At 42.4% G+C, this 139,836-nt stretch overlaps 1 protein-coding gene and 2 pseudogenes across 8 annotated transcripts; all 3 read right to left on the bottom strand.

Annotated features, from left to right (window-relative positions):
* Positions 1-27,163: 27,163 nt before the first annotated feature.
* LOC114102663 (N-acetyllactosaminide beta-1,6-N-acetylglucosaminyl-transferase) lies at positions 27,164-107,230 on the bottom strand. Of its 8 annotated transcripts, XM_027948135.2 has the most exons (4): positions 84,896-85,372; positions 83,567-84,595; positions 34,218-34,310; positions 27,164-29,536 (listed from the first exon to the last, which is right to left on the bottom strand). In XM_027948135.2, exons 2-4 carry the CDS (start codon positions 84,483-84,485, stop codon positions 29,346-29,348), a joined length of 1,203 nt encoding a protein of 400 aa, XP_027803936.2. In that variant the 5' UTR covers positions 84,486-84,595; positions 84,896-85,372; the 3' UTR covers positions 27,164-29,345. The 8 variants fall into 8 exon arrangements, with proteins under 8 accessions (XP_027803936.2, XP_071469778.1, XP_071469779.1 ...); XM_071613677.1 differs by lacking the exons at positions 83,567-84,595; positions 84,896-85,372 and adding an exon at positions 105,889-107,230; XM_071613678.1 differs by lacking the exon at positions 84,896-85,372 and having other exon boundaries at positions 83,567-84,886.
* A 6,528-nt stretch (positions 107,231-113,758) lies between these two features.
* LOC114102724 (14-3-3 protein theta pseudogene) lies at positions 113,759-114,605 on the bottom strand (annotated as a pseudogene).
* A 4,724-nt stretch (positions 114,606-119,329) lies between these two features.
* LOC114102620 (N-acetyllactosaminide beta-1,6-N-acetylglucosaminyl-transferase-like) lies at positions 119,330-119,996 on the bottom strand (annotated as a pseudogene).
* Positions 119,997-139,836: the final 19,840 nt, after the last annotated feature.

The raw sequence follows: 139,836 nt of genomic DNA, 5'->3' as shown, positions 1-139,836 counted from the left end.
GAGAACAGTTAGGTTCATTTCTCAACCTTTATTTAGACTTTTCCCCTAATTATCCCCTCCCTCCACGAAATGTTCATTGCATAGATACATCTACTCTATGTCCTTTATACATTAGAATGAGCCAGAATTTTTTTTATCTCATCCCCTCTAGAGCCATTTGTCACCTCCATGGGGTGCTATTGTCACCTGTTGAGAATGCATGGGTCAGCATCATGGCCATAAATAAGTTCAAACAAGGCTTTTAGGTCACCATGAAGAATATGGATCTTACTAACACTATCTGGTCTTTGTATCTTTATTTAGTTATGTAGTTAGTTAGTTATAGGTGGACACAATGTCTTTATTTTACTTTATGTGGTGCTGAGGATCAAACCCAGTGCCTCATGCATGCTAGGCGAGCGCTCTACCTCTGAGCCACAACCCCAGCCCTATACCTTTATTTTTATTTTTATTTATTTACTTATTTTTCTTGAGACAGGGTCACACTGTGTTGCCCAGTCTGGTCTCAAACTCCCAGGCTCAAGCAATCCTCCTACCTCAGCCTCCCATGGAACTGGAATTATGCACTGTATCTAGCCTAGACCTTTGTTCTTGAAGTTCAAAGTTCCGAAACAATGGGGATGTATTTTTATTAATATTAAAGAAAAAATCACACACACACACACACACACACACAAACGCGGATATACCAAGAACTAGGTAATGGTTTATGCTTGTTCTGTTCCCCTAAGTATTAATTAATTAATTAATTAATTAATGGTGCTGAGAATTGAACCCCGGAGTACTCTATCAATGAGCTACCTCCCCAGTCCTTTTATTTTTTATTTGAGACAGGGTCTTGCTAAATTGTCAAAAGACTGGCCTTGAACTTGTGATGCTCCTGCCTCAGCATCCCAACTTGCTGAAATCCCAGGTGTGTGCACTGTGCCTGGTCTAATTAGGTTTTGATAACATCTAATGGGAGACCTAAACTCTCTTGCTGAAATTCTCTTTGGCCTACCCAAAAAAGAAAAGTGTTCTTATTATAGATTGTTACGTTAGTGACCCCAAATGAATCACTTCTAAGTGGCTATGCCACTGTCACATTAATGCCGGGCTTGACAAGGAGGTTTGTTTTAACCAATGGGCCATCAGCAAATGTGACACAAGCAGAGGGTTGATAAACTCTTTCACACTGGAGTTTGCTCTTTTGCAATACTTTGCCATCACATAAGGAAGCCCCCTTGCCGCAGTCCGGCTGCAGCAAACTAGCCGGTGTGTGTGTGTGTGGGGGGTGACGAACCACTTGTGTACATTGATACAGCAGGAGAGGGAGCCATTTATTGTAGGACAACAGAGGTATTTATACATTCCACACAGCTTATCTAATTAACATAAACTAGATACAGCAGTCAACCAATAAGGAATCTCCACACTTAATGGTATTAACATAAACTAGATACAGCAGCCAACCAATAAGGAATCTCCACACTTAATGGCTCGCTGGAGTTACTTCACAAACCACTCCCTCTGGCAAAATGCCAGGCACCATCCAGACTTGTTTACAGACCTTAACATTAACCACTCCCCCTGGCAAAATGCCAGGCGCCATCCAGGCTTGTTTACAGACTCTAACACCCCCTTAAAGCTGAAGTAGGAGAGGCCAGATAGAGGAGAACTGAGGTGACAGCCACCATCACTTATAGTCATGTGAATGAGGAACTCAGCAACTGCGGGGGACCAGAAAATACCCCAAAGATGCCTTTTTGGCCAAAGGGTTATTTTGAGATGATTATTTTGTGAAACAGCAGATAGAGAAGCAGTTCTAAAAACAGAGGATACCTGTTATTCTCCGTCTTCTGTCGACTGAGAATAAGATCAACCTAGTTGACAACAAAGAAAATTGCATTTCTCCAGGGCTAATTGGTTTGTTATTGGGAAAACACTGATTTGAGCAGTATTAAAAATGTGCTTCATTCTAAAAAATGACTATCTATCTCCCAAATGAAGAAGTAAGTGAATTACGACTCCAACAGAGAACTCGTAGAATGTAGCCTTTGAATCACCTCTTTAAATGCCCACTGTTCCTGCTGATGTGCAGAATCACAGCCTCTGGGACAGGAGTCCCTTGTGTTTCTCCCTTGCTAGCAAAGCATAGACCTTCTTTTTTCCTTTATATCAAAAAGAAAAAAAAAAAGAGGGAAAAGAGAAAATGTGCTTCAAGGTTGTACAAAATGTGACCGCATTTATAGGTTTAAACTGCACAGGGATGGGGGTCGGGTGGTAATTATATCATTTGTTAATGAAGAATCATGATTAGTGCTGGCAGAAGTTAAGCTGTCTTGTAGAGAAGGGATTGGGTAGGGTCTCCGTCTCTGAGTAGTTTGGGAGAAGGGATCCATGGTCGAACAGGTTAGCAGAAGTTAACAACCTCTCAAAGGTCAACTCATCCAGGCATGTCTGCAGCCCAGTATATAGCTGTAGATATATCTGAGATCTGACTAATAATGGCCTCTGAACTCCATTTTATTTATTTATTTATTTATTGGGGTGGGGGTTGCTGGGGATTGAACTCAGGGGCACTCAACCACTGAGCCACATCCCCAACTGTATTTTGTATTTTATTTAGAGACAGGGTCTCACTGAGTTGCTTAGCGCCTTGCTTTTGCTGAGACTGGCTTTGAACTTGCAAGCTGCTGGGATGACAGGTATGTGCCACCGCACCCAGCTTGATTTATTTTATTTTTTTAACATGGTACAACTATAAAGAAAACCTACATGTATAAGGGTGTCTTCATTTCTGAACCAGAAATAGAAGGATAGAAAGAGTCTCTCTTTCCAGTGGAGAAGGCACCTCAATCTGCATGATGAACCTTAACTGTGTTGGCTGTTCCTCTGGTTACCTCCCCATAACCTGTTATCCTCACACCCTTCTTCCTTTGAAATAAAGATGATATTGAAGACTGAATTCTGAGCCCTTGAGACGTATTCATTTTTCTCTAGGTATCGCCTATGCATGTATACACAAGGCATACATGTTTTCTCTTGTTAATCTATTATTCCAGGGAGGACCACCTATGAACTATGAAGGATAGAGGAAAAAAGTTATCTTTGCTGCTTTTCATAACTGTCAAATGACTCTAGCCTAGAGTGATCCCAGGGGACCAAGGGTGGAGGTGCCTGGGGGAAGCCCAGCTCTCGATGCTGATCTTATTTAACAAATCTTCAAAAAGTTTCCACTATGATTTGGCAATGAAACGAAAAGGATCCCCAAACTAATCAGTGGGGCAAAAATTTGAGTTTAATGAAGCAAATCTTTGTTGTTAGAGAAATGACCATTTTTCTTGCATAAATGCTAAAAGAAACAACCCATTTACACACATTTACATCAATATTGTGTGTAAGTAAAAAAAAAAAAAGGTGATTTTTTAAAAAATATATCTAAGGCTGGGGTTGTGGCTCAGTGGTAGAGCGCTTGCTTAGCTTGCATGAGGCACTGGGTTTGATCCCCAGAACCACATAAAAATTTTTTTTTAAAAAACTAAATAAGATATTGTGTTCATCTACAACTAAAACAAACAAATGTGTCTAAATGAAGCTGGAACAGTAGTTACCCAGGTAAATATTTTTGACTCTGAAGACCATTCTATCTTTGTACCAGCTGTTCAACTCCAATATTGAAGAGCAAAAGCTGCCATAGACAACAGGTAGATGAATGAACTTGTCTGAGTTCCAATAAAACTTTATTTACAAGAACACATTGGATAGCCCATGTGCAGTAGCTTGCCAGCCCCTGGTACAGAAAAGCCCCTTTTAAAGAGTTTTATGTAAAAATTTTACAATTTTACCTAAGAACTGAAAAAGGCATTGGTACAAAAGCATTGTGATTGTTTAATTAGTTTATTAATTTGCAAAGCTTTGTATTAGTGATTCAAAAAATTATGGGTCTTAGTGGCATTTTGAATTCCATAAAATACAGTGTCCGGATCTTTAAGAAATATTTTATCACCTAATGTGGCTTAATGAGAATGAATAGTGAGAAGTTGACAAGTAATGGGCTTGCGTCTAAAGATTTAGGCAAATTTGTAATTTAATCTTGGTTTGTCAGGACAACATGTCACATGACATGCAGAACTTGGTGACACTTGATTGTATATATAAAATTTTAACTGATACATAAAAACAAAAACTATACGTATTTATGGGGTACCATGTGGTGTTTTGACGCAAGTACGTGTTGTATAATGTTAATGTTGTATAAGGTTAAACATATCTACCTCCTCAAACATCTGTCATTTTTTTATGATCAAAATGTTCAAGATCCTTCTAGCATTCTGAGATATACAGCACACAGTTGTTATCTGCAGTCACCCTTCCATGCAATCCCATGCCAGAGCTTCTTACTCCTATGGAACTGTAGTTTAACCCCCTTTGATCAAGATGATCTGGATTTAGAAAAAGATAAGGCATTTACTCAGTGAAGAATAAGTGAAAGCATCATCATAATTCATATGTTTATTTATTAATTCACTTATTTTTGGCACTGGGGAGATTGAACCCAGGGGTACTTTACCCACTGAGCTACATCCCAGTCTTTTTTATATTTTTTTTAATTTTGAGACAGGGCCTTGCTAAGTTGCTGAGGCTAGCCTTGAACTTGGAATCCTCCTGCTTCAATCTCCCAAGTTGCTGCGATTACAGGTGTGTGCCACCATGCCTGGCTCTAAACTCATAAGTTAAAGGGTTCCTGTTCTGTTTCTGGAGAAGTTCACATCACTTCTGATAACCTTCTGTTTCTATTGCTCCTATGAAGTGATAAACATCCAGCTTAAGCATGAAGTTATTCTTTCTTCCCTCCTTTACCAAGTGGGATCAGAGTAACTTAGGAGATAGGGATCAGAGATAACTTAGAGATGCTGGATTGTGAGGCCAAGAAAGCTCAAATGGCTTGATATGTCCAGTTGCTGACGAGCCATGGTTTTTTTTTTTTTTTAAGAATTTTCTGCATTAGCAATGATGAGGACAAAATATCTAATGTGAACAGAGAGGCTCCCTTTCAAGACAGCAACCAGACGGTTGTAAACTGAGTATAAGAAGCAAGATTACAGCCCACTGAAACAAATTTCAGCTGTAAAAAGGGCCAGGTGCCCCATGATTCTTGAAAACAGAGATGTTAACAAAAGCACAGATGCTCACAGGATGTTAACATTGTTACAACTATCAGGGCTTAGAGCAGATAATGAGAGGAGAGATCTCTGACCAACCACAATATTATCAGCTACTGATTGTTATGGCCCTACCAGGAGCCACCTCTTAAGTCCTTCTGCTGAAAATTAACAGAGAATCACCTAATTGATGGTGATAAACTCCCATTTGGCCTGTTTTGTGGAGCAGGGTGGGTTATAGGTTATCAACTATGGATGCTATTGTTCTGTTCACGGATCTCTCCTCCATGTGGATGATGATCCAGGACCAACAGATGTTTCTGTGTATGAGCAGAGAGATAAGGAAATAAAAGTCAACCTTAGATTCAACATGATCAATAACCTCTGCCTGGAAAAAGTGTTGATTTCTGGTGCTGATGTTTTGCTATATTAAGAAAGAGAAAATCATTGAACCAATAGAATAGGGTCCCCAGGCTCTGATGAAGTAGGATTGTGTGGAACAGTCATCAACAAACCCTTGCTTCTGGTTGGATAACCTTTGGGGAGATGGAGATGAGCAAGATTAAGTTCTTATTTGTAATGAAAGAAGAATGGGGGTATGCTGAGGACTGACCACCCCCATTCTCCCCCTCCCCTGGTGGGAATTCTGTTTGTTTTATGATGATTTGAGACCTAATGATATGCCTCAGTTTCCCCTGAATGAACTACAATTTGAGTGTCAGCAGCAGATGCCCAAAGCCAGCAGGAATCCTATCATTATCAAGATGGGATCTGTTTTAAAGACAAAGACAGGCACCTAGAGAGAGAGTGGCTAGAGTATCTATTTCCTTGGCTCACTGTACTTCCAATGGTAGGTTTCTGCCTCAAGTATCTGCATATTGCAGAGTGGACACTTGATTTTATCTGCTTGCGCTTCTTATTGCTTTTCTAGGAAATGATTTTTTTCACACAAATCTGGTGATTCTGGAGGCCATCTTGACTGACCCTTCCTCTCTGGTCATAGTTGATAATGGGTCTAGGTAGGTGGTATGCTCCAATCCAGCTTAAGCCAACCACATCGGCTCCTAGATTGATAGGTATCAGTCTGTTTGGGCTGCAGTAACAAACATACGCTAAAGTGGGTGGCTTATAAACATCAGAAATGTTTTACTCTCAGTTCTGAAGGCTGGGGAGTCCAAGATCAACCCACCAGAAGATTCAGTGTTGGTTGAGTGCCCACTTCATCATAGATGGAGCCTTCTCATTGAGTCCTCATATAGTGGTAAGGGCTCGAATCCCATTCACAAAGACTCTACATGATTGACATAATCACTTCCCAAAGATTCATGCTCTGAATATTACCTATGGAGTTAGGGTTTCAATTTATGAATTTTTGAACACAAATATTCAGATGATAGTAGTGGGGTGATCATGGGACCTAAACTGAACCGATTGGTTCATCCTTGGAAGCTTTTGAAGTGGAATTGAAGAGATCAGCTCTTCTCTGGTGGTGAAGCTGGGGAAGATGAGTCCATTGTTGCTGTTACCGCATAAAATTGACTTTCAGAGAGAAGCAGATAGCAATGCTAGCATGTGGGAATCATGTGGTTTGTTCTTTAGCTTTTCATTTTCTGCACCTCCATTCTTTGGGAAATCATGAATCTGCAATATAGTTTCTTTGTTGGTTCAACTTCCCTCCCTGAAACACAAAGTATCCTGATTAAAATGAATCCTTAATTTGGCCATTCCAAGTGGGAGGTTAGAAACACTTGGTAGGGCTGGGGTTGTGGCTCAGTGTTAGAGCGCTTGCCTAGTATGTGTGAGGCACTGGGTTCAATTCTCAGCACTGCATGTAAACAAATAAATGAAATAAAGGTCAATCAACAACTAATTAAAAAAAAGAAAGAAACACTTGGTGATATTTCCTCCATCTTTGCTCCTTTAGTTAACTCAGTGCAATGCCACACACTCATCTGTCTGGATGATTCCATCCATGCCCACTCCGGTCTAGTCTGCATTCTACTGGAGGAGTTCACATTTATTTTTGCAGCATAGACTTTTCTTTTGAGCTCTACACTAAGTTCATTTTACTACGGACATGAAAAGTCAACTTGGGTGCCCATAGATATTCCAATATTTGCATGTTGTAGTGGATTTCTCCTAAGTTTACCTATGTCAACAAATGTCATATCCTGTCCAGCAAACTGTAAGTGCTTGGAGACTCCAAGACCCTTAACAGGGAGGGGTTTGCAACTGGAAGAGAAGAGATAGGCAACTTTAAGAATTTATTGCTTTTTACTGTAGGGTAAACTTTGAGATTTGACTATGGGGAGAGGTAGAGATAGGCACTGCAGGCCAAAGTACCTGCCCATGTAATGAAGGTTGGGTTCAGGCAGGGTAATGGAGGCTGTGGCTACTCAGTTGTAAGTCCTGGAGCAGAACATTTTGCATTAGTTATGTTATTTATTTATTTATTTTTGGTACTGGGGATTGAACTCAGGGGCACCTGACCACCGAGTCACATCCACTTGACCACTGAGTCACATCTCAAGCCCATTTTTGTATTTTATTTAGATTCAGGGTCTCCCTGAGTTGCTTAGCACCTCACCGTTGCTGAGGCTGGCTTTGAACTTGTGATCCTCCTGTCTCACCCTACCAATCTGCTGGAATTATAGGTATATACCACCATGCCCAGCTTGTTATTTAAATTTTTTATGATGGTAAGAGCCATGTAATAAAAAATTAACCATTTAATCATTTTTAAATATTCATTTCAGTGGTATGAAGTACTCTCATGTGTTCTATAGTCATCATCTCCATCCAGCTCCAGAACTCTTCATCTTCCCAGTTGGAAACTCTGTATCCATTAAATACTAAGTTCTCATTCCCCCACTCCTCCCAGGCCCTGGCAGCCACCATTTTCTTTCTTTCTCCGTGGATTTTGCTATTCTGGACATGTCATGCAAATAAAATCATACAGTATGTGACCTTTTATATCTGACATATTTTATTTCACATAACATGATGTTTTTGAGGTTTATCCATGTTGTAAGCATGAGTCCATTTGGCTTATCCAGTTGTCTGCTGGACACTTAGGTTGCTTCCAACTTTGGGTGATTACGAATAATGCTGCCAAGAATACAGCAGTTTTAAAAACAAAACAGCCTCTGAGTGTTGCAGTCCATTTGCAGGGACTCTTTTATAAACAGCCCTGAGCCCTAAGCAACAGAGCTCTTAGGCATCAGTTCTCAAGTCACAAAGACACCACAGTGCCAACTGGTCACCCAGGAGGGGAGGACACATGCCATCTTGGAAACCAGTTCCACCGACTCATTTCTTTCTGATGGCCAATTCTTCTACTAATGAGTTAGACTGATTTTCACACGGCTTTCAAAATTCAGAGGGTTTGGTTAAACCTCTCTTGCAGATTAATAAGGCTTTTGGCTCTATCCTGCATGAATGTTCATTCAATGATTCTTGGTACAACCCATAGTCTAATAAAGTCATACAGAAAAGAAATGATTCATTTATAGTAACACATATAAATTTCAGAATCTACTTTTCCCACATTCTGTTCAAGAATTTGGTAATAATCAGAGAAGGGGACCCAGTCTAATCATATTTTTTTTTTAAAGCAGAAGAAAAACCCAGTATAGCCAAAGCAATTCTAAGCCAAAAACCAACACTGGAAGACATCACAATGCCTAATTCCTGATTATACGACTGAGCAATAGTATACGAACTGGCATAAAAACAGACACATAGACCAATGGAACAGACATTGTTCAGAATACAGAATACAGAAACAAACCCACACAGATATAGTCATCTGATCTCTGCAAAGGGCACCAGAACCATATGTTGGGGGGAAAGACAGGCTTTTTAACAATTAGTGCTGGGAAAATTGGTTATTCATATGTAGAAGAATAAAACTAAATGCATATATCTCACACCTGGCACAAAGATCAACTCTAAATGGATCAAAGACTTAGAAATTATACCAGAAACTTTGTAACGGGTGGAGGAAATCACAGGGTCAACACTCCAACATACAGTCAGAGGAAACACCTTCTTCAATAGAACTAGAATTCTGGAAATAATACCAATAATTAATAAATGGCATGGCATGAAATTAAAAACTTCTGCACAGCAAAGGAAACATTTAAGACTGTGAAGAGAGAATCTCCACAATAGGAGAAAATCTTTGCTAACTACTCTTCTAACAGAAAACTAATATTCAGAATATATAAAGAACTCAAAAAAAAAAAAAACCAAAAAACTTAACACTCCCCCAAAACTAATAACCCAGATAATAAATGGACAAATGAACTAAACAAACATTACTCAAAGAAGAAATATGGGTGACCTACAAACATGAAAAAAATTTCAACATAGTTAGCAGTTAGAGGAATGCAAATAAAAACCACCCTGAGATTTTATCCAGTTAGAATGGCAGCCATTAAGAATACAAATAAGAGTAAATGCTGGAGAGGGTGGAGAGAAAAGGAAAACTTTTACGTTCTTGGTGACATTGTAAATTAGAACAAATGCTATGGAAATCAATATGGAGGTCCCTCAAAAGACTAGGAATAGAACCAACGTATGACCTAGCTATACCATGCCTCATCTTCTAAAGAATTAAAGTCAGCACACTCTGGCAGTATTGTGTACCCATGTTTATAGTGCACAGTTCACAATAGCCAAGTATGGAACCAATGAGGTATCCATTAATGAATGAATGAAAAAGAAAATGTGATACACACACACACACACACACACACACACACAATGGTGTCAGCCACAAAGAAAAATAAAATCATGCCTTTTGCTGGTAAATAGAATCAACTGGAGAACATCATGCTAAGTGAAATAAGCCAGACTCAGAAAGTCAAGAGTTGCATGTTTTCTCTTATATGCAGAAGGTAGAAAAAGGGGGGGAGGATGGGGGAGGTGGGGGAGGGGAATCTCATGAAAATTGAAGGGAGACAGTGAAGTGGAGAGAAGGGACCATAGGGATGGAGGTGGGGAGGGAGAGGGGAGACACTGGGGAATAAAGTTGACCAAGTTAACACTGTTATATTGTGTGCTTGTACAAATATATAACAGCAGGTCCCATTTTTGTATATGATTATAAGGCACCAATAAAAAAAAATACAGAAAAACAACAACCAAGTATGCAGCAGACTCCAGAAAGCTAGAAATGACAAGGACACTGATACTTCCTAGATCCTCTAATTAGAAACACAGTCCTGCCAATGCCTTGACTGTAGCCCAGTGAGACCCAGGTCAGACTTCTGACCTCTACAATTGTAAAATGATAAATTTGTGTTGAGTGATTTTATTACAATAGCCACATGAAATTAATACACACCCTGGAATATGAGAACATTTTAGTATGCTTTGTTCAGTCTTCACGTAGGGTGGCTTCGTGGACTGAGGGGTGGGGATCTGTCTTTATGGTTGAGGTGCAGATGGTCCCTAACTGAATCTCCACATTCTGATGAGCAGAACATGCTTCTTTCAGGCAGAAGGATCTTGTAACCTGTCCTTGAAGCCTTGATATAGGTTGTGACGCTGTAGTTGTTGCCACCAAAGTTGTTAACTGGATGCTGTTGCTGAAACTCAAGGCCACATTGAGGGCCCCAGAACTTAATACTGCCATTTGCTACCACCCACATAGGGGAAAACCCATTTAAGGGTTGGAAAGTTCTAAAAGATAAAAATGTGGTCTATATAGGGTTGAAACATGCCTAGAGCTGACCATTGCTGTGGTCCCTGCATCATGGCTTGGAGAGTTCCTTTCCAGATGGTAAGATCCTAGGACCTCAAATGTGAATGACACAGAAGATCTATCAAAGATATTTAGAAAATCATTATCAAGAGTTGAAGAAAAATTGAATCTTTTAATTGAAAGTGCCCACTGAATGCCAAGCAGAATAATTTTTTTTAAAACTCATACATTGGATACTTTGTGAAATTTCATGTCTTCAAAGTCAAAGAGAAAATTGCAAGTTTCCAAAGATAAGAACAGATTGCCTAGAAAGTAGAAAAAGCTCAGTGGTAACGAATTTCTTATCAGTGACACTTGGTACTAAAAGTGATCAAAGCAAAGTTCCAAGGGAAATTATCCTCCCACCCCCTGTACTGATGATTGAACCCAGGGATGCTTAAGCACTGAGCCACATCCCTACCCCTTTTTATGGTTTTATATTTTATTTTGAGACAGAGTCTTGCTAAATTGCTTAGGGCCTCACTAAGTTGCTGAGGCTGGCTTTGACTTGAGAATCTCCTGCCTCAGCCTCCCCAGTTGCTGGGATGACAGGCATGTGCCACTCAAGGGAAACTGTCTTTTCTTTTTTTTAAAATATTTTCTAGTTGTTGACGTACCTTTATTTTTCATTTATTTATATGTGATGCTGAGGATTGAACCCGGTGCCTCACACATGCTAGGCAAGTGCTCTGCCACTGAGTCACAACCCCAGCCCCCAGGGAAACTATCTTAATTTCCGATTTATCTACCCAGCTAATCTGTCACTGAAGAATGAAAATGAATGGAAGAATATAAATAGTTTGCACTGCTTTCAGAACATTTATTAAATAATCATTCGAGGACATGCCCCAAGCATATAAAAATATTAATCTAAGAAAGAGATAAATTAAATATAGAAGAAAATAACAAGCAGAGAAATAAGGAAAACTCATAGTTAAGTCTAAGTAGTTATTGGAGGATTGCTTTGGAGCTTATGGCAATTATGAAGAAAATTCCCCTAAAAGTGGAGACAAAGATTGACACAAAGATTGGATAAGTATGGCCTATCTTTCCCTCGTGCCTTAATTTCTACACATGACAGAAAAGATCTTTCTGATTCCTATGGCTTCTTTTTCCTATATGGAACTGGCTACAATTTATTTTTAATGTTGAGTCTAAGATAATGGGCATCCTTATTATTGACTTTAAAATGCTTTTGAAGCTGAGTGTGGTGGTGCACACCTATGATCCGAGCAGCCCGGGAAGCTGAGACAGGAGGATTGTGAGTTCAAAGCCAGCCTCAGCAAAAGTGAGGCGCTAAGCAACTCAGTGAGACCCTGTCTCTAAATAAAATACAAAATAGGGCTGGGGATGTGGCTCAGTGGTTGAGTGCCCCTGAGTTCAATGCCTGGTACCTGCTGAGAGCCATAGCCAAGTAGGAATGACGCATGGCATTTTTGATTGAAAGGTGACCCTGCTCAGGGATTAGGGTGGCTCCAGGTTTAGGGTGGATCCTGCTGGGAATAGGGCGTATCCTGCTGCCTCAGGCGCCCGCTCCTTGAGTTCCCGTTGAGTTCTCGCGGGGTTCTGAGAGTATTGGTACGCAGAGCCCTTTGGAGGGAGTGTATATTTTCCCAGAACGTGCGTGTAGAGTGCCGGTGAGAGTTCCGGAATAAAGAGTTGCTGTTGGAATCTACAAGTTTTTGTGGTGGCTCGGTTATTTTGTGCCCAGACAGACTGCGGCAGGTACCCACCCCACCCCCCAAAAAAAACCTTCAGAAATTTCACTCTTAAGAAAAATTTTTGACCATAGATTTTTAGTGAGGAGTTATAAATTTGGCTTATCCATACCAAGTGGCTGGGGATCCTTTTGCTCGATATGTATAATAATCACAAATAGGCAGAGTGTGTCTCCCTTAATGCTAGCAGCTCTGAGCTTTGAAGGCCCGTGGCTCCCAGCTCCTAGTGTTAGGGGCTCTCCCCTTGTTCTTCTGGCAGCCAGAGCCAGCAGCTCCCAGCAGCTCTCTGGAACCCTTTCAGCAGCAGAGCCAGCAGCTAGGGACAGCTCTCCATTGCTCTTCATCTGCCACTCTGTGACTGATAGCCACCCTCAGTGTTACCAGCCCTGGCTGCTGGCTGCTTTCAGTGCCTGCAACCTTTAGTGTTGCCAGCTCTTACTGCAACCAGTTCAGCTTGCTTTAGTGGAGTTTGAAGCCATGAACAGGCCAAGCAATACCATCCCAAAGACGTTTTATTAGGACTTTTTCTGCACCATAAAGGGAAGAAATACACGGACTGAACCAATGAGGATAAGAGGAAGTCTGTTTACAGGGTACCTGCAGACCCTCTGTTTAGTCACGGGGAGGCAGGGGCTCCTTGTGTACTCAAGTGGGACACTTGAAGCAGCATCAGAGGGATGAAGTCATTGGGGTACATCCATGACTGAAGCCACTGCAGCCATGAGTGGCTACGAGGCATTCGGGCAGCCATGGCTGTCAAAGAGGGAAGAGAGAACATGAAAAAGTACCTTTTGGGGAGAATCAGGCCCTTTTCTTCTGTCTCAGATTCAAACCAGGTCCATGGACATTCTTAGGGCCAGACAGGCACCCAGATCTCATCCATGTCAAAAATGGGGGAACTTGTTATGCGTCTGGGAATGTTGCCTCACCTTGGAGAAATCTACTTTCCTAACTCTTTCTGATATTTATAGAAATAATATCCAGATCCTGTTTCTTCCCACAGGCACCATGGTTTGGTCTTTGCTGCTTTGGAAGCCTTTTTGCATACTTTGTGGTTTAAAGGTTCAATGCCTTCTTGTTTCATCCAAGTTAGAGTTTCTAGTTCTCATTCTCCTGGTGGTTCTTGGATGCTCTCCATGAAAGAAGATTGTTAGCTTTTCTCAATGATCCTAGTATCAATTTGCAAGTGTAAGAACAAAGAATATCCAAGGATATTTTGAGCACAATAACTGAAATGATATTGCTTTGAGAGAGTTTTCTCTCATGTGATGTACACGGCGTGAGTGATAAAAATCACTAGTTCGTTTTCCCTCTTGGTTAATCTGTACTTTGTTCACAGGATTCTGTCCCAGCCATGAGTTCGTAAGTGTTGACAATAGAAATTGTATTTTCTCCCCTTCACAGGCTTGATAAGGAAAATGAAATCAGGAAGAGATGGATGTCACAAGAAAAATCCCAGGGAGCTAAAAATGTGTAAAACAAGAGCAGTCAGGCAAGCTGCAGGAAGAGAAGTGGTTGGGTTGAATTGTTTGTTGTTCTCTTGGGGCGACGGGCAGATTTGGCAGATGATTGTAAGAGTTTCCTTCAGCATGATACATCCTTACTTTAGAAATGTCAAGTTATCTTCAAAATGGAAAATTTTACTGTGCCATCATGAGATGGGGCCAAAAATAACTGCTGCAAGTCAGATAACCTGCTTGGAGTGTTCACTCCACTATGTGTTAGATGGTGACAGGGTCTGCATCTCTCAGAGGAAAAATCACAATAGGCTTCAGGTCATGGAACTGTTGTGATAAATGGAGATGATCCATATAAAACACCTGGCCCATTCTGAGAACTGAATCAATGTGAATACTGAGGTTTTTATAGGGATCCAAGCAATCATCTCAGGTCCCTTTAATCTAGCAACGGTCCCCTGAAACAACTCTTTTGTATACATCCAGCTGATGCTAAGTAACTGATTGCTCTCTGAACATGAACGTGAATTCTGGGGGAGTCATATGGCCCTTGCTGTCACCACAAACATGACTCGAAGGCCTAGTGAGCATTATCACTTGACTCTGAAGTACGGATTGTAAAATTTTTGTCTTATAAATAAGATTACTAGCAAAAAACTAAATTTAATATGTTAAAATATTTAAATGTAACTTAATACACTAATAAAGAAGTTCTGGGAAAAATACTACTTATTAGTAGTATTATTTAAATATTTACTGTGGCCTTCAAGGGAATAAGTTCATTCAGGAATAAATATTTAATGTAACCATGTATAAAGAATTTAGGGCACTGAATGAGACTTAGTGTCTTCAGCCCAGGAAAGTCAGAGAAATGAACCTCTGTCTTTCGACAATTCTTTTTATTTTAAGCCTATTCAAATAGCTCCCAAGTGGAACCTTCTCTGGCTAGGGAAGTGTGGTGTGAATAGAGGGAAAGGTTCTAATTCAAGATTTACTCCCAGATTAGAAACTAATGGGAAGGTGGGAGTCAATGGAGAAGAAGAATTGAAGGATGCTTCAAAAGTTCTGCTAGAACAAAGACGAGGAGGCACAGGAAGTCGAGCAGTCTGGGAGTGAGTGGGTGGATTCTCTCAGGGGTGTTTCAACAGGCAGTTAAAAGAAGTGTCCTCTGTCTGTTAGGTCACTATGTATTGATCATAACATACCTAAAAGTGAGACAGCCAGTCTTCCTGTGCACCTTCATGGTGCATTATGATCCCCTGTACCATGAAGCCCTCAGCACCTCCCAGAAAGTCCCCTGCCCTCCAGGCTAACTGAACCCTAACCGGATCAAGCTTTTTCATCACATTTCACGTCTGCAGGAAACGATAGAGAAACAAATTAAAAACCAAACAAGAAAGCAAATCAGTCAAATCTGAAATGTGGGATGGTCTACAAGATAAAAGATCTGTTCCAGAAGACCAGAAGTCTCGAGGAGATTTAAGAAACATTTATGAACAAATATGAAACATGTTCCGATCCTTATTTTGACAAACCAATTGTTCTTTTAGACAATAGAGAAATTTGAATTGAGTATTCATTTATATTAAAAGAATATTAATTTCATCCAGGTGACAATGACATTATGTCTGATAAGAAATGTCCTATTTTTTTTTCTTTTGAGGTGTACAGTGGAGTGTTACAGGGGTGAAATAAAACAATAGATGGCACTTTCTGTGAAGTATTCCAGTTAAAAATATAGTGGAGGGAGGTAAGTGTAACAAGGATAGCACTTTATAGATGATTGTGAGACTGACTGATAGAATTATGGGAATTCATTATTCTTTACTATTACAGTATTAAAATGCTATAATCTGGAGTATAGTTACCAACAAATAAGGTAAAGAAATTAACCTCATACTTGGAAATTAGACTAATTTACCATTTCTTTGCACATTATAGAATTGAATAGATAGAATATGCAAAAGACTCTACTAAAAAGCTGTTAAATAGATAAGAACTTAGTAATTTGGCTAAGTTGAAAAATGATATTAAAAATTAACAAATTTTATCATTTTTGTTCATTTCAAAAGTATACATTTTATAATTTTTATTTATAATTTTATATGTAAAATAATCAGAAGAACATCATGGAAGGTATTTTCCTATTTACAATAACTTCAAAAATGAAAAAAAGTTTCAAAATCTCTTTATTATAGAAAATTTCAGGGGCTGGGGTTGTGGCTCAATGGTAGAGCACTTGCCTCACATGTGTGAGGCACTGGGTTCAATTCTCAGCACCACATACAAATAAATAAAATAAAGGTCCATCAACAACTAAAAATATTTTTTAAAAAAATAAAATTTCAGACATAAAAATTAGAACAATAATTCACCCTCAAATACTCGTCAAACTGGTGGTGCACACATCTGTAATCTCAGTGGTTCAGGAGGCGGAGGCAAGAGGATCATGAGTTCAAAGCCAACTTCAGCAACTTAGCAAGGCCTTACCTAAGTAAATCAGCTAAACACTGTCTCCAAATAAAATATTTAAGAAAGGGTTGGGGATGTGACTCAGGGGTAAAGTACCCTTGGGTTTCAATCCCTGGTACAAAAAAACAAAACAAAACACAAAAAACTATCAACCAGTAAAAACAATGATAAAGAGAGAACTAATAATGATTCACCTCCCTAGCCACCTTCAGATTATTTTGAAGCAAATGTGTGACATCACAATATTTTAATTCTTAAATATCTCTATATGTATTTTATTTATACATTATTATTATTATTTTAGAGTTTTAACCCAGGGGTAGGGTTTTAACTCTACCTCTGAGCTACATCTGCAACCCTGTTTTTTGTTTTAAGACAATATCTTGCTAAGCTGCCCAGGCTGACCTTGAACTTGCAGTCTTCTTACCTCAGCTTCCTGAGCCACTGGGATTACAGACAGGCGCTTCTGAGCCTGTCTCTCCATGTATTTTTTTTTTTTTTAATTTTAATATTTATTTATTTATTTTAGTTTTCGGTGGACACAACATCTTTGTTGGTATGTGGTGCTTGAGGATCGAACCCAGGCCGCACGCATGCCAGGCGAGCCCGCTACCGCTTGAGCCACATCCCCAGCCCTCCATGTATTTTTAAAAAATAGAAAACAGTGGGTTGGAGAACCAGGAGAGGACATCTACATTTTGCTGCAGTCTGGCTGGGCACAAATCACGAGCCACTCAGGCAGGAACAAACTTTATTTCTGAACTCCACCAGCACACTCCCTGGGAACTCTCCCGAATGCCACCCACGTGGCTCCTCCAGGAACACACCACACACCAACCGGAACTCCCACCACCGGAACTTCATCAACCAACGCGAACTCTTCAGGAATCCCCGCGAGAGCTCAACCGGAACTTGGAACTTAACGGGAACTCCGCGAGAACTCAAAAGTCATCATCTTAATGGCTCCTGGCATCACCTCTCAACCACTACTTCTGGCAAAAATGCCATGCGTCATCCCGACTTGGCTGTGGCCCTCAACAACATTTTTTGGCTAGGAGGGTATATTTTGGCAGAGTATATGAAGAGGAGACTCTATTTCCTAATGAGAGAACTTTGCTTTTCTCTGATATGTTGAAGAGCTGGTAAACTGTCTTAAGTGATACTCCTTCTCTTCAATATGCCTTTCTTAGCTTTATACATGTTGAAAGAAATAATATCATTTGAGGAACACGTGTCAAGCAGGAACCTTGGCATAGGTTTGGTTTCAATGGTTTTAAGGCTTAATTAATGAAATGCCTTGATCAGCCTTCCAAACATTTTTATATATGAATACAACAGACTAAGGAACTGGGTCTCCTGCTATACTCACATGCCTGGTACTTATCAAACAAAGCTATCATCAATGACTTGGGAAAGATGGAAAGAGGTAATATAAAATCTTCATGTGAATTAGCCAGGGGTCTGACACGTGCTAACAAGAAAGGGTTGGGGATGTGGCTCAGTGGTAAAGTATCCTTGGGTTTCAATCCCTGGTACAAAAACAACAACAACAACAACAAAAACTATCAACCAGTGAAAACAATGATAAAGAGAGAACTAATAATGATTCACCTCCCTGGTTTTTCAGCACCTTAAGCACCAATAAATTTCAGTCAACAATAAATTGAATGTTCCAACTTAAAAAAAAAAAGAAAATAGTGGGGCCTAGTGATCCAGGTGCTTGGAAGTCTAAGGCAAGGGAATTGTGAGTTCCAGACTAGAGAGACTCTGTCACAGCATAAAATAAAAAGAGTTGGGGATGTAGCTCAGTGGAAGAGAACTTCCCTAGCATGCTTGTGCCCTGGGTTCAACCCCCAGTCCTGAAAAAGAAAGACAAATAATAAATAGACGAAAGGTAGATTTTAAAAGAGAGATTCTGTTGATCCTGTGGGATATTATAAATGTTAACGATTAATTTAAAACTGTGGTATTAATAGGAGGGAAGTTTGTGGGTTGTGGGTACAGGATTAAAAACCTAATTCTTAACCGGACATTACTGCTTATTTATTTATTATTTGAGAAAGGGTCTCACTGTGCTTCCCAGGCTGGCCTCAAATTCCTGGGCTCCGACAATCCTCCTTCCTCAGCCTCCTTAGCAGCTGGCATTTACAGGAGTGTTCCACTGTGCCCAACTAGGATGTTGCTTTTTCACATTCAAATTTCATATACGAAAAGAGGCAGAATGAACATATTGCTCAGATGGAATTCATCAATGGGAGAAACAGCTAAAATACAATAGGGCCTTTGTTGACTGACACTACATGTGGAGAGAGCAAGGTTAGTGGTAAAGTACCCTTGGGTTTCAATCCCTGGTACCAAAAAAAAGTTCTTTATTCTTTACTCTAAGAACTCTTCTAATAATACTTGATTTCAAAATCATCATTACATATCACCTTGATTTAAAAATAAAAAATAACAAGCAAAAAGGGAATGAAAAAGGAAATCACCCTTGCCTGGAATCTTCTTAAGTGTAATCCCTAAGTGTTCATCTGGACTGTAGGTATCTTGGGACCACTGGAGTAACTCATGGCTATCTTATTAAAAAGAGCTAAATGGACACATTTCCTGGTAGGGACAACCAAAGTCCATCTTGAGTTGATACAGTGGCAGGCTCTTCTTTCTAGGTTTCTTTAGGATACAAGAAGTATGTTCTGGTTCTATGAGCATTTTTTTTATCCTTTTTCCAGATTTCCGAACAGACACTGGATGAGGATTGATGTTTTTTTCCATTCAATGTTTTCAAATTCCAAACTGTCTCCCTGTGGGTTTTCAGGAAGCATCCTGACTAGGAGTGTTAATGACAAACCTCCGCTGAACGCCTGACTCTAGAAGATCTCTCATGATGTCCGGGTCTTCCTGGATTTCGGATGTGCCCCCACGAGTCATAGACTCAGATTCCAAGGATGTAAAGGCATTTGAGAAGCAGTTCACTAATTCCCTCAGAGCAGTTTCAAGTGTGGCCACCGTCTTTGTGCCTAGAGTAGATATTTTGAGGAATGTCAATACCTTGGAAGAGCTGTTTGAACCCACTAAAATCTTCACTGATGGGTATTACATGTGTCAAAGATTGCCCCTCCGGACAAAGAAGTAGTGATGCCCAATAGGAAAAGCAAGGATCTATCCCAAACATTGTGGCTAAAGCACTTGACAACATTTGTACTGCCTTCCCGTCTACAGCTATCACACGGGCTTGTCGTAGGGAAACATCTTCCTTTCCATGCCTACACCGGCCTTTGGACTGCCTGATGTTTGGTTGCTATATTGGCAGAAGAGACATTTTGCACAGGGACCTACAATCTACAATATTTGTACAATATTGTGACTATGATTATAATTTGAGCCATAACGATACAAAGGTGACCATCTCTACAACTTCATTTTTGATACCTTGGGATGGGGATAGAGTGATGTCATCCTTTGTTGGGAGTTTTTTGTTTTGTTTTGTTTTGTTTTTTTAAGTTTCTAAAACACTTCACCTCTCTGGAAGTCTCTAGACTGGGCCACTCTATCCGCTGCACTCACTTAACCAGATTCAGTTTGCCTATTTCTCTCCTGCATTTTGGTTGCAGGCCACTGCTGACGGAACGGTGTTTTGTGATACTTCCAACTTGATGGCTACGTTCTGATCTCATTTGGGGTTACTGTTACCAAGGTCACGCAGGGCCACACGCTCCCCTTTCTGTCTCATCTGACTCTAACTGGGGAAAGGATGAGGCTCATTTTCTGTTCCTATATGTCATAGCTGTGTCTGGTTACGCATACCCCTCCTGTTTGGCTAGGTCTCCCCGAGTCTGCCTCTCTGGCTACACTCCAGCGATTTCCCATCAGACTTGTCATTTTCAGCCCTTTATGTGGGAGGCTCCTTCCAGAAATCTGTCCTTTCAGGTGGGAGTACTCTATTAGGTGGGGCTTGGTCTTGGTGGTTTTTATCTAAAGTGCTCAGCCCGGTCCTGACACATCTAGGCACTCTGCAGATTCTTCTAGTGATTAATTGAATAGGGTGACTCATTCCCCTCATTTATTTACTTTTGAAGGATCCCTGGCAAACTCGGGTGGCAACATCTCCCCACAATCACCTGGGGTTTTTGTAAAGACAGAATCTCCCTGTAAACTTGTAGATTATAGAGAATTGAGGACTAAATTGTAAAACATGTTCTATTACTCATATGTATTAATGATTTTGATTATCAATACTTTTGAAACTTTGCCTTCACAGGTAGATGTGTATATCCTCATATAAATTTTCTAGATGGTCAAAATGCATGTCTTTACAAACCAACTCTCTTTTTTAAATTGTTGGCAGTTTTTCTAAAAAGTAGTATGTTTTCTCTGCCTTCTCCAATAAGCTATACACTAAAGATAAAAATGCTTTTTGATGACCCTCTGAATCACATAAGGAATTATATTATTTTACCATAATTTTTTAGAAATTTGGCTCACACTATTCATCCTTCCATCTATAGCCACTTTTATTTTATTTTCTTGTCTCTTGGTCCTTCTATAATATCGATGACAACAACAAAAATTGTGAGTTATTTCTAGGAGCCAGGCCCTGTGTCCTATACCAAGTGCATGCACACACACACACACACACACACACACACACACACCCGTGAGCATGCACAGATGGAATTTCTTGACTCTGGCACATGTGGCCCAAAATATTCTGTAAATGGACTTTGGATGGGGGAGATATTGCTACACGTGAGTATTGCCTTTTACAAGTTTCAACCTGAGTTTAAACACCAAGTCTTGACCCCCAGAAATCTTGATCCCTCAGAGGTGTCGTTTTAAATCTTCTCTCTGGCAGATTTCCTAATAGCGCCTTGAGGAGACTCCACAATTGCCAAGACATCATCTTTGCATCCCCTGTAAAGCTCTAGTCTCGTGCCAATGTAATGCCTCCTTCTCCTGCCACTGACCGGGACCCTGGATGGGGGGAAGGGCTGGGTGGCGGGATGCAGGCTCGAAGGGTTCCTTCTTTCAGCTCAGCCTCCCTCACTCTGAGCACCCCTGCCTTCTCTCCTCCCGTGGCAGCTGCTCGCGGTCTGCATGTCTTCACCTGGCTCACGCTCTTCCACATGTGTGGGTAGTTCTCTGGCCAGGCTGCAAGCCCTCTTGGGCAAAATTAGGGCAGGATAAATCAAGTCCTGTTTCCTTCTGTTGTGTTCCTCGGAGCCAGAGGCGATCTCATGTGTCATTGTCACACCAAACAGCGGCTGATTCTCTTCCTCCACTTTGCCACCTCTCTCTGCCTGCTCACCTGGTTGAGGTGCTCAGCCATAAATTCACTCCTTGAGCAAAGATCTAACCATAGGAGCAGATGCCAGTCCTTGTGCAAATGCTTTCAACTTTTCAAGATACCCTAGGCCCTCTCACTTGGCTGGGGGTGGTGAGTGGGTGAAAGTGACAGCCATCACTGTCTCATAGTTGCTAAATCACATCTATGATGAGGCTTTCCACCCTGTGCAGGCTTCGACTTATATTAGGGACGAAGAAACATTTAGAACAGGGACCTACAGTCTCCAGCCATAGGTGATGGATAAAGTTTTGTTAGAACACAGCCATACTGAGCATAGTGGCCTGTAATCCCAGCTACTTGGGAGGCTGAGGTAGGACAATTGCAAGTTCAAGGTCAGCCTGGGCAATTTAGTGAGACCTTGTCTCAATAAAAAAATAAAAAGAGCCAGGGACCTATATACAGATTGAACTCAGTAGGTTCAATGCACGGTACCGCAAAGTAAAACCCCAAAACAGCAGCCATGTTTACTCTCTGTCTTTGGTTCTAAAAGGAGGGATGAGTAATTGTAACAGAAATCATGTGACCCACAAAGCCTTCAATATTTACCCTCTGGCCATACACAGAAAAATTTTGCTGACCCTTGGGTTAGAGAATCATGGTTGATTTAATTAGGCTGATTTTGTGTTATATATTTGGTCTGTTGGCATCTAGAGCAGCAGCTTGGTTCAAGTCAATGCCCTCTTAAAATTTTTATTTAACAATGTGTCTATGCATGTGTGTGTCCATATATATGTGTATGTGTGTACACATACACATATATTCGCCCATGGATTCTCATTTTGGTCATTGGATTGCAATCTGTTGCTGTATTTATTTATTTATTTATTTTTAACAGGGATTGACCCTGGGGCACTCAACCACTGAGTCACATCCCCAGCCCTATTTTGTATTTTATTTGGAGACAAAGTCTCACTGAGTTGCTTAGTGCCTCACCATTGCTGAATCTGGCTTTTGAACTCTTTATCCTCCTGTCTCAGCCTCCCGAGCCACTGGGATTACAGGTGTGTGCCACCACGCCTGGCCTCATTATTTATTTTGGTGCTCAAAGTGTCCTAGGTTGAGCCACTAGGAGCCCCTTATGGTGATTCCTGATCCTTTAAATTCAAAGGAATGTATCACTTGTCAATTAGCATCACTTTTTTAGCACTTCCCTCTTTCCTGTGCAACAGGATGTTCCAGGCCCATCTCATACCTGCCCTGCCCAAGCTTCCCAACCAGTTTTTTTCTCCAAGGAGCCCTTGACAGGCTGAATTTTTATCAAGGTCAAAAAGCACATTGGTGAAGGCAAGTCCTGATGCCCAGCCACAGTCTATGTGATCATTTGCAGATGACAAAACTGCAATCTCAGGGTCTCACCTGCAGACCCGCCTTCCCGGACAGCCTCGTCTGAAACCCTAACCCGCTGCGTCTATTCTCCTGTGTCGCCACATGCTGCTTTCTTTTCTCCACAACATTTAAACACTGTCTAAAATTATCTTCGTTGGAATATTTTGTAATTTTTTTCTCACTCCAACTAGAATATAAAGAACCTGCCAATCTTTTTCTTTTTCTTTTTTTTTTTAAGTTAATGGTGACTAGGAGACATCGCATTTGACTTGCTTCAGATATAGAACCAGATGTGGAACCAGTCATAATCTTTCACATTCTTTTGTTAGAAAATAAAATACAAAATGTTCTTGAAAATTTACAAAGACACATTTTTAATAAGTTCTATGAAGACAAGTCTGCTGATTTTCAACAATTAGCTCAATGCCCGGCAGGTAGAAAGTGCTTACATAATTGTGTTTATGGGGCAGGCTATATGGGCAATGACCAAACAGACTCCATTTTGCCCTGAGACTCCACATCATGTAAGAAATGCTTCTTCCATGGAAAGCCCTGCCTCTGTACCCATCAGCAATTGCTTAGCAGAGCATGTTTTGGCAACACAAAATGGTAATTCTTATATAATGTAAAAGTGTTCTCTCTTTGGCTCCCATTTTTCTTGGACTATGTACCCTGTCAGAGATTTATTGTCCTTAGTAACCATTATCTAACTTGTACTCAACTAAGGACATTTTGGCCCAATCCCTTTTCTCTTGTGATTTTTGATCTCATGACATTTGTTTATGGTATTGAATCATAGCAACAGCCACTTATGCTTTAATATGGGTTTGGACTATAAAAGGTGTACTCAAACCCTGGGAGGAGGTTGAAGGGTGTAGACTTGCAACCTGCCCCTTGGCCCACCAGCTGGTGGATCCAGACTGCCAACTGGTGAATAAAGATTCCATCTCCTGCTTTAAGTTCGACTCAGTGATTTATTGCAATCTCGCCCTAACACAAGTAATCAAAAATAAACACAGAGATTAATACAGGTGGGAGTCAAATATTCCTAAGAAAGCTTTCAGTCATAAAATAATGCTGAGAAAAACCTGACCCCTTTGTCACGTGCATAATGAGTATCCACTGTTACCATGGGAGGGACTCCAGTCAGCCTTAATACATACTATAAACCTAGAACTTGACCCTGGCACAGTTAAATATGTAAAAGATGGAATTAAATCTTCCTGTTCAAAAATCCTTTGCAAACACAGCAGTGTGTCTTTATTCTTATTTTTATTTGTAGAAGTTTTAAAAAGACATTTCCTCATTTTCACCATCCTTTAAAAAAGCTTCTCTATCACATATCAGGGTAGGGAAATTTCCATGCATGGCAATCACTGTAATATCAGTGTTTTAGTTAATTTCCTACATTTCAAATATTTCTCTATTGCGTATTTAAGTCATTCTGTTGCTTTCTGTAGCTGTTACCCCTAAAGAATCTTGTGTTGTTACTCTGGTTATTCTTTAAACTATTCCTCTTCTGTTGGGTTATCTTTGATAAACAACACTGGCAAGTCTAATTTAAATGCTTTCTGCAGGGTTATCTGTAAAGCCATGGTGTGAATGCTAATCATGGCCTTACCTCACCTCACCTGCTCAGAGGTATGTCACAAAAGGCGTTTGAGCACCAGAGTTTAAGTGTGTAGAAGTGGTGGTAATCAGTGCTTTTCCTCCTCCCTTGCAGTGAACCATTACATCTACTCAATAAGAAATGCATCTGAATCCAGGGTTTATAACCACTGATCTATGAGACCACAGGTCACATTTTAACCTCTGAATACCTGCTATTTTCTTCTTCACCACTTTCTCGTGAGCTTGCTTGGAGGTTCTAGCAGGGGACCACAGCTATTCATTCACGCTTGACAGAAGAACATTCGTTTTTATGGTGAGCCCAGATTCAGGAGGCATGCACACAGAGCCATTAGGGAGGAAGGGGACAACTACCTATCCAGCCAAATCAGCCAAAATCAACACTGGTGATCCCTGGGGTGACAGATGTCACAGCCAGACAGCCCTCACATCTCTCACCACTCTCAGTGATGTGACTATGGAAGCTCTTCTCTTTTATTCTTCTCAATCATTTCCAGAGTCTGAAATAGAGATGTATAGAATTTCCCTTTTTGAAAGTCAGTCTGTTTGGGCTGCTGTAACAAAAATACCCAAAACTTGGGTGGCTTCTAAATATCAGAAATTTATCTCTCATGGTTCTAGAGGCAGGGAAGATGTCAGCCAGCTTGACATCTGGTGAGACCACTTCATGGTTCATAGATGGCACCCTCTTGCTCTCATGGTGAAGGGGTGAGGGACTTGCTCATAAGGGCACCAGTCTCTATCACGTCTTAATGGTCCCACCTGCCAATACCATCACATTGGTGACTAAGTTTCGACTCATGAATTTGGGGAGTACTCTCAAAATTGTCAAGGTCATCAAGAACAAGGAAAGTTTAAGAAACAGTCACAGCCAAGAGGAGCCTGTTGGAGAAGGATGACTAAATCTAGTGTGTTATCCTGGGTGGGATCTGGGATAGGAGAAGAGCATGAAATAAAAAGTAAGGGAATCTGAAGTATAAAGTTGAATGGTGTTGTATCGACATTGGCTCATTCACTTCGACAAGTGTACCACACTAATGTAAGATGTTAATAATGGGGGGACAGAATATGGGGTACCTGGGAACTCTGTACTTTCATTTTCTAAATTTATTCTAAGCTAAATAGTTTATTTTTAAAAGGTCTAAACTAGTAGGTCGGGAAAGGATATACTTTCTATTACGTACCCATATAATCAACTTATTTTGAAAAAAGTATGTGTGTTTTTCCATTTTCTGTAAACACATTCACATAAGTGCTGTCTACCTTCAGGAATGTGCTGTGTAATGCAGAAGCCATGAATCACATGTGTCTGTTTAAATCAAGTAAAGCTAAATAAGGTTAAAAATAACATTTCTCTGCCATATGGAGAAATACTAACACACTTCAAGTGCTCAGTAGCTCCTGTGCATGCTGGCTACCCTACTGGAAAGCACAGATATAAAGAATTTTTGTCACCATAGACATTCTTACTGACAGCACTGTTGGAGATGCATGCATATTTAGTGTGTATGTCACTGCAGTTTGCAAAAGCTGTACCTAACATACATCAGAGTGATTACCCCTAGGGAGGATAGTTCACTTTTTATTTATATTATCCCATATTATTTCACTTATATTCTATATTTTGTATTAGTTTCAATTTATGAGCATCTATTCTCATTACTTTGTGGTCTGAGATGTTTTTCATTTTAGCTTTAAGATATTTTTCATTTAAACAATGGTATGTAAGATGCCTTCACGAGGTTACTTTCCATGTGTCCATCAGAAGTGATATTTATTTAGCAAACTTACAGCTGAAGTGCTGCTCAAAAACTTTAGCATTTGATAAGTAAATCGGATAATATCAGCACAAAATTTTTTCCTAAATTATGTCTTGAGTTTCAAAAAATGAATTCACAGCGCAAGCAAATGATAACTTATTCTCACCTCAAATTTTTAAATAATTGTGCCTAATTTAAATAAAGTTGATCTTCCATTTTGCTTTCTCCTCTATCATTTCCAATTACTCTCCCAACACCCTGCAAAGGGAAAGTTTAATTATCTGGCCAGTGGACTCTCTCTCTCTCAGCTTCCTGATCACCAGGTGAGCTGCTTCCCTTTGCTGAACTCTCCCGCCATGATGTTCAGCCTTACCTCCAGTCTTGAGGAATGGAGCCAGCCTTCTATGGACGAAGACCTCTAAAACCATGAGCCCTCAAATAAACCTTCCTGCTTTCCAGTTGTTCTGGTTGGGTCCTTTAGTCACAGCAGCGAGAAAGCTGACTAAAGCAATGTTCTTATCGGATTTCAAGCAACCACCAAATAAACATACACAATATCCCCAAAGGTGTAAAACAATATATTAATTTATTTCCAAGAAAAAAAACAGAACATTATCAAAAACAAACATGGCTACAGTAGTTTCAGGGCTTCTCGATGGGCTAGCAGAAATCTACTAGCTCGAACACTCCACTCCACTCTTCCAAGATTATTGAAGCTATAGGAGAGATGACCAGCAAGGGACGTGTAAACATCTTCTATTCCAGAAAAACATCTCATTCTATATGAGTAAGATCCAGTGTAAAACAGTTCTTCTTCTCAGGTGTTTCACTTAACTAACAAGTTGAAAATAGACCATTTTTAGACTTCACTCTTGACCCTGGATGTGTTTCCTACCCTTCGACCCTTTACTGCCCAATACAGTTCCTTTTTTTTTCAGTAACAGGAAAAATAAAGTTTTATCATAGTCATTCCCTTTAAATATGATTAACATTCAATAGGAACAATTATAGAAAAAAAATAAAATTGTGTTAATTAAATCTATCATCTGTTGTAGTCATTGTTTTCATTAGAATAAATAAATATTTAGGAATTCAGTGGATTAGAGGAATACTAGAGTAGACTTCACATCTTTCTGAGGTGCCAGAACTTTTTCTCAATATTAACACTGAGATCATGCTTAAAATCTACCTTCTCTGGTATAGTAAATATGGCTTCATTTCATTTTATTTCATCTTCTCTCAATATGCCAGCTCAGGAAATGAAGACCGGTAAGAGAATCCCAATTTTCAGACAAAGAATGTGCTTACTAATGCTGATTAACCCAAGCCTCAGTTACTTCATCTGCAAAATGGGGGTGGCTCAGGCTGCCCTCATGAGACTCCCATGAGGGTAGATGAAAGGAGACATATTGAGGAGCCAGCAGAATGCTTAGAACGCTACTCGCTTCAGATTCTGTATCCTCCTCCTCTCTTTCAAATGATCTCTAATTTAACCCTCATTTTGTGATTACTGATTTCCTTGGCCTGATTCCACAATAGTTAACTGCGCCTAGGGATGTGTTCAATACAACACTTTGTAAGCTTCTCCAGACCAGGCTTTTCATTATTAACGTTATTCCCAAGGTTTTAAGAACCTTCCATCTTCATTTTCTTCTTGTCTCAGCATGGGTCTAAAGGATCATAAATGCTCAAGAACTATTCCCTGAATGCAGGCTGAATGAATGGGTGAGGAATAAATGACACTCAGTCACCCACAATTAAAAGCCTTTAAAAATCAAGGCACTCCCGTCAACACCAAGCAGTGTACAGCCACTCAGAGAATAGCACAGTGTAGTTAAAAGCCTTGCAGAATTTGGTGTCTGTTTTGCAAGTAGGATAATTTGGGGGGAAGGGAGCCACAGAAGAAGTAATTCATTCTGAGGTATTTCCAACTTGAGACAAGACTCATGTAACAGCACCTCTAGGAATGCCTTCATTCTTGTGAGGACTTTTCAGTGTTCTCAGTGAAAAACATGCAAGAAAGATCAAAGAATGTTCTGGCATAAGATGGAGAAACATTATGTGCCCGCAAGGTCCTTTCCCTGAAGCAGAGGACGGTGACTCCTATCTTAAAGCACATCCTCTGTCTTGTTAATGGCTTTACACCATATACAGAACTTCAGACATGGGTAAACTGAAAATGTTAGTGTGGAAACTCATGAACAAGATCTATTTTTGTTTAGAACAAATTGTTGTGTTACCCAGAAAGCTGTCTCTGGGCCCATGTGTGGTTATGCACAGAGTAAAGACCATTAAGATGTTATAGAGGATTCTTTTTTTTTTTTTTTTTTTTTTTTTTGGCGGTGCTGGGGATAGAACCCAGGGACTTGTGCATGCAAGTCCTTTTTTTTTTTTTAAAGAAACTGAATTCTTTTTTTTGTCCTAAATAGGATTATCTACCATCCTACTTTCTATTAGAATATATTTATATTATGAGTATCTGGTGCAAAGATCCGATGGTATTTAAATTTGTCATTGATCGTAGGAATAGTCCAACCCAGAGGTGAGCAACAAGAAGCTGCCAAACCAGCCAAAGGGCTGGGATCACTCTGCCCAGCCATCCTGTCGTGTGTTTCACAGTATCCAGTGGATATTTTAAGCATAATTATGTGGCCAGGTCCTGAAGCCATGACTGTGGTCCTGAAACCATCTCTTGCAAAGAAGGGCTCTTCTGTCCAACTGCAATTCCCCTGCAGACGTGAGCTGCTGATCAAAAATACCAGCTGGGCTGTATGGCGGTTTCACTCTGATTGAGGGTTCTTTCTCGAAGCCTCAGTTCTAGGCATTCCACGGTAAGGGGATACTTATGGAGCTCAAACTTGTTAGCAAACAGGCTTTGCGAATTCATCAGCCACTTTAAGTCTCCGTTGCCATAGATACAAATGCCATGTACGTAGTGGCCTGCAAAGGACAGAACAGAAAACACAGTCAAAACATGCTTGTTCTCAAAAGTCAAGGGCGGAAAGGTAGAATGGACTGCCAAGGAGGTAACACTGCCCCAAGTGTTAGGAGGTACAAAGAAGTGTGACTGGATAGTCCCAGCCTAGGAGGGGCTTAAACTCCCCTTAGGAGGTCAAGAGCTACAATTATGCATTTGACAAAGATGAGAATTAAATAGCACAAGGAAATGGCATAGTAAGTGTCCCGAGGTATGCGATATGTTGGAGAATGAGAGTTGTGGGTGAGAAGTTCTGGAAGGGTACAGATAGCAGAGGCCATTAGGGGTTATGCTAGCTAAATCTCTTCCCTGGGACTGAGGCTCTGGTCTAGCTTTTCCAAGTGCCGACTTTCACACTTCTCCTTAGATGGGTAATAAGCCTCAGAATGAAATGTCAGCACTGAACTTCTTTTTCTGTTTTTTTAAGGTACTGGCGATGACACCCAGGGCTTCGTGCATGCTAGGAAAGTGCTCTCCCACTGAGCCACAGCCCCATCCTTTTTTGTTGTTGTTAAGTTTTGAGACAGCTTCTCACAAGCTGCCATTCTGGCCTTGAATTTGCAATCCTCCTGCCTCAGCCTCCCGAGTTGCTGGGATTATAGGCGTGCACCACTGTGTTATCTAGTGCTGAACTTCTTAATCTCCTCTCTACTAACCTCCTCTTTAAGTCTTCCCCATCGGAGTCCACAGTAATTCAGAATCCCAGGGAGGGGTGAGAGTGGGGTTCTTCCCCTCTCTCTCATGTCCCACACCCCATCTATCAGCAATTATACACACTCAACCTTAAAAATATTAGTAGAATTTGACCACTCCTCACCACCTCCATGGCCAGCACCCTGGGACTCCACCATCTTCCTATCTGACTCATACCATTGCCCTGTTAGTACAGTCTCATCCCAACAGCCAGTGAGGTTGTTTTAAAATACAAGTGGAACTCGTCTCCTCTACTCAAGACCCTGACAATGGCATTTCAGACTCAGACTCTGGCCACACTTGGCCTTGTTGACTCAAATCTCCCCACTCTGACCTCTGCTTATTCACTTCGGCCACACCGGCTTCCTTGCCAGTCCCAAGCACACAGGTGAGCTCTCTGAGAATCTCCACTTTCTCTTCCTCCCATCCACCCTTCACCAGATATCCTTAGGGCTCTCTCCAGGACACCCTCAGGACCCTGCTTCAAAGCCACCTTCTTAATGAGGTCTCCCTAGACCGCCATTCCTTCTTCCCTGATGTTATGGTTTGGATGTGAGGTGTCCCCTAAAAGCTCACGTGTGAGACAATGCAAGAAGCTTTAGAGACTAAATGATTGGGTTATGACAGCCTTAACCCAATGAGTGAATCGATCACCTGATGGAATTAACTGAGTGGTAAGAAGGCAGGTGAGATGTGGCTGGAGGAGGTGGGTATTGGAGGCATGGCTTTGGGGTATGTAGTTTTATCGGCAAGTAGAGCTGTCTCTCTCTCTCTGCTTTCTGATCATCTGTGAGCTGCTTCCCTCCGCCACACTCTTCCACCATGATGTCCTGCCTCACCTTGAACCCCAAGATATGGAGCCTATTGTCTATGGACTGAGATCTCTGAAGCTGTGAGCCCCCAAATAAATTTTCCTCCTCTACAATTGTGCTGGTCAGGTCTTTTAGCCACAGTGGCAAAAAAGCTGACTAAAACACCTGATTTGTTTTCTTTGGCACTTGTCACCAACTGATACATATGTATCAGTGCCAAGAAGGAAAATGATATCTTGCTTATTGACTTGCATCCCAGACTACACTGTAACCTCCGGAAGAGCCCGGACTTCATAGCATTAAGCTCACTTCTACATCCTCTGCATCTGGAAGAGTGCCTGGCAAATCTTAGGCATTAAATTAGTAGTTGTGGAATGAAAGCATGGAGAAGGGTGGATGGGGAGAACTGGGCAGCATCGAGGGTAGAGGGTAGCTTGGGGCAGACTGGAGGAAAGGCCTCTGGAAAAATTGTAGAGGTGGAAGTTTTCTGCTAGAACATGAAATTTTGCTGGGAATGGGTTAGAGACAAGAATGGTTGGAAGTTGGAGCTATTTCCAGAGGCTCTGCTTGGCACATAATGGAACATGTGTTGGCCCAATGATGAAGAAGAAAGGGTTTGCCTTCTTATCCCATAAGCATGAATAATCCTTGAAGATTTTTGAACAGAAGAAACACATGATAAAACTGATTATACAAGATGAAATCTGCAGCATTTTGCAGGATACATTAGAAACCAAGTTAACATAAATTAGATGGACAAGGAGAAAAGGATTATAATACTGAGTCACTACATTACATGCAATGTTCTACCTCCTTTGGATTCTGCCCTTTTTTTCCTCTATATATAGTGGTTTGGAGGGCAGTTATTATGCCTGTAACCATAAAAGGTTTCCGACGTTCATTGGCATAATGGGTACCAAAAGAAGAAGAATCAAAGATTTGTCTGAGAGGGAACTGTGCTACCCAGACTTGCACATTGAGGTAGGTTCCTGGCTAGAGCCATGTTTTAGTCGGTTTTGCATTGCTATGACCAAAATACCCGACAAGAACAACTTGGAGGAGGGAAAGTTTATTGGGGGCTCATGGTTTCAGAGGTCTCAGTCCATAACCACAGACCCAAGGTGAGGCAGTACATCATGGGGGAAGGGCCTGGGGTAGGGAAGCTGCTCATTTCCTGTTAGCAAGAAAGCAGGGGTCGGGGAAAGGCTGTGGGGAAGGACAACCTTTCCAGAGCATGTCCCCAGTGACCCGCCTCTTCTAGCCACAACTCATCTGCCTACATCTCCCTCTGTTGGCCTTGTTAAGACAGACTGGTTAGGTTACAGCTCTCACAACCATTTCACCTCAAAAAATTCCTGCATCGATACAGGAGCTTTTGGGGAACACCTCATATCCAAACCATAACAGGCCAACTCTGAAGGTCCCCTCTGTCATGTGATCTGTAAGAATCCCTACAAAAATGTAAGCCCAACTAGGTTACACCTTCTGTACTATGATAGGCCCTGGACATCAGTAATGGCAAGGAGACTCCAGGTGACTCTGTTTATGGCTTGGGAGCTTCTGTGTGGGCAGGGAAGGCTAGAGCTGGAAGGTGATGATGCCTTCTACATCATCTGGTGTGGACGGTGAAGTCCTCTTGTGTAACAGCTGGGGAAACAGACAGAGGACGCCTGCAGGGGTCCAGGAGGGAGGGAGAGAGACAGTGGTTAATGGAAAGATCTGGAGAAGATTACATGTTGCAAATATTGGGAACCTGACTGGGGCTTGGGGTCCGTTTTCTAAAGAAAACTCAGGAGATCAAAGAGCAAAATGACCTTCTCCCCATCTTCCTCCTTCCAACGGGGAGAACAGGCCATGATAATGCAGGCAGGTGGAGTCTTCTACCCTCTGGGGAACACATGGGCTGATGAAGGGAAAGATGTGAATATGCCTTTGAATAGATGGAAATGCCTATATAAGGACACGAGAAGCTTGCTGTTCAAAGCAGAGGGGGACTGTCGAGAAAGAGGTTGGGTGTAATGTAGTAGAGATGCAATAACTGAAGGCTTTCACCTGTAACAGGTGTAGCTAAGATGGACTGATGAAGGGAGCCCAGACTAAATGGAAGAGTGGACGCAAAGCCTGGTCACCCCAGGGAGAAAAGGCTGACCTCCATGTTCTCATTCATTCCCTTGATCACTCACTTGCCAAAGAAAGATTTATTGCACGGTGTGAAAGGGCTGAATCTGTGCTCTTCCCAATTCTTGTGTTGAACCCTGTCGCCCAGCACTTCAGAGTGGAAACAGGATCTTTCAAGAGGCAATTAAGTTAGAATGAGGTCATGAGGGTAGGGCCTTATCTAATCTGATGGGGTCCTTTTAAGACATTAGGACCCAGGCGCACACACAGTGAAAAGAACACGTGAGCACATAAGAAGATGCTCATTTACACGGCAAAGGCAGAGCCTCTGAAAGGACCAACCCTGCTGATGCCTCACTGTTGGATTTCCAGCCTCCAGAACTTTGAGAAAATTAACATCTGCTGCTTCCACCTCCCACTCTGTGCTCCTTAGGCATGACAGCTGCAGCAGACACCTGCCCACCAGGTGTCAGGCACTATCCTGAATGGAATGAACCCCAGGGTGGATAAAAATCCTTCTCCATAAGATTCTATAGACAACATAGGGTTTCTAGTCCTTTTCCATTTGAAGGGGAACCCTCTCTCTTTAGTGTCACCTGCCACTGTGAGCTCTCCAAACCAGGTGGGAGACAGGCTGATTGAGGGATGGGGGTGCAGCTCGCCTTTGATGAGAACATGACCTCACTTCTCCTAAAAATCTGCACTCCCAAAGGAACAGCAAGAGGAGCAAACAGTAAGGGGCTGGAACTTGCTCACTTTCTAAAGAAGCCAGCATTGCTATCATTTGGAAACTACATCTCCATCTCCGCAGGTGTTTGGGAGCTGGGGAATGTCTGCGAGATATTTCAACTGATTTTCAAGAGACTGTGACTCAAAGCCCCTGGCTTCTCTGTAGGAACTTGCAGGTTGGTCTAAACGTACGGGCAGCTAGCTCTCTCTGCACGAGAACTCTTGTGCTCATAGCCGCCTCATGCCAACAGCAACAAGCACTGTGGCCCAAAGCAGGGGACAGATGCCTCACCGTGGCAGCCTCCGTGTTTATCTTCCATGTCAATCCACTTCACAGCTCTGAGGTTACCGGTCCACGAGGCGTTAGGCATAGAACCAGGAACCCCTGCAGTGTGGATAGAGAAGAACAGAGATGAGAAGCAGGAGACCAGGGCATCGATTTCATCCACTAAGCATCCAGACAGTGCTTATTCTCTTTCAGTGTATTACCTTTCACGTTTCCCATGGATTGAGGTGCACCAATCCACTTGCATTGTTAACTTCTAGTTGATCTTTTGATCAAACTTAGTTGTTGACCCCTTGTCTAATTAGTATTATATCTAATTCCATTGATGAGCAACTCCAATTCTAATCAACATACCAATATCAACTCACTCATTAGATATTAGATATTAGCCTAATAACTAAGTCTTTGAAATGTGAAGAGCTTCAAAAACTAAAAGAGGTGGAGGTGAAGTGTCTCAGGTTTCCATCTTTCTGAGCCAGGGTCGCTCCACCTCTGTACCATGGACACTTTGGGCTAAATCATCCTTTGTGGGGTAGGGCTATTCTATGCATGTAAGGCACTTGGCAGCATCCCATAATACTCTCCTCGCAATTGTGACAATAAAAAAAAAAATGTCTGCAGACATTGTCACTTGTCCTGTGGGGGAGCAGGATTTCCCAATTTGAGAAATACAAGGTTAAGCCATCTTGAATACTCCTCTTCATATCCATAAATTTTGGATAGGTTACAGATTAAAGGGTTCATTATACCATATAGAGAATTTATGCCCAAAGATAATAATACAAAAGTAATTACTGGAAAAGGAGAACTGTATCTAGAAATCAATATGAATGCAATCCAGAGAGGAACACCCTGCCTCATAAGAGCAGCAACATTTTCCACCTGAGAGTGATATGATCAGAACATAATTTTTTTTTTTTTTTTGTACTGGGGATTGAACCCAAGGGCACTTAACTGCTGAGCCACCTCCTGCCTCAGCTTCCCGAGATGCTGTGATTACAGATGTGTGCCACTACGCCCATCTCAGAACATAATTTTGATGTAATGGTACTATTCGAATATCAGTCCCCAAATTGCAACAATTCCTCTCTTAGAAGATGCTTCTTAAATATCAATAAGACATTCTAGGGTAGGCAGAATAATGTCCCCATTCCCCCCAAACTCAGACATACAGACAAAAATGTCCACATCTGAACCCCTGGAACCTTGAGAATATGTTCTGTTGCATGGCAAAGGGGAAGGAGGATTGCTAAGGAGCTGATCTTGTCCCTGGGGGACCGTCCTGAATTTTCTGAGTGGGTCTGATGTCCTGGCAAGGGTTGGCAGCACTGGTAGAGGCAGAAGAGTTGGTGAGAATGGTGCCCTGTGGGTGGGCGGGACTAGTGTGTGGATTGAGGGTGGGGAAGGGGCCACCAGGAGTGTGGGCTGCTTCTAGGAACTGGACAAGCAAGGAAGCAGATGGTACCCACACCCAACCGAGAGGAATGTGACCCAGCCCACGCCGTGACTCAGTCCACAGAGATCAGACTACTGACCTCAGAACTCTATACTGTTGAAACTGCCAAGTTGGTGGTAAATTGTTGTTGGAGTAGCAAATAGAAAGCTAGTTCACATGCTAATGAGAAAAAAAATTTACTGAAGACAATGCTTATTGTTTAATAAGAAAATTAATTGGACAAGAAAATACTCCAAAAGAGATTTAATGGGGTTGGGCATTTCGAATAACTTTTCCTCTTTAAAAACATTAATAAAAACACGTGCATTTTCAGAGGAAAAACAGCTCTATTCTTTTGCCCTGTGGTCACATGATAATCATAGGATGACCTAAATCTAGAATTGTACCCAAGTCTCCTAACTAGAATCAAATTTTGCCGGAGTCTTCCCTGTAAACAGCATGAATCCTTAACCGTAATTCTCTATATAACAAGGTTTTTTTTTTTTTTGGTTTTGGTTTACTTGTTGTTGCCCCAACTTGAAAGTATTTAAGAAAAGCATTGAAGTATTCAATAAAAACACTTTATTAGGTAACATTCCTTCCGATTGCTTTAACTTGCATTTTAATACTTCAAATATTATTTTAGTGCTTGCCTATCCAAAGAGAAGCTTCCCTGTTTTTTAATTACACTAAAAAATTTTTAGATTAAAATTTGCCTTGGTTGAGTTGGAGGTTAAGGACAGGAGTCTGATAAGCAAAGAAAGAATTTGGTTTATTTTACTAACGTCAACAAGACTAGGACGTGGGCAATGTTTACAAGTCTATTTAGTTTGAATAACAACATCAGAAATGTGTGAATAAAACATTCCCAAGACAAAATGTCTCTTAACCTTTGGCTACATTTTTGAAAAGGCATTTTTCCTTCCTCTTTCATTCTCATTAATATTGATCCTCCCAAAAGGGATCGCCCTGAAACACATGCCATTATTCAAGAGATAAGATTGTGACATGTATAATTAATGATCCACTGCCTTTCAAACAAACATACACACCTATTAACTTCCTGTTAATGAAATCCCAAGCTTCAATTGCTCAGAGATGTCTATGTTTAAATATTAGCCACGTTTGTGTATAAAAATATTGCATTTATTAAAGTGAAAGGGGAGGGAGGGGCGGGGATGGCGGGAAGTGCAGAGCCCTTGTTCGAGTGTGATGTTTAGACTGGGGAGCACAGGTGTCACCTAAGGCTGATGCAGAATCTTGGGCGCCAGAACCAGCATCTTTACAAGATCCCCGGAGGATTCTGGGCATGACCTAGCATAAGAAACCACAAGTGACAGTAAAGAGGACACTGTGTGACTTGAGGAACGACAGCACACTTGACTTATTTTCTCTTCTTGAAATCCTTTCTTCGGCTCTCAAGTTTCTAAGTTGGTCTCTTACCTGCTTTCCTATCTCACCCCAAATCTGCTCTTATGATCCAATCTGCTACCTTTATAACCTTTGGTTAATTTAACTAACGTGGACTCAATTCTGGGAATATATACATTTTTAAAAAATGTTTTTGCAGTGCTGGGGATGGAGCAGAGGCCTTGCCCGTGCTAGGCAAGTGCTCTCCCACTGAGCTACACCCTATTCCCTACTCTTAATAGACCTTTAAAGTCACTTTCTGGAAGACATCTATTATGTCCATCTATTATGGAGAAAAGCTGTGGTCCGAGGAAAGCCAGTCCTCCTCGGGCCTTTGAAGTCACAGAGCACTTGGCCACCAGGAACGAAGGAGTGCCCACTCCCAATGCAAGGGCTGCCTCAATCAACCCAGAGGTGAGAACAACTTAGCTTGTGTGTGGATCCAGCAAGCCCGGTTTCTGCCTGGGTTTCCCCAAAGGCCACAGTAACTTAGGGTATGGTCAAGTTCTACTTCTTAAGGTTGGTAAAGTACTTCTTCTACCTTCCCAGCAAGGGACAACTCATTTCAGTCTGCCCCAAAGCAGTTGCCTAGGAGGCCATTCATCATCCACTCTCCACATCTGTCCTGCTAGCCCAGTGGTAAAGCACTCTCCTGGCATGCACCTGGCCTTGGGTTTGATCCCCAGCAGCACAGGATGGAAATAAACAAATAAGTAAATGAAGATTTCTGGTGACAGCTCAATTTGAATATTTTATAGACATCATTTGGTTATTACTTTGAGGCGATAATGGCAAGTCAAACATTGAATAGCCCAAATACAATATGCCCACTCTTTGGTTAAGCAATTTAATTTGGTGTGGGTTAAAAGATACATGGAGACCCCCCAAAGCTCCAACTCTATCCTTTGTGCCAACATCTAGTTACTCCCTCTACTCCCTAATAGGCTCTGCTAAACCCAACTAGGCTTTCTTTTTTTTTCCCTCCAAGATTGACAGGCCGAACCCCCTGATGACATAGACACTGGCCTCAAGATTAAGGAATTCTGTTCTCATCCTAGTTTACAATTAACTAGCTGAGGTATCGTGGGGCATCTTTTAGCATCTCTGAGAACCACCTCTCCAATGAAGCAGATAGGATTAGATCAGTGGGTTTTTTTTTTTTTTCTGCAACCCACAGCAGGGAAAAATTACATCATCTGTCTCTCCTACACACACACACACACACACACACACACACACACACACACACACATAAAACAAACAGAAGTTTCACAAGAGAATACTTAGGATTATGACATGCAATGTGCTTATTTATTTTGCTGTCTAGTCTCCTTTCATTTTTTAAAATACTGGTTCACAAACTACCAAAGTGATTTCTGTCTATTGTAATGACAAAATTACTACTTGAAAAATTCTGGATCTGATTCTATTATTATTGTTAACCGTTATGATTACTATTACTCTTGTTTGTCAGGAGTCTAGGAGGGTCATTATGGGGTGCGTTGAGGGGTGTACCCTTGACTCAGAAGTACCCCCAAGAAAGGCCTATTTTTTTTGTCATTTCTAGGATGGGGCAAAAAGAAGACACTCAATATTATCAGAGAAAATATTTCAAGCTACAGAATTCAATTCTCTCATTTGCTCTGCATAGGCATATGTAAACAGAACATTTGAGATAAAGTTTGTAGAGTAACCAGGAATGTTTTTCTTGAGGTTCAGCCTTTATTGGTCAAATAACTGTATTTGTTAAATAAATGAAAATGATTCTTTGAAATGCAAGCTTTATTTACATTGACCGGGCTCCTCAGTGTTCTCAGGTGGTTTGGTCCTCATCTGGGGAGATCTGTGTGTGGTGTCCAGTTCCAGCAAATGCTTATGATTTCCGGCCAGAGATGTACTTTTGCACTTATTAAATAAACAAGGAATTTTGTTATTAAATGCTGAATAGTCAGCGCTGAGGAGACTGTATCAAAAGGAGTTTCTCACCGTTTAATGGTGGTGCTGGAAATTGGGACAATCCTGGAAAATCAGTAACATATTAGCAACATATAGGAAAAGCCACTATAATTGCCATTCCCTTTGGTCCTTTATACTAACATCTTCAAAATAAGATAAGGAAATAATTATTTTTTGGCAGTGGGGGTTACTGGGGGTTGAACCCAGGGGCACTGAACCACTGAGCTACATCCTCAGCCTTTTTTATTTTTTATTTTGAGACAGGGTTTCGCTAAGTTGCTGAAACTGGCTTTTGAACTCACAATCCTCCTGCCTCAGCCTCCCAAGCTGCTGGGATTACAGGTGTTCACCACCGCGCCCGGCAAGGAAATAATTTTTTTTTTCCTGTGGTGCTGGGGATTGAACCCAGGGCCTTATGCATGCAAGACAAGCACTCTACCAACTGAGCTATATCCCCAGCCCAAGGAAATAATTTTTGAAATGCAGAAATCTGTATATAAAGCTGTTAACTCTGACATTATTATACATAACTAACAGCACTGGCCCTAAAGTCAGATAGACAGGATTCCTAATCTGTCTTTGCTCTTAGCAGTTGTATGACTTTGAACAACTACTGAACTCCTTGAAGACATGGTGTAATCATTTTTAATTATCCCTTGTATTCTTGGGTGGTCAGCTCCAGGACCCTCATCTTTCACCTCTTTGGTACCAAAATCTAAGGCTGCTCAAGTCCCTTATATAAAATGGTGGAGAATTTGCATATAAACTTTGTGCTCTGTCAGGATCCTTTAAATCATCTTCAGATGATTTATAATATCTAATGGAACGTAAATGCTGTGTCAGTAGCTGTCATGTGCTGTTTAGGGAATAATGACAAGAAAAAAAGTGTTCAGTGCAGATGCATTATTTTTTCCCAATATTTTTGATCTGCATTTGGCTGAATTTGCAGGTACAGAACCAATAGATATGGAGAACTGACTCTATTAAACAAGATAATACATGTGTTATGCTTAGCAATGAACTGCTCAGTAAATGGTTGAAAACAATCTCCCTATTAGAATCATGGAAGACCATGTCTCTGTGGAGAAACTGTGTTTGTGTCTAAAGCAGATTTCTCAGCCTTGGCAATATTGACAGTTAGGACAAGTAATTCTTTGTTGTGGGGGGATGTCCCGTATGGTCTAGGATATTTAGCAGCATCCCTGGCCTCTAACTAGCAGAAGACCTTTAACCCCAGTGTGTCAATCAAAAATCTCTGCACATGTTGCCAAACATACCCTGAGGGGCAAGGTAACTTCTAGTTAAGAATAAGTGATCTAAAGTTAAAAAAAATATATTAAATTGTATACTATCAAGACACCACACACAAATACTTGCATATGAAATGCAAGCGTAGGAAATGCCAATTTTTCCCTATATTTATAGAACTTTCTTGAACACTGTATTGCTTTTATGTTTTCATAAAAAAAATTTTTTTGACAAACATCTGAGCCATATTTGTTTCATTGACTTACTAAATGTGTTTGTGAATGTGCCAAAGGCTGATTCAACAAAAGAAAAAAACATACTAAATGTTCATGGCTGATTATCTTCATCAATAAAAAACTTGAGCATTAATAACAGAAAAATGTAGTGTCAACTAACTTATAGCCGGTTTTTCTAATTACTAATTAGGATTATTTTTAGAAATAAAAAGATGCATATTTTTCATCTACTACCATTTCATGAATCACTTAGGATTTTTAACCCTTGAGGTCCTGTCCTGTTTAATGTGATGTTTTCTTGAGTCTTGTAGTTTCCAGATGGAGGCCTAGCGTCCTTAATATGACGTCTCTGCCTGTATCTCTGATAACTGCCAACAAATTGACATTCCCTTAGTTGGAAAAGATGAAGTTGAAAAAGGAAGAAAACCCCAGGATTTTAGAATTGGAGCAATTTTAGTAAATTTCTAATGTGTTCCCCTTTGTACATGTACACTAGAGCCTAGAGAATATATGCAAATTGCTCAGGAGCATGGAGGTGCTTAATAACTTGTTGATTTTTTTTTCCGGTGCTGGGGATGTGACCTAGGGATTGCATGAAGGAGGTGGTCTACTGCTTGAGCTACATCCCTAGTCTAACTTGTTGATTTCATTTCAAGATAACTTTCTTATCCAAATGCTTTTTTGCCTGCTTCCTATAGGTAAAGCCATGCATGATATTTTCCTGGAGTTTGCAACTTAGGATATCTAAAAGGGGAAAATTATGCTAGGCAAGTGCTCTACCATGGAGCTGTTTGCAATTATCAATATTTTTAGTAGCAGCCCAAACACCCTCTCTCAAGACTTCCTTGGTCAGTCTTCTGGTTTGAAACTCAAAAGGTTAGTGGAACCTGTGGAAACATGGGCACTCCTTGGCACAGAGCAGCTCAGATTTCATTATCTGACCTAAGTGCTGACCTTGACCTTGACCCTCTGCCTGTTTATCACCTTTAGCATTTGTCAAATGCTCCTTCAATTAGGAAAAAATTTTTCCAGGTGGCAAAGGCTTTTGGTTTACCCAATCTCAGACTTATAGCCTGACAAGTTAGCCTTCTTTCCTCTGCTAAACCAAAGCATCTTTCCAAATCTTTCATTCTCATGATTACCCCAGATTTACTAATTAATCCCTTCTAGCTATGACTGTTGAAATTTTGTGCATTACAGGTGCCCTGCTGTTCCTGGCACAGGTACTTGACAACTCTCACCATGGCGATTTTAATTGCCTGCACACAGGTCTCTGCCTACAGTCTACCCACATTGTTGACAGTATCGCCAGCTGGCTCTTTCTGTAGCCAGGGTTGATCCTGTCATTCTCCTATTTTGGGGTGTGGGTTGCTTTGCATGGTCCCTGCATCTGATTCATCAAGCAAGCTTGGGATGCCTACCAACCTCTCACTCTCCCACAAATGAAAGCAAGATCTTGCCATGGTCCTAGACCTCTCCTACAGGTGCCCAAATCACCTCTCAATAGAATTTCCACTCCTCATCCCATTACTCATTTAACAATTTCTGGTTTTGCTTCCCTGGCACCCAGCTTAACACTTTTCTCCTCCCTCAAATGTTGCCACAGAGCTGTCTGATAGTCACTAATCCAGCTAACCCCTTCCAGCTCTGCAGACCTGCAGCCTGGGCTGGGTGCATAACTTTGATGCTATGGATTAATTCAGTCCAGGAAGATACCAACAGGTTGACCATGGTATGCAAGGGCTTTACAGTCTTGCAGGCTGGCAGCTCCTAATCAAAGCTGGTTGGTGGGTCTCTTTGGTTTGACCCCTACAGTTGAGGGAGGGAGGTGTGTGTCAAATTGAGTCAATGCTAAAAAAAGATTTCCCATGGAAGTCTAGAATCCCAGAGTCCCTTGATGACAATTACTGGAGTTATGGGCAGTCAGAAACTTTCCCGCCTCCCTGGTCCACATCTCATGTTTCATTCAGTCGCACTGTCTGCCTGGCCCTGTAGGCATGAGGTTTGCAACCCTGGGTTCCAGGCCTCGTCTTCCAACATTGCCCACCTCATCTTTCATCACTGTCCACACACACCCAGCTCTCCTGCCACTCATCTGGGAATTCCTGAATGGGTCTCCATCTTCCTGAAGCTCTCTGTACCTTGGCTTATGCAAATGTCCAATATCAGAAAACAAGGTCTGAAGTTACTAATGTCAAAACCCAAAGATAACCACTTCTCTTTTTATAGTGTGTACTGGTGCGATTTTGAGGAACAACATGACATTATATATCAAAACTCCTTAAAATGTGCATCTCTTTGGACTCAGCAGTTTAAACTTTTGGAATTTGTCCTAAGAAAGTTATCTGTAAATTATTACTTAAGAGACAGTATAATATGAATTTATGAAAAGAAATTCAGACATTAGCCTATCTGGATTCAAGCGCCTACTCTGTCAATGACTAACTGCGAGACTGGTGTCAGGGTAAACTCTCCATTCCTCAGTTTTCCTACATGCAAATTAAGGTAAAACAGCACATGTACCCCATGGATTTGCTGTGAAATGTGTAATACACTTTATGGTGGTTGGTACATGGGAAGTGCCAAAGGAGTATTTCTCACCATTAATTATGCCTACCCCTCACCCAGTTTGTGTGTGACCCAAACTGATTCAGCTCTTCCTGGATTTTGTAACGTGGGGTGTGTGTGTGTGTGTTGAGATATCTCAAGGATATACCCAAAGTCTAAATGTGAAATTCATTTATGTCTAATATACATCTTATACACATAGCCAGAGGGTAGTTGAATGAAATATATTTCATTTATGCCTGTGTTTCTATTCTGACCTGTCGCAGGAGTTTGTGTGGAATTTTATACCTGTAGCATCATGTGAATCCTCCAAAAGTTTCTGATTTGGGAACATTTTGGATCTCAGATGTTCCCATTAGGGATGCTCGGTCTGTGAAACAATTGATCACCAATAAGAGTTCTAAGCTGCTCAGAAGTTAGGGCTTCGCTAAATACATGACAGGGCACACTGATGGTGGCATACTGCCATCAAAATGATGGTAAGGGGTTCTTAGTGCGTGGGGGAACCATGAGGCCATATGCTGCTAAGCAAGGACAGCTGATTATAAAACTAGTAAAAATGTGGAAAAATAGCTTTTATATGGAAAATAAGACTGTTTCTTCACGTCTTAAGTCTGGCCTGGGCCATGTGACTTGGTTTGACCAATGGGATATTAGTAAAATGACACAAGTAGAGACTCAAAAAAAAAAAAATGTGCTTTTTGCCTTCTCCTTGAGGCCACCAAGTGACTCAGCCCAGGTGAATCTACTGGAGAAGAACAGATGGCGCAGGGAGGTCAGGCCACACTGCTGAGACTCTGCATCCAGAACCACTTGGCCCCAATCAAGATGTCCTTGATTAGAAGAACTCAGAGAATCATGAAAAACTTTTTTCAAGCCACGAAACTCAAGAAGTCCTTTTGCTCCTACAAAAAAATCTTAGCTGAGGTTTTTTTTTTTTTTTGAAGGGGTACAGGGGATTAAACCTTGGAGGTGTTTAACCACTGAGCCACATCCCCAGCCCTTTTTTATTTTTAGTTTTTAGAGACAGAGTCTAAGTTGCTTAGGGTTGCTGAGGCTGGCTTTGAACTCCTGCTTCAGCATTCAGAACTGCTGGGATTATAGGCATGTGCCACCACGCCTGGCCTTAGCTGAGTTTTTCAACAGTAGGTATCAGCTGCAAGAGGTAGGAAACGAACAGGTCAAGTTAACAACTTCTATCCTTCAGTTTTCCTAACTCTGGTTTTCATCTCTATAGCAGTGGTGCAAGCCTGTAATTCTAGCAACTCAAGAGGCCGAGGCAGGAGGATCACAAATTCAAGGCCAGCCTCAGCAATTTAGTGATGTCCTAAGCAACTCAGAGAAACCCTATCTCAAAATAAAAAATAAAAGGGTTGAGGATGCACCTCAATGATAGAGTGCTGCTGGGTTCTGTCCCTAGTATTAAACGAACAAACCCCAAATTATGCCTATGGCTGTTTCTTTACTCTGGGTGCACATTAGAATCACTTATAGACTTTTCAAAATCATGAGAGCCTGAGCCCCTCTCCCAGGTATTCTGAGTGCCTGGGTCAGGCATGGGGCCTGGGCATTGTTATTTATTTATTTATTTATTTCTATGCCCTACATGATGGTAATATTCTGAGAACATTGATCCTTCATAGAAATCTTTTACTAAACATCTCTTCACAGGACCAATACTTTGTCGTATTACCTATGCTACTCCTCTCAATCGCCATGTGTCATGCCTCAGTAAGAAGAGTTTATTTTTTCACCAAATAATAGCCACTTTCTCTATTTTTAAGTTTCAGAATTTTTAAAAGCAAAGTTCAAAGAAGCAGCTGTTTATTTTCCAACTCGCCCACAGTAGCTAGTGTTACACTCTTAACTCACTTACCTTGTGACACTTTACTTTTTTCCTCTTAAAACTATTATTCTATTATTTGTGAAAAATAGGACCCTCTTTTTTTAAAAAATATTTTTAGTTGTAGGTGGACACAATACCTTTATTTTATTTATTTATTTTTACGTGGTGCTGAGGATTGAACCCAGTGCCTCACACATGCTAGGCAGGTGCTCTACCACTGAGCCACAACCCCAGCCCAAATAGGACCCTCTTATAAGAACGAATTCAAATAATACATAAAAGTACAAAAAGAAACATCAGAGTAAAATAATCTGCACACACTACAAAAATCTCACACCTGCAATTAACGACCATTAACATTAAGGAAATGCTGTGTTTTTTAAGTGTGTGACAAATGTCTTCCCCTTCCCGCTCTGTGCATCCCAGCTGACACCAGGGCTCTGCCAGGTGGCCCTGCATGGAGCACTAGCTAGGCCTCTGAGCTCCAGGGGAACTGTGAATAACACTAAATTTTTCTTTCAATGGTAATAAAAAGGGAAAAAAGAAGACAGAAAGGAAAAGAAAACCTTTTATTTTAGAAAATATCTTTTTGCAAAAATAAATACTTCCATATCACTTTAAGACAGCAGCATAACTATTCAATAGCTGACTAACTACACTGAACATAGACTATAAATAACCTTTCACCACTGAGATAAGCATGTTCGGCTTCCTTAAATCAAATGAGTTCAGATATCACTTATATGCACAGTTACTGCTTTGATGGGTTTGCAAGTTCAAATACTAAGTGAAGTTAGCCAATCCTAAAAAACCAAATGCCGAATGTTTTCTCTGCTATAAGGAAGGCTGATTCATGGTGGGGTTGGGAGGGGGAGCATGGGAGGAATAGATGAACTCTAGATAGGGCAAAGAAGAGGGAGGGGAAGGGAGGGGAAAAGAGGTGTAAAAAAGATGGTGGAATGAGATGGACATCATTACCCTAAGTACATGTAGAAGACACGAATGGTGTGAACATACTTTGTGTACAACCAGAAATATGAAAAAAATGTGCTCTATATGTGTAATATGAATTGTAATACATTCTGCTGTCGTATATAACAAATTAGAATAAAACAATTTTTTAAAAAACCTGTTTTCTTAGGACTTAAGTTTTACTGGATTCCACAAACTTCAGAGATTCTGTTATTTGTGACACTTAGACACCAAGTGGTAACTTTTTTTTTTCCTGCAATCTACTTATTTAGGTGAGTTTGTTGATAGCTTGAATTAGGTATTTCACATTTCAATGGCATTTCCCAGGTTTTACATGACTGTGTCAAATAAAAGCACAACAGTGCGGATCCCCCCTGGTGGCAGGTCCTTAAGATCACAGAACACAGTGTGCTGTGGTATTTGTTGGCTAGGAAATATTCCTTAATGACTTCATTAGACATCTTGCACAGTGCTGTCTTCACCTTTAGAACAAGGGCCCAGGTTGCACCCGGCTGGCTGCAAATCAAGAATTCATTCTGTGCTTGTAAAATCTCCCCTCTGATTCCATGTAAAAGCAGCCAAATAAGAAATCATGCTCACTTAGGACTGGTGTCTAATTTTAAGCCCTGCTTGCAAACCCTAGGCAGGCCAAAGGTTGCTCAAGGTCAGCGATAAATTCCACTTGTTGCAGACTGTCCTGGGGTATTATGTAGGCTGCTAATTCTAGAAGTCAGTCCCTATCTTTCACAAGTCTAATTTTTAATACAGAACAGCAGAGCAGTTCTGTGTACAGTCTTCTGCAAATGGGGGAAACACCCAAATAAACTTAAAAAAAAAAAAAAAAGAAGACATGGGGAGAGTCCTGCCACATGCCTGAGATGTGTGGGTGCATCTCCTGACTCTTCCTGTGCCCATTTCCATGTAATGTGCAGAAATCTAGGAAATCTAGGTCTAGCACTTCTTCCTGAAACATCCAATTAACTTGAACCCTGGGATGAAAGGCACCGGGCCTGGGTTGGAAGTTGTACAGTGATATAAAAACAGACATCTCATTTCTGGGTCAGGAATAGTTATTACTCTGGGAAGTAACTTCAAGGGAACCTCAGGGATTCCAGGAGTCATGGGAACATGATTTCTGGTGCTGGCCATACAGACAACAAGCAGTTTGAAAATTCAGTGATGTGTTCAATTCTGACATGTATGGTTTTCTCTACGTAATTTATTCCAATCAAAGTTCAAGAATGTGCCAGGTATGATGATGCTGTAATCTCAGCGACTTGGGAGGTTGAGGCAGGAGGATCGCAAGTTCGAGGCCAGACTCAGCAACTTAACGAGACCATCCCTCAAAATAAAAAAACGAAGAGGACTGGGGATGTGGCTTGGTGGTAGAATGCCCCTGAGTTCAAGTCCCAGAGTGTGTGTGTTGGGGGCAGGGGGTCACAACGTGATAGGGTAGACAGGAATGCAACATTTTTATAAATTTGTAAAATAAAACACAGGACCAAACCAACCAACCAACCAACCAACCAACAACAACAACAACAAAAAACCCCACAGGCCTTCAATTGGCCCCTCGGTTCCTTACTTTTGTACCATTCTCTGTCAGGGGCCACTTTAGGCCACTTTGCTGTTGGGAGTATGTGGATTTTAGGTATTGAGGGTTTTATTTTTATGAATGTTGGTATTTTCATTTGTGCTGTGTTATTTCAATATTTTAGAAATTCTGAATTATGGACTTCTTCAGATCCACACCAATAACTAAGATATTCAACTGACAGGGGAGAAAAAACCCTTGAGCCACCTACAAATCTAGACAGAGAGCTCTTCTGTATGAATTTTAATAAGAAACCACAGTGGGGTGTTGTCATGTGCTCAGGACAGGACTCTGCCTTGATCTAATCCACTGAAAGGACCCGTGAGGGAAGTTCTGAGGGTCTGTCACATGTCTCTGGAATAAAAGTAGAACACAGCTTTGATGATTATCAAATTATGCAAAATAAAAAGTATGTGACATTTAACAAAGTCATAATTAAATGCTGCATTGAGCTTTAGTTTATTATGCCAAGTGAATGATATTACCAAAATAAACTTAGATTTTTTTGTGTGTGTGCTGTTGAGGATGAAGCCCAGAACCCAGGGCCCCATGAATGCTAAGCAAGTGCTCTGCCACTGGGTTACAGCCCCAATCCTTTTTATAGGTCCAACTGATTCTATTATTTACTAAAACATAAATAACGTGGGGAGGGGGAGTGGGCCAAAAGGAACCAACATTGAACAGTTATTAAAGCTGCCAGAGGAGCTATAGGCAACCACCATATTCACCTTGGAACATACAGAATGGTTTTCTCATTTTCAAAAGACAGATTAAAAAGGTGCTTTGCCCGGCCAGGCGCAGGTGGCACACCACTATAACTCCAGTGACTTGGGAGGCTGAGGCAGGAGGATTGTAAGTTTGAGGATAGCCTTGACAACTTAGCAAGACCCCAAATAAAGTCAAATTTTAAAATAAAATTTAAAAAGAACTGGGGATGTAGCTCAGTGGTAGAGCATCCCTGGGTTCAATCTTTAATTCTGCCAAAAAAAAAAAAATAAGAATAAAAATAAAAAACTAACCAACCAAACAAAAAAACAGACCAAAGAAACTGCTTTCAGACCCCAATGGCTGCATAGTCTATGATTCCCTTTTTATGACATTCTGGAAAAGGAAAAACTATAGGGATGGGAAGAGGTTGGGGTTGCCCAGGGTGAAGAAAAGGTCAGAGTAGGGAGTGGGGATAGGGGCTGCCTACGAGATGCAGCAGGGGGGATCCTTGGGACTGGTGGGACTGTCCTTGATTGTGGAGGTGGACGCAATTAGCAAAACACAGAAAGAGTGAACTGTATTTCATAGAAACGTAAAAATGAAAAAGAAAACTGCTTCAAGTTCAATAGCTATGAAGAGTGAAAGGGATCTCCTTCATAGCAAGTGGACTGATTATACTTATCCACTTTAAATCTAGGTTATATTTATACCTTTAGAATTGTTCATTTTAGAAACATTAAGACCACCTTTTTAAAATGAGTTCTAGGGCTAGGGCTGTGGCTCAGTGGTAGAGGGCTTGCTTGCCTAGCATGTCTGAGGCACTCAGTTCGGCTCAGCACTGTATACATATAAATTTAAAAAATGAAGTTCACTGATAACTAAATGTTTTTTTTAAAATGAGCTCTAAACATGTGTATGGAAGCCTGTCGTTTAAGCCTGTGTTTTAATATTAGGTAACACTACGCAGCTCTTCTTTCTGCCCTTTGCTCCACTGTCTGGGGCATCTCAGAGAGAAATTATGAGAAGTGTAATATAGAAGAAGTATTGTATTAAGACTCAATTCAGCTGCTAAATCATGTGACATAAAGTTTCTCAGAAGAAACTTGAGAACATTATGTTAAGAGAAATAAGCCAAACTGGGAAAGCCAAGGGTCATATGATTTCTCGGCTAAGGGGAAATCAGAGAGGAAGAGGGGAAAAGCAAGGTGTGGGGATTTCATGGAATTCAAAGAGAGATCAGTACACTACAGGAGAGGGACTGGGACGGGGGAAGGACAGGAGAAGGATACTGGCCAAATGCCACTGTCATATTGTGTGCATGTACAAGTATGTAAAAATGCACCAATAAAAACTGTGGGAAAAAAAATCATGCAACACGAAAAATCATTTCATCTCCCTGTGCTTATTTAGTTTCCTTTATCTTAAACCATGAGATCATCCCTTCCAACTTTAGCATAAATTCCCCACTCCCCAAAATGATTTTGTTACTCTGGGATGAACCACTCTGAGTTCCCACTCCTCCCATATCTTCTACTCAAATCCACTTAAATAAGAATCATTACCACAATCACACTGAATGGGCACTTCCTTAGTGTCGGGTGGTGGCACCTGGCTTTAGAGTTATAGAGTTACAAGTCATGTTATGGAATTTTACAGAGTTGATCTATCTCTCACAATATGTGCTATTTCCCTCTGCCCGCCCCCCCACTCCTGCCACGAGGTGTGTGTGTGTGTGTGTGTGTGTGTGTGTGACCATTCCTTGGCTGAGAAAACTAAATTTCAGGAGTTGAAGGGACTTGTTCAAGGTCATAACCTAGAAAAAATCCACGATTCAAGTCCCCACCCTTGGATGGAGGAGATCAGCCCTTTCCATTCCAAATTCTCAATTCCACATGGATCCCTGGTACTCTGAAGGTCCCTCAGACTGTGTCTAATTCATTTAACACACTCTTTCCTTTCCTGGCTCCTGTTGGGTGGGACTCATGCATGGAAGCTAATAGAGTGATGGGCGAGATGCCCCTGACCGTGGTGCCCTGTTTCAACCTGGTTCAGGTGCCTCTCACTCATTCTGGTGGAAAGAACACTGCAGTTTTTTGTTTGTTTGTTTGTTTCTGCTGGGGCAGACAGGAGATTCAGGTTGTTTGGAAATTGTTGAAATCCCTTTCCCCAGCACCAAGACGTCACCCCTGACCTGGGACGGTTGCTGGTGTCTGTTTCCTAATACTGAGGCAATGACTGGATGCCCCTGCACATACTGTCTGTGGCACCCAGGATCCCACTCACCAACACCATATTCTCCTTTGTTCTGTGTTTCCCTGGGCAGGAGGAGACCCACTGGTACAGAGAGCCGAGGGAAGGAGGGGTTCAAAATGATTTAATCTGAGTTCTAGAAAATCTCCCAGACCCTCTGTAGTCATCTCAGAAGCCTCTGAGTTGGAGGGATTGCTTTTTCCAGCTCCTGTTGCCTCATCACATGTCCTTAATGGAGGCAACTGGGTGGAATGAAAACAGCTAATAGTTATGGATACATAAAGGCACCAGGCGCATCCTAAGCTCTTGAGGTGCATTAATCCGTATAATTTGCATGCAATGGTAGGAACTATTATCATTCCCAATTTACAAATAGAGACTGAGAGTCGAGAGATTACATAATTTGCTGGGCTGCAGCCCCTCTCCCCACTAAATCACTACTCTAGTCTTGGTTCTGATTAGCACTCATGGGTGTGCAAGTACACACACACACACACACACACACACTCTCTCTCTCTCTCTCACACACACTCACACACTCTACTCTGTCTCTCCCCTTCCCTCCAGAAATGAGAGGTATTGTGCTACATTAAAAACACAACAACAGAAGTGGGGACATTGTATAAACACTCAGTAGCCAATTTCCTCACTTCATCAAGAGTTTAGAGCACAAAAAAAATCTCTTCATGTTGCCTGTGGGCCAGCCTAAGTCACGGCAGTGGTGGTGGCTGACACCCAAAAACGCACAGGAGAGAAATTCATTGCTCAGAGGCCATTATTCCACTAATCCTACTGGTGACAGTAGGAAAGTCATGACATTTATGACCATGGGGTAGGGAGGAAGGGAGAGGGTAACAGAATGAACAGTGACTGAACTGGAAGCCAGACTCTCTTTGTCTTGTGACTCTGAGGACAATCTTATGAAATCAGTGTGTCCCCATTTTATAAATGAGTGGAAGATCTCACAGCAGGAGACTGTCTCTAAAACTTCTGCTTCCTCGGCTAGGGGCTCCAAAGATAAAACAAAACAATATAGAAGAGAAAAAAAATCATGCAACATGAAAAATCATTTCATCTTCCTTTCCTCAGTGGTAGAGCACTTGCCTAGCATGTGTGAGCCACTGGGTTCAATCCTTAGCACCACATATAAATAAATAAATAAAATAAAAGTACATACATCTAAAATATATATAAAACAACATAGGCAACTCTAGCCCAATTTCTTCATTTTATACAGGATACCAGGGCCCCGAGAGGTTAAGTGATATGTCCAAGGTCAAACAACTAGCAAAAGTCTGGGAATCAAAAAATAGTTTTATAACATGGGTACCTACGTCAGTAGCCCTTCTTATACAATAAAGTGGCTGGAGTTTGAAGTATTTATGATAAAAGGAAAATAAAGCATTCACATGGCTTAATATTTGTTTAAATATTCTATCCTTCTTAGTTGTGCATTATGAAGTATTTCAAAGGTCAAATTTGGACTGAGGGTGCAGATGAGTGGTAGAGCACTTGCCTACCATGTGCAGGGGCCTGGGTTCCATCCCCAGCACTGCAAAGTAATAATAATAATGATAAATAAAAATAAGAAGTGCACAAGCTAATTTTTTTTTTCAAATTTTTTAGCACACCTTCCAAACTTTCTCTTGTGTCTTAAAATAGAAACTAACAATAGAGGTTTGTATTGGTTACTTAATGGGTTCATTGTCAATCAAGCTATTAGTGGGTAAGCCTGGAATTGAAAACAGACTTTTCCTACTCCAGAATCCATATTCTTTCCTCCAATTGTCCTGCAAGATCAGAAAAACCATTACTGAGTAATGGATTTTGATAACCAGTGCCTCTTAGATTAAATCACAAATATTAAAATATTCACAAGAAGATTGAATGCACCAGAGAGATGGATCTAGAACATTAAGATTTGGCTCAAGCCAGGCAAGTGCCCAGTTGCTATTATGGGATTTGTAGAAAGACTTAGTCTGCAATACTGGAATTTTCCATTTTCTTTGAAAAAGAGAAAGCTTCTTGTTTCTGAGAATTACACAGTCAAGTCCAAGATTTGGCATCAATTTTAAGTTTTTTTGAGTTTGTGCTACATGTCGATGTTCCCCAAATTAGGCTGATGGACAAGAGAGAATTGGTGCACTTTTCTCTGTGCGTTTATACCTTCTTACAATACAGTTTTAAAATTATGGGGCTGGGGATGTGGCTCAAGTGGTAGCGCACTCGCCTGGCATGCGTGCGGCTCGGGTTCGATCCTCAGCACCACATACAAACAAAGATGTTGTGTCCTCCGAAAACTGAAAAAATAAATATTGAAATTCTCTCTCTCTTAAAAAATAAATAAATAAATAAAATTATCCCTGTGTAAGCGGCTAGGACTTTAGTAAAATTAATTTTAACATTGAGGAAGTTGAACACCCAAAGTGGGAAGGATGTGGCTGAGCTGGCAAAGACCTCTATAGAATGATTGTGAGAAAAAAAAAAAACAAAACTGTCTTGTTTCTTTCAAGTGTTGGCTCTGTTGATTTCCTTTTCAAAGAAATTATATTATGTTCTAAACAGACACGTTAAGTCCTTTCGGAAATATGGAAGGATTTAAGAAAATAAAGCAACCAGTTAAACCCAATTCCTGCTCCTTTCATGTGCAGCAATCTCAAAAATAGGTATGTGATGGTACCACTGATGTCTTTTGTGTCTTTAAGGAAACCCTCTTCTACTAGATAAAGTGCACTTTGTAGTGCTATTTTAAGGGCTCAGTCAAGGTTTTTGAGGACTCAGTCAAGCTTCTTAGTAGTCTACAAAGATGACATCAATAACACTTAAGGAGAATCAGAATGATCCAGAATAGATATCCACCTGAACATGCTGAATTTCACATTTTCCTGCATTTCCTACTATCCCTCTTTGGCTAGTTTCACAGGGTAGGTGAGTCAGGACATAGACATCCTTTGGCAGTGAAAAGGGATTTCAACTGATTTTATGCCACATCTGGCAGATCTCAGTAATGTAGGAAAACTAGGTCAGATTTAGGTTTTCTTATTAAATATTTGTATTAATTAGTGCATAAACTCTGAACCTCTCACTCTATACCTAGTTTTTTCATTTAGTTCTTAAAACAACCCAACTATGTAGCCATCATTATCGTGAATGTACAAGTGAGAGTCTGAAGTCTGGTTTACACAAGATCATGAGTTAACAGAGATAGAGCTAAAATTCATTGTCAGCTTTCACTCATTCCAAAGTCCTTGGCGTTTCCTTAGTTCTCCCTAGGTATCAATCATTTGACACCTTTTATATCCAGCCAGCCACCAGCAATCAACACCATAAAGATTTTTTTTTTTTTTTTTAAACTGGTGGCTGCTTTTTTTCTCAAAGAAAATTTCTGGTTGGAAATGAAGAGAAACAACCTTTGCTGCAAACCTAAATGTGCTAGTGTCTGTGAAAGATGATGGGTCTATGTCATCAGTTCTCAAAGTGTGGTCCTTAGACAAGAAGTGTCACCTGAGGATCTGTACAGAAATACAGATTCTGGACTGCTCCAGACCTGCTGTGTCAGAAGCTGTGAGGTGAGGCTGGCCCATCTGTGCTTAACAGACCCCGCAGGGGACTGCACATGCTCAGCTCCGGGGACCCCCCCCACACTGAAAGCATTATCTTACTCCTACTCATGACTTCTCCGGGAACTAATGAGAAAACAGGATCAGCATAAACCAAGTCTGGAATCACCTAGTTCCTCCAAAATATTGGAAGAAAAGGCTTAAGCCATGTTTTTTTTTTTTTTTTTTTTTTTTTTACTCCAAAGCCCTCTTCATAATATCTTGTGAACTCAAAGAATGGAAGAAAATGTACAAAGAAGGTAGAAATCTTTATGTTACAGAGATAATGTAGTTATTCAGTATATATTTATCATTTGTTATGTGCATTGATCTATACATATACCAATTATATGTGGCTTTGACATACAATTAATATTTTGTTGTTTTAAAGAGTCATTGAAATGCAATTATATGTTTTTGTTTTTAAAAAAAGAGTGCTATTTTTAGAAAAGATTTGTCTAAACATAATTGGTAGGTATTTAAATATGGGCCAGTTGATTGAGTTGGAAAATGGTCTTGCCAGTTCTAAAATAGTATCTACATCAATCATCTTAGCTGAGATTAAATTCATGTTATATTCAGTTTAGTGGACATTTGCCCATCATGATTGTATTTATACTTAATTAAATATTCATATATACTTTAATCCAATTTTTTTTCTAGTAAAAAGTCCTTCTAGTGACTAGGAATTAAATGGTAATAAGGAGTAGTAAATAATTTCCTAATTATTTTCATCTGAAGGATTGGGGGAAATGATCTCAAATGGGGGAGCTGATCTCAAATGTTCCAATGGAGCCAATGGCTGGAACCATTGTAAATGAGTCTATAAATGGCTAAGCTATAGCACAATTTAGTTATGAAAATACCCTGTCATCTGTCTAAGGTCTCTCTACCAGGAGCTGGGCCTCTTATACTGTAGACTCATCAGCCTAGGTACTCCTGAGCCAAGACACACCGTAGCTATAAATCTTGCCCCATAATCCTACCTGAATCACCAGCCCCGAAAGAGCCTAGAGCCCTTTACCAAAGAGATCGAACAAGCCCAACAGGTTCACATCACTAATACAATATTTTGAAAAGGACGTTCACATTTATTACACACAGTATTATGTGGCTGTTTAAATATGATAGCATTAAAAAAAAAAAAAAACAACTCTGTTCAATGGATAGAAATCCATTTGTGGAATTTCTCCTTCAACCAGAATTGATCTCCTACACTGACAAAACAGATGCCACTGTGGGTGGTCCTCTGGCCATGAAAAAATAATCACCATGGTAGACCTGAGTATTCTGATGACACTGATTAAGGCACAGTTCTATCTGTCCATCTGTGTTTGCGAATGCGTTGTTTGTGGTTCTAGAAACTGAATTCTAAATTTGGGCTGATGTACTGAGAACACAATGCATACTTTGAAAAAGATTGGGACTGACCCAGCCCCGCCCAGTGTAAAGCCCAGGTAACCTTTCTGTACAGAACACATACCTTCTAAATAGCTCAGTGTTTGCATTTGTGGAGAGCAACACCTGGAGGGATGTCTTCGGTTTCTTCCCATTATTGTTTTCCCTTAATCTTTCATATCCTATACTCTAGTTTTCTAAGTCTGCAAATACAGAACATCCTCCATTCCATCAAATAAGCTCAAAGTAGCTCACTCCATGAACCCTGGGTAACCCCTGATATGGTACTAACAGGATGGGTGAATGATGTCAAGTGGGAAAAACTCAAACCAGTTACAGGTAAGACAGAAACTCACTGGAGGTATTTACGTCTGCTGCCTGCCAGTGCTGTCTTGCTGTTAGATGCCAACTGCATGATAGGCTTAAGTTCACTACCTGGGAACCAGATTATTTAAGGAAGGCCTCTCTTCCAAGTCAATTACACCAGGTCTCCCCCTTACTGACTGATATCATTTGTTGGCCTGGCTATGGTGGAATTACATCTTTAAGCTATATTTTACCTACTGATAGTACTCTTCACTATTGAAATTATCACCCACCCAGGGTATAGGATACTCTTCCATGTTCCTCCCATCTTGTTGTTTTTGGTATCAGGAATTGAACTCAGGATTACTCTGAAAAACCAGCCTCTACCTCAGAGCAAAGCCTGTCCAAGGAAGGGACATGACCTTTGTCCTTGGAAAGACCCTCACAGCACTCCTAGGCACATTCCCACCCTGCTAAGTTGTTTATCTACAAATAACAGGAGAGATCTGCTGCGCCAGGTGTCCCTGACTCAGGCTAGGTGGGGACCCATAGCAACCCCCTAGCAGCCACCAATCAGCATGAGACAGGGAAATACCTGGGATGTCAGATGACCCTCCCAGTAGTTTATGGTGTTGGGAAACCATGTAGTTCAACACGAACACCCCTCTTGGCTTAAACCAATCAGTTCAAATGAATCCCCCTCTTGTAGTAACCAATCACCCCTACCCAACTTGTTCCCGCCAGTGAATGTGCTAATCATGTTCTAGAGTTGTTTTTTATTTTCCCGAGGTGTGTGATGATTTGCTAAGAGATGCTATGACGTATGTGAAGTCCCTGCCTTCCCCAAAGAGAGTATAAAACTGCTGCAAACCCTGGGCTCAGGGCCTCTCAGCATCACCAGTTGCTGTGTGTGTGCGCAGAGGACCAAGCTAGCTCGCAATAAACACCTCTTTGCTGCTTACATGGATTTTGGTCTCTGGTGGTCTTTTGGGGGTCCTGAATTAGAGCATAACAACTCGACCACTAAGTCACATCCCCAGCCCTATTTTGTATTTTATTTAGAGACAGCTGAGTTGTTTAGCGCCTTACTTTGCTGAGGCTGGTTTTGAACTCGTGATTCCCCCATCTCAGCCTCCTGAGCTGCTGGGATTACAAGCATGCACCACCATGCCTGGCTCCCATCTTCTTATACAACTATTGATTTAGCACATTCCTATCCCTCTCCAGACCCAATCCACAACCATCTAGCACTCTGCACATCCTCAAATCAGGAAGATGCCCAGTGATGCAAGTAGTGGGGAAAATTTAGGTGGATGTCACATTGGCTGCCTTTCAAGCACTCAGATACTGTAGGGCTAGGGAAGAGGAGATGCTTCCTTAACAGGTAATCTTGTTTCTGTGCCGTCAGCAGGGCTTTGGTATCAGATAACCAGCTGTCTGTGATGGAAGTCATCAGAGGTGGCTTCCGGGCGAGATGCCACCCAACACAGGTCATAAAGTACAAAGAGGGGTTGGATAGGGATGGTGGGAAGGGCATCCTTCATGAGAGGGCATCATTGAAAGCCACAAGAAAATTGCAAATTGTGCTGGTAAATGGATGGAACTGGAGAGGATCATGCTAAGTGAAATAAGCCATCCCAAAAAACCAACGGCCAAATGTTCTCTCTGATATGCAGATGCTGGTGAGGGGGTGGTGGATTGGGACAGGGGGGATTGGGGGAAGATGGGGGGGGGTGGAATGGGAAAGATAATAGAGTGAATGGGGCATGACTTACCTATGTTCATACATGAACACAGGACCAGTATAGCTCCACATCAAGTACAACCACAAGAATGGGATCCTAATTAGAATAAGTTATACTCTGCGTATGTATAAGATGTCAAGATGCATTCTACCGTCATGTATATTTAAAAAGAACAAATAAAAAAAACCAGAATGACACTAGATATTTACTTGAAAACTCAATTTCACATTGTAATCTCCATGTTCATTTTATCAGACTCAATATTCTTCTCTGTTTCTTTCTCTCCCTCAATACTGCCCAGAAGGGATCAAAAAGGTGTCTCTTTCCTTAAATTCTCATTATGTGATGCCCAATATTGTGTCCCATGGAGGCAATGATTACAATGAATTTTGATGAGCTTTCAAGTGTGAATACATAGATAGTTCAATATCTTAAATGAAAGATGGTAAGAATTTCAAGTTTAATGTAAGAGCTATAAGAAGTTTAATTCATATTCAGAAATGGAAAAAAAAGGTTTTATGAGGGAGATGACCTTTGTGCTGATCTGTAAAATATGGTCAACATCCCTGCAAGAAGGATAAAAATCAAGGGTAAAATCAACGCGTTGGTGAAGACTTAATGCATGATGAAGGGCAGAAACCTGGGCTACAGCTAGAGAGGTCAGTGTATGTGAGGACAGGGAGAGATAGCTGAAGGTCAGGAAGGTCATAGGCTTTTCTATCAGGGAAAGGCCCAGGGAGGAGTGTTTAGTTCATTTACTAGACAAGGGAAGGGCAGTGGAGTGTGAAATAATCAGAGATAGGTTGGGAAGATTACTCTGCAGTGTAAAAGGTCACTTAGGATAGGAGAGATTGGAGAGCCTCAGTTTCCATGCAGACTCCCACTATGCATGAGAATATTCTCTTCTAGGAGTCCCGACAGTCAGAGGAAGCCAAATCTATAAAGACAGACACGTCCCTGGAACACTGCCCATCTCCAGAGGGCTCTTTCCCCCTTCCAAATCTCCACTTTCTATTGTGGCTTTTCCTTCCTACAATATTCACATGTCTCTCGTATAACTGGGACCTCATAACATACAACTGGATGAAAAGGTGCCAGTAAACTATAGAAACAAGGGGAAAAAATGCAAATTGCAGACGTGTGCAGGGCCAAGTATTTACTGGAACATAAAGTGAGTCATCATCTGGAAGCCAGGAGAGCAGAGATAACGCTGGGGCTCAGGTCGTGGAGGTCAGGCCACAGGGCGTGGTAATGACTCTTCAGATAATGAGAAGCTATCACAGAGCTTCAAGCAGGGATTCACAGAGGTGTCACCAGGCTGAGAGGACATTCATCATTTTTGGATACTGGAGAGTGAAGGTTTCCTGGAAACTGTGTCTTAGAAAATTCCTTGGACCTAGATTTTCAAATGCTTCACGATGTTTTTAAAAGTTGAGCTTTTGAGTTAAAAATAGCATCCTAAATGCCTACATACGATCCATTTAAATCAAGTACACATCTTGCAATCAGTATGATCCCTAAAAGAAGGACCATTTTTCTTTTCCTGAGTATTATTGCAGTGAACTTGTGAAAAATTCACTGATACATGTTTTCTACAATGTTTTAATTATTGCTATTGTTCATAAATGTAACCTTTGATGGAGTGCCAATTGTAAGAATTTTGAAGTTTTTAATATCTTTACTATTTTATTTAGTTATTTATTTTGGGTGCTGGGATTGTTCCTGGGCCTTGTGCTAAGCATGTGATCCACCACCAACCTACATCCCCAGCCCCTCTGGGTTTTTTTTTATTTTGAATCTTTTTTTTTTTTTAAGCCAACCTAGGGCTGGGGATGTAGCTCAGGGGTACAGTGCCTCTCTGGCCCATGCAAGGTATCCTAGGTTCCATCCCAGGTATGGAGAGAGGGAGGGAAAGGAGGAAGAGAGGAAAATGGGAGGGAGGAAGGAAAAGAAAAGAATTCGTGAGAGAATAGGACAATTTTGCTTTTGCTTCTTGATGAGGGATCTCACTTGATCCCGAGAGTCTGGTGAGAAGACATGGCAGGCAATGGAGTCAGGCAGATACTAAGATGGCGGAGGACAGGAGAGAGGGGAGAGGACAGAAGAACCTGTTTGGACACCTCATGTTCTTTGTTATAACATTGATGGGGTTCAGCATCTCAGCTGGCCGCTTCCCTCTCTCCAGCCTCTCTGAGAACATTAATTAAAGAACACTCACCATATCCACAGCTCAGAGAAGGAAGAGCCAGACCAAAGCCTGCTCTAGAGCAGGCAGAAAAGAAACTCATGAACGGAAGCCAGTAGGGGGTGGGGATGTCAATTCTGGAAAGGACACCTGTGACTCTGGTTAGCATAGTGGACCTGACAGGCCTCACACTCCCACTGTCTTCAACACGCGCACACACACATACACACGTCACACACATGGACACACAGTCCCTGCTAGCCTTGTGTCAGCTCAAATGGCCATGCACAGCTTACTGCCACACCCTTCCTTATTTTTCCCAATCAACTTTTCTCCTCTCTGTGATTCTGCAGAGAATTTATTTAGGATATACAGGAAAGAACAAAGGATTGTTCTTCTTTTCCTGCTGCAAGAAAACCAACTAGAATTTCAGGTCAATCAAATCCAGGATCTGAACCCAGCTTAGCCTTGGATGAACTATGTGAACAGCATAAGCAAAATATTTCTATTTGGCCAGGCGTGGTAGCGCATGCCTGTAATCCTAGTGGCTCAGGAGGCTGAGACAGGAGGATGGGGAGTTCAAAACCAGCCTTGGCAATTTTGCAAGGCACTAGGCAACTCTGGAGACCCTGTCTATAAACAAAATCCAAAATAGGGCTGAGGATGAGTCTCAGTGGTTGAGTGTGGGTTCAATCCCTGGTACTTTAAAAAAAAAAAATCCATTGAAGCCTCACTATCTGCAACTTCGAACAGCAATTAGAGGCAGAATATAACATCTGGCATGAACTATACCAACAAATACTGTATTGGATGCCATGTACAGGATGCATACATGTTTAAACTGGGTCTTTGTAAATACTGGTGTTAGAACTCACTGTGCTAGGATAAAGGGTCGGTCCCTCCCCCTCTACAAATCTTTGTGACCTGACAGGTTAGTATCTCTGAAAATAAACTCTCACAGGATAGCCTATCCCAACCTATATCCCAGTCACCTTGTCTGTCTACTTTCGGTCCCTTTCTGTGTCTATCTCTGTGGTTTAGGAATGTTGAGTTATCTCCGACCTAAAAGTGTCTTGCTGCTTTGAGTCTACTTTCAGATATGAAGGTAGCTACAAACACCATTCAGAGAGATAAAGCCAGCACACACTCCAGTTGTCATGAATGACAGGGAAAGGGTCACCCTCACACGGGACTGAGGACTACAACCCTGATGGCAAATATTTGGAACAAATTTACTGGGACATTCACAAAAAGAGGCACCGCAGGCCACAGGCTACCTGTGGGAAATGGGTTTTGAAAAGAAGCCCAGTTCTGAATCAAAGAGGGAGTCTGTATCTATCTTCTGCCTTCAGCTGCCCAGCATACCTTGGACCCCTTTTCTAAAAAAAAAAAAAAAAAAAAAAAAATCCAAAAGGCTTCACGGTGTATAAAAGCATGAGGCTGCAAACTGGAATTCGTAATAGAAATCTGGGGTCTAAAAAAATGGAGAATGCTCCTTGGATCAACTCCAATTCAGCATTAACCACTCCTCCAGGCCATAGAATATCAACTAAATTTGTTGAACAGAGATGACTCAAGACCTGGGTTCTTTTCAGAGACATTTAAGCCAGAGTGATAATTTATGAATATCTAAAGAGGTTTCCAAGATTCTAAAAACAGCCCTCACCCACAACAGTTCCAAGAACTTGTGCATCAATGAAATGGATAACTGTGTCAATGACAGGGCATACCATGCCTCTGACGGAAATGTCACCTATTTTTGGAATGGTTCTTTAAAAATCAGTCTCATTATGTTGTAGCTGTGCTTGCCATGAAAAGTATTCATTCAAAATACTGAGCTCAAAGTTGCAGCTATGTCATACACAACCAAAGGAAGTTTTGCCAGAGTTACTGTAGGGATTTCTTAGATCATTGTATATCACATATTTATAAGACCACAGAGCCAGCACAAAACTGTCACCAAAAGCAACCCAATGAATCATTTCCTAAGTATGTAAGGTTTTTTTTTTTTTTTTACCCCCAAAGAATTTCAAATGAATCAGTTCTCTGAAGCAACCGAATGCTAGCAAACTCAGTCTATCCATAAAAAGACATGGGAATGGATATTGGCACCTACCTGGAATCCTATTGAGTGTCACCCAGTAATGTTCATCAGGGCTGTAAGTGTCTTTGGACCACTGGAGCAAATCAACAGCCCTGGGGTCATGGAGAACAAAGCTGACAAACTCCCTGGAAAGGGCCACATAGGCAGTGCCAAAGTAGATGGTCATTTGATGTGGAGGTGAGGTTTTCAAAATGTTAGTATTTTTTACAAAAGAACCTTTTTTGCTTATGTACTCTCGGTGGACATACTTGGTCCGACCCACAGCATGAGCGGGGGGCAGCACCCCTGGGGTAATGTTCTTCCCTTTAAATCCTTTCAGATACTGAATTATTTCCTTGTTGGTTTTCAGGGGGAAATCTTGCCCGCAGGTGTTGAGGACGTACTTCCAGGGGACCTCAGAGGCCTCCAGGTCTTTCAGGCAGTTGATATCCGCCAGGAGCCTGGAAATCCCACCATAGACCACGGGTTCCATCTTAGAAGCCAGAAAAGCGTTTGGGAAGCAGCTCAGTAACTGCCACACTGATTTTTTAAACTCATTTGAGGATTTTTCATCCACATGAATACAGTAGACATTTTGGGGCATATAGATGGCCCTGAAGAGCCTTTCGAAAGTATCAAAGTCCTTATGAATTACCATGACAAATGCCAAAGGGAACGCAGCTTCTTCTCCCGACAGGGGGCTTGTGATGTAGTGACTCTGGGTCACATAGTCGTTGCAAGGAAGTCTTCCCAAAGATGATGGCAGTGTCTTTTCCCGCAGAAAGGTGGCCTTCTTTTCTAAGGTGAGATTGCAGGCATCAATCCCAAAAGACCTTTTGCTGGAACCCTTTCGCCAATTTTTGGGTAGGCTTGCCTGGCTATTGTAAAATATCACCAAAGAAACCACACTGAGCCCGCTGATAGCCAAAAAGTAATGCCTCCAAAAGTTCATTATTTTCACTTCCCCAGGAAAGGAATCTCTCTTCAGAGATTGAGAAATTGATCCTCGTCCCCAAAACCACAAGTGTGACAGGCTGAAATGACTTCTCTTGCAATCTTGAATTTCGACAGCTTCCCCGGGAGGGCTGGCTTGCTTTCCTCCGGTCCTTTAATCCTCCTCTGTCATTGGCTTCAGTGTCTCGTCCATCCTCTTTGGGGCTGGCTGAAGATTTGATGCCTTCCCAACCGGCTCTGGTCGGCAGGCAGCCCCGCGCAGTACCGAATCCCTGCTGCTCAGCCCAACCCAGCCCAGCCTCCGGGAAGCCTCCTCATTTGCATATGAAATGCAAGTGGTGGCTCTTAGCAAATTACATTCTGGAATGGAAAGACGGGTTTCTCTTGCATCACTCCCACTGCCTCCCCTACTTCTAGGCAGTCAATTCAGTTCTGATCTCCCTTCTAGAATAAGTGACTCTCTTCTTTTTTCTGGCGAGCCCCACAACCAGCTAGCAGCCCTTGGAAACCACAGCACTTAGCACATCTGCTCCTTGGGTTTTCTTTTTTTTTTTTTTTCTCATTTCTCTGCTACCTCTTTTCATTTCAGGGTTATCTCTGCCTCTGGGCACACAAAGATAAGAAAGATACCCTTGTGACAAGTCTAAGGAGATTATCTGCAATGGGGGGAGGGGGACGTGGACAGTGAGGTTTGCTGGATTAAATCAGACACATTCTGATGTGTGACACAGCAAACGTATGCATGTGCAGACTATCAGCTGCGGAACTAACAATGACACCCATGGGGGCAGGGATGAGAGTGACTTTTCACTTTACAGGGGGATGTTGATGGCATACAATGAACTAAACACACCTGAGTTTGTTTGGTGGAGGGAAATGTGATAGCCACTGTTCCCAGAGAGCACACGTTGGTTCCCATTTCACACAGAGCTTCAGATGACTTGAGCTGCTGATGTGATCTTGTATACAATATGTGAGGGACTACCTCCTGGGTCTCTTTAAAACCCCCACGTCATCGGATCTGAAGTCACTTCATAGAACTCAAAGTCTCCGTCTAGGTTCCTACTCACCCTCCTCTCCCACTTCTCATACTCTGAAGAAAGAGTAAATGCTTCCGGCTGCTGCAAAATTCCTGGAAGTATCAGTCACTGTCTTTCGGGGGAACCAGGAAGAGCAGGTCTGGTCACATTGCACAGGGCATCTCAAAGCTTACCTGTGCGAAGTGTTGGTTATAAGGGAGCCTACAGCAAACCTGGGGTGCATCTGGGATTGAGGCTGGTGCTAAGGACACTTCTAGAGGGAAAGAGAGGATGAGTCCAACTAAAAGATGAACTGAGGCAGCCACAGGAAATGTGTTAAAAATAGGTCCCGTTCCCAACTCCACAAGTTACCCAGCTGTTCCACCTGAGTGGGTCCCCTGGGGCCACCAGAGCAGCTGCCCCTATTAGGAAAACACTGGGTGCATAATGCAGCAATATCCCTGTCCCTCCCTGCCCTTGGATATCCTCCAGTTAACCTTTACTAATCCATGACAACAGGGAACGCAGAATAGATACTGATTTGGAGAACTGCTGAAGAGTTGGCAGGGAGCCTTGGGATCACCAAACACAAAGCCTTTACTATCCAGATGAGGAAACAGAGGCCAATTAAAAATAATATTCTTCCCAAAGTCATTCAGCTGGATCGAAAACGGAGTCTTTCCTCTACAGCTCCCTTGTTCTGATGTGGAAGTCAGTCGGCCTGGCTAAATCCCAGCTGGTTGCTGTGATCAGGGTAAAGTTACTTAACCTTTCTAGGCACTGGGCCCCCTGTCTGTGAAATGGTAAATAACTATGGCTCCTAGTTCACATGGTTGGTAGGAAGATTAAATGAGATAACTCTTGGTCATGGTTTAGCCAGAATTTGAGCCTTTGATGTATGTTCAATATGGCGTGGCTATGATTATTGCTGTTGCTTCTCTTTCGAAAAAATATTCAACAATTTGGATGCTGCTAATGAACTAGTATTTTGATTTCTGTTCTGAGTAATGGAAAAAGAGAAGCGCCCACCTTAAGGCTTTTAAGTGGGTTGATTTATTCCCAGAGGTTAAATACCACTCTTTCCCTTCTCTATCATTGCGCTCCTAACACACAGGAAACGAAGCTGTAGGAGAGCGACAATAAAATAGCCCATTCTGATCCTTCACTCCCTTCATTTGCTCTACAGCCACATCCTTTTCTGCAAAATATATCCTTGATAGGACTGTGGAGAACAGGAGAGGGAAGCTTGGAGGTAGGAAAGGAGGCCAACCGCTTCTTCCTCTGCAATTCTCGTTTTTCTCCTTCTCTTTGCCCCAGCCCTGATTCTAAAACAGGGAGAGCCCTGGACACCATGCAAAGTGAACTCATGAGATCTTTCATCGCGAGTTAGTTAAAGCAGACTGCAAGTGGGTAATTGCAACAGGACTTACAGTTCAACATAGCAGTATTCAATACCCGCCCCCAACGCGCAAAATGAAAAAGAACCCCCCCAGGAAACATGTATATAGCCCGCCCTGGCTTATTTACGCTAGTTGAGATGAGCACATAATGTCTGTTTATCGGCTGGCACGAGCAGGTTTGTTTTGCCTGGTCTCTCTGGTAACAGAACAGGCATCTTCTTCCAGTAAATAATTGGGAACTTCCAAACCTGGACCTTTTTTCTGGTTCACTCTAGTTGGCATGTAACACATTGAAAACTGTCATCAAGTGGGCATTTTGTACCCAGCCTCTCTGTGCCCCAAGATAACATTTATGGTCATAAGCAAAGAATAGCCCCAAGGACTACAGCTAACAGCACATAATTGGCCCAGCCCAAACAGTAAAACAAAAAGCTGGGTAAAACAAAAGTTCTTATTAACCTTACCTGAGCTTTTTCATTCCCCCTAGCTGGGTGAACAGAGGAGGGGGTTTGGGATTGAACCCTGGGTGATGATTGGCTGTTGAATCAAAGCAGTTATTTATTTAAATTGACAGATAATGTTAGGAATCCTCAAATTCTTCTCCCCTAGTTATTCTGAAAAGCATAACTAATTGTTTAAGACTAAGGAGGCCCTACTGTGTAATATGACACCTTAACTACTGCCTTCCTCTAGCTAGGCAAGTAAAGAAAAATAATTTGTATTGTCACTCATTTGTGGAAGTTCAGAAAGGCATATATATATATATATATATATATATATATATATATATATATACTGTACTGGCGATTGAACCCAGGGATGCTCAACCACTGAGCCACATCCCCAGCCCCTTTTATGTTTTAATTTGGAGACATGGTCTCCCTAAGTCTCTTAGGGCCTCGCTAAGTTACTGAGGCCAACCTGGAACTTGTGATCCTCCTGCCTCAGCCTCCAGAGTCACTGGAATGACAGGTGTGTGGAGTTAATGCTTTTTGATGAGTGCTCACTCCAACCAGACTGCACCATCCTGCCAGGGTAGGCTTTGGCTGTGTCAGTCTGGCAACCTAAAACCTTCAGGCCATGAGCAAGACACAGAAAGTAAAGAAGCAAACAAACAAACAAGTGTCCAAGCAACCCAAATAATGATTGCAAATTGCTGGCCGGATATATATTCTCCCATGCGCTCGGGTGGGGAAGATACAGTGAAAGCAGAACTGGTGGAGGGTGGAGAAGCAGGGCTTGAGGACTGACAGATGAAGCAGCTGACGCCTGGCCAAGGTGTGGCCGTGAGGAGGGAGGGACTGTGAGGAACAGCCTGCGCTCCAATGCCCCCGGAGCATGTGACTTCCTCTCCACACCAGCAACTGATGCCCCACTGCATCAGGCACCCGGTGCTGATAGATCTTCAGATGTTTTAAGAGAAGTGAATAAAAAAATAAAACCAATTAATTTTTTTAAAAGAGAGAGAAGTGAAAAAGTTTGAATTTTATCAGAAAAACTCCCAAACTTCTAAAATGTTATCAGTAATTAGCAAATGTTAAAATCATGGGTATTTATGTGTGTGCATGCCCACACACAAGGATTGCATTACCATCCTTGGTTGAAGCATCAAAGCTCGATGCTGGTGGTTTCCGTCCCTCTTGAGGCCTAACCTATTAGCTCTCAGTCTAGACACAATCATAACAAATGTTCTCACAGCTAAACAGACGAGAAGTCACCAATCAGAAGAGGGATGGGGAGGTGGCAGGTCAGGATACAGTTGTCAGCAACAGGTGATGGTCTGACAACGAAACAGGTTTAAGGCCAAAAGTACAGCTGCGTGAGGACACTGGCACTCGCGATGACCAGCACTGAGAGAGCTCAGGCCCATTTTTTTCACATTACAAGATCAATAGCTCAAGTATTTATAAAGATCATATTTGTTGAGAGCCACAGTTTAGTCGGAATGACGCCTGGCATTTTGCTAGAGGGAATGGTTGAAAGGTGACCCTGCTCCGGGTTTAGGGCAGATCCTCCAGGAATAGGGAGGCTCTGGGATTAGGGCGGATCCTACTGGGATTAGGGCGGATCCTGCTGCCTCTGGCACCCGCTACTTTGGAGTTCCCATTGAGTTTTCGTGGGGTTCCGGGGAGAATTGGCGTGGAGCCCGGTGGAGGGAGTGTATTCCCTGGGAAGTGTGTGTAGAGTGCCGGTGAGAGTTCGGGAATAAAGAGTTGCTGTTTGAACCAACAAGGCTTTGTGGTGGCTCGGTTATTTTGTGCCCAGACAGACTGCGGCACATATTAATGTCTGCCAAAGGACCTCAAGACTATGAAAATTGATACAAACAAAAGACTAGATCAACCCTTAGACTTTCTTTGAAAATAACCAGAGAACAAAAAGTGAACTACAGGCCAGGCGTGGTGGTGCACACCTGTAATCCCAGCGGCTCAGGAGGCCGAGGCAGGAAGATTGCAAGTTCAAAGCCAGCTTCAGCAACTTAGGCGAGACCCTGTCTCAAAATAAAAAAATAAAAAGGCTGGGGATGGATGTTGCTCAGTGGTTAAGCACCCCCTGGGCTCAATCCCCAGGTCCCCCCCCCAAAAAAAAAGTGAAATTAAAAATATAAACATACTAATAGCTACATATTTATTCTACATATTCTAATTGAAAAAGGTATTTCTGAAATGTGTTTATTCAGAAAACTCCCTTTGCGGTGCTGGGAAATTGAACCTAGGGCCTCATGCTAGGCAAGCACTCTACCGCTGAGCCATATCCCCAGATCTCCCCATTTTTAAAAAATTAATCATTTTGTGCACAAAAGGGTAGGTTTTCTTATCTAGAAAACTCACATTTATGACAAAACCTTTTGCTCAAAAAATTCCAGGCATATCTGTTCGTCACTTGCTTCTGAATCAAATATCAGGACTTTTCCCCAGAAAGAGCCAGGTAGTAAACGATTTCAGGGTGCGGCCCAGCTGCTCAACTTGACTAGAGTAGCATGGATGTGGCCCTAACAATCTATGCCTGTGTCCTAATTAAACTTCATTTTATGGATGCTGAAGTTTGAATTTAATATACCCCTTCTGGTCATGAAGTGGGTTTATTTTTATGTTGTTTTTGACCACATGAAAACATTAATAAAATCACTGTTAGCTCAAGGGCAGATTTAGCCTAGAGGCCTTAGTTAGGTCCTCTTAGATTTCAATCATACTCCTCCAGGCCTAAATTTTGCAACTTCAGGGTTGGTGCAATCACTTGTTAATTTCTGTGTCTTTCCTGATGAGGAAATTGAGACGGTGGCAAATAATAGTGTCTAATAGTGTCGATCATCCCATGCCCCCATCATACCCTTTTACAAATGCAGCCTGGGTCACAAGGCAGAGTGCTGGGTGTACAAAGAGCTTGGACAAGTAATGGACACCCTGAGCCTCAGCACAAGAGCAGTGTGTGAGGGGGTCATTCTGCCACTTAAAAGATCCCTAAGCACAGGCAGAAGCCCTCAAGACCTCAAGACTTCAAGACTCTGCCTTATCAAGGGCAGAGTTTTTTCTGCGCTCTGTCCTGACCCCAACACAGGGAAACTTCCCTTCATTCCTAATTGTAGTCTCTTGAGCCTGTTTTTTCAAAGTACATGACTACTTTTTTAGAGAGCTGAAGGTGGAGACAAATATGTGGTGGCCAAGACCTCCAAGTGGGTTGTGGTGGTGTACACCTGTAATCCCCGCATCTTGGGAGGCTGAGGCAGGATTGCAAGTTGGAGGCCAGCCTGGACAATTTATCTTGAGACTCTTGTCTCAAGATAAAATATGAAGAGTGTTGAGGATGTAGCTCAGTGCAAGAGCACCCCTGGGTTCAATCCTCAGCACCATGAAAACATCACAAATCCATAACCTAAAATCTTATGCTCAATGACAAGGAACAGCATGGGTGACTATGTTTTTCATAGCAGCTTTTCTCTGACTGCAAATGTCTCCTCCAAGAAAATGGACTGCAAATTCATGATGAAATTATCTGTCCAAATCTGGATATTATTCTGTTTTTTCTTTTTCATACCAACTACCTCTAAATGCCCCAGCTTTATAAGCTTTTTTGTTTCTTTTGTCTTTTTTGTGATGCTGGGGGTCAAACCCATGCTAAACATGGGCCTTACCCCTGAGCTACACTCCCAGCTCCAGAGACAGTACTTTATTTGACTTTACTTATTTACAGTGCTAGAGGTTGAACCCAGGGCCTGGTGCGTGCTAGGCAAGAACAGTATTTTACAACATCACTGCTGCCTGGCAGAGATCTATATCTAGAAGATCTCATGGTCCTCAGCTTTTGGACGTTCTCAAATAAATGGAAACAAAACAATCCTAAAATAGAGATAGGCAGTGTTTTCCTCCAACTTCTACTTTTAATAGCCCTATTAAATTCTTGACTCATTTTCAGTTTATCCAATCCTCTCTGCAAGCCAGCTGCGTTCCCACAGAGCCTGTCCTTTGCTAGAGTTTAGATAGTTTGTTAGGGCAGAGCACTTGGAGAAATCCCAAAAAGTCAGGCGTTTCTTCTACTTTCCTAGAAATTAACACTGGGACATAACTTCCTGCAAGATACATCCTGTGTTCATACCTCACAGAAGATAATATTTGTATTTGATTCTCCCACTAGTTGAAGTGGTTTTTAGATTCAAATTTTATATTTACCTGCCCTGGCATTTAAAAAAAAATGGACAGGTGAAGATAAAATTTATAAATTCTATACTCTGACCACAAAAGCAATTGGAAAATTATTACACACAGAGCAGGTCCGGTTTGGGTCTACTTTGCTTGGACCCTTGTGGCTGGTATTGTGTTGGTCACTTCTTTTGTGTGTGTTGAATCCCATGCAACTAAGGGGTTTCCAGTAACATGTTTTCCAGTAACCCATCAGAGTTGTCCCAAGGACCATAAATATCTAGGGCACTAATTCTGGATTGTGACTTGCCTGGAGTAGGAAGGTGAGCAGGAATGGGGTGGGTAAGTCTTGCAGTGAACAAGTACTGTGGTCTGCTCAGGACTACGAGATTTCTGAGAACACATGATTTTCAGTGCTGACTTGTTAAGTCCTAGGCAAACCAGGAAGAACTGGTCACCTCAGATACCACTGATCCCACTCACTCCCAGATTGACAGTCCTTACTGAAAGGAGTCACTGAATATAAAATAGTCAGTAATTGATCTGTGAAAAAAGAAAGATACGCTCAAACCATTGTGTGCAAGATGGGAATCATCACTAGGTCTGTGTGTGTGTGTTTAAAACCCTACATGATCCTTCTTCATATTTCAGCAAACCACTAAGGCCTGGGTACAAAGTGATTAACCCGTCATGCGATGGCGTCATAGTGAACCCAAATGAATGCACTTAAGTCTTACTAACTACACGAATGTCCCCCAGTAGATATTACAGGATTTTAGTAACAACCTAAATATTAATGTAAGAATTTGGAGAAAATAATTACTACAGTGTTACTGGTATCCAAATTCTCCTCCCTTCTACACCCCCTATGTTGTGGGTGATCTTTCTGTATAATGTGTAATAAACAAGTAATTGGACTAGAAATTCATTTTATGGAACAGGACAATCAATTAGACATTTGACCACTCTGACTTGCAATTTCTAAATTTGTATAATTTTAGGATTGGGATGGGATGGTCTCCACGTTCCCTTTTGACTCTAAATTCTGCGGTTATTCCAGATTCAGCGTAAAGAGGGGACTGTTTTATGGGAAAGTTATAATTGGGAAGCTTGGTTTAGGTTGAGTGATTGCCAGGGAAAGTCCAAAAAGTGGTAGGATAACAAACCAGAGAAAAATCAAGAAGCCTGGGTGATGGAGTGGAGGATGGAGAGGAGACACCAGACAGGGAGGTGTTCCTTCTCTCCGGGAGATGACCCAACACCTAGACGGCAGGGTCTCCCGGAAGGCACTGTTCCCATGGAGCACCCGAGATGGGGAGTCCAAGGCAGAATGCCTTCCTTCCTAGATCCCCAGAGAGTTCAGACTGTGACCCAGGACAGAATGACAGGATCTCAGTGAAGGGGAAGTGAGGTGAGGATTGGGGCTCAGGAAGGAGCTAGCTAAAGAGAGGAAACAGGAAATGGCCAGAAGAGGGGACTGACCCATCAGGGCACGAAGCTGAATCCTCAGGATGACCGAGGGTCTCCAGCTTACTCAGGAGAGATCCAAGTTTTACTCTCCGGTATTTTCAGTTCAGTCTGATCTTTTCAATCTGCTAAGGAGAAAGATGATAGGCCATGACTCTGAGAGAAGTCTGGAGTTCCAGGGCAAGAGCTTCCATCCATTTCCTGGAAACCTGGCCGTAAAGAGGACACAAGGTAAGTGGGGAAATCTGTCATCTTGACTTTGTCCAAAAGCATTATTAAGAAATGACTGCCAGCCACATGCTGTGCAGGCCTGTGGTGAAAGAAAGACCAGTGATAGATTTGGCTTAGAGAAACCACCTGAAGAAAGGGTTTGTTAGGAAAGCAATGAACACAATTTTGCTTTGAATATAACTTTTTTTTTTTTTTTTTTTTAATGAGGAGCTGGGGATGCTAGGCAATTGCTTTACCAGTAAGCCACATCCCCCCACCCTTTGGGTTTAACTTTCTAAGGCCAACAATTATTCACTATAAATCTCAGGAAACAACAACAATACCCCAAATCATAGCAAGATTATAGCCTTTGTTAAATGATGGATTAATTCCATCAAAAGAAGCAGCCTTCTGAAAATCCAGAAGTGGTCTTTGAAGCAGCAGCCTCTGCAATTGGACTCATTTTTTGCCTCTTTGCTATAGAATAAGGCACCAATTGGTAAGCACCAAGTTGGTGGGCCTCAGGTTGAAACAGTTGGGCTTGGGCAGGTGCTGCCCCAAGCTAGGCTCGGCGATAAGAAGCTTCTGAGATGAGTAGGCCAGGTATGGTACCAAATGCCTGCAATCCCAGCCACTCAAGAGGCTGAGGCAGGAGGATCCCAAATTTGAGGACAGCCTTAGCAACTTAGCAAGAACCTGTCTCAAAATAAAAAGGGCTGGGGATGTGACTCATTGTTTAAGCCTCCTAAATTAAATCCCCCATATCCAATTAAAAACAAACAAAAAAAGAAAAGAAAAGAAAATCAAGAAGATGCTTTAGAAAAACTGAATGGGAAAGATTTTCCCCATTGCTGTCCCAGAAGCAATGGAGGATCAGGAAATGCCTAATGTCCAGGAAAGATAGAGCACAGCTGGAAGATGCTGTTTGAAGTCTACTTCTTAGGATTTGGCCACATCAACTAGAGTCTGTATGTAGGTGGTAATGATGATTTGTGATTGATTGGGCAGCAATGCCAAGTGGCACCGGCATATTGAAAATTATTTCCTGGTGGGTTAGGGATGTAGCTCACATGTGTGAGGCCCTGGGTTCTCAGCACTACAAAAAATAAGTAAATAAATAAAAATAAAAGAATTGTTTCCTGGGGTTGCCATGGAGCTCAGTGACAGAGCACTCACCAACCAGGTACCAGGCCCAGGGTTCAATTCCCAGCACCATTAAAAAAAGAAAAAAAAAAATTTTTTTCTTTTGACTCAGTTCAGTAAATATTAAATATTTACTGTCAGCTCATTGGACTTGTGAGCTGACAGTAAATATTTAATATTTACTGAACTGGGCTGCCAAAAAAAAAAAAAAATACAAAAGATCATGAAGAGATTATAGGTCCAGTAATAAATATGACATCCACGTTCATAATTATAACGCAAAGGTTAGAGAATGGCATAAAAGAATGACAACAATGCTTGAAAAAGGTGTAAAACTGAGGAGAAAAAGCCAGCGCAAGTTTCCTAAGTGACAAGCCATTGAATGCAGACATATTGAGGCCACCAGTCTAAATGGAAATGGTGAAGAGCGGTGCAGAACCCGTCAAGAAGGCAAGTACCAAGGGCAGGAGTGAGGCAGGGAGGTTTTTCTGGAGTGTTCCTTCCAGGAAAGGCCACAGTGGGAATTGACAAGGAGGTGACCGAGGTGACCCCGAGGGGATCTCCATCAGGTAGGCTGCCATCCGACACACCAGGCTGACATGCTTAAATGGAACAATTCAGTTACGGGTTCCTGTGGAATTGACAAATGTCATTCGCAGAGCTAAACTGTGATGGCATTGCGAGAATGTTTGGAGGCCGAGACTTGGGCCAGAGAGGCCGCTGGGATGAATCCAGGAACAATGGGCTTGAGAGATTCCAGGGGCTGGAGGTAAAGAGGAGAGCAGGAAAGGTGGAGCTGGGGAGGTGCAGAATGTGCGGAATGCGCTGATTTGATTAGGCCTGGAGGCTGGGGAGCGGGCCAAGTGGTGGGGACTGGAGAGGTGGGCTCCTGGGGAGGAGGCAGAGGGAAGGCCTGCGCTGGTGTGTGTGGAGCTTGGGAAGACAGGTCCAGAGGCTACAGGAGTGAGTGAGGGGGCCTGGGAGAGGATGCAGGGCTCTGACTCATCAGTTCAGAAACCGTGGTGAGAAGGTGATGGCAGCAGCCCAAGCCTATAATCCCAGTGGCTCGGCAGGCTGAGGCAGGCTGAGGCAGGCTGACGCAGGCTGACGCAGGCTGAGGCAGGAGGATCGGGAGTTTGAGGCCAGTCTTGGCAATTTAGTGAGGCTCCAAGCAATTTAGTGAGACCCTGTCTCAAAACCTGAGAGGGGCTGGAGACAACATAGCTTAGTGATAGAGCACCCCGGGTTCAATCCTCAGAACTAAAACAAAACAACCGAAACAAGAACCATCAAGAAAGAAGAAAGAAAAACAACTTTTAGAAAACAGTGATTCTATGTATTGCACTGTGGACAGGGGAGAGAACACTGCATCAGACGTAAGATGATAAGAATTTGTGCCCTGGCTTTGTTAATTACTAGCTGTTCCATAAATTCAGCAAATATTTAAGAGTTACTGCTCATCCTACATGGATTGCAAAGTTAATGCATTAGGGGAAAACAATGCTCAAAACTGCCCTCCACCAGTTCTTCTGGAGGCTGAGATAGGAGGTCCTCAAGTTCAAGCCCAGCCTAGGAAACTTTTACAAACAAAAAAATAAAAACGGCTGGATGTGTAGCTCAGTGGTAGATGCTTGCCTAGTATGTACAGGGTCCTGGATTCAGTCCACAGTAACCACAAAAAAGAAAAAAAAAATTCTCCTCTGGAAAAATCCCCTGGGAATGTGTCATGCTAACATTGACATGCAGTGACTCCATAATTCCAACATGGCGCATTTTCCCTTTCATCTGGATCCAGAAGGTTGTTTTTTCTAATGAACACCAGAGGAACAAGTTGGCCAGAGCTGAGGAGTTACGGGAATTGAGGGTCAGCATGAAGATAAGCAAAATCCTTGTCTCACTCTGAACCCCAGACTCTTAGAATGGAAAGGAGTCCAGGCAGAGATGACTGACACCATTTGAACTTACATAAAAGTGTGTGTGTGTGTGTGTGTGTGTGTGTGTGTATGCATGCATGTACCATTGAGTTTGTATGGTTAAATTCATGAGCCTGGACTCCACATAATATTGAGCACTGCTTATGGGCCAGGGTTGTGCTATAGTTAAGGAGAGCAAAAATGAGCATGTGCCATTGCTGCCCTTGAAGCTTTGTGTAGAGGGTCACAAGAACTTGCATCACAAATAATAACAGCACAGTGTGGTACAGGAGCCTGGAGGGGGGAGGATTAGGAAAGGTTTTATAGAGAATGTGACTCTCAGCTGAATTTTAAAAGCAGATGCAGGACAAGGGGGGAAGAGCACCCCAGAGCATCTTGGCAAGGGACTGGCAAGCGTCACTGCAGTGAGGGTGGAAGGGGCAGTTGTCTGGGAGAAGTTGTCAGTTGTCTGGGAGAGTTGGAGTGTGGCAGGTGCTGGGGGACATAGCTAGAGAAGGCACTGGAAGGGCCCTGGGGCCAGATGCTACACTGTGGTGACTGATTCACAGAGTTTTCAAGAACAAGAGAGAAATGACCAGAGGTGCAGTTTATACAGGTAGGTCTGTCACTGTGGAGGATGGATCAAAGCAGGCTGGGAATGGAGTCAGGAAAACTGGTTAGAAGAAATCATACTACTGCAGGAGAGAGAAGAGGAATGGATGATAGCATCAGGACAGGAAGATGGCCAATGACTGGCCAGGTTACTGAGTTTGTATACCAGGTACTAAGCTAAGCACTCACACCCATTGTCCAGCTTCATCTGCCAATAACCCATAAGGATGGTGGCAGGTTTGTCATTCCAGTTCTTCTCCATTCATACGATGCCCACCTTCCTCCTGACCAGCTCTTGCCCTTGTTCACTTGGCCACAGCTCCACTGACTGATTTTCTGGTTCCTTGCTCACCCCAGGACCTTTGCAATCCCTATTCTCCACCTGCAGCCTCGTTCCCAAGTGTGTGGCTGGCTCACTCTCATTTTGAGGATGCAGTTCATATACTGCCTCTGCCAGGAAGCCTTCTTTGACCCACCTCATCTAAAGAAGTTTCCTTCCTGTACCAATAGGTATAATTCCTTCATAGCACTTATCCTAATTCTAATGATCTTGCTTACCTGTCTGTCTCCCCCTTTCTAGAGTACATACTCCATGAGGTGGGACCCTTATTTGTCTTATTTGCTACAATACTACAGTACCTAGCACAGTACCTAGTACAAATATCTGTTGAATGAATATGCATTTCATAAATGAAAATGTACTACAGGTTGAGCACCCCTAATACAAAAATTTGAAATCCGAAATGCTCCAAAATCTGAAATTTTTTGAGGACTGATGCAGCACCACAAATGGAAAATTCCACACCACATGAAATATGTTTCATGCACAAAGTTTTTTAAAACATTAAATGAAATTACCTTTATGCTGTGTATATAAGGTGGACATGAAATATAAATGAGTTTTTGTGTTTAGACTTGGGTCCCATCCCTAAGATATCTCAAAGATACATGCAAATATTCCAAAAGCTTTTAAAAGTCCAAAATTTAAAACACTTCTGGTTCCAAGAGCGAGGGATGAGGATGAGGGATATTCAAACTGTACTACTGTTCCTACTAATAGTAACATAATAACATTCACATATGTTCCAGGTACGGGTATAATTGATTTAAGCCTCACAGATTTGGTAATTATTATTTTCTCCATTTTACAGATGAGGAAACTGGGACGCCAAATTTAGGTAATTTATGCAAAGTCACACTGCATGTATACGGCAGAGTCAGGGTCAAATTCGTGTTGTCTCCAGGGTCCATGCTTTACTGTGCGTGTTGTATCCCACTTTTTTGGGGGGGGTGGAGGGGGCGGTACCTGGGATTGAACTCAAGGGCACTCGACCACTGAGCCACATCCCCAGCCCTATTTTGTATTTTATTTAGATGTCCACTGAGTTGCTAAGCGCCTTGCTTTACTGAGGCTGGCTGTGAACTCGTGATCCTCCTGCTTCAGCCTCCCAAGCCGCTGGGATTACAGGTAAGAGCCACCACTCAGGTTGCTGTATCTATCCCCTCTCTATCATTAAGCTTTGCAAATGTCAGGTCACAGGGATGATAATGGCTTGGCTGGGATTCCAACCTGGTTCCCTCTGACCCTGGAATCTGAGCCCCAAACACCAATACTGCAGGGAAAGCCATATGAGCAGGGAGGAGGGGTGACAGATGCCCAGGAGGAACCCAGCCTGCAAGTCTGAGCACACTGTGTTGAATTCCTGCGCACAGAGAGAGCGAGAGAGTTCAGCTGTGAACAGCGGAGTACCCACTGCGCTGCGTTATGATTCCTGCTGTGGGCGCAGAGCACATCACTCAACCCCTCCAAGCCCTTCTCCACCTTTGCAGATGTCGACTTCAATACCCAGCAGGCAGGATTCTTGTGAAGATTCAACTGAGATAATCTAGCCCCATAGGTAGATATCCATAAACATCTCCCCTCCTCTATCCTGTATCTATGCTGATAAGAAGTAGCTAAAATTTCTGGGAAAATGAGCTATCAGGAAGAAAGGGAAACTTCTTGGGTGGGTCCAATTATATAATCAAAATACAAACTTCAGAAAACTTGCATTTGCTAAGTTTCATCTGTAGATTTGCAGTTATTGAAACAATTGAATGAAAAATGAGCAAAATTAGGATCAATTTAAAGTAAGTATATAAATGTTATCTTTCCTCCCCTGGATTTTTCTGTTTATTCTGATTTCTTACTAAGTATATACAGTTTTTATCTCAGGGTGAGTTACGTATTGTAGTTTTAAAATTTCTGTTTTGTACAATGGAAACAACAGTCTCCCTTTTGTAAGTTTTCTTTTTCTTTTTTATTTTTTTAAGGACTGGTCTGAATATAATGAAGTCACATTATTTCAAAGTGTTTTTGTACAAGAAAAGAGTGTGGATTTTGAGATCACCCGCCTTTCCCACAAAAGTAAATGTAATTGGTATTTTTCAAGTTAAAATTGCTCAAGTGGTTAAAGCCATGCCTATCTCATCTGTCCTAATGTCACGTGGAGATGTCACTAATGACACCCCCAGTACAGGGTAAGGAAGCATTCTGCAGTAGGCTTTTGTCTGCAGAGAGAGTCATGGTCCACCAGACCTCGCCCCTAGCCTTGAGCTCCAGGTGGACAAGTGACCCAAGAAAGACAGGTCAGCATTCATCGGCCCCTGGGGTTAGTTGCAGGATAAGAATCTGGACCAAGCAGGACCAATCTAAGGTTTCCTCTTAGCTGGTGCTAGAAATATCAGGAAAAGTCTTCCTTTTCCCCAGGAATGCCAGATGTCAAAACCAACCAAAGCTGGAGCTACTTCTGTCAATCTCTGATACCACATGGGGATCAATCTGCCAAAGGAGGTCAACCCAGAAAGAGGCAGAGAAATAGGGAGACCAACTAACTCATCCTGTTTGCCTGGGACTTTGCCGGTTCTTTCCATGCAAGTTCCACACCCAGAATGCCCAGCTCAGATTAGGGCAAATTGGGATAGTGGTCCGTTCCATAGAGAGATGACTTGGTAAGAAAGAGTCCTAAGCCAAGCATGGTGGCACATGCCTATAGTACCAGTGACTCAGGAAGCTGAGGCAGGAGGATCACTGGAGTCCAGGAATTCTAGATCAGCCTGGGCAACATGGTGAGACCCCATCCCAAAAAGAAAAAACAGCAACTGGGGGTGTAGCTCCGTGCTGCAGCGTTTGCCTAACATGCACCAGACCCTGAGTGCACTTTCCAGCACCCCAAGAAGGAAAAAGAAAAGGAAGGAGAAGAAAAAGAGTCCTGGATGCAGCTGGACTGGAGTCCCTGTGGGCATCTCAACTAGGTGATCCTCTGAGTTCTGGTGTTTGTTTAAGCTCCTTTGACTTTCTGACACATGCAACCTAAAAAGTCGTAACCTTCACTCAAAGAATGTGCACATATAAATACGAGTCACAGCTAAAAAAAGCAAAATAAATCAAAGTAAGAAACACACTATTTTTAGAATTTAAAAATGAGGAAATGTGGTCATGTGATCCCCTTGTGAGGTTGAGACGATCTTTTGACAAAGGGGCTTTGGAAAAAAAAATTATATATATATATATATATATATATATATATATATATATATATATATATATACACACACACACACACATACACACACACACACAAAGTGGAAAAAGGAAGAGAGACAAATGAAAACATTCCTATGGAAGAAAAACATCCAGGCATGAGAAAAGTTGGAGTCATCCATGAGCAAAGATTCAAAAGACCAGACAACGCAGTTGAAGGAAGAAAAGGAGTCGAAACCAAAGCAGGTTAGCAGCCTTGCCTCCTAGGGCCTGCCCTGCCCTGAAGTGGGAGGAAAAGATAACTATGGGACTGGACTGCAAAAAAACTAGACCAGCCAGGGCTGGGATTGGGGCTCAGCAGTAGAGCACTCGCCTGGCAAGTGCAAGGCCCTGGGTTTGATCCTCAGCACCACATAAAAATAAATAAATAAAATAAAGATATTGTGTCCAACTACAACTAAAAATAAATAAATATTAAAAAAAAAAAAAAAACTAGACCAGCTCACAGATGCTGAACAATTTCATAAGATTCAAAGCAAACACTCCAAGGAGACTTGGAGTGCAGCTCAGCGGTCGAGCGCTTGCCCAGCACGCACAAGGCCCTGGGTTCCGCCCCACGTGCTGCAAAACCAAACCAAACAGAAACTACAAGCCCTCTGGAGCTCTACCTTGGGGCAGGTAGGCAAGTGAAAAATGCCAGAAGAATAACCAGATTAGATAGAGAAAATGGACTCTTCTTAAGGAAATACGTAACAATAATTACAAAGATCTGAGAGAACATACAGGTGCCGCAGAAGTGAGCATCTGAGCCGGATGCTCTGCAGTGTTGGAGAGATTTGGGATCCTGTTGGTCTTCCTTGGACCATGTGGCCAGATGGGAGAGGATCCCTTCCCAACATGAGCCCACAGAACAGATCGGGCAAGTATGCTCATCAGATCCCCTGAAGAGGTGCTTGAGGCTGGGACCCCCAAGGGCCTCCTTTGGCCTGGTCTGGTACCATTTCTTATCTTATTCTTTTTTTTTTTTCCTTCCTCCTCACCCGTCCCATGGTGGGGATGGAATCCAAGCTTCCCACATGCTAGACCAGCACTCAACCACTGAGCTATATCCTCAGCCCCTGGCACCATTTCTAATGAAGTATGGAAAGTCAGGAAATAAGTTATTCTCTCCCTAGAAAGACAACCTGCCAGAAAGTCAAGAGAGAAAACCATCTGACGCTATGTGGGCAGCGAGCACCCTTTCTACCCAGTCTCTCCAGTTTTGTTTTATGGCAAAGTTGTGTTTATTTTTGACAAAATGATGTTTGAAGCCATAGTATCAAATTCATGAATCTCTTTAACATACTATAATGATACAACGAACAGCATTTCTACACAAATTTGGTAATTTTTATGATATTTTGTAAATTTTCTAGGTATACAAGCTAAATGCACTAACATTCTCCATCAATGCACAGGTATTTTGAATCATAGTTCAGGTATTTTGAAACTTCCCTCTAGTTTTAAACCATTTCCACTTTGTCTTCTGACGCCATCTGATTCTAGGGTACTACTCATCTTCTTGGAATATTTTGGGAAACTTGATGTGCCCGGGCAGGGTCTTTCCATCATACACAATTTAATTGAGGGTGTTTAGGAGACAGAAGTAACATAATTTTGAGGGAAGAAACCAACAGCTCTATTTGTATTTGCACATTTGCAAAACTAACATGCCGATACTGTATTTGCAGAACTTTTCCTCTTAAAACATGACACTGAAAATAGAAGAGCTAATGTGATTAAAGGCAGTCTGGGAATAAGGAACTAGATGCACACCCCAAATCTTACACCACATCCAATGCTGAAGTTACCTGAGTACCTGAATAGGTTTTACCTTGCTTTTGAAGATGGAGAAAGCATTTGGTGATCTGTTCCCTTCAATTCACTTGTAATTTTTTTGGTACCAGGGATTGAACTCAGGGGCACTTGGCCACTGAGCCACATCCCTAGCCCTAGTCCTGCTAAATTGCTCAGGACCTCACTAAACTACCTAAACTGCTTAGGCTGGCTTTGAACTTGCTGGGATGTGGCCACCATTCACAGGTAATTTGGGAAGGCCCATCTGCAAGCAGTATGTCCTTTTGCCCTGAAGCGAGATGTTGCCAAGAATCGAAGAAAGGAAGGAGGCAAAAGCTCCAGGAAATGTCACATCATCCTGAAATGTATCTCTTACAGATAAATCAGAGTGGACAGGTCACTGGCAGGGGCCGAGCTCGGCTTCCTCTCTGGAGAGATGCTCTCTAGAGACACCCTCTCCTCCGACTCCTGCAAGGGAAACAGGATGTCACAGCCAAGTTCACGGTCAGTGTGGACCCCAGGATCACTGATGTTGACGCTCTTTCTACAGATTCCCTGCACTGTACATGCTGTCTTCATGGGGTTCTGAGCATTGTGTCTTTTGCAAAGAAAGGTGCAAATGAAGACAAGATTTTCCTATGTGAACCCCTTAGTTTGAAGCTGGGGATTTGAGGTTCTGTTGAGTGCCAGTGATTTACATGGTGTCACGCTATTGCTGTGAAAGGGCAAAAGCCAGTGCCCCATACTACATCCTATAGCCGAAAGCATTTTTCTCCTCAACCAAATTATTTTTATTTTTATTTTTTTTAAGATGGGATCTTGCCAAGTGTGATAGCTCATGCCTGTAACCCTAATGCACAGGAGGCTGGCGCAGGAGGATTATGAGTTCAAAGCCAGCCTCAGTCTCTTAGCGAGGCTCTAAGCAACTAGCAAGATCCTGTCTCTAAATAAAATATAAAGAAGGGCTGGGGATGTGGCTCAGTGGTTAAGGACCCCTGGGTTCAATTTCTAGTACCAAAAATAAACAAATGAATGAATGAATAAGTAAATAAAGCTTCTACCTTCTTTTTTCCCCACGCCCTAAAGAAAAAAAGAGAGAGAGAGAGAGAGAGATGGGAATCTTGGTATTTTGCTCAGGCTGTTCCCAAACTCCTAAGCACAGTGATGCTCCTGTCTCAGCCTCCAAACACCTGGAACTACAGGTGGCTCCACCACACCACACTTCAATTCTCACAGGGAGATCTTTTGTCCTTGATTTGCTTACACAGATTTGACCTGGATAAAACCAACCACCCTCAGGCAAAGTAATCACAGACATTTACCACGAACCAAAATTCATATTTTTTCTTAAAAAAAGATAGCAAGGCATTATGTTTCTCCTTTTGCTGAGTAACATAATGCCTTTATCTCAGTACAGTACCTAAGGCAGCCTGTGGCTAGGACCAAAACCTACCTTATGAATTTTAATGGAATAGTAGAAGTAGAAAGAGAATAAATATTTAAATATGAAAATGGGCCTGTAAGTACCTAATGTTCCCAAATCATCTGACATTAATGGAAACAACCACTCAGGGGTGAAAAGATGTAGCCAGAGGGGAAGGAAAGTCAGGGGAAAAGACACAGGAGCTAGATGGTTCACCAGACTAGTCACCCTGGGATTCAGAGACCAAACATGCGGTATTTTCCACAGAATGTGGGCGTGTTTATCACCCAACAGGCCCTGCCCTGCAGCCCGAGAGTACTTACCAGCATTTCCAACTTGGCAGCCCCCCAACAACCTGAACAATGATTGCTTTTCTCTTGCTATAATAATGCTGTCTAGTTCATTAGAGATCCATTTGGTATTTTTCATTGAGTCCAAAACACGCCGTTTCTTTCCAAAGGAATTCTATGGGGTTTTATATGTTTAAAAAAATAATCCATTGGGTAAATAAGTAAAGGTAGAAATGCTTTGATAAGAAAGAAAGGAGTTTTTCCTGGGGCTCTCATTATTTATCTGAATTTAAATGTCTTTTTTATTAAATAAACAAACACATAAATGTAATATGGTACACGGGTCCAGATATTTCTTTGCTCAATGAGTTTAACAGATCTCAGCTGTGGTGTAGTAGTAAAGCCTCACACTTGACATTCATTCATTCATTCATTCACACACTTGCGCATTGATTCATTCATCTAATATATATTTATTGAGCATTTACTAAGTGTTCTGAGCATTGAGATTATAGAATTTAACAAAAGAAAAAATGACCTAGACTTCATGGAACTCATGCAGAAGAGGCCAACACCAAATCCATTCAAAAAAGTAAATTGTTATAGATGGTGACAGATTCTTTGGAGGGAAAATGGTGTCCGAGTGCTCTGAGCTGCTGTCCTCTGAGAGCTGAGATCTGGCAGGTGAGAAGAAGGCTGTAGACCTCTAAGGATAGGCAGGGGGATGGCCAAGGCAAAGATCTGGAGCTAAAAGCAAATCTGACACCTTTGGAGTGAAGAAAGAGCACAGGTGGACTGAGTACAGAAATATCTATTGTGGTAAAGATTTAACAAGTGTTGTGTGCAAAAGAACAATGATAAACTGCAAAGTGACACCACAGAAGGGTATTATTTGGTTGTGCAAGAATCCTTGAATGTGCTCATAAAGAATATCATTCTGCATTTAGAAAGGACAAAGGCAAGAACTGTATATTTCACTTTTTTTCATTTTGTGTTTCCTAATAAAACATGGAAGACTCTTCAAAAGCCCTCTCAAATACAGTCAGACCTCAGTAGCCTGGGGGATGGGCTCCAGAATCCTCTTCAATGCTCAAGTCCCTTCTACAAAATGGCGGAATATTTGCATGTAACCTATGCACATCCTCCCATGTAATCTAAATCATCTCTACATGACTTAAATACCTATACAATGTAAATGCCATGCAAAGTGTTGTTATACCATATAGTTTAGGGAATCGTAAGAAAAAGTCTGTACATGTTCAGTAGAGACACATTTTTTTTTTTCTGATTATTTTCCTTGCAACATTGGTTGAATCCAGGGATGTGAACCTGTGGATAAAGAGGACGGCCTGTACATCTCCTCTATGTGAAATACAGAATCGCACATACCTGGGATCCTATTGAGCGTCACCCAGTAATGTTCATCAGGACTGAAAGTGTCTTTGGACCACTGGAGCAAATCAACAGCCCTTGGGTCGTGGAGAACAAAGTTGGCAAATTCTCTTGATAGAGCAACATAGGCAGAGCCAAAGTAAATGGTGAGATTGTGGGGAGGGGGTGGTTTCCGCGCTGTGGTTCTAATCACATAAGAAAGCTCTTTGCCCAGATGTTCTCGGTGGACGTACTTGGTCCGACCAATAGCATGAGCGGGGGGCAGCACCCCTGGGGTAATGTTCTTCCCTTTAAATCCTTTCAGATACTGAACTATTTCCTTGTTGGTTTTCAGGGGGAAATCTTGCCCGCAGGTGTTGAGGACGTACTTCCAGGGGACCTGGGAGGTTGACAGATCTTTGATACAGTTCACATCCGCCTGGAGTCTGGAAATCCCACCATAGACCACTGGCTCCATCTTAGAAGCCAGAAAAGCATTTGGGAAGCAGCTCAGTAATTGTTCCACCGCATCTTTAAATTCAACTGTTGCCTTTTCATCCACATGAACGCAGTAGATGTTTTGGGGCATGAAGAGAGACCTGAAGAGCCTTGCGAAGGTGTCAAAATTGTGATGGATGACCATTATATACGCCAGAGGAAATTCAACTTCTTCCTGAGATAAAGGGGTCGTGATGTAGTGACTCTGGGTCAGATACTCCTTGCAAGAAGACTTCTCGTAGATGGTCAGTTTGTTTCTCCACAGGAAAGGAGTTTTCCCATTAATAAAGGACGTGCAAACTTGGGTCAGCATCAACGTGTCTGAGCTATTCAGCTTCTGGTAGCTTTGCTCTCCCCCAAAACTGAACACATAGAACACGATAAAAATGACCACGGTAGAGACAGAAACGATAAAGAGGTACCGCAGGGATGGAGGCATACCTCAAAGAGGGGGGGGAGAGATGTCACCGTCCAGCCAGAATCTGTGACTCCTTTCCCAGACTTACTTGTCCCCCCGAGTTCTTATGGTGGCACATAGTCCAGTCATTCCTGCCGGGAAGGACACGCTGAGGATTAACTCCGTTGCATCCAGGTGCTGGGTCTCTCTCTCTCTCCGGGAGCTGATATTAGAAACCGATCCCGCCTCTTTCAAACCTCCTTTGTCTCAACCCCAGTAGCAGGTTGCCCAAGCCCAGCCTTTTTCTCCTCCCTCTGCCTCGCTGTTGGCGTCTGCTGCCGGTTCTGCGGAGACTCTGGCCACTCTCCCCGCCACCCCCGGGATGGAGTTTCTCGGATCTCTTTTCTTGCATGGCCCGAGTTTCTCCCCGCGACCCCCCCTCTCGTCCTTACCGGCTCGCGGGTATGAGCACTCAGTGGCGACGAGCTCGGGCAGGCGACAGCTTCCTGCAGTTCATCCCGCGGGCTGCCGGGCTCGCCCCCTCTTGCTCAGGGCCGAGACGCCCCGCCCGGTCCTCTCGGCGGGTCCTGCGCAGCCCGCAGGGCTCCACGGAGCCTCCGCTCCCTAGGACGCTCTTTTACCAAACACGACTCAAGTGTCAAAACCCGAAATAAAAGGGAACCTCCTCCAACCCACACTCCACCGTCGGCCCCGCCCCGCTCTTTTCCAAAACCAGAGCTTCCCGGGGGCGCGGGGGAGAGCCTGTCCCGGGGCAGCTGCGCCCGCGACCGGGAGGCAGCCCCTCTCCTCTGGCTTCTAGCATCCGCCCCCGGTGTTTGCTGTGCAACTCGGGGTCAGATGAACAAATCCTGAGCTACATCCCCTGATGTGGACGAGACCGGAAGGCTTCGCAGACAGGAACTTGACTCCTGGCCACCAATGTCGTTCACATAGGGGATCACAGGGCAGTCAGGTTTTAAGCACCCAGGATGCGCAGAGAAGCATCTAGTCTAGAGTGTTTTTCACTGAAAGTAGGAAATGCATGTCTTTTCCCATATGTCAGTTGTGTTTTGGCTAAGGAGTAAGGGATCTTGGGGGTTTCACACTTTCCCATGACTTATGTTGTAATGAAAGTTAGATTAATGCATCTTATTTAATATCCTCTTTAAATGATTTTTAAAACACCAGATTACTGACCGCTTTTCCCATGTTCCTTACTAGTCTGAACTTAACTCAGAACCTCTAAGCCCACAGCATTAACTCATTGGAAACTGGGTCCTCTATCCCATCCCCCCAAAGAATGTCCTTGAATGTACATCTGCTTCTTCCATTTGAATAGTCTCCAGCCTGCTGTTGATGACATTGGTAGGACCACCTACTGATTTCCTGCTTTCACTCCTGGGGGTAAGAAAACCATTGCTACTTCCAAGGCACCCAGACTCAAGCTGAATGATATACTATATCCTGAACTCACTGCAGTTTTCTTTTCTTTCTATGCAGTATTCACCTGCATACCCATGTTCATTGCAGCAATATTCACAATAGTCAAGTTATGGAATCAGCCTAGATGCCTATCACTCTAGTTTTCATTCTTTGTTCATTGAATATGTTTTATATTTTCCAGTCTATACATTTTTTTTCTCCTTACATCCACCACAAATAAACGATTTATAACCCACCTCTGGATTTTTAGGCCAGTTAGAAAAAGAAAATATAGCCATTATGTGGGAAAAAGTAGATCAATTTAATTTTTAGTGTCTTGTAGAGTAGAGCAAAAAAAAATTACCTAACGTTCCTGATAAAGGAAAATTCAATCTCAAACTTCTCCTTTTCCAAATAATGCTTTTAAATATTAGGTTATTACATCTGCTATTTCTAAGCAAGAGTGAGTAATTTCATTATCTTGTTTGGCAAAGCCTGTGGCTTAGAATAAATATTAAAACTCTTACAGCTTGACAAAACATTCAGCGTAGAGATACTACATAACTTAATTACGTAACTTTGTTTATATTACTATTTCCAACTAATCGGTAACATAGGGGTTCAGATTTATACAGGCTTTGAGGGTAGACAATTAATAAGGTCACTATACATATAAAAAAAAAAGTACAGACCCTGGCCAAAACAGGAACTTCCATAATACTTCTGGATTCAATCCAGTACTTCAAATGGCATTCTTTAAGAATGAAAAAATATAGCCAGTCAGTTTTCTCCCCTCAGCAATCCTGCCTGTCCTTGAGCCAAATTCCCCCACCCTTAGGTGGTTATGTTGTGGCTGGCAGTGGCTGGTGTCACAGGAACCAGGGTAGTGTGACACCATGAGCCGTCAAAGGGGCCCTGGGATGTGGCACTACACAGTACTAAAAACCCCTATAGGAGAATTTTTTAAAAACTACTTGTGTATTAAAGAATGTCTGCTACCTGTTCACTTTCCTTCCTGATAGGCTGCACAACCTTCTTATCCAGAAAGGACACTCAGAGCTTTTGTGCTATTGAGACTGGATGGCTCAGCTTTCCCTACCTGCCTTTTACTGCAGCCAAGGACAGAGTTGGTGCTTGCAGGCCTAGCAACCAAGCCTGTTCTTCACTTTGGAAGCAATTATGCCTGAACCAGCCAATTAATCAGGCTAGACACATTTACCCTGCCCTGGGGCCATCAGAAAGCTTTTTTTTTTTTTTTTTTTTTTTAACATTCAGAAGTTTTTATATTCTGTTCATTATTTAAGACTTTTTCAAGTTATGAAAATATGTAGAACACAACTCCAACATAAACAGGGTATCCATTATTTGAAATGAGGGAGGACTTGGAATCTCAGTGAATAAGAAAAATAATCAAAGGAGGAAGGAAGGGTAGGATTGCCCGTGTGCTCCAGGCCTCTTGGCTTTCCCGCAGGAAGGAGCAGGAGGTAGCCCTGTGAGACCTAGAGAAACCAAGTCGCACGCACACAACCTAAGAATTGCTGCTTGCCACTAAGCTAATTAGCTAAGAGGCAAAAAAGACTTTGTTGTTAGGTTAAAAAATAAAAATAAACAAACAACAATCTTGTACTTAATCTTGTTGCTAGAGAATCACACAAAGACAACTGTTGAAAGATTTATGGACACACTTCCTTCTGCACCAGTCTCTGCTTAATACCAACACACACTTCATTATGTTACTATAATTGTCCTGGGGCTTCTTTTTCCATTCCCAGTCTACCACTGTTCTTTACTTAGGAAAGAACTTGAGAGGACCCAGGTTTGAGCAAAAACACTAGATCAGTAAAGTTAAATTTATAGCAAATAGGGCACAGCAAAAAGGTTTGGCTTGGATAAAATTTGTCGAGGGGCTGAGTTCAATTGGCAACAAAGGCTAGCTAGCTACATGAGATGAGGGAGGTCTTGTTGATTCTTGGGCGTGTTGATGGCTTTTCTGTGGAAGGGCTTTTGGTTTACTTGTTATTGAAGCAGATCAAATGACTCAGGGATTTGTAATTATAACACTCAGGTACCTGTCTTTTCCTTTGAACTAAGTCAGAGGTGGGAAAGTCAAGGATATTGGTGGTGGTCCCATTCACTTTGGACAACCAATTAAGAAACTTCATTCCAGGTAGACAAATGGTTGGTAAATACTGCTTTTATTTTATTATTTTTTTAAATGGTAATGATTATGGTGCTAAAGAGAAGAAGAAAGAAGTAATTTCCAAAGCACCTCTTTAATTAAACAACAAGTCTCCCATAACTGAGATGTTCTCCAAGAGGGTTCACTGGGGAAAATCCTCCTCCTGGGGCCCAATCATTTTACTTTCTATATCTTTCATCTAATTAGCAACAGAAGAAGTTGTTATCTAGATTGCAGAACCCTAAGCATTGCTTTAAATTATCTCACGGGGGGAGGGGGATGCTTAACATGCTGTATTTCATTTTGTTTTATTATCTTATTTATTTATTTGCAGTACTAGGGATTGAACTCTGGGTGCTTTACCACCAAGCAACATACCCCAAAAAGGCTTTTTTATTTTGGCACAGGGTCTTATTAAGTTGCTGAGGCTGGCCTTGAACTTTCAATCCTGCTGCCTCATGTCCTGAGTTACTGGGATTACAGGCCACTGTGCCCAGGCTGGTCAACATGCAGTATTCTAAAAACCCGAGTGGCAAGTCCAGTGGATCACCATAGACCATGTCATTACACTATGAGCTGGAATGATCTGCACCAGCTTTAGATGCAGCCAAGATACTGTGGAAACCTGGATACTGAATGAGTTTAAGCAAACACTTGCAAAACACAGAACACGAAGTATTCAAATAGGCAAATGTTAAAAGCACACACAGGCAAGCAGCAGGCTTCTGCTAGCATGCATTTAACAACTAGAAATAAAAAGATCCTGACTTTTAGGGGTTTAGAAAATAAAAAATAAGTTACCAAAAATAAGTCACGATCAGATCAAATCACATCTTAAGATGAAACTTCCCACTGAACTCATTTGTGGAAATTAACTGTTTAACCTTGAGAGGGTAAATGACTCATTCATTGTGTTTCCAAAACATTTGTTTCTATACGAATTCTGTCTAATTGGGCATGTCTGTAGCTTGGGGTGAGGATAATCCACATCAGTAGTTTCAAACTTTAGCTTAATATCTCCTGTCTGGAGGGGATGTTAAAATAAAAACTGCAAAGTCTCACCCCAAGAATTCAGTAGGTTTCCGGTCAGCTTGCTGATTGACATTTTGGTCCTAGATAATGCTGATTCTGTGGATCCCTGGAGTAAAGCTTGAGAATCAGTGGACCAGAGACCAAGAGTCCTTGATTCCCCCTCTACCATGGTCCCAATTGATCTACTTTTGTACAACTAAGCAAAATACCAAAGGGGAAAAAATAAAATTTAAAAAACAATGTTTTGGGGAAAACAGCACAGTACAATTTGCAAGTAATTAAAAACATGAACTCAAATTCCTAGAACACAATTTGCTATGGAAAACAAATATGTGGTAGAATTGTCCTTCAGTAGTCACAGGGATTGGTTCCAGGTACCACCCCTAACCTACCAGGATACTAAATTCCCGGATGCTCCAGTCCTTTCTACAAAATGCTGTAGCATATGTGAATAACCTATGCACATCTTCCGGTGTGCTTTAAATCATCTCTAGATGACTTATGATAGTTGATACAGTATAAATGCTATGCAAATATCTGTTATACTGTATTATTTAGGGAATAGTGAGAAGAACAAAGTCTGTACATTATAGTACATATTTGAGGGGAGAGGTACTTTCGATCTAAGGTTGGTTGAATCGATGGATTCAGACCATGAACGTGTCGGCCCAACTACATTGGGAAGAATGGGATCAAATGGGTATAGAGAAAAGCGCTGGTGCTGTTATTTAAATGAGAGGAATCCTAGTTTATTCCTCCCCAAATGCCCATCTCTAGTGACTGTACACAGCAGCCACACCTGTGCATAATCCATCTTTCACAAACTATAGGACAGGATAACTTAACGACAATACTGCTGAATTGACTAGCTAGTCTTTCATAAGCCTGGGCTATAGAAACATGTAGGCGTAGGACTGAGAAAGAGGGAGAGACAGAGAACACTAAGCATCGATGAAGATGCGGAGCAACCAGCTCAGACACGGCTGGGGAAGTAGGAATTGGTACAACTTTGAAAAACTGACATGATTTAGCCAAATTGAGTGTATCTATAATTATGGCTCAGCAAGTCCATCCCCAGGCATTAGCTTAACAGAAATGGATATATATATATATATATATATATATATATATATATATATATATATCAAAGGAAATGTATTTCCGTAGTCACTGCAGAAATATTCATTTTTGGCCCAAATGTCCATTAACAGTTAATTATATATCAGGTTTGTTTACCCTTGTTTGAGCAAGGCATGGTGGTGTGCTCCTGTTCAAAGCTAGTCTCAGCAACTTAGTGAGGCCCTAAGCAACTTAGTGAGGCCCTGTCTCAAAATAAAAAATAAAAGGAGCTGAGGGTGTGATTCAGTGGAAAAGCACCCCTGGGTTAAATCCCCAGAACTTAAAAAAAAAAAAAGCCTTGCTGTGAGGGCCTATCCTATGCATTAATGCATTGAAGGAAATTTGGGGCATCCCCAGCCTCTACCCACAAAAGGCCAGTAGCACCCTCTGCTTCCTCCCCAAACCAGCTGTGACAACCAAAAATATCTCCAGATATCAGACTTCCTCTCTACACAGTAATAAGAATGAATAAATGAGATACAACAGAAAAAGATAAATCTCATAAACTTAATATTAACCAAAAAGTCAGAAAAAAAAAAGAGTACATGCTGTGTATTTCCACTCTATAAAAAGGACAAAAACAGGTACAAGTAACTTACGCTGTTAAAGATCAGAGTGTTAACGGGATGCCATTACATGGATGTGCTGAACACCTATTGTGCATGCACCTTTCTGTGTTATACAATATTTTATCAAAAAATGATGGATGAGTGAATGCATCAACTCTTCTCCCAGAAAAACTACTCCAAGAGGGTTTCCTTCCTTCCTTCCTTCCTTCCTTCCTTCCTTCCTTCCTTCCTTTCTTTCTTTTTGTAGGGGGCGAGTACCAGGGATTGAACTCAGGGGCACTCAACCACTGAACCACATCCCCAGCCCTATTTTGTATTTTATTTAGAGACAGGATCCCACTGAGTTGCTTAGCACCTTGCTATTGCTGAGGCTGGTCTAGATTGAACTCCTGATCCTCCTGCCTCAGCCTCCTGAGCTGCTGGGATTACAGGCATTCACCACTGTGACTGGCTCCAAGAGGGTTTCCAAGGTGAGTGGGGATCAGGAGCCCCTTTTGCATAGCTAACATTTATCGATGTCACTTATGGCCCCCGCACTCTGCAGTGCCACATCCCAGGGCCCCATTGACTGCTCATGGTGTCCTACTACCCTGGTTCCTCTGAAACCAGCCATTGTAAACCACAGCATAACTATCTCTCCTTCCTACCAGTGAGCAGTGTCTAGCAGAAACAGGGCCACTGAAAACAGGAAGCTGAAACTTAATTCAAAAAGCTGGCTCTGAGTATAAACGTAGAATTAGGTGCTGGCCCTTTAAGGCACTTGGACTCTATAGGGGGAGGGGGCTGCACTGAGGAGCAGAATGGGTGGCAGAACAGGGAACCAGGAAGCATTAGTGGCAACAGCTGGCATCCTGGGCTGTGACAACTCCCCACTTTCTAAAGAGGAAAGAGGCCCGGGAATGCCTTGCTTCCAATAAGGCACAGGCACTCCCTTTCCAGCTCGCCCCTCCCTTCTCTCATGGTCCATCCATCAGGACCATCATGGACCCTGCACCTAACAGAAACTCTCCAGGCTTTCCTTTCCTTTCCCTCCAAGAAGACACACCCTCTTTATTGCTGACGCTCCCTAGTCCCCAATGACACGCCCCCTCTGCCTGTCAAGGCAGCCCAGCTGTTTCTGCCAGGCTCTCCTTTCTTGTTAGTCATATCCAGATAGCTGCATCCTTCCACCAAAGGCTGAAAGTCACAGTTCCCCAGGGGTTCTGTCCACAGTATGGTTTCCGCCCCATCCCTACTTTCAAACCTGGTGGCAGTTTCACTATGACTGCCCTGGGTATTGCAAGATCCCTTATGATTTTTCTCTACTCTGCCCACACCTTCAAAAACAGTTTCTTTATTAAGCACCCCTGCCTCCGCTGCGTTTTTTTTTTTTTTTTTTGTCTTACTGAGGACCAAACCCAGGGCCTCATGTATACTAGGCAAATGCTTTACCACTGAGTTACACACCCCAGCCCTAAGTGGCCCCTGCCTTGTGTGTGTGTGTGTGTGTGTGTGTGTGTAGTGATAGGGATTGAACCCAGGATCTTGGGCACACTAGGCAAGTACTGTACCACTGAGCTACATCCCCGATTTTTTATTTTTATTTTTCCCCTTTTCTTTTCGAGACAGGATCTGGATAAATTGCTAAGGCTGGCCTTGAACTTGAGATCTGCCTGCCTTAGCCTCCCTAGGAAATGGGATTACAGGAGTGTGCCACCACAGCACACTGTGTTCTAAGTCCTTCTTAATTAGCCTAATTTGACTGTGATGGTTGTTTCTCTGTATTGTATTGTATTATATTATATTTATTATATTATATTCCCTGACCAATTCAATAACAAAAGATAACATTGAGAGATACTTATAATGTGCTAGGTGTTTGGTCAATATTTCATGTAGATTATCATTCAATGCTCACAACAACCCTTTGAAGTAGCACAATTACCACCCCATTCTACAGATGAACTGGTGAGGCTTAGGGAGTTCCAACATATTGCCTGTGGCCGTGAAGTCAGACAGCATTAAGAGCCACGCTGAATTCACACAGTCAGGCCTGAATGTCTCAGCTTAACTGCCTCCCAACACTATTAGATTTATCACACTATCACAAATTGTTCAGAGCTCCTTCCCAGAGGCCCTGGCTGCAGTTGGTGGGAGGTGGGAACAGCATGCGCCGGGGTGGATGCTTCTGGATCCTGGAGGGAGACTGGTTACCCAGAGTGGGACTGAGAGAATAAATGGATATACAGAGCTTCATGGGACCCATGCTTCTCATTGCTGGAGAAGCGGAAAGAATAAACTTCCTGCTGTCGTATTAGAACTGGAGATGTCAGTGTGTTCTTGTGGGTTCAAATATATACTTCAAAAATTAAAACCCAGACATGTTTGTGCATGTGCATGGGTGGACATGAGAAAACTCAAGATGCAGTGTTTGAGAATGCGTGCTGGTATGTACACAGCATGGTGTCATGCGTGTATACCAACATTCTGGGGACACACGCATAGACCATTGGCCTTCTGTGTCTGTAGGTTCCACAGCCATGGACTCCACCAACCTTGGATGGGAAATATACAGAAAAAAATTCCATCTGGACTAAATGTGCACAGACTTTTATTTTTTGTCATTATTCCCTAAGCGATACCATAGTAACAACTATTTAATAGCATTTACATTGAATTAAGTGTTATAAGTCATCTGAAGATGATTTAACATATATAAAAGGAGTCAATATCTCCCCACCCCATTTCTGCTGAAGCCCGAGGGGTTTGGTCTGAAGTTCTCCTACGTGACAAAAGGAACTTCTTCCCTAAGGACTGCAGTTAACACAAGTCTTCTCTATAATGTCATCAAACAGGGAAGATTAATTTACAGGAAAGATAACTAGAGTTGGTGGCACCCATATGAACTTTGTCCCAACTGTTATCTGACCTTTAAGTCCATTCATCATTCTTAAATTATTTATTCTTCCTCTGAAATATTCTATGTCTCTCACTTCCCTGTCCCCTATGAAGAGAGTATATCAATGTGTAAGAGTTTCGGGATTATTGGGTACTCACTTTTCATTCTTGTGATATTCCTGTGCAAGTAATAAATTTGTGGGTTTTTTTCTCTCTTTTTTAACATACAAGATATATACAGGTTATATGCAAATATTAAGCCATTTTATATAACACACTTGAGCAGCCACAGATTTTGGTAACCGAGGCAGGTCTTGGAATCCATTCCCCAAGGAAATTGAGGGATGACTATATATTTTCTCTAGTTCTGGCCCTTGAAGGGGCACCAAAGTAATACCCATGCAGCAATAAGCATGTCTCATTAAGATTCTTGTAAGTTTACTTCTTTTGAAATAGTTTGAAATGAAAAATTGAAAACACAAGATCTTCAAATATTTTCCAGGTATTCAAAGAGTAGTATTAATGAGCTGATTGAGCTACAGGAACTTCTGAAAGGCCATATGTAGGGTTAGAATGAGCAGGCATTAAGGTTTAAACAAACCCAAAGTAAGAAATTTTACCTCCTGAAATTACAGTTCCTCATCTGCAAGTGGAAAGAATAATAACAATCTCCCTCAGAAGTGTTCTATGGAGGTCAAATGATTTAATTAAATAAAGCTTCGATGTTAGTTTTTCTGTTCTTTTCTTGAAAAAAAATGTTTTTGTTGTTCTAGCAGGTGCAAGTGCCATATGCATTTTATCCCAGTGACTCGGGGGGCTAAGGCAGGAAGATTTCAAGTTTGAGGCCAGCCTCAGCAACTTATATCAAATTGAGACCTTATATCAAAATTTTAAAAATAAATAAATAAAAGGACTGGGGGTGTAGTTCAGAGACTGAGTGCCCCTGAAGTTAATTCCCAGTATCAGAAAAAATCACGGTATCAACAGAACAATGTTACTGTTAGAGCTTTTTAGATGTAGAAATTGCTCTGTTTTGTGAAAATAACATGGAACACTTATTTATTTTAACATTTATTTTTAGTTGTAGGTGGACACAATACCTTTATTTTATTTATATGTGGTGCTAAGGATCGAACCCAGTGACTCACACATGCCAGGCAAGCGCTCTACCACTGAACCATAAACCCAGCCCAGGACACTTCTTAAAATATGATTTAATGTAAAGATCTATGCTCTGTTATAGAGTCAGTTCTTCCTTCTTTTTATGAGCCAGTGGAAACTTTGCCTCTCTGAGATTTTTAAATCTAGTTTTTACTTTTTTGTGGGGGGTGGTTTGGGGGGGGGTTTACTGTGGATTGAACCCAGAGGCACTCAAACACTGAGCCACATCCCCAACCCTATTTTGTATTTTTAGTTAGAGACAGGGCCTCACTGTGTTGCTTCGTGCTTTGCTAAATTGCTGAGGCTGGCTTTGAACTCACAAGTCTCTTGTCTCAGCCTCCCGAGCCGCTGGGATTACAGGCATGCACCACGGAGCCCAGCTTGAGATCTAGTTTTTAATATGGGGTGGATTATTAAGGAAGAACCTTTTAATGATTTTCAGACGGTGACACATACTGAAAACAATTACTTGTCTAGTACCTGTTTAAAAATAACAACAACAAAAGAAAAGGACGGTGCTGCCCTCACCCAGAAGTGTCTGGTCAAGGGGCTCACACTGCCTGGGGCTTTGCCCACCTTCTGTGCTGCTGGGGTCCCTGTGTGGCTGATCTGTAACTCGTGCCCAGCACATCAGCCTGCAGAACATGGGCTGGGAAGCTCAGCAATAGAACATGAAGTTGAGCAAGGAAAGACGCTTCCATTCTGGAAAGAGGTGAGGAATAAGCTAAAAATATTCCATGCACACCGGAAAGACACAGCAATGTACAGCTGCCCCTGCCTCAGGCCATGCTGGGCCCTACAACCTGCAAATACTTTAGGTTTCTGTCTTCAGATCCCCACTCATGCATGCAAGGTAAGTGCTCCACCATTGAGCTACACTCCAGCTCCTGAGTAGGATTTAAACAGCAGAAATCAAGAGAGAAGCCTGACCTATCATTGCAATTGGAGTTTCATTCCTAACTCTGCCTTTTCCTTGATTTCCTTTGATCTTCTGTCTTAACCTTCCTTTGGTTACTCTGAAAGCAAGGGGAAACTTGTGCCTGAGCCACCACCCACCCGGCTTTTGTCTGATTCCAGACACTGAAGATGCTGGAGTCTCACAGAATGGGACTAAGTTCCCTGGAATCACAAGAGCAGCTAAAAACAGCTCCGCCCGGCTCAGTATTTGAATGGAAAATTCTACAAGGGTGAAATAAGAATGGTTATGACTTTTTTTTTTTCCCACCAAGGCTGAAAGGAAGTTAGAATTGCAATGTTTACAGGAATTTGAAGTTGACTTCATTCCTAATAAGGAGAAAACTAGGAAGAGACACATTTATGAACATCTGAGGTAAAAACAAATGGCTGTGGAATCCTGTCGGACACTGTCCTAAATTTGACAAGCTCAGTAACACAAGAATACAGTTTTCTTTTTTCCTTTCTTTTTCTTTTTTTGATGTGTGTGGTCCTGGGGGAATGGAACCAGGCCTCATGCATGCAAGACAAGTGCTTCACCATTGAGCTCCACCCCAGCTCATGAGTAGGATTTGAACAGCAGAAATCAAGAGAGACGCCTGAAGGTGGATTTAAACCGCCCCTTCTTCAGTTTCTAGGTGGTCGCATGTAGACAGCATAGACGGAGGAGCGCATTCTAAAATGAAGACTCCAGTCAAGGGGCAAACCTTGGGAAACAAAAGGAACCAAGAAGCAAAGTCCACAAAAATCACAATCTAGGACTCTAGGACATTCCATCAGCTCACCGCTAATGAGCTGGAAGGAAAAGAGAGCCAGCTGCAGTTAGGAAGAGAGAGGCAGGGCCACTGGATTCCCGTGCAACTTCAGAAAGGACTCTGATCACAGTAACTACACAGGATAGAATCAAACAGGCGGTTTTCTTTATTTTTATGAAATGAATCTTAGCTCCTGGTTAAAGGATCCGGGGGGTAGCAACTTGAATTCAGCTTGTGCCCATGCAGTGTGTCCTCAATCTTTAATTCAGCGTTGGACCATCTCATCTCTCTCCCTCTTCTGACCTGGGGTCTAGCTCTGTTGTCTGCTCTGGCCTGGAACTCACAAGCCTCCTGCCTCAGTCTCCTGAATAGCCCAGATTACAGACATGTGCCATGCCGGCTGGCTTGACGATTTCACCTCTTAGTGGATCCCACCTTCACCACAAAGGCAATCATTCTGACATGAATAAACGATTGGCTTGGGGCAAGTAATACAAACTCTCCCTGCCTCGGTTTCCTCATCTGTGAAATAGGGATTGCAACAGTACCTAGGCTCAAGAAATGTCCAAAAGGCACTGACATTCTCTTCTCAGATACACCAAAGGCCAATATGCACATGGAAAGGTGTTCAGCGTTGCTATTCCTTAGGGGCTTGCAAATGGAAACTACTAGAAGGTACTGTTTCACACCCACTAGAATGGCTAAAATGGAAAAGCTGAAAGCAAGCGTTGATAAGACGCAGAGGAACAGAAACTCCCACAAACTGCTGCTTGTGAAACATTGTGATCTCTCAGAAATCAGTCTGTCAGTTCCTCAAAATGGTAAGCAGAGGCTTTTTTTTTTTATTCTTAGTTGTTGATGGACCTTTATTTATTTATTAATTTATATGTGGTGCTGAGAATCGAACCCAGTGCCTCACACATGCTAGGCAAGCGCTCTATCACTGAGTCACAGCCTCAGCCCAAGCAGAGACTTTTCATTTGGACCAGCAATTTTACCTCGGGTCTCTAACCAAGGAGAAATGAAGACGTGTGCCTCCACAGAGAGTCATTCAGCGCACCTAGTAGCACTGTTCATCATGGCCCCAGAGTAGAAACAACCCAAATGTCCATCAGCGAATGAATGAGTAAGCAAGTGTGGTGTAGCCATAGGTTGGAACGGGATTCATCGGCATGGAGATGTGAGGAACTGTTCATACAGCAAGAGGGATGGACCTCAAAAATCCTGATGGTAACTGAAAGGGACTAGGCACCACAGATCACTATTGTATGACTCTATTTATACAAAGATTTCCAGAAATGCTGGAGGCAGTGGTGGGCACCTGTAATCCTAGCTACTTGGGAGGCTGAGGCAAGAGGATGGCTATTTTGAGGCTAGCCTCAATAACTTAGAAGACCCTGTCTCAAAATTAAAAATACAAAAAGGGCTCGGGTTATAGCTCAGGGGTAGAAAGCTTGCCTCGCATGTGAGAGGCCATGGGTTCAACCCCCCAGTACTGGAAATAAAAGGAAAAAAGAAGAAAAGAAGAAGAAAAGAATGAAATGTCAAGAAAAAGCAAATCCATACAGCCAGAAAGGTAGGGCTGGGTATGGAATGGGAAATAGAAAACAGGTGTGAATTTTTGTTTGTTTGTTTTTGTGGTGACAAAAATGCTCTAAATTAGATTGAGGTCATGGTTACAAGATTCTAAATCTACTAAAAAATCACGGATCTGTACACTTGTAAAATGAGTGACTTTATGATATGTAAACGATACCTCAATAAACTTTGTGGAATGTAAATTCTACCTCAATAAAGCTGTTAACTTGAGTGGGGGCTGAATTCCCTTAGTCGCCTGTCACTGAAAAGATTTGTGATGTGGTGATGGCCACTTCCATGCCTTCCAGAAAGCCTTTATAGTAAAACAGAGGCTCAAAAACCACTCTGTCTGTCTAAGTTTTTGTTGTTTGGTGGTGCTGGGTATCAAACCCCGGGCCTCACGAAGGCCAGACAAGTGCACTACCCCTGACCTGCACCCTCAGCCCTATTTATTATGAGTTCTCAGTGACTCGGTGGCAGAAAACCAGATATATGGAAGCAACACTGTGTTTATTTTAGCAACGCCAGGGGAATGAAAATCAGTCGGGCGCTGTGTCCACGGAGGTTCATAAATGTATGAAGCTCCCTCTCCTTCGAGGCTCTGCAGATGCTTAAACCACAAGCTTTATGGAGAAGTGACCAGAAGCTACAGGTAAAGTGAAAAGAAGAAGTACCTGGTGCAGGCAGGGAGCCAGACATGCACTGCCTGGGGCTACCCAGATGACAGGGGTTCCTAGGCACAGGGCAACTCAGCTGGGCTGGGCTCACAAAGGAACCAGGGGGCTGGGGTGTAGCTCAGCAGTAAGACTCCATGCTTAGCATGTGCCAGGCCCTTCCATTCCCAGCACCAAAAAAAAAAAAAAAAAAAAAAAAGATAACTGTAATTTTCCAGGCAAAGAAGGGCCTAGAAGAAAAGCTGGCATAAAGGCAAAAAGGTCTATTTGGGGAACAGCAGTTGTACAGGGAATTCAAGTCAGAGCCAGATAAACAATTTTCACTACATTTTTTGGACATTTTAAATAAAAGTCTCTCAAGGTCAAAATGGTTCTGACAAATTCCCTTAATGCCTGATTTCACTTTTCTAGACTTGAACTAAAACATACACTTCAGTCCTTAAGATGCATCAAGAGGGTAATTTACGCTGCCCTCAGCAGCCCCAGGTCTAATAACTCCCACAGCCCAACCACGCTCCCCCAGGGCGCTTTCCAATGGGTTTGGGCCTAAGTGGCAAAGGGTGTCTGCCCTTTGGAATAGACAGCGTGGGGTGGGGACACGGGAAGATTAGAATTCCTGGCCTGGGAACTGCTTAAAAACTGAGCCAGAGTTAAAAATTCATAAAATAAACTTTCTGCAAAACAGGAGAATTTTCTATTCGTAGAAAACATTTTCTGAGACAAGCCCAATAGTACAGTTATCCCTTGGATGATTGGTTCCAGAACCTCCCATGGAGACGGAAGTCTGCAGATGCATGGTGTTCACATGGGCCCTGTGCAATCCTCCTGTATACTTTAAAGCATCTCTAGATGACTTATAATACCTGGTACAGTATAAACAACGAGGAAAAAAAGTCTGCAAAGGTTCTGTTACAGATGATTTTTTTTTTTTTTTTGGTACCAGGGATTGAATTCAGGGGCACTTGACTACTGAGCCACATCCCCAGCCCTATTTTATATTTTGTTTAGAGACAGGGTCTCACTGAGTTGCTTAGAACCTCGCTGTTGCTGAGGCTGGCTTTGAACAGGAGATCCTCCCATCTCAGCCTCTGGAGCCGCTGAGATTACAGGCACACGGGGCTGTCATCGGATGATATTTTTTTTCCAGAATATTTTCTATCTGAGCTTGGTTGAATCATTGGGAGCAGAACCTGTGGCTACAGAAGGATGACCATACTCTTCTCCCTCTTATTCATTTGTTCTTGGCTCCAATGACATTTGAACCCCACTGAATGAGAACATTAGGCCAAAGTCTAGGTTCTGGCTCCAACAGTTCATTTCACATTCTCACATCGGTTGGGAAGCAGGACTAGGCACAAGGAGTAGAGGGTCCAGAGAGGCACCCAGAGTTAGATACAAGAAGGGACATTAACACCTGCAGCCACATACCCGACTTCTTCTCTTCCTTCTTTCTTCCTATCCTTTCCCTCCCCTCCCCCCTCATTTCCTTCCTTCTTCTTCTTCTCCTTCTGCTTCTCCTTCTTCATGGTGGTGATACTACTAGGGATTGAACCCAGGGATGTTCTATCAGTGAGCCACATCCCCAGCCCTTTTTTATCTTCTATTTTGAGACAGGGTCTCATTAAGTTGTTGATACTGACCTCAAACTTGCCATCCTCCTCCTTCAGTCTCCCAAGTCCCTGGGATTACCGGCATGTACCATCACACCCGGGCCACATACTCGATTTCAAAAACAAAAATTATACCTGCTATATATTAAAGCTTTAGAATAGTAATGCTAAAATAAAACCTCAAGAATCAACATCCAAGAAGTTAATCTGTTGTTCCCACTTTCTTTTAGTATGGGATGCATTCCTACAAGGTGCCAGGTACAATTCTCTAATCCTTCCATCAGTCCTACAAAGAGACATTTTATCCCTGAGATCTAGAAGAGGCATCAGGCTCAGTCAGAGACATTTGGCATCTTGTCCAAAGCTAAACAGACTCTGATAGTGGATCCAGGCTCCTAGCTCAGGTCTATTGGTTTCCAAATCCCACCAGTGAGCTCCTCTGTGACTCCACAGAAGGAGCTGACCTGGAGATATTTGTCTAGCACACTCGAGAGTCCACTCAAATCTAAGATGCATTCCACCCAATGACAATGCATTCCACCCAATGGTTCTAATTCAGTTGGACCCAAATCTTTCGTTTTTCTCTTTAATACACTTTTAGCTTCATCAGTATAAAATTGAGACAGATCATAAGAAGAAATTCTGCTTGGGGTTTTCTAAAAAAGAATTGCTGCTCAGAGGGACAGTGGGATATTGAAACAGGTTCCTGTCTCTGGCTGTCCTAGAAGATGGTATAATTTACAAATTAACAAAGCAAAGTGTTTACAGATACCATTACTATTACTCAACCCATTTTTCATGCTAATATATATGGATGTGTAAAGTGCATATAAATCAACTATGAGTGAAATATCTGATTTGAGGGAACAGACTGAATTGTTTTCTTTCTTTCTTTTTTTTTTTTTTTGGTGCAGGGGATTGAACCGAGGGTCTCCAACCACTGAACCACACACCCAGTCCTTTTGTACATTTCATTTTGAGACAGGGTCTCACTGAGTTGCTTAGGGACTCACTAAGTTGCTGCTGGCTTTGAACTTGTGATCCTCTTGCCTCAGTCTCCCGAGCTGGGATTACAGGCACATAGCACTGCGCTGCATGTACCACTGAGTTTCTGTGTCCCAAGTCCTGTCAGGATTTACCTTCAAGGTAACAGAAGTATAAAGTGTCCTCTTGAGAGAAAAGAACCAGAAATGGTGTAACTTTGCTAGGGAAGGAGAAAAAGTAAGTAAGGATAGGAAATGAGCTACAGAAGATCCAAGAAGAAGCCCAGTGACCACTGAAGGAGAGGAGACAAAGACAGCAAAGATCACTCCCGGGTCGAACCCCTTCCCAGACTTCTTCTAAAGAAACTATAAAACCAATGCCACTGTTTCCTTGATAATCTATAATAAAAGGCCGAGTCTCCGGGGCCATTTATCACCTTCCTAAGAGACTGGCTCCTTAAGCACTCACTGGTGTCTAACTCACTGAGCTCTATCCCAAGGGATATAAAATCGAGATGGTTCAAACCAAGCCAATGGTAAAACTTATCTCTCCAACTTTTCTCCCTTCCAAGTCAGTCTAGAAACCCAGTGATCTCAAAAGCCCTATAAGCCTGATTGGTTTGGGAAATGCCAGTTCCCTCTGGACCCAAGAGCCCGGGCACACCACGGGACCTTGAGTGGCATTCCAGAGACCTCCTTGGTTTGCATCCACTTTTCCTGGTTCCCACAGTCACATCTCTCAGATCGCAGCTCCCTGAACCTCAGCATTCCATGCCCCATTCATAGGGAGGGGCTAAAGGGATATGCCAATCTGAAGGAGTGACAAAGAATCAGGCCACTGTGAAGCCTACCACAGTCGGAAAAGCCACCAACCTCCCACATCAAGGGCCAGAGTCGGGGGATGCCTGCCACGGCAGGGCTGGTGCACAAAAGCAGATGGAAGCCCAGGCTCTGTTGTCCAGACTTGTCGTCTCCAACTTTGCTCCTTCCTCTATTCCTTCCCTTTCAAGCACCTGACATTTCTTCTTCCTCCCGTTTCTAACCAAACCTTATCTTACGAAAGGCTCTTTTTCATTCATTTGCATTTTTAAATGAATTTGAAATAAACTCCCATGGGGTCCTACTTAAAATACTCGTTCAATCATTGAAATCCTCCAATCTGAGGAGACCAACGAAGCACATCTGATTCCCATCACAGGCTGAACTCTCCAACCCAGCTGATGGATAGCTAGGAAGGAAGGCAGGAGGTGGCTGAACCTGAACCTCAGGCCTACAGGTGGTTCCTCCTCCTGATTGTACATCATCCACGATGGAGTCAGAAAATAAACTAAAAGAAAAACATCATCTTGCAGAGAGAGGGGGAGGAATGGGGTGGGCAAGAGAAGGGATAAGATAGATGGCAGGAGGGCTGGGGAGACGGGACGGCAGGAGCTGGTGAAGTTCCCTGGCAACATCTTTAGAGCCTGAGTAGGCCACACACAGAGTCTTATCTTCTGGGAATCCACCAGCGGACCAGCCACCTCTTAAGGGACATATTATGTGCAAGCGATCATATTTAATTTTTATTAAACCCCATGACCTTTCCACACCAGCCACAGTTAACAGAACAACTTGGGGATTATGTGAAGGGCAGCTGTCCACAGAGAGGCTGACATCAGGCTCTGAGGTGGTGTCAAATGACAGTGGGATCTTGCCGCAGCACAGTGACTCTGTGACCCAAAGCAAGACTCCCTGAGAATGTCTGAGTAAGGCTGCTGACAGTAGGGCAGCATAGAATCAAGCAGATGCAAGGGGAGGAGGAGCAGGTAGGAGCCACAGGGGAGGGGACCCCATTAGCCAGCAGAAGCTCTGCAGCCGAGGCAAGGGTTGCAAATAACAAGGGCCTAGAGGTGGAGCACTTGCCCAGTGTGTGCAAGGTCTGGGGTATCCCCAGCACCTCATCAAGAAAGAAAGAAATGGCTGTGGCTGTGGCTTGGTGGTAGAGCACTTGCCCGGTATGTGTGAGGCACTGGGTTCCTTTCTTAGCACTGCATATAAATACAACATGAAATAAAGGTCTTTCAAATATATATGAAAGTTTTTGGAATGCATGAGTCAGTGGATTTGTTTTCAATTGTTTTGCTGGTGTTGCTGCTTACCAGAAATGTGAAAATCTAGTTGCAATCCATACATCATGCTGAGAGGCCAGGTGAACTTTTGTCTCCATCAATGATCACAATTGTGGACTTTCAGGGAGGGAAGGGACTAAGGGGACTTCTTTTCAGCACTTGGGGCTCCCTTGGCAGCATCTCCCTGACCTCTGCATCCTTGGGTTTTGCTCACTGACCTTGAAGCTCCTTGGGTTCTCCTGTCTCTCACCCAGTAACCCTAGATTCATCTTCCAAAATGACAGACTTGGTCCTACTTTTCTTTCATGAGATATCTTTTGTTAAGACACTTTAAGCCAGGCCTGGTGGTGCCAACTTGTAATCCCAGGGGCTTGGGAGGCCAAGGCAGAAGGATCACAAATGCAAGACCAGCCTGGGCAACATAGCAAGACCATCTCCAAATAAAAAATAAAAATAAAAGACTGGGGATGTAGTTCAGTGGTAGAGTACCCCTAGGGCATTGAATCCCCGATCCTACAAAACAAATAAATGTCTCTTAAGTCTTTTTCTTTAGATTGAATATCTTTTTTATTTGTTTGGATCCTTTCCCCCCAAAAATGGGGTTTGGCCTTTTAACCTTCTTGGGAGACTGCTTTGTCAGCAGCTCCCCTATGGTCTGGTGACAGGCCTGGATGGTCTACATCATGGGTTAAGTCATACATAAGAGAGAAGTATGGCTTTCACCTTCCATATTTTGCATTCTACAGTTCTTCCTGCACAGCTGTAGGGGCCTGTCTCTGACTGCCTGAGCTTCTCTTTTTCATTACATGACTCCTTCCTGCTCTAGAAGAGCAGATGTTCAAAGCCTTCTAAGTCTAGGAAGTTGTGTGCTAACATCTCAAACATGCCTCTGCAGAGGCTGGAACCTGAGAATCACCTGGAGGCTACACTAGATCCTCTGGGAAGTGGACCTGGCCTTCGATGTGTCTAAAAGCTTTAATACAGCCAATTATTATAAGCAACCACCAATGAAAAGAAACCATAAACTTGATCCTCATTTTGATTCCACTGACTTTTCTCCTTGAGCCTGAGAATTTTTATTTATTTATTTATTTATTTAATTTATTTTTTTTTGAGCTGGACTAGTTCAACTGAGAGGTTCACTGCAAACAACTTAAGGTTATCAAATAACTTGGAGATTAGACCAAGGAAAAGGTGGAATTGACTTAGCAACAACAGAGACCCAGTTGAAAGTCACCCTTATTTTGTTTATTTAATTTTGCTATCAGGGATTGAATCCAGGGTTTCTTGATCACTAAGCCACATCCTCAACCCTTTTTAGCTTTTATTTTGAGACAGAGTCTCACTAAGTTGCTTAGGGCCTCTTTAAGTTGCTGAGGCTGGCTTTGAACTTGCAGTCTTCCTACCTCGGCCTCCCAAAGCCACTGGGATTACAGGTGTGTGCCACTGAGCCCAGCGAAAGTCAGCTGGCATATAATAGATGCTTTTGGTGTTTATTATATTTGAGTATATGGTCCAACCACACTGAAATCCTTTTTTCTTGTAAAATGAAGGTGTTGGTCCAGAAATCCTTAAGGTGCTCTAATTTTCTGATTCAGTTCCAGGAAAGAACTTGCAAATAAAAAATTTAAAAGTTGTATGTCTTGCTCCCTGTATGTAGGCTAAGTGCATAGGTGAGCCTATGGGTCTCTGGGCCCAGTGAGGCAGCTTGGTATATCAGCAGAATCTAATCAGACAGTCAAGTTTTTCAACTTGGCTTTGCTAATCTATGCTTCTGTTTCTCAGCTGCCAAATAGAGTTGAGGTGTGGAATCTAAAAATGTTGAACTCACTGACAGCAGTTAGAATGGAGTACAGGAGAGAATGGAGAGTCGTCGATCAAAGCTATGAAATTTCAGATAGACAAGAGGAATATTTTGAGAAATATTGCACATCAGGGTGATTATAGTCAATGATAATGTACTATATATTTCAAATAACTAAGATACCAAATCTCAAACATGGCACCATAAAATACGATAGGTAAAGCAGGTGATGGATATGTTAATAGTCTTGATTCAATCATTCCACATTGTATACACTTATCAAAATATCACAGACCCCATCAATGCATATAATTATAATTTCTGAATAAAAACTAGAATTAATTTTAAAATAACATTGACAAATAAATATTCCCCATTTAAAAAATTAACATTTGAAACTGTGAAGAAGTGTGAATGTCAATTCTTTTACCATCTCTTAAGCAGCTTATTCAGTACTGACATATTTATTTTTTAAAAAAAGGAATTATGTGTGGTGGCATGTGTCTGTAATCCCAGCTACCCAGGAAGCTGAGATGGGAGGATCATCAGGAATTCAAGTCTAACCTGGGCAACAGAAGAAGACCCTGTCTCTTAAACCACAACCAAAAAGACATACATACCAGGAATCCTATTGAGAGTCACCCAGAAATGTTCATCAGGACTGTAGGTGTCCCTGGACCAGGAGAGCAAGTCCAGTGCTTGCTGGTCTTGGAGAACAAAGTTAGCAAATTCCCTTGTGAGGGCCACATAGGCAGTGCCAAAGTAGATGGTCATATTGTGAGGAGGAGGAGATTTTAATTTCCCTGTTTTGTGCACGTAGGAGTTTTTGCTGTTCAATAATTCTTGGTGGACATACTTAGTCCGTCCAATTGCGTGAGCTGGCGGCAGCACCCCTGGGGTAAGGTTCTTCCCTATAAATCCTTTCAGATACTGAATTATTTCCTTGTTGGTTTTCAGGGGAAAATCTTGCCCACAGGTGTTGAGGACATACTTCCAGGGCACGGCAGAGGCCACCAGGTCCTTCATGCAGTTGATATCCGCCTGGAGCCTGGAAATCCCACCATAGACCACAGGTTCTATCTTAGAAGCCAGAAAAGCATTTGGGAAGCAGCTCAGTAATTGTTTCACCGCATCCTTAAATGCAACTGTTGCCTTCTGGTCCACGTGCACACAGTAGACGTTTTGGGGCATGTAAATGGCCCTGAAGAGCCTCTCAAAAGTGTCAAAGTCTTTGTGGATGGTCAGGGTGAACGCCAGAGGGAAGTCAGCTTCTTCCTGAGAGAGTGTTTCTGTTATATAATGACTCTGAACTCTGTACTCGTAGCAGGTAGATTCACGGAAGGTAGTTTTCAATACAGTCTCTACTGGGTAGAACACCTCCTCCTTCAACATCTGGAGACAGACTTCAGCCAGCATCGAGTTGTTGATGGGGGCAGCCTTCAGAAAGTGCGTGTTCTCCCATAACTTATTGTTGTAAACACATACAAAAACCAAGGCAGTGATAAGAGACACACTAAAAAGACAGTACTTCCAAGAGCCCATCGTTCAGAAGCAGGAAATGAGCAAAACGTCTTTGGAAAAATGAGATCAGAGCCTCGATCCAGTTAACTCACGTCTCCTGCGGGCTCCAACCTCATCCTCCTGGTAGACACACTTCTCATCAGCAGCCAACAGTTCTTTTTCTTTTCTTTCTTGCTTTCTTCTTCTTCTTTTTCCCTCTCCCTTCTCTCTTCATTTACAGCTCTGTTGCGTTTTCACTTTTCTTTGACACATTTCTGAAGTAGCTGTTTTGCATCTGCCTTGCCTGCCGGTCCCTTCCTCTGCAAAACCCTCCTCCCAAACCTCCGCCCCCTGGGAGCTGCTGTGGCCAGTTGAGAGTACCTGTTCCCACAGTGAGATCACTCATGGGTGAGGTGGCTGTTCTGCAAGTCATCGCTCTAGGACTTCAGACCCGCTTCTTGTCCTAGCCCAAGGCTGGTAACTGTGTCAGCTCCCCAGCTTCCTGTTAATCATTGCATTCAACTGACTGGGTTTGTTTGCTTAAACAGCACTGCCAAGTTAAAAGCCACAGTTGGGAGCATGTGAACACCGCCTGGAGAGAGATTCTGTCAATAAAAAACAACGTGCTTGAAAATAAATTGCTTAACCCCTTCTTTTTTCCACGCAGGCCCCCACCCACCCACCGACCTGGCTGGGTAGTCTGTAAAGCATAGCATATGACGGGCTGTGGAGGCAAATTCTTTCCAGGGTTTAATTTTCTCTGTGACTAGGAAAGGTCCTTAAAAAGACATATTAATTTGCAAGCCGACCTCACATCTCGCTTACCACCCAAAGTGACTGGGGGCATTCTGTTGAATAAAGGCTAATTTGTCTCAAACATAAGAATTCCAAAAGTACTAGCAAAATTGCACAGAGGTTAAAGTTAGGCAAATGGGAAGTTCAATTCACCCTTGCCTCAGTAGGATGCAGAACAAGCCTGATGATTGGAGAAGTAGGAGAGAGGTAGACTCCTATACTTTCCAGACTTAAGGAGAGAAGCTCTCAGGTTTAGATTTATAAGCCCTTGATTTTTTTTGGTACTGGGGATTAAACCCAAGAGGCTTTTACCACTGAGTTACACTTATAGCTCTTTTTTTTTTTTTTAATTTTGAGACAAGGCCTCACTAAGTTGCTGAAATTGACCTTGAACTTGTGATTCTCACTGTCTCAGCCTTCTGAGTCACTAGAATTTCAGGGCTGTGTCACCACATCCAACTCAGATTTATAAACACTTTAAAAAGCATTTCCTTACATATAAAAGATAAGGATATTTTTACCACTCTAGATCAATCATGAGAATAAACACAGATAACATATAAAAAGAGTTCCTCACAGTGTTGGAAAACAGATGAGGCTGGGAAAGAGGCAAAATAGTATAAGAGCTGACAAGAAACCCATTTACACACAGTCATGCGACACACGCACGCACACACACACACACAGCCTGCTCCACACTTCTACTTCAAGAAAATGACACAATGACTGCTTCTGCCTTTGAAATCATCTTGCCCCTCCCTTGCGCCTTCCTCTGTGAGCCCATGACATTTAGGATCCACTGATGAGTTCTGTGTTAGTTGGTAGCCAGCTGTGAATAAGGGCATTCCTCATCTGTTCCTAGCTCCTAGCGTCGTCTACAGAGTAAACCATCAAATATTTATCGATTTTTATCCTTAAGCTTTCATTTATCCATTTCCTTGATCACATTAGGGTGAGACTCCTGATAATAATTTCTAAGAGATGAGTCACCATGTACCTATTTTTTTTCCTAATACATCTTCTTAATTTTAAAGATAATATAAAATTATAGTTTGCAAATGTCTTCACATCCTGTACTTCCATTTACCCCTTGCCCACAGACAACACATTTTGATTTTATTAAGAACACAGCGGGGACTGGGGATAGAGCTCAGTTGGTAGAGTGCTTGCCTCGCATGCACAAAGCCCTGGGTTCAATTCCCAGCACCACAGAACACAGGGGCCAGGCATAGTGGTGCAAGCCTGTAATCCCAGTGACTCAAGAGGTTGAGGCAGGATGATGACAAGTCCAAGGCCAGCTTGGGCAACTTAACGAAACCCTGTCTCAAAAAAAAAAAAAAAAAGGAAGCTTGGGATATAGGTCAGTGCTGAAGTGCCCCTGCGTTCAATCACCAACATTAGAAAGAGAGAGAGAAAAAAAAAAAAAAAGGAAGAAGAATAGTGCACAGGGGTGGGGTGGGGGGTGGGTAAGAGCACATGCTTAGCATGTGCAAGGCCCTGGGTTTAATTCCAAGTGCGCACATGTGCACATACACCCACAACATAGAGGAAGATGCAAATTTATAAGCTGCTTTTAAAATTTGAGATTATAGCCTAACATTGTCCCTAGACCTGTTGGGCCTTCATTAGACATTGTCTCCACAATGAATACTTTTGAACCTAAGAGTTGAATGATTGTTTTTTATTTCTTCACTCCCAGATGAAAGCTAACGCATTAATGAGACAGTTGCCAAGTGTAGTTCACATGCATCAGGAGCGCAGGAAACCATGCCAAGAAAGGATGCAGGCAGAATTCTCCAGAACTCAGTCTTCAGCTGTTTTGGGAGTCACATTCTACAGCATGATTCAGCGGTTCACAATCTTGTCTACACAGTCCAAACAGGATTCAATCAACCTGAATTTCTCTCCTTCAGTCTAAAATCCTTTAGAATGAATCACTTCTTCCACACAAAAGCAATCTTTTTGGAAATGGCTAAAATTATCTAATTTGTATTTAATTTTTAATATCCCTGTAGGTAGGCACTGTCCACATCAAATGCATTTGGCTGTCGGGATGCTTAAATGAAGATGTCAGTGCCTAATTATGCCTGTCTGAACGAGTCAAGTCATTTTTAGTCTTTCTCCTAATTTATCCAGACAATGACATCAGCTCTCCCTTTGTTTATTTTGGCTGTCATCTTGTTCTTGGCCCAGTTCTAGCTCTCCAGATACCGCAGGCATAAATGCATCTTGAATCTTTTGCCTGCTTCTTGAATTTAGACCCATGGATGCTTGGATTTCATGCTTTGCTGCAGTAGATTCTTGTACCTCCCCTGAAAAACTGCAAGGGTCCTCTGACTTCCAGCTTTGGAAACATTTACATTTATTTAAAATAGCATCTTTGACAATGCTAGACCTTTTCAAAAGCACACGTATGAACCTGTTTTCTTTTTTGTCAGTTTGGTGCTCTCTGATGTTCTTTCTCTTGCCGGTCACATGGGAGAGGCTGGTTCTCCTGAACCTCCTTCTTTCCTGATGCCCTTTTGTAATCTACCACTACTATCCTTCTAAATTCTGGACTCTATGTTCTTGCATTTGGGTAAAATGACAGGAGGGGATGGCAGTGAAGGACCAAAAAGAAGAGAGATGGCTCATCTTGGTTTGAATATTAGATCAAAATTAATTCCCTAAATTCCATGTTGGAGGCAGTGATAAGATGTAGAGTTTTAAGAAAATGAGAACCAGGATCAACCTGCAGGGTATGCATTTATATCCCAGAGGTAAGTCTGCAATTGGTTATATCTCCAAGAAGGCATGCTCATAAGTTCTTATTCTAGAATGTAAACCAATTTTTCTTGCACTAAGATAATGTCAATCGATGTTTTTAGAAAAGAGCTTCATTGCACCCTACTTCTTATACTTATTCATGATCCAAAAGATGCCCAAAGTAGTTTTCACATGTTCATTTTATCACGACACCATCTTTGTGCCCAAGTTAGAAGCCACAGAAGCTAATGGAAACTTTCTCAGTGACTGGGAAGATCTGGTGACATCCCAAACAGAGGACAGCTTGGATTAAATTGGTTTTTTAAATCTCAAGAGTGTTGATATTTTGATTTTTTTCATGACCCCAGTTGTTTTCCTACTTCTCTCTCTCTCTCTCTCTCTCTCTCTCTCTCTCTCTCTCTCTCCTCTTTTTCTACTTATATATGGATGGATGGATGTTACATTCAGTACCCTGATTTACCCTCATGGATGTTTCTTTTCAACCACAGAACATGGCCTGAGGGTACAGGGTTTAAAATAGCCAGGTAGCATGGTTAAAAAGATCTCTGGGGAGGCTGAGGCTGAAATTTGAGAATTCAGAGCCAGGCCTCAGGAACTTAGCAAGGCCCTGAGCAACTCAGTGAGACCCTGACTTTAAATAAAATATATAAAGGGCTGGGGATGTGGCTCAGTTGGTTAAGCACCCCTGGGCTCAATCCCAGTTAAAAAAAAAAAAATCCCTGGGTTATGTGTCAGAAAGTCTCTGGGAGAACCAAGAGAATTCTTGAGAGACTTGGAGCCTTTGAAGACCCCTCTGATCCATACCTCTTGGTTTCCTTTTGGCTGCATTTAAGGAAACCATCCCCATGGGTCTCACAGACAGGTAAGGACTTTACAGTTAATTGAAAACCTCCAGCACCCAACTTTGGCCTCCTCGGTAGCTGGTCATCCATACCTTTGCATCTGAGGGTTTTTTTTTTTTTTTTTCCTCCTTTAGAAAGCCAGGGCCTTGTTCATGCCAGGCAAGTGCTCTACCGAGCTACATCTGCAACCCCAGAGTCTTAGTTTTGCAACTCTGAAGTCAAGACAAAAATCAGTCTCCTGGAGGTGTTGAGAAGATTCTGGAGGTAATAAACTTACAACACTAAGCTCAGTGATGTCACAGCTAATTTCAGACCCTGAGAGAACGCCATGGGGAAGGAAAAGGTGTGAAGGTTGCAATAGCTTAACTGAAAACAGCCCGGAAGCCGGTTAATAAGGAAGTGGATGAGAAAGCTGGTCTTTTCAAGCTCAATTAAATATCTCTGAGGCAACCTGAGGTTGAGGTCAGAAGCTAAAAGACTAAGGGAACTGCAGGGCTAGTTAGAGTCCCATAGCTGTGTTTGCACATAAAAAGGTACCTGGAAACCAAGGCTTTTAATACCAAGTGCAAAGGGAAGTGTCTAAGCCAAAGAAACACAGTGTAGATTTTTCTCTGCAGAAAGTCATCCTCAAGTTTGATTTGAGTATATTTTACAGGTTGGGTATTATGGGGAGAACAAGGGCCCAACCCCAGTGCAAAGTTGATTCCCTCCCTTTATAATAGATTTCTGTTCTTTCCTTCTTTCTCTTTTCTTTCTTTATTTGTATTCCTTCCTCCCTCCTTTTTTCCCCTTTCTTTCTGTATGGGGGATTGAACCCAGGGATTCTTAGCCACTGAGCTATATCCCCAGCCCTTTTTATTTTTTTATTTTATTTTGAGACCAGATTTTGCTTAAGGGTTTGCTAAATTGCTGAGACTGACCTCAAACTTGTGATACTCCTGCCTCAACCTCCTAAGTTGCTGGGTTTACAGGTATTCACCACCATATTCCGGCTTCCTTCCTTCTTTTTATATCCCAGAAAGTCCTTAATGTGATTGTGAAGTTACAGGAGTGAGAGAGCACAGAGACAGGTAGCTTTCTCCTCCAGGAAAGATGGTGAGCTTCTGACCATTAGCAATATCATTAAGAAAGAGTGTAGTCCCCCTTCTTCCAATCACAGTACATGGTTCCATCAGTACTGAGTGCAAAAACACGAATCCTCCTGCTGTAGAGTCCCCAGGCCCTAGGATTGCAGTCTCCCCATTTCTTCCTCAAGGCCACCGTCTACAAGGAACTGACTATTGTCTGTAATCTGGCCCATGAGTCAGCAGGTGGGGAGAGATCTTCCTTATAGGTGATAACTGTCCAAAGGCCCCAGGCAAAAAATAAGGAAAGAAAAAAAAAAAAAAAAGCTTAATTCTGACAAAACCTGAATTTACATAGTGGGTCTGTCTTTAATATCAGAAGAATGGATTTCCATAGACTTGCAATACTACTCAACTACTTTTCTACATGGTCCAAGGCTTCATTTTAGGTTTTTCCTATTACCAAATGAAGTTCATACCTCATTCACTGGAATAGTTTGGTGCCTAATTAAGTAAATTAAAGTCCAAACAGTACCAACATCTTTTAGATTCTAGAAACATTTCCCTTTGCCTGAAGAGAACCAAGAAATATAACATAACCCAGTAAGTTAGAGATGAGCATAACTAAGATAAATATGGGGACTAATGACTTAACAAAATAGATGAAAAAAATCACAGCGCCTTGTAGGCACATCACATCATAAAGCAACATATACACATGCTCTTCTCTCTCTCTTTTTTTTTTTATAAAATGTAATTTTATTTTATGTTACTCTGCTGTTACATAGGGCATAACATTTTCACAAGGCAATTTTGGGACTACAGTCAATGATTAGCAACACACAATAGTGGTCCAGCTCTCTAAAGAACAATCACTAGACAAACTGGACACCCTCTCACATGTGCACAAGTCTGCATGGAAAAGTACTAAAGTTTTAGACTTGGACTTGTGTACTTTTATTTCCCCTTTCTAGTGTACTAAGAAATGACATGCACTTTTTATTTGCCAAAATCAATGCTTGTATTCTGGCAGCAACATGCTACTTCTATTACATAGTAAAGTGAATACCAGAACTACAAAGGCAGGAGGTGTAAGTGAATTTTTTTGGGAAGGGAAGTTGTCAACTTTAAACAGCAGCAAATGATGAGTGAATAAGAAAACTCCTTGTGATCACAGATGGACATGACCTCCACAACATGGGATATAGGAGGCATTTCAATTTGTGACCCCCCCCCCCCCCGCAAGCCAGGAAATATCAAGTGCTCTCCCATTCCATCCAATACTTCTGGATTCCCACTAAAAAGGAATACAGTAAGAGTATAGAAAGGTTGCTTACTGAAAGGAAACCCTCAAAGAAGAATAAAGAAGGGAATGTAGAAAGTAAGAAGTCATGTAGAACACTCTTTAAATTGCAATTAACTACATTTTCTTATCTTCACAGTAATACAAAACACAGTCACTGGTAGAACTGGTTCAGATTACTTAAACACCAGATACATTTTTAGTCCTCTACTAAGTGTTTGGAATTTCTTATGTTTCTATGAAATGAAGTTATTAATACTTTTCTACAGCAGTAACTGCACACCAGGAAGGCCAAGACAAACACAAATCAAGGAATGGAGTTTTCCCAAAGCTGCAGTGTGAAAAGACTATAAACAGTTGATTCCATACACATGAATGGGTTTCTTTGCGGTAGGAAATCCAAGTGGAATCGGGAATGGAGATGTGTAAAAAGGTTTCTTGAGGGAAGAAGGATGACATCTTGTTTGCATTTAGTTTTCAGCCCCTTCTGCTGCATCACATTCTTTTCCTGCACTGTCTGATGTCCATAATGTTAAGTTGTCTCTAAGCAATGCATGATGAGGGTGCTGTCCTTGTATGCCTCTTCATTCAGTGCATCAAGTTCTGCAATGGCCTCATCAAAAGCCGTTTTAGCCAGTGTGCAGGCAAGCTCTGGGTTATTAAGGATCTCATAGTAAAATACAGAAAAGTTAAGAGCCAGCCCCAGGCGGATTGGATGTGTGGGTTGCATCTCTTTCTTGCTTATATCAAATGCCTCTTGGTAAGCTCCTACCTGCAACTTCAGCAAGGTACCAGAAGTAACCTCCTTTCATTTTCAGATAGAAGACCTTACTCTCTGGATTAGTTGTTTTGCCTATTAAATACTTATCCAACAATTCCAGGACCGTGGTGCAGATGGACCTCAGCTCTACTCCACTTTCTCCCGATAGTCCTTAATCAGCTGCAACTTCTTGTCGGACATGTCCGTCTTCTGCTCAATGCTTGAGATGACCCTCCAGGCAGACCTGCAGCCCCCCGACCACGTTCTTGTAGGCCACCAAGAGCAGGTTGAGCTCCTTGTTGGACATCGAGTCCCACCACTTTGATCTGCTTTGGCTTTTACACATGCTCTTCTTTAAGAACTTTTAGAAACAGAATGCCCCTTTCGCAACCAAGTGATTCATTTATTCTTTCAACTTTTTTTTTTTTTTTTTTTTTTGAGTACTCTCTTCAGGCCAGGCACTGTGCTAGGTTTGGGGAATATGAAACTTAAGTGTAGCCAATTGGATCTTAACAGGATTAAACCCAGGTGACCCCAGGAAGACTCCATTTCCTCCCTCTAAGTAGCTTTCCAGTAAGTTGGTCTCCGCAGAGCTCTCCGGTTCCCAGGAGGATAAAATTGCCCAGAAGCATTTCACAGGAACAATCTAGGCCTCTTTAAGGTGAAGTCTGTTTAAACGCATTGTTTATAAGTAGAACAATACAAGCTGGAATGTGGAAGGGCAAAGGTCTTTTTGCCTTCAAAGATCTGCCCTGAGTCCAAAACAGTCTCTGTCCTGGGGAACCTGCACAGAGTCAGATTCCTCCAACACCCTACAGAACCTTCCCTACAGAATCCTGGAGGGCTTTGAGGGCAACTTCAGAAATGGGACAGGAAGAAACTGCTCGGGGAGGTTATTGGCCTAGAAGTGCCTGTAGATCCATTGGGACCCTCCAAAATAGGGCTCAGGAGAATTATTCTCTTTTCTTGGGACTACCTTTCAATTTACCTACTCAGAGGATGTCTTTTCCAGACAGGGAATCCAAAAGTTCTGCTTTATAGATCCCTCATACTTAAGGTTCTGCCCATAAATTTAGTTCCTGGCAGGAAATCCTATTGCATCTGGATTGAGATCCAGAGTGACTCATTAGTGTGTTTCACTCAAATGTTTCCCCCCTGGGGAAGGGAAAAATCCCAAGGTGGCAGCAGAATTGAGTAGAAAAATGCCCTGGGCTAGGAGTTGGGAGGCAGGTTTTCATGTCAGTACTGCAAATTATATATATACCCTGAGCAAGTTGCTTCTTCTTTCTAAACCTTGGTTTCTCCCTAAGCAAGGCAAACAGGCTTTTTACCTACCCTTCTAGGATGAAACCGTTCCTGAATTTAGGGAACAAAAAGCTATATGCAATTGTGAACTGATCCATGTCACTCTCTTTCCCCAGAAAGGCTGGAGTTTGAAGCAGCTAATGAAATTCAATGGGATAAAATATTTTTGCAGACAGTCAAGGGCCAATATAAACCAAAGGTATAGCAAAATCATCAGTTCTCTCTCTCTCTCTCCTCCTTCTACCCCCTCTCCTATCTATTATGGACTGAACCCAGCGCCTTGCACATGCTAGACAAGCACTCTTATCACTATATTCTCAGACCTTATTAAATTATATTTTTTGGGAAACAGTATCACTCAATTGCTTAGGCTGATCTTGAACTTGCAATCCTCTTCCTCAGCCTCCTGAGTAGCTGGGATATCAGGTGTGCGCCAATGTTTTCAGCTGCAAATCACCAATTCACTTGAAATATCAAAAGAAACTCAATTGTCTTAACAGAGGAATGTTGAGATTATGATAAATTATTTTCTTCTGTAATTCTTTTTTAAATTTTCCATATTTTCTAAAATAGTCACAAATTATTTTTCTTAAACAACCATAGTAGTGTAATAGAAATAAAAAAAAAACTTGCTTATTCTTAGCCATCTATCAAAAACAAAATAGGAGTTGGTTTTTAGATAAACCTGTTGCAAGGAATTGCACTCTGTATTAGCCAGGGTCTTCCAGAAGAACAGAACCAACACCACATATATGAAGGTATGATTAGAAACAGGGGATTAATTAGATTGGCTCAGACAACCAGAAGCTGGATAGTCCCCAGTGGCTGTCTACAGGCTGCAGAGTTGGAGGTACAAGTAGCTGCTCAGTCCAAGATGCTTGAGCCTCAGAACAGGAGGCACCAAGGATGCAACCCCAGTTCAGGACCAAAGGCCTGGAAACTCCCAGCAGAGTCTCCTGTCTGCTTTGGGACAGGGAAGGAGCTGGAGTCTGAAGTCCTTGGGAGATCACAGCAGCAATCCCAGCACCCGCTCAAGAAGAACTGAGTTTGCTTCTGCAGCTGCTTCTTCCTTCCACCTCCTTGTTCCATCCAGGACCCCAACCTATTGGACTGTGCTGCCCACATTTAGGGTGGGTGTCCCCCTTCGTTTGTTGTCCCACAAGTGAATCATTTCTAGAAACACCCTCATAGACATGCCCAGAAGCCACTCAATCTTAGGCATCACTTAATCAAATCAAGTTGACAATACACACACACACACACACACACACACGCACACACACACGCGCACACACACACACACACACACACACACAGAGAGAGAGAGAGAGAGAGAGAAGAAAAGAGAAAAATAAAACAAGAAAAGAAGGAAAAAAAACAATCTTTATACTGCACTGCATGTGTTGAGTGTAGACAATTCAACTTCCCCATTAGCAAGCCTCGAAATTTCTTTATGGCTCTGCATTCTGTGCCTTTCACAAAAGTATGAAAAATAGACCGTACTCTAGGAATTTTGTTGGAGAGGTAAATAAAAAGCTTCATATGATTCTAGACCTCTTACCAACTAAGGAATAAAATCATCTAATATCCATGGTTGTATATATCAGCGTTTCACAAACCCAGAGTTTGGAACTGGAGCTGGAGAAGGGGGGGGAAGCCATTGAGAAGATTCAGGGTTGAGCTCATGCAAACAGCCAGTTAAATCAGCCAAGCAGAAGCTGGTTTTCCCTTGGCAATTACCTAATTATTTCACAATTTTGTCACACTCACTCAAATGACCTCACTTCTTCCCAGCTTTTCGTATTCTTTTCTAGACCATTCTTTTCTCTCCATACCCCGGTGCTGTCTTCCATTAGCTGACCGGACTGCTCTGCTCTATCAGTCAAAATAGAACATTTCAATCCCATGCCCACCATGCAGGAATCTGGCAATCCGCAAAAACAAAAAAAACAAAAGAAAAAAAAATGCAAAAATGGGCTAATATGCACTTAAAAGTATTCGCCCTCAATAAATTATACACAAAAACATGAGTGTAGCTATTTCTCTGTTTAGTTCAAGCAGCTCTTAAGAAGAATACCTGATGTTAACATTTGGTACGCTGGTGGACTATGGAAAATTAGAACATATTTTAGAAAGCAGTTTGGTCCTATGTATAAAGAACTTAAAACGTTTGTATCATTCCATCCGGTAGGTTTTGATTCAAAGGAAATAACATGAAAGTGTAGGAAACCTTTATGTGAAAAGATGTTTATTTTGGATGCTATTTAGCCTTGACTACAATAGCATTTTAGCCAGTGCAGACCCAGGAAGGAATCTTCAACCGCTGGTCAGCAAATGCTGATACATCCATACCAAGAACAAGAATGCAGTCATTTTGTATTTTTCAGTCATGTAGGGAACTTATTATGATACCTTGCTCAGTGAAAGTAACAGGACATAAAATTACCTCATCTACAGTGTAACCAAACTACATCAGGCAATGAAAGAGGATGTTAAATAATGCAAACACGTTAACAGCCATCCCTTCTCAGTTTGCATAATGTGCAGGCTTTACTTTATTGTTTAGGTCTTTCTCTCTTTCTACATTTCCTGCAACAAGATTGAATTTTATACTAAGAAAAACTAACTTAAAAATTTCTGTCCACCTATAATTCCTACAGGGTTTTCAAATTTTACATGAAGGCCTTAAATATTTACACCAGGCCTTAAATATTCTTGTCAGCTTGGACTCAGAGGGTTTCCATTTACCAAGCAAAGTGAGGTGACCATGTGGCCATAGCCCACCTAGCAGACCATTCACCTGGCTGACAGTTTGGAAGCTTTGGACAATTTTTTTTTTTTTTTGTGGAAGGACCCAGGGCCTTCTACCAGGCAAGTACTGTCACTGACCTACATCTCCAGCCCTGAATTCTTGAAATTCTTTTTTTGGGGGGTGGGGGGGAGGAGTATCAGGGATTGAACTCAGGGGCACTCGACCACTGAGCCATGTCCCCAGCCTTATTTTGTATTTTATTTAGAGATGGGGTTTCACTGAGTTGCTTAGTGCCTCTGTTTTGCTAAGGCTGGCTTTGAACTCTCGATCCTCTTGCCTCAGCCTCTTGTCCTGCTGGGATTACAGGTGTGCACCACTGCTCCTGAATTCTTGATGGCATTTAAATTTTTTTTTTTTATTTAGAGAGATTTGCCTTATTTCCATTATTCTTATAAATTTTTGTGGACATTTTTAGATCTCAAATTTTTCAAATAATTTCGAATAACTCAAATTCCCACAAAATGAGACCATAATGAATACTCCACACCAAAGATGCTGATCTCCTAAACAACACACTATCATTGCTTCTGGGGCTGTGACACAATGGTGGAAATACTTGCCTAGCATGCATGAGGTCCTGGGTTTGATCCCCAGGCTTCCCTGATCCTCCCCATCCCCCCCCAAAAAGAAAAAACTTTGGGGTGTCATATCAAAGATATGGGACATACAATATTAGGAGAAATTTAATCAGCATGTTCTCTAAGCAAACAGCATATTTAGGGATATGTGAAAAGTAGAATTTATTTTATATTACTTCATTGAAATCTCCAGGGTGTGCATAAAATATGGAATTACAGTGAATACACATAATGTTGTCAAAGGTATTTTCAGTGTGCAAAACACACACACGCCTGCAGCCCCTCCACCCCACCCTGCCAAAAGATGCTAAATTTATCAAGAAGAAAATTCAAATTTCACATACTTGGAATCCGGTTTAGTGTCACCCAGAAATGTTCATCCGGAGAACAGGTGTCCCTTGACCACTCAAGTAAATCAATGGGCCTCTGGTCTTTAAGAACAAAATGAGCAAATTCCCTTGTAAGGGCCACATAGGTGGTGCCAAAGAAAACGGTCACGTCACATGGGAGAGGGGTTTTTCTCCTCCAAGTTCACAGCATGAAGGAAAACAAAGGGTACCGCTGCTCCAGGTTCTTCTGATGATACGGGGAGGAGGCAGCACCCTGGGGTAATGCTCTTCCTTTTAAACCTTTCAGAAACTGAAACTATTTCCTTTGTTGGTTTTCAGAGGGAAATCTGGCCGCAGGTGTTGAGGACAGACTTCCAGGGGACCTTGGAGGCCACCAGGTCCTTCATGCAGCTGAGATCCGCCTGGAGCCTGGAAATCCCATCATAAACCACAGAAGCCACAAAGGCATTTGGGAACAGCTCAGTAGCTTTCCCACTGCCTCTTTCAAGAAAGCTGGGGACTTCTCATCCATGAGGACCCAGAAGACATTTTGAGGAGCAGAAATCACCCCGAAGAGTCTTTTCAAATGTGTCAAAGTCTTTGTGAGCCACCATGGCAGGCACCAAAAGGAACTGGGCCTTGTCTTTGGATGGGGGTTCCATTGGGTAGTAGGTTTGGGATCAAATAGTGCTGGCAACTGGTATTTCTCAACGGTGTCACTGGTATATTTTCACCCAAGAATAAAATTTTTTTTCCTGTTACACGTCACCAAATTCAGCGAGGACTGAAGCACTTGAGATTTCCCTTACTTACAGTCTATTTTTGTGGGAGAAATTACTGGTTGAGAGGAATAAAAAATTACCGACAGAGCCATAATAAACCCCGTGACAAACCCAAAAGCCTTCCAAGTCCTGTTCCTTGTTCTGTCACTCATCCAACTGTTGCTGAGGTTGGTCTGCAGGTCACTGCCCAGGCTGTGAGGAATTCGCTCTGACTTCTTATTTTCAGCAGGAAGAGAAATGTGACTGCTCATTTAGGAGGAGGGGATCAACTCTAAGCCTGTAGCTTTTCCCTGAATTTGAAGGAAATGGGTAAATCTGAGAACATGGGCCACTGGGACCAACTGACTAACCGAACGACAAGTGAGCACCTTTGGGCTCTTGCAGTCTAGGTCGCCTTCACATCAGAGAGGGCCACCGCTGCAACCAAGGTGGGCTTGCCACGGGGACTTAGGGTGGAATGTGTGCCCACCCTGCTGTCCTTTTCCCGTGGAGAGGGCCACCATCCCAGTCACTGAGGTCATTCTTCAGTTTCAGGCAGTCACAGTTGTCCTGAGGCAGGTGACCATTGCCACAGACGGCTCCCAGCAGCGCTCCCTAGCAGGGTCTCTTCGCCTGAAAATCAAGATCAAGAATCGATCGGTAGCATGTCCAGGCTGGAGGGAACCTGCAGATTCTTCACACTGACTCATTCCCTTCCCAAACCAGGAAGCCTGGAAATGAACTGTTAGAGTCTGTAAACAAGTCAGGATGGCGCCGGCATTTTGCCAGAGAAATGTTGGAGTCTGTAAATAAGTCAGGATGGCGCCTGGCTTTTTGCCAGAGAAATGTTGGAGTCTGTAAACAAGTCTGGATGGCGCCTGGCAAAATGCCAGAGGGAGTGGTTTGTGAAGTAACGCCAGCGAGCCAGTAAGTGTGGAGATTCCTTATTGGTTGACTGCTGTATCTAGTTTATGCTAATTAGATAAGCTGTGTGGAATGTATATATACTGCTCCTGTCCTGCAATAAACGGCTTCCACTCCTGCTGTATCAACATATACAAGTTGTTCGTCACCCCCCGGTTATTTTGCTGCAGCCGGACTGCGGCAATGAACTACAGCTAATATGCTATCACGCCTCCTCCGTATTCTGATTGACGGCCTTTGAGATCAGGAGCGACTTTATACTCACTTTGCATGCAAGGAAATTGAAGCTCAAAGATACGCCAACTTGCCTGAGATGTGCTGATGACTCAAGTTTAACCTCTCTGATCTCACAGAACTTCTACCTGGAATATTCCCTCCCTCTCCCTTTTCTTGATGAGGTCTTTTTTTTTTTTTTTTTTTAATCTTTCACGACCTGGTGTGAAGTGGCTTCCCTGGTGACCCTCCCAAGTCTGGGTTGGGAGCCCTTCGACCTTTCCATAATGACGGATCTGTTCGTTCTTCCATTAACACAAGGAGCCCTCTTGCTCTCCACCAATCATTGTATTTTTAGCATCTCACTTATGGTAGGCACTCATCATTCTTCTTTTCCTCTGTACCATAGTTCAGCAAAACTACAGCTGGGGATGGGGGCAGGGATGTCCAGTTGGGCTCCCCATGTGTCTTTATGTAGCCTGCAAGTGAAAAATGACTTTGCATTGTCTGGTGGCTGGCAAAAAAATCCCAAGAATAAAAATATTTTATGTGAAAAGAATACAAAATTTGCATTTCAGGGTGCGTAACTATTTTATTAGAACCAGGCCAAGCTCACTAGTTAGCTCACGGTCTGTGGCTGCTTCCACATGACAGTGGCCGAGCTGAGTTCTTGCAACAGAGACCTGCAGCTTAAGAGATCAGGAGACCAGCAAAGCCTAAAATATTCATCATCTGACCTTTACCAGAAAAGGCTCGCTGAGCCTGCCTCTATTTCCTGATGTCCTGTGGATCCCATGTTTTCATGACATGGAGATGTCGGTTGGAGGCTTGGTACTGTTTGACTCCTTGCTTTGTTTTCCAGATTTCCCTGGGAATGATAGAATGGTGCTGCATTTGATAGAGCATAGAGCATGGGCTTCAAGGAGAGGCGTGTGTGGGGCTGGGTTGTGGCATGGTGGTAGAGCAGAGCACTTCCCTACCATGAGGTCCTTGGGCAATTACTGTACCTTTCCGTGTTTTATAAAATAAAGATAAAACTAGCAGAATCATTTGCAGATCCAGGAGTTATTAAGTGGAACATACTTGCAGCGCACCTGGATACATGGTAAAAGCTCTCAAATGCTAGCTCTTCCTGTTACCCACGCAGGGTCACTTTTAGGGTCTAGGCGTATGGCTGGAGAATTGGCCATCCTGTGCTCTGCCATCTGCCTGACTGCAAGCTTTGAGAAGGTGTGGTGCTGTCACCTGGTGGCCCCGTAGGGGGAAGCTCGGCATGGCCTTCCTTTCCTTTAAGGGGCTGACGCCCTGGATAAGAAGGGAGAATTTTTTTATGCATCACAGCACTTCATTCCTCACCAGACTGTGAGCAGCTTGAAGAAAAGAATGTGTCTTCAAAAACATAAGGAGGATTGGCGCAATGTGACTCTTTTTTTTTTGGTACCAGGGGTTGAGAGGTGCTTCAACCCCAGCCCTTTTTATAGTTTGAGTCAAAGTCTTGCTAAGTTGCTTAGAGCCTCTCTAAATTGCTGAGGCTGGCTTTGCAGTTGTGATCCTCCTGCCTCAGCCTCCTGAGCAGCAGATATTACAGGCATGCGCCATGGGGAACAGCTTAATGTGACTTTTGAGGGGCACTAAAAGACCTGCCTGCCCCAGGCTCTTAGCTCCCCAGCCAGCCAAGGTATGCACAATGATACTTAAGAGGTTTCAAAGAAGTGATGGCTTCTATACTCTTAATTAAGCTGTTATCAACTGATGACACTTAACAGAGGCTCTAAAAAGTTGAGGTGAGGTTAACAGGCGGGGGTGTGGGGGCTGGTGGGGGCCTACCAGATGGGCTCAGGTTATTTTTAGAATTAGAGACAAGCCTTAAAAATCAAAGGTCCCCCAATGTCCTGGGCATGATCAAATAAAAATGAAATAGTTTCATTTTAATGACCTTCATGTAATTTCACTAAAGCCAAATTTTAAATTATCACTGTTTTTTTTTTAGGACCTTGAGAAAAGGAAAGTAACTCCTGAGAGTGGCCAGTGGTCACTGTTGGTCTGATGCAATAAGCTACTTCTTAAAATGTTTCCTTCCTTCTGTCCCGTGGAAAAAAACTTCTGAGAACACAACGTCTGGGTCCAACTCAATATTCAATTGAAGGACAAATTAAACCATGGGTTAATTAACTTCGGGCGATTTGTTCTTATATGTAGTTTCAACCCTCAGATACCAATCTGAGCTCAAGGTATTATTTGTACTTTTCAAAGAGGCTGCGAAATATTTGCACTTTGAGACACAGAGTGATAATACTCCATGCAGGCCAACCTTATCAGGAAAAAGGCAAATATCTCCAAAGTTAAACAAAAAAGATTTTGAAAACTTTGTGAGCAAAGTCAACAAGTATACACAAACCTCCTTTGAAGGGCACCGAGTTCTAATAACATTTACATTTATGAGTGACCTCTAACTCTTTATTTATCTTCTGTAAATAAATTGTTATAAAACCCAGAGTTAGCCCAAGACACTGGCCTGTTTCCAAGCACTGACTTGGTGTCTCTGGCCTGGATTTGCTTTGCGGATTTCCACTCCTCTTCCCTCCCTTATCACCCCCACTCCAGCCTCCAATGTTGTCGAACATATTCTTGCATTTCAGTCAAATTAGAGTGTTGGGTAGGAGTTCAGGGACACCAAGATGGCAGAGGCTGAGTACAAGAAAAAATGTCCTTGGAGGACAAGACAGGGGGCTGAGTCATCCTTTCCCTGTTTAAGAAGTCCCATTGTCAAAACAACTCCATCTACTGAAGACTTAATTGTCCAAGATAACCCCCGCCATAGGTTTGGTATTCTAAAATAACCACTGGGAGCAAATGAGATAAGGTCTTCAATCAGGTCCATATAGGGAGGAGAATGTCTTCCAGCTCAGCATGTAAGACAGGAATTTCCAGACATGGGACCTTGAGCCTCTCGCTTGGCTCAGTCCAATCTATTTTAAGACAACTTTCACATTCACCTTCAATAAACCTGTACTTTGTTACTTCTGCATGTCTTGCTCAATTCTTTGTTTGGGACACAAAGGAGCTCGACTCTAACTGGACACCCAACCGTAACAGCTACAATGTAAGAGTAGCTTTTGATCAGGTCCCCTGACTGCCCCTGGAAAATCTGACAAGGAATCCTTTTCTAACCCCTAATACTGGGGTTAGGAAGATGGGAACTTCAGATTCTACTCCTAGTCACTCATGTTGAAGACTTTTTTTTAAAAAAACATTGTGTTGAAAAACATACAACCTAAAATTCACCATTGTGGCCACATTTCATTGTACAGTAGTATATAGTGTATAACTGTATGTATAGTGTGCAACAGATTTCTAGAACTTTCTCATTGTTGCATAACTGAAATTCTATACCTATCAAAGAACAATTCCCATTTTCCCACCCTAGTCAACTTCTAAATCATCTTCTACTTTTTTGTTTCTATGCGTTTGATTGATTTAGATATCTCACGTCAGTGAAATCATGCACTATTTGTGTTTTTGTGAGGGGCTCATTTGCTTAGCAGAACGTTTGCTAAACAATCTTCCACAGGTGCTGATCCATCCAGTGAACCTGAGATGAGGGTCTGGTACTGGCTAACTTTGCCAGGAATGGTTGTCACACTAGAAACGTCTACTTGCAAAATGGTAAATGTTGCAGTTTGGATCTGTACAGAATTTTCATAGAGATGACATCATTATCAATGAAAGCAGCCTTGGCACTATCGGCACTTTAGACCAGATAATTCTTTGTGGGTGGTTTGTAACATCCTTGGTCTCTGCCCATGAGATGCCAGTAGCACCTTCTCCCCATAAGTGTTTTCTTTCCTTCCTTCCTTCCTTCCTTCCTTTCTTTTTCTTTTTCTTGGTGTGGTGCAGGGCCCTGTGCATGCAGGCAAACACTGTACCAACTGAGCTTCATTTCCTGCCCCTCACCATTTGTGTTGACATAGCCCCAGGTTTTGTCAAATGTCCCCTGGGGCAACCTAGATCCATATGCTAGCTTCTAAAAGCAGTGAAATAAAACCAGCAAAATGTAGTCTATAAGATTTGTATAATGACTGGTAAACAACGTTGCCTAGCACTTAGCAGGCATTTTATTATTTAACACTAATAACATATAAAAGACATGTGATTAAAAAATGTTTTTAGTTGTAGTTGGACACAATATATTTATTTATTTTTATGAGATGCTGAGGATCAAACCCAGTGCATCATACATGCAAGGCAGGTGCTCTACCACTGAGCTGCAGCTCCAACCCAAAAGACATGAGATTAATGATGACTCATTGATGTGACGTTGGACAGTGCGCTTCAGTTCACTGGAGAGGAACTGTAATATTTTTATTGTAAGTCTGGCTCCACCTCTAAAGAGCTGTGTGATGTCAGCCAAATTACCAAATCTCTCTGGTTCTCAGTTTCACCAATTGTGAAGGAGAACTACATAAACTTGCTCTGTGTACTTTTTAAGGTTATAATGAGATAGAGCTTACTTAACAAAAGGAGAGTACTCTGAAAATATGAAATCATTACAAATACAAGCCATAGTTATTCTGAAAATTTTTGTAACAACCTAATTGAGATTTAACTCATATACCATATGATTCACTCATCTGAAATGTACAACCAGTGCCTTTTAGTACATTCTCAAGGTCGTACAATCATGGCCACTATCTAATTCCATAATATTTTATTATTCCCCAAAGAAACCATTTAGTCATCAGCAGTCCCTATCCTCAAACTCCTGGTCCCAGGCAACCATTAATCTATCTTATGATTCTATAGACTTGCCCATTCTGGACATTTCAATAAATGGAATGTGGTATACATTTTAATGTGTATAATTTGTGTGTGTGTGTGTGTGTGGTACTGGGGATTGAACCCAGGCCCTTACCAAGGGTAGGCAAGTGCTCTACCACTAAGCTATATCCCAGACTCTTTTTCGTTTTCTTTTTATACAGGGTCTTGCTAAGTTTCTGAGGCTGGCCTTGAACTTGTGATCCTCCTTCCTCAGCCTCCACAGCAGATGAGACCATAGACATGTGCCACTACACCTGACAATGGTCCACAGTTTGGTAACAGTCTGAGTCATCTCATCCTTTTTGGAGGGGGTGAGGTATTTTTAGTTTCAGTTTTTATTTTGTAATAAATAAAATATTTTGTAATCAATAAAGTAAGCAGCAGTGTTCCTTTTACCAAGAATATTTTAACAACGTTTGTAGCATAGAAATCGCTCAGGAATGCAGTATGTGTTCTGAAAGTTTGCCATGTTGCTCAACACAAGTTTGTCAAACTACCTTTGAAGCAGATGTCAAGGTAGAAAAGACCTGTGAAACAGTTATCATCTGAAGCAACCCCTACCACCAGTAAGGGCTCTTTCTTTGTTTTAGATTTTCCTTCTTGCTCTTATCCTATGACCCCTAGATGGCTCATTTATTCTCAGCTAGTTTGGGAAAGAAAGAAAGCCTTCTGAAATTCTTGATGAAAAGTTCAGGCCAACTGAACTTTCGGCATTAGTTCATTACTGGATGGACACTGGGCAGCTCAGATGGAGTAAATAGGACTCTGATCTCCTATAATAATTTTAAAAGTCTTCAAAGAAGACTAACCTAGACTAATGCTTAGTTAAGAATAGACCTATAGTATCCAGGTGCAGCGGCACACATCTGTAATCCCAGCAACTTGAGAGGCTGAGTCAGGAGGATCACAAGTTTGAGGCCAGACTCTATAACTTAGCAAGTCCCTCAGCAGTTTAGTGAAACTCTGTCTCAGAAAAAAATAATAATAATAAAATAAAAAGGACTAGGGATTTAGCTCAGTAGTAAAATGCTCCCGGGTGTTCAACCTCCTCCCCCAAATAGACCTATAGTGACCCAATTTTTGAATATTTATTCATGTAAGAATATTTAGTTTTACTTATTAATATTTTCCCCATACCAGGTACTGAGCTAGAAATGTGTTAAGTGCTTGAGATACAGGGCAGAGAGAGATGTGTCTACACACACACACACACACACACACACAGAGGTACGCATCAGAAGGCTAACAGTGGTATCTCTTGAGTTGTGGCACTAGGAATTCTTTTTGTTATTTTCATTCTATCCCTGAGCATGCTTACCTTTATAAATGGGGAAGATGTTTGGCTCAGTCTCATTTTTAAGGCCAAAACACCAAAACCCAGAAATGTCAAAAATGCTCCAAGGATATCACAGGATGCTAAATTCAGGCATCCTGAGAAAGAGCCATGTTTCTAAACGATGGTAGGAGATCAGAAATCTCTTGAGAAACAACATTAATGAAAACAAAAAGAGTATTTGATATGTTTATTAAGTTATTTTCTTTGTCCAGGAAAATTTGATTCGGTTTAACGAAATTAAAAGATTAGTCAGGAAGAAATTAAAACCCTGCCTTTCTTGGGTACAGCATATCCTTCTAGAATTCCGGAAGCCTGGTCATGGGGCAGAGACAACTATATCCATCCAGTCCCTCCCTCTGCCCTGTCCTTAATTCCCACCTCCTGCAGAGATTGCCACCGCTTTTTTTGATCCAAGGTTTCATAACCACTGAGCCACAGTCCTGCCTCTCAGCCTCCTGAGGAGTCAGCATTTAAAAAAAAAAAATGTTAGAGGCCAGCCTCTCTTCTCATGCCAGAGCACGATCACAGTAGAGGCCAGTCAGGGGCAAAAACACACAAGTGCACGTAGGTGTGTCCAGGCTTGCACATGCGCTCTATGCACCCAGCTACACATGTGTTCTATGCACACACACACGACCCTCCTTTCCATTCACAGGAACCAAAAAATACACTTTTTAAAAAGTCAGGCATTCCAGCTAGACCAAGGAGCCACCCATTAATTTTGTTAAAAGGTTAAACTTTAATGTATACGCTCTGTATCCTTTGAATTTGTTATGATGAGAAGTTGTCTTTGAAATATCAAGAAGTTTTTTGACAGAGAGAAGATGCTCTTAAAACACAGCTGTGTGAATACAAGTGCAAAGCAGTCAATGGGGTCTAGGTGGGGAGACACGGAAACAAACCAGGCAACAATGAGCCCTGTCAAATTTGGGTCTCAGGGACAAGCTTCTACAGTAATTAGAAAATGGAGATACAGGCTGGCTGTGGTGGCGCACGCCTGTAATCCCAGTGGCTTGGGAGGCTGAGGCAGGAGGATCGTGAGTTCAAAGCCAGCCTCAGCAACTTAGCAAGACTCTAGGCAACGTAGTGAGACTCTGTCTCAAAATAAAATATAAAAAGGACGGGGGGGATGGGGTTAAGCACCCCTGGGTTCAATCACTGGTATAAATAGATAGATAGATAGATAGATGCCCTAAGAGTAATAAAAAGAGTCTGGTAATGGTGCATTTGGGCCTCAGAAGAGAGGATGGGAGGAGAGCCCGATGCAGTAGTGAGTAAAGCAGCAAGAGGATTCACCTATGCAGGGTACTTTATGAGCAAGAGCAAGGCCAAGGATAAAGGATTCCTGGGGTTCGAGCCAGCTCCCAGCTCCATTGGGAGGGTGTTAGGAGTCACATATTCATTCCCAAGTGGGATGGGTCACACCGTCCAGGGAAGTAGCTCAAGAAGTATAGCTGGGTTCATGGACCGCCATTCTCTCTCCCTGTCTCCCTGGGCTCTCTCTCAGCAGGACAGACTGACCGTCCTCTCCGCTCACTCACACCTGGTCTCCTGACAGCCCCCGACCATCGGCACCCCCAGCAAACCTACACAGCTCCAGCTCAGCGTCCCCAGCCAACCAGCTAAAGCACAAAGAGAACACTGACTTAAAGAGGAACTCACAAGAATGTTCCACATCAGCCTGATGTGGGTCAGACACTCTTCTCAAGCCCCAACAGCTGTGACTAGGATGCTAGAAGGCTGCGGGAGGGCAGAAGGTACAGTTTTAGGTCATGTGGCGTGAGAAGTGTGGAAAGAACCCGTTCTCTGTAAAAAGTGGTCTAGGTAAGAGAGCAAAGGATGGTCTTTGGTTAGAAGAGAAAGATCTCTGCTCTATCAAATTCAACTACAATGCAGAAGAAGCGATATGGGGCCCAAATGTTAAAGAATTTTACTTTCTAGAGGAGAGATTGATTTAGAGTTAGTAGTTGGTCCAGATCTGGAAGGTGAAGAAAGTAATCAGAAGTGGCTGAACTCAAACAACTCAGGTAAGTAGAAAGGCCACTGTCCTTGAAGGAGATTCTAAGTCATTTATAGAATCTCCTGGAGGAAACATCTGCAGCTCTGGATCTGCTCTGATAACAGCTCCCACATTCTTTGGACAGAAATTGACCCCCACAGCATGGAGTTCTACAGAGGTGACAATTCTTGGTAGCTATCCTAGTCGTTTTCTGCAGCTAATAGCACAATACTACTAACTGGGTCAGTTATAAAGAAAGTGGGTTTGGCTAGGTGTGGTGGCACACACTTGTAATCCCAGAGGCTTGGGAGGCAGAGGCAGGAGGATTATGAGTTCAAAGCCGGCCTCAGCAAAAGTGAAGTGCTAAGCAACTCAGTGAGACCCTGTCTCTAAATCAAATACAAAATAGGGCTGGGGATGTGGCTCAGTGGTAGAATGCCCCTGAGTTCAGCCCCTCTCCCGCAAAAAAAGAGAAAAAGAAAAAGAAAGCATGTTTGTTTTGGTTCATGTCCTGGTTCAAGGTCAAGGAGCTGCACATAGAGACGTCCTTCTTGCTGTCAGAGTTCCAAGGCAGCACAGGGTATGTTGTGGTGAGAGACAGGGCATGGGCAAAAGACCCAGCCAAATTGAAGTTTATAGCCAATCCACACTCAAGATAACCCACTAACCCATTAATTCATTACCTGCATGAATGGATTAATCCATTCTAAGGGCAGAGCCCTAATTACCTCTGAAAGGTACCACTTGGTTCCATCTCTTAATATCATCTCACAATGGAGAATTAAATTTCAACTTGTGTTTCGAAAGGGACAGATTGCGGGGCACAGTGGTGCACAATTGTGATCCTTACAGCTCAGGAGGCTGAGGTGGGAGGATCACCAGTTCAAAGCCAGCCTCAGCAACTTAGCAAGGCCCTAAGCAACTCAGTGAGACCCTGTCTCAAAATAAAATATAAAAAGGGTTGGGGATGTTGCTCAGTGGTTGAGTATCCTTGGGCTCAATCCCTGGTACCCCTCACCCCCCCAAAAAAGGGGACAAATTATGCTGAAACTATAGTAGTATCCTTCTTCTTTCACATCACTGGAATGTTTAGATTCAGAATTAAGGAACTTCGTAGTGTTAATGATCACTGAGAATCCAAACAACTTATTAAACAAAAACAACAGCTCAATTAGACAGCAATTCAGTAGCTAGGACATGCTTACACTTCAAAGTTACTATTTCCAAGGTTTCAAACACAGGACATCACAGGACACAAGACAGTGAATCCTCAAAGAGGAGAAGTGAATGGCGTGAACTCTCCACCTGCCCTGTACTTATTGGGTGGCGAGTCTTTGTCTCAGGGTGGCGAGGATGCCCAGGTAGAGGTGGCTGGCTGCCAAGTGGAGCAGGCAGATCTGGAAATGGGAGGAGGTCAAGACCCCTGTGGTTCCCAGTACAGACACCAGAGAGTAGGAGCGCTGAACACAGCTAAGGACACTCCTTCTTGTACTTAGCTGAGTTGTGGTCAAGAAATAGGGGTAGGAGAACGACCCTATGCCTGGGAAAGAAGATGTGAGGGATCAGAGAGAAGAATCCCAAAGCTCAAATAGGACACGCAATCGCTGTGTTCTACCAGTCAGCAGAAAAGCACAGCAGGCCGGGTCCTAGGAAGGAGACCTGTCACTAATACAGCAAAGTCAAAACTGGACCAATGGAAGGCCAGAGAAGACTTGACCTATTTGACCTTGAAAGAACATGTTTCCCAATCACGTCAGAATACACACTCTTTGCACATGCACAGTGTTTTACTGTGGTTGTAGTTTCACTATTAATAGAAACATAATGATATTCTTTTTAAAAATATTTATTTATTTATTTATTTAGTTAGTTAGTTTTAGGTGGACACGATATCTTTACATTTATGTGGTGCTGAGGATTGAACCCAATGCCTCATGCATACTGGGCGAGCACTCTACCACTGAGCCACAACCCCAGCCCTGAAACATAATAATATTCTAAAACTCATATATTGTATACTTAGGTGCAGTTTATTACGTCTCATATCTTGATAATGCCAGGGAGCCTCTGACCCTGTTGTCAGGTCACCGATACAAACCCTGAATCCAGAGAGATGGATGAGCTTAGGCTTAAGTTAGAGAAACTTAAGCATTGATAGCTCTCAGTAGAAAATGAACTTCATAAGGAGAAGAAAGGTAAGTGGGCTTTAATTGTGCTGGTCTTGCATAATTTGATTTGGAGACATTACAAAAAGTTTAGGATAAAGAGAAAAAAAATCTGCATATTGGGTTGTTGGTGTGGTGAGAAATACAGAATTCTGGTTCTTTCACTGAACTGTGTGAACTAGGGGGGCCTAGATGACAGACAGACAGACAGGCAGACAGTGTTGTGGTTTGGATCTTAAATGTCCCCCAAGGCTACGTGTTGAAGGCTTGGTTGCCAGCCTGCAGGGCTCCTGGGAGATGGTGACACTTTTAGGCTGTGGGGCCCCGTGGGAGGAAGTAAGGTCACAGCAGCTCCATCCTTGAAGAGGTGTCGGGATCCAGGCTTTCTCTCTGTGGGCTCCCATGACATAAGCAGCTTTGCTTCATCACACATTCACGACCACCGCAACCCAAAGAGCAGAGCCCAGTCTACCAGGGACTGAGATGGAACCCAAATAAGCTTTTCCTCCATTAACTTGATTTTTTTTCTCCAGTATTTGTTACAGCAATAATAATAGATAGATAGACAGATAGACAGGCAGACAGACCGACCATACAGGCACCCACCTTACCCCCAGACTCACTAGTGCAGCCTCAGAATCTTCCAGAACTCCCCATCTCTCCCACCAGTCTCACATCCTAACATAAACTAATTATTTCAGATGTTTCCAGCTTTCACGGCCTGGGAAGTGGAGATGATCTCGGAGAATATCTGCCTATAATCTGCACCAGGACACAGCCTTGGGTACAAACTGCAATGACAAGCTCAGACAGGGAGCGCACAGGACCTTAGCCTCTGCTGCTTTTGCAAGGTGGGGCCAGATTCCAAAACTGCCAAGAGAAAGACAGAAGTGAGGCCCTGCCAGGTCAGCGGATGCCAGGTCCACATGCTTTCAAAATCTGGTGACTGCTGCTGCCGCAAGAGACCTTAATGATCATCAAGATGCTCCCAGGAGGAACGATGATGAATTGTGAGCATTTGACTCTATTTACCTTTTTCTGTCCCACCACTAAGGTTTTCACGCAAAGAGCCAGACTTATCTTTTTTAAAACCTCAGCAAAACCCAAACCAAAAGACCACTCCAGTTACCCACCGTGATTGACAGCTGCCACATCTCCGCTGTGGCTTTTTCTCAGAAGTCGTCTGGCTGCCAGGATAACGGGAAACCTGGTTGCTACCTCCTTGCAGAAATGGGCTGTGCCCTCTGGCTGCACATTTCTTCTAACTTGACTTCCAGGAGAAATGGCCTGGGAACCTTCAGCAAGTTTTCGTGAGATGTTCTCAAATCCTGATTTTGATTCCAGCAAGTTTCTGCGGCGGCTGCCAGACCTAGGAGGCGGAAGATGGACTGTCAGTCATTTTAAGAACGAGAAATGTAAACAGCCACATTTTTCTCCAGGCAGGGTTTAACTTGGGGCAAGTTCAAACTCGAGCATACCCTGCCCAGCAATTTTATTTGTACTCCAAAGAAATAATCGTTGACATCTGGCGCTGACATAGGTGTATCGCTTTAGATTTAAGAGTGAACTTTTGCCTGTAATCCCAGAGGCTCAGGAGACTGAGGCAGGAGGACTGTGGGTTCAAAGCCAGCCTCAGCAACTTAGCAAGACCCTGTCTTTAAATAAAACGCAAAAAATGGGCTAGGGATGAGGCTCAGTGGTTAAGCACCCTTGGGTTCAATCCCTGGTAACAAAAAAAAAAAAAAAAGTGAAACTTCTTTTCATTTCTCTTCAGAGTTCTCAGGTAGCAGCAGAGTTTACCTCCATCCACATACTGGAAGGAAACCAAGGTCTTGGATCATCGGGCTGTGCCTTGATCTGAGTTACTGTGTGTACAGAACAGCAATTTTCAGGCCAGGTCTAAACCTGAGTGACTCCATTTTGTAAAGCAATCGTTTGCCATAAGCTATTCCATTCTTAGTTTCAGTGATGAGGTGAAATGACTCTATGCCTTATTTGTACAAGCCAACAACTACCATCTACCTGGCACAAGCACAAGACACAAATGGATAAATTAATTGTGCTAATGAAAAGGACCACCTGAAAACTTTTTGAATTAATCAGAAGCACAAGGGTGCATGGTTGTATCAAATTTATATTGAAAAAAACAGGCCCACGAGTTTATCAAAAGGTAACCACACCTGCAAATGAAGCAACCCCATCACTAGAGACCCTGATACTGTCCCCTGGTTAATTGTTATTAGCCTTGCCCTGGAAAATTGCACCCACCCCCACACATAAAATTATGTGAAGTGTGATATGTGACTTGAGTATTATAGATATTAGAAATAGCAGAATAAAAGAATCTGTGATAGCCTGGCTTATGATGACCAGGTGATCCACAGGTACTTGGTGAACTGTCACGGCTACAAGTGGCAGAGCCTGTGAATTTATTGTTATTCCATAAAGTTATGACACTGTGGAAAGACACAAACATGTTTGGTCTGCGTTAATGACATAGCTCATGACATGTAACGATCCACGCGGATCCCATGAACCTGTTCAGTTGGCTGACTGGAGCTGCTCCGTGGGATTAGCTCTCCCAGGCTAGAGGAACCTGAGATCCCGATGGCAGGCTTGTCTCTCTGCTTTGATGAATCATGGTTTTGGTTTTTCATTTAATCCCAAAGAATCCCAGTGATGTAAAGCCAATAGATAAAGTTGATAAATTGTCCATTTGAATTTTAGAACTCTACATTTAATTTTTTCCCCTTTTTCCTCACTGTTAGTCTTGTTCTTAGTCATTTATGTTTCCTCATTCATTACAAAAGTATCTAAAAATGATTAAATGGCAGTAGGGACACCAGTCCAGAGGAGATGGGTGTGTACTGGTAAGTAAACCATCTTAGACATGTCTTCACCACAGTTCCATGAAGGGGGTATTATTATATATTTTTTTAATTTTATTTTTAGTTGTGGATGGACATAATACTTTTATTTTATTTTTATATGGTGCTGAGGATTGAACCCAGTGCTTCACACACGCTAGGCAAGCGCTCTGCCACTGAGCCACAACCACAGCCTCTTAGTATCTTTTTTGACAACTAAGGAAAGTGAGGCATATGAGATTAGATAACTGACCCCAGAAGGAGTTAACATGCTGAAGTGGTATAATGATTACTTCAAGCTGAAGTCACCCGGGAACTGTAACTGCAGGAAGGCTGTGTGGCCTGTCTTCCTGCTGCAGCAAGCCACCCAGGTCCTTTGGGAGAGATGTCCTCCTCAAGCCAGGATGAGACAATAGCCTTCATCATGGGAAACTAGTAATGGGGCTGGAATAAGCCTGAACATAGGCTCATAGAGTAGCCCTTACCTTCCACTCGCTCCTCTACCTTCCATTTATCTCTTCAAGATGCTCCTGGAATCTACTACCCTGGTCCAGAGATCCATTTTTGTGTCAATCCTTCACAGGTTTGTCATTGTTTACAGAGTACGACAGCACGCTGCTTTGTTCCGTGCCTTGGACTTCACTGTTGTGTGAAGATCCCCGTGTATGTGTAAGATTAATAGAAATTTGCTTTTCTCTTGTTAACCAGCTTTGTGTTGAGTTCCTAGATACAGCCAAACAGCCCCCATGAAAGTAAAGGGATGGTAGAAGAGATCTCTCCTTCTCCCTCACCCCAAATCACAGCGTGACATGTCTGCTCGGAGCCTGGGTCTACCCGGGCACAGAGCCCTATGTGGTTCATGGACCATGCTGGAAGATTCCACCCGACCACTGTGTTTGTCCCAAAGGACCTCAGCCCAGGGACCACGGTGCCTGAGACACCCCCATCAGGGGGTCTGACTTCCACAGTGGCACAGGAATTCCCAGTTGGACTCTGAGTGAGATTCCCAAAATTAGTGGTAAGGCCTTTGAAAACTTCACTTGGCTTCTAGAAGGTAGAGAAATGGAAGGTAGAGGAGCGAGTGGAAGGTAAGGGCTACTCTATGAGCCTATGTTCAGGCTTATTACAGCCCCAATTATTATCCCATGATGAAGGCTGTTGTCTTATCCTGGCATGAAGAGGACGTCCCTCCCAAAGGACCTTGATGGCTTGCTGCAGGTTCCCTATCCATTAAAGGGGGATGAGGCTAGTTCCTCCCCTGTAGAGTGGTTCTGAATATCAGGTAAAATAATGCACAGTAAACAGGGTCTCTCTGTTCCACACAGTCCACCTCTGGTCAACTCTTGTAGGTGGATGATGAGAAATCAGGGAGTCATCCTTGGCCCTGTACTGCCAAGTGGTCTCTGAAGTATTTGACGAAGTTCTTCAAAAGCTTCAGGGAAGACTCGTTGATGTCTTACTCCATTTTCTGTTGCTATAATGACGTTGTACACTGGGTAACTCATAAAGAACGGATGTTATTTCGCTCAGAGTTCTGGAGGTTAGGAGTCCAAGTCTGGCGGGGGCCTTTTGGATCCATCATAACACGGCAGAGGAATTGCGTGGTGGGACAGAGCAAGCATGCCAGTTCAGGTCATTCTTCTTCTTATAAAGCCACTAATGCCATCACAGTAGCCTCACCCTCGTGACCTCAAATAATTACTTCCTAAAAGTCCCCCCTCCAAATACCATTAGCATCTGAATGTGAGGGTTACGTTTCCAACACCTGAATTTTTGAGTGACACATTCAAATCATAGCATATGATTTCTAAAATTGTTGACTCGTTCCTTTGTTAATTTCACAAGGACACAGTGGAAGGGCTGGGGATGTGGCTCAAGCAGTAGCGCACTCGCCTGGCATGCGTGCAGCCCGGGTTCGATCCTCAACACCACATACAAACAAAGATGTTGTGTCCGCCAATAACTAAAAAATAAATAATAAAAAAATTCTCTCTCTCTCTCTCTAAAAAAAAAAAGAAAAAGAAAAAGAAAAGAACACAGTGCAAGCCCAGAACCCTTCACAGGTAAACAGACGAACTCCAAGTCTGTGGGTGATTAGCATTCAAAGGCAGGATATGGACAGAAGGCCTTTAAAAGAACTCAAAGCCGTAGGAGCCCAAAGGGTTGTGAAGTTCCAATCAAATAATCAAGTGTTGGGCTATTGAACCCTGAAAGATTTGAGTGGAAAACCCTGACTTACACAAACGTCCTACTCTCCTGATAATCTCAGGACCATTTTGAGGAACTCTGTGAGGTTAAAATCAACCCTGGGACACTTGGGATCTATTGCCTTCTCTTCCTGGCCCCTGTCCACAGGTAAACAGCCATCAATGTCCTGCGTCTGCTGTTAGCCGGTCAGCAGGTACAGGGAGAGCATCCTTCCTGTATCACATACTCAGGGTGTGAGGGACACAGGTTCAGAAAATGGTGCCACCGCATTCCCACATTCCTGCCCTCTGCCCTGACTCCTCTGGCAATGTGGGATGGTGGCTAAGAGCATGGGTGTCGAGAGCAGATATGGCTTCAAATCCAGTCGTGTTTTTATTGTGACCTTGGGCAACGTGCATCCCCTGTCCCCATCTTGGCTTCATCGTTCCAAGACCCTCTGGGACAGATTCTGAAATACTGACCTGTGCCCTGCCCCACCAATTCCTGTGCTCAAGTCCTAACCTCAAGAACTCTGAATGTGACTGCACCTGGAAGGCAGGGTCTTTTAAGAAGGAACCAGAGTTAAATGAGATCATAAGGGCATGGCCACCATCCCACAGGACAGGTGTCCTTATATGAAGAGGGAGAGACACCAGGTGCATGTGCACGGGGAACAGGCCCTGTCTCGATCAGTGAGAACGTGGTGGTCCGCAAGTGAGGAAGGGTCTTCACCAGAGCCCTGCTCTGTGGCACACTGAGCCTGGACTCCCAGCTCCAACTTCTGTTGTTGCATTCACCCTGTCTGTGAATTTTGTTGTTGATCCACCCAATGGATGGATCCCCGATGAGGTTACAGCTCTGGTCATCTAATCAATTTCCTCTCTGAACATTCCTACACCGACACATGAGGTTTTCGGGGGAGATCTCGTATCCAAAGGATAAAAACACACTGCAGTGAGGGTTTCGGCAGCACAGAAGATTCTGCAGCAAACACCAGATGTACAGGGACCGACCACACGTGCTGAAGACTCAAGCACATTAGGTAAATGTGCAGGAAGAGCCGCTGGCCCTGCTGCATGCTCTGTGCTGTGATCACCAGAGAACTGTTGACCTTGGACTTGGCTCATTGTGTGGAGATGGAGGGCCGGGCTCCGACATCAAATATTCAAATCCAATGATGCCTCTTGTTCTGTTTCCAATCTTGTCAAAAAGCTGGCTGATGACATCTCCTTTCCCCTGGGCATGGTTTCAGAGAGCAGGGTCCTGATCAGGAAGCATTTGTAGTTCTCATTGTGCATGCAAATGGAGCGCTGATCTCCGGAGTTTGATTACAGCACATTTCCCGAGAGACAGACTTGCTCTTGGTTTTCTAGCAATTGTTGACTCTGAGGAGAGCTCACGCATAGAGGGAATCCTTCTGGAAATATCTCTTGAGCATGGCCATTGGCTGTACTTCATATACCCCTTAGAGATTTCTGCAGAGGTGTCAAAAGTTGTCAAAAAAAAAAAAAAAAAAAAAAGGGAACCCTTGTGTAGATGTAGTGTTTCTAGGTATATCCCTTTATGTCACATTCTAGCTGAAGGACAAGTGATGTAGGAGCTAGAGACAGATGGTGGTGACAATCACACAACGTGAATGTACTTAATACCCACAGAACTGAACGTGTAAAAAGGCCAAAGTGGTAAGATTTTAGGTTGTAGAAGCAGAAAGAGGAGGAGACCGAGGAGGAAGAGGAGGAGGAGAAGGGGGAGAGGGGAGGAGGAAAAGTCATCACATGGGAAGACACAGAGCTTCTATCCTGGAAGGGACATCTTGGCCCATAGACTGCGAGGGCCACCTGGCTAAATCCTAAACCTTGTAGCTGTTTCCCAAATGGAAATGGGAGAGGAACACAGAGTTCAAGAAGTGAGATTTGGAGCTCAGAGAGTAGAATAGTAGAGATGGCAGGCAGGCAGGCACACAGATGTCCTGCCCTGAATCTGCACTCAGGATCACTAATGATTAATGATCATTAATGGTCACACACAGATTAAGAGATCACTATTTAGTGCATAAAAAAGTCCTTTGAAGATGAGGTTAACGTGGCCAATCCTGATTTAGTAGATTTGGGGCAGAGCTGGAGATTCTGTAAATCTTTATTTTTTTCCTCTTTTCCTTTCTTATTTTTGGTACTTAAGATGGAACTCAAGGGTGCTTTATCACTAAGCTACATTCTCAGCCCTTTTTATTTTTTTATTTTGAGACAAGGTCTTGCTATATCGCCAAGGCTGACCTCGAACTTGCTATCTTCCTGCCTCAGCCTCCAGAGTAGCTGGAATTCCCATGTGTGCCACTGCGCCCGGCAAGATTCGGTATTTCCAACAGGCTCCTGGTGATGTGCAGGCTGCTGGTTTGCATGCTGAAGACTCTGCCATAGAGAGTCCTATTTTTCTTCCTGAATAGGCTGGAAACCATTGGTGGTGGCTCAGAAATGAAACCCTGTGGTGACATGGAGCACTTTTGTGGGCAAATCATATTACAGCTAGTTAGGCCTATTTCTGTCCCATGATGGCCTAAGATCTATAGCTCTGTGGATAAAATGAGCACCTGAAACCCAATACAGTCAGCAAAACTTTACTCATCTAACATACGTACTAAGCTAGGTGCTGGGATACATGCCTCTAAAGCATCGACTCAGGAGCCTAAGGCAGGAGAATCACAAGTTCGAGGCCAGCTTTTCAATTTAGGAAGACACTATCTCAGAATTTAAAAACCATTTAAAAATGTTTATAGGGATATAGCTCCATGGTGAAGTGCCCCTGTACCAAAAGTGAACAAGTACATACATAAAATTTAAAAAATAAAGTAAAGTAGATCAGAATACCTCTAAATGAAGAGTTTTGTTTGCTTGTTTGTACTGAGTATTGAACACAGGGGTGTCTTGCCACTGAGCCACATCCCCAGCCCTTTGGAATTTTATTTTGAGACAGGGTCTCGCTAAGTTGCTTAGGGCCTCTGTTAAGTTGCTGAGGCTAGTCTCAAACTTGCAATCCTCCTGCCTCAGCCTCCCAAGTTGCTGGGATGACAGTTGTGCGTGGAGAGTAGAGAGACTGAGAGTAGACGGTGACAAAGAAGGAACAAGAAGACAAGAAAGGGACTTCTGGGGGGTGTCCCAAAAGGGCTCAGCAATAACCAAAGAAATGTTCTGAGAGGACAACTCATGTGCTCCAAATGAATTTGGCATCTCTGATAATGGCTTGCTCT

The sequence above is a fragment of the Marmota flaviventris genome, chromosome 6, assembly GCF_047511675.1.
Source record: "Marmota flaviventris isolate mMarFla1 chromosome 6, mMarFla1.hap1, whole genome shotgun sequence".
Lineage (NCBI taxonomy): Eukaryota > Metazoa > Chordata > Mammalia > Rodentia > Sciuridae > Marmota > Marmota flaviventris.
This window is presented reverse-complemented; position numbering and strand designations above follow the sequence as displayed.

Bases quoted from the DNA above. Each gene is read 5' to 3' on its own strand.
- LOC114102663 (XM_071613677.1), bottom strand. From the start codon at position 106,810: ATGGGCTCTTGGAAGTACTGTCTTTTTAGTGTGTCTCTTATCACTGCC. The intron at 34,311-105,888 runs GTATGTATGTCT...TCCACACTGCAG, and splicing joins GACTCTCAATAGGATTCCTG to GGGTTCCTGGTTCTATGCCT. The intron at 29,537-34,217 runs GTGAGGCATCTG...TGTCCTTTGCAG, and splicing joins TAAACACGGAGGCTGCCACG to GCCACTACGTACATGGCATT.